General features: G+C 35.0%; 1 protein-coding gene across 1 annotated transcript; it reads right to left on the bottom strand.

The window, feature by feature from the left end:
- Positions 1–65,398: 65,398 nt before the first annotated feature.
- On the bottom strand, positions 65,399–67,435 carry LOC119876109 (vasodilator-stimulated phosphoprotein-like). Its single transcript, XM_038532078.1, is given in 3 exon segments — positions 65,399–66,471; positions 66,473–66,621; positions 66,624–67,435. Coding segments are annotated over 3 exon segments (1,161 nt in total). The 5' UTR covers positions 67,375–67,435; the 3' UTR covers positions 65,399–66,210.
- Between the last annotated feature and the right edge of the window lie 76,744 nt (positions 67,436–144,179).

The raw sequence follows: 144,179 nt of genomic DNA, 5'->3' as shown, positions 1-144,179 counted from the left end.
TGATTTTCTCTTTGCCTTTGCCTTTGGCTTCTGACAGTTTGTCTAGGTGTGGATCTCTGATTTTTTTTTTCTATCTGTAATGTGTTGGATTTCTTGGATATATAGTATACACTCATATTTTTCATTAAATTTTGGAAATTTGGAGGAAATTATTTCCTCGGGTATTATTTTTTTCTTTCTGTCTCCTCATCTGATACTCCCATTATGTATACATTAACATGCTTAATGGTGTTAAGCATTTTAAAAACCTTAATAGGTCTTTGAGAGTCAGTTAATTTTTTGTTATTCTTTTTTCTTTTTCTTCCTCAATATGTATAACCAAAATTGATCTATCTTCAAGTTTGTTCTCCTGTCTCCTTAAATATTTTTAGCCCCACTCTTCTCCAGTATAGATTTCACTTTAGTATTTTAAGCCACAGAATTTTTATTTGGCTCTTTTTTTGTATTTTATGTCTCTTTATTGATAGTCTCTATTTGGTGAAACAATGCTGTCATGCTTTCTTTTATTTCTTTGGATAGACATGGCTTTCTTTAGTTTTCAAACATTTTCAAAATAGCCTATTTGAATTCTTTGCCTAATAAATACAATGTCTAAGCTTTTCAGGGACAAGTATTATTTATTGCTTTTTTCTCCCTGCATGATGGTTATATCACTTTGTTTTCTTTTTAAGACTCATTTTTTATTGTTGTTTTTGAAAACTGAACATTTTAAATAATGTACTGTGGCAACTTTGGAAATCATAATCTACCCCTTACCTTTGGCAAGGTTTATTTCTGTTGCTGTTTTTTAGTCACTTTTAAAAAAAAAATTTAAAAAAGATTTTATTTATTTATTCATGAGACACAGAGAGAGAGAGAGAGAGAGAGAGAGAGAGACAGGCAGAGACACAGGCAGAGGGAGAAGCAGGCTCCACGCAGAAAGCCCAAAGTGGGACTTGATCCCGGGTCTCCAGGATAACACCCGGGGCCAAAGGCAGGTGCTAAACCACTGAGCCACCCAGGGATCCCTTTAGTCACTTTAATGAACAAAATCTGTAAAGTCTACATCCTTCATCCTAGGTGACTACTGGACTCTCTGCTCATTTAGCTTAATTGTCAGTCAGCTAATATTTGGATAGAGATTGTCTTTTCTGACAGTGGTTTCTGTGTGTGTCTTGAAGTTTATCTTCAATACCCATTTGGACAATTGAAATATTCCCCTTAGCCTTCACTTACTGCTTGAACTAAGCCTCAAGTCAACCAAAGGTGAGATCCTAGGGGGTTCTTAGGTCTTTTCTGAGTAAGTGCAGAATTCTTGGCAAGTGCACAACCCTTTGAATGCACATAGCCTTCTAGATTCCCAGAGATATGTTGGAACTTTTCAGAGACCTTTTCGACATCTCATTCCAAAAGTTTACTTTTTAAGGTTTTTGCTTAGTCTTTGGCTTGCCCCAGTACTTGTCTACTACTCCAAGGAGTTGCAGTGTTAAATAATTACCTGCAACTTTTTCAACACATACCCTTGGGGAAAGGTTTTCACAGTGAGTTCAGAGTGAAGGTAGTTTTGCAAGTGAGGTCTTCTAAGAATTGCCACACAAGTCAAATACTGAACAGTTTTCTGGAAATGGAGCTTTGGAAGTGCTCTAACATTGTGCTGCCCCCTCTTTTGGCTGCCATGCTCTAGTTTTCACTCTGATTGTAGACTGGTGGTTTCAAGGCTACCACCAAGATAGGGAGTTGGGATTGTGATCAGGACAAGTTAAAATGCCACAAAGCTCACTGTTTTTACTGAGATTAAGCTATTTTTCTTGAATAAATACTCTCATGAATTGCTGCAAGTCTTTGCCCAGTTTCCAGAGTCCTGAAAATGTTGATTCTGAAAATATTTTATAGTTTTATAATTATATGTATATATATATATATATATATATATATATATATATATATAGAGAGAGAGAGAGAGAGAGAGAGAGAGAGAGAGAGGATAATTTAATTTTTGGATATTCTTACTCTGCCATTTTGCTAATGTCATCTGGTTCTCTTGAGAACATATTTACATGGAAAGTAACTTTATCTCTCCCTTTATGTGTGCAGTAACAGATTTTCATTATATTTTTAGTTTTTTCAGTGGGAAAGGACATGGACAAACAGAACCCATATCACTGTTCACTATCATTATTCCTTACAATAGGACTGGCTTAGCAATCCTTACAACAGGACTCCATCAGCATTATGAGATAAAAAGAATCAAAGTAAATGTCTATGGATTATGAAAGTAGTCTCATAATAACCTATAATTGGATATCACATACAGATAATCTAGAAAATCAATATTAATTAGGAAAGGATAGACATTGTTAGAAACCAAACTGTACACTGCTGTACATACTCCGAAATATGATAGGAACACACTGATCATATTCTTTTAAAGTGTGACAGACAATTTTGTTGCCTTTGTCATCTTGGAATTCATTCAAATATAAAAGAGTCCCTTTGAAGACATGGGTTGAATTCTAAGATATAATGGTTCCTTTATCTTTATCAGTTAAAGTTTCTCAGTTGAAAAATGGGAAGACTGCTGTCTCATGTAGACACTTGTAAGGAAATCAAAATCATTGGTCTAGAAAAGATATTTAAAGAAAACAGAGTACCTGGCTAGAAAATTTAGAGGTAGAACCAGTGTAATTTAAAAGAGAAAGTGGCTTTTATAGTGTTTATTGTAGCAAATCTAATAAATATGTTTGTTGTTCTCTGGAGAAATCTTAAACAGTTAAATTAAAAATTTCTGTCTGTTCATCATGAAGTGTCTAGAAAGGAGACATACTGTATGAAAGTTTCAATAGTTGTGTATTCAAATATGATATGATAGATTTTGAGAATGAAGGTAGGAATAAAGTAATCTAAAATTAATAAAATATATATTGGGACACCTGAGTGGCTCAGTTGGTTAAAGCATCTGCCTTTGGCTCAAGTCATTATCTCCAGGTCCTGGGATTGAGCCCTGTGTTGGGCTTCCTTCTCTTCAGGGAGTCAGCTTCTCTCTCTCTCTCTCCCTCTGCCCCCCCCACCTATTCTATCTCTCAAATAGATAGATAGATGATAGATAGATAGATGATAGATAGATAGATAGATAGATAGATAGATAGATAGATAAATATCTTTTTAAAAAAATAAAAAGTGTTTTGTAAATTATTTATTTTTTTCTTTTGATGAGATGAGGACTTTTAAGTTTTACTCTATTGGCAACTTTCAAATATGCATTACCATACTATTTGATATAGTAATCATGTTATACATTGCATCCCTGTGGCTTATTTATTTTGTACCTTGTGACCCCTTCACATATTTTACCTACTCCCCAACCCCCCTTCCTCTCTGGTAACTAACATTCTTTTTTTGTGTATCTATGAGTTTTGTTTGGTTTTATTCACTTATTTTGTTTCATTTTGTCTTAGATTCCACATGTAAGAAATAATACGGTATTTATTTTGTCTGCCTAATTTATTTCATTTGCCATAATACCTTCAAGCTCCATCCTTTGCACATGGCCAAATTTCATTCTTTTTTGGGACTCAGAAATACTTCAGAGTGTGTGTGTGTGTGTGTGTGTGTGTCTATCAAGTCTTTATCCATTCATTCTTTAATGGGCATGCACTTTGTTGCCTTATCTTTACTGTTAAAATATTCCTGCAGTTAACATAAGGGTGAATATATCTTTTCAAATTTGTGTTTCCCTTTTCTTCTAAAAAGTACCCAAAAGTGAAATTATTGGATCATACAATAGTTCTATTTTTAATTTTCTGAGGAACCTCCACACTGTTTTCAAAATTGGTTGAACCAATTTATATTCCCATTAAATAATATATTAAGGTTCCTCTTCCTAACAGTCTTGCCAACATTTTTTTTTCTTGTATTTTTGATACTCTCCATCCAACATCTGTGAAACAATATCTCATTGTGGTTTTGATTTGCATGTCCCTGATGATTAGTGATTTGGGCATCTTTTTATGTGCTCGTTAACCACCTAACGAGCTGTCCTCTTCTTTGAAAAAATGTCCATTCAGATCCTCTATTCATTTCTAAACCAGATCATTTGCTTTTTTTTGGTGTTGAGTGGTGTTAGTTCTTTATATATTTGGGATATTAGCTCCTTATTAGATATATAATTCGCATATATTTTCTCCTGTTCATTAGCTTGTCTTTTCATTTTGTTGATGGTTTTCTTTTAGTGCAGAAGCCTTTAGGTTGATAATATCACTCGTTTATTTTTGCTTTTGTTGTCTTTGCTTTTGAACATTCTAATCATAACGTGTCTTGGTGTGGCTCTTTGGGGGTTTATTGTTTTGGAACACTTTGAATATCTGGATATCTGTTGTCTTCTTCAGATTAGTCACATTTTCAGCTGATATTTCTTCAAATAATTTTTCCACCTCTTTCTCCCTTCTCCTTCGGGGACTCCTATAAATGCAAATGTTTTCTGTCCAATGTCATTCATTGGTCCCTTAAACTTAACTTCTTAAAATTCTTTTTTCATTTTGCTGTAATCTTTGAGTGAATTCCACTGTCCTGTCTTCTAGATCACTGATCCTTTCTTCTCTTTTATTTAGTCTAGTACTGAATCTATTGAGTGTATTTCTCAGTTCGATTATTGTATTTTTCTGGTCTCTGACTTCTGTTTGATACTTTCTTATCTTTTCTGGCTCCTTGTTGAAGTTCTCACTGTATTCATATATTCTTCCAAGTTTGGTGAGCATTACTTTAACTTTTTATCAGGTGAATTGCTTATCTCCATTTCATTAAGTCCCCCCCCCCAAGGTATTATCTTGTTCTTTCATTTGGAACATATTCCTCTTTATTTACTAATTTTGCTTAACTCTCTGTGTTTGTTTCTGTGTATTAGGTGAAACAGTTATCTCTCGCCATTGAAGGAATGGCCTTACTTAGGAGATTAATTTTATCTTTCAACCTTGCCCTTGCTCCTTCATGTCTCCTGAGCCTTTGTGGTTGTGTAAGCAGTGTGATTTATACTTGATAGTTTTTTTTAAGATTTTATTTATTCATTCATGAGAGACACAGAGAGAGAGAGAGAGAGAGAGAGAGAGGCAGAGACACAGGCAAAGGGAGAAGCAGGCTCCAGGCAGGGAGCCCAATGCAGGACTCAATTCCAGGACTCCAGAATCACACCCGGGGCCAAAGGCAGGTGCCAAACCACTGAGACACCCAGGGATCCCCTTTGATAGGGTTTTTGAACACCTGTCAGTGTTCCAAGGGAGGGATCTCATTCAGCATCTAATTTCAGGCTGATTGGAAGCCAGATCATTATGCAGCAGCTTTTAAAGTATGCAAATATATACAATTCTATGTGACCACAATTATAAACCCTGCTGACCTCTGGACTGTGTGGTCTGGTGATGGCTTTTGGGTGACAATTGCAAAAATTAGGGCTCCAGATGAATGTATAAGCTCCTTTTTGATAGGTATCAGTGAGCTGTAGGGAGAGTGCAAAGATAGAGTCCCTCAGCCTATGTTCCCTGAGAGTATGTCTGTAACCTCTGGATGTATGGTAAATCTGAAGTCTGCCCCTCAGATTGAAGCTCCAAGACAAGTAAATAGGCCTTTTGTCAAGAAAAACTTGATATTTCAGCCTGCTATATAGTGCCCTGGGGATGATAGCCTGCCAAGAACTGTTTCTCTATTGTTAAGTCCCAGAAAAGCCAGGAACACAAGTCCCACTAACAACCAGAACATCCCCTGTGTGGACTGCATGTTTCTGTCAGCTTTCCTAGAGCTGCAGGGAAGCACAGGCAGGGCATGTTTGCTGTCTTTAATGGGACAGTGGAAGAGCACCAGGTGGGGCACACCCAGTAGTGCTGTCGAGGTAGGGGAAGACAAATATGGTAGCTGCCAGCACCTCATCCCCAGAGAGTGTCCCAACAAACCCTTGCCTCTCAAGCAGATGTTGTAATATTATCAAACAAATATCCTTTACATATAGTCTAGGCACTTTGCAAACTGCTGCTTTGGTGCTGTTACCTGGGGTGAGTTAGCCTGTTTTCAGGTCCTTTAAAAGTATCTCATTTCTCTGTAGTTGTTGAGCTTCCTAATTTGCTCTATTGGTTTTCAAAGCTAGATGTTTTGGAGACTTGTCTATCCATTGCAGGTTCCAAGGGTTGGAGTGCTTGATGTGAGGCACAAACTTCTCATTCCTCAGGGGTAAACTCTGGATTTGTGAGATTCTGGTTGCTGTTATGGATCTTGGGTTTTTGGCAGGGCTTCATCTCTGCCTCTCCTGCTCATCTCAATTTGGCCCTTTTACCATTTGTTGTAAAGGAGCTATTTGGCTAGTTTTCAGGTATTTTTCAGAAGGAGTTTTTTCATATGTAGCTATAGATTTGATGTGTCTGCTGGAGGAGGTGAGTTCAGGATCTTCCCATGTTGCCATTGTGGACTGCCTTGAAACTAGGTGATTAAGGTTCATTTGAAGATTGTGTCTAGGAAGACATTTTTTTTTTCTTTCCAAATAACTGAAGGCCACCAAGTTATGAGTATTTTCAGCTGATTAACTTTATATTTTGTTTCACTTGCCAAAGTATCCCACATGCAATCTCTAAAGCCCCTGAACTAGATGTCATTTAAAAGTTATTTGTCAGTTGGCTATTTGGAACTTGGAATACATTTTCTCCTAAAATAATATTATAAGTAGTTGCTTGGTCTTAGACCAGATCACAATTTCTAACAATAAAATGTGTGGTCAATATCCAGTGATGGTGATAAAAGCTTGGGATATGAGACCCCAGAGCAGATGGGCTTGATTTAAAAGAGAATGAGTTTCCTGTTGTATTTGTGGGGCCTGGCCTATCTTGGGGAACTTCAGAAGGAAAATAAAAGTTTGTTTTTGAAATATACCTAACTTCATTTTATTCCTCCCCTTTAACTGCTTCTTAATGTCTGTTTTTCATAAATACTCATCACCCTTAGCCTTAGAATTTATAAACGACTCAAAGCCAACTTATGTTACCCTCTGCACATCAAATGTTCATTTTTTTCATGTTAAAATATACTAGTTATCTATAAAGTGACCAGACACCATGATTCTCACCAAGTTATGATTGATATTTATAGTTTCTTTTTTTTAAAGTTTTTTTTTTCTTCATTTATTCATGAGAGACACACAGAGAGAGGCAAAGACACAGGCAGAGGGAGAAGCAGGCTCCATGTAGGGAGCCTGACGTGGGACTCGATCCTGGGTCTCCAGGATCATGCCCTGAGCTGAAGGCAGGGGCTCAACTGCTGAGCCACCCGGGGATCCCGATATTTATAGTTTCTAATGGTTAAATGTGAAAAGGATATCTCTCTAGTCTGGTTATCTATTAGCTTGAACCTGTGCTCTGCCCCTTCTAGTTGCATGATGTTAAGCAGGTTTCTTTCCATGCCTGAATTTCCCCATATCAAATATCAAATAATAGTAGGGTCTACCTAATTCTGGCCTTATTGGGAGTAATAAATGATATGCGCTATTAGTACCCTTAGAACTGTACATAAAATAGAGTAAATACCAATAAATGTGAACTTTTACTTTGAATAAAAGACTTTAATTTGTAAATTCCTGTTGTACCTAATACAGTGGAATGAAAGTAAGAGGATGGCTAGAAGATCAAAAGACAGCAAACTCAGGTTATCTTTGCTGGGAGTAGTTCCTCTAAGCTTTTCATAGCTTCTTTGTTTTCTTGGTTCTTCTTAAAGGTTCATTTACTATGTTTTAACAGTAGGTTCTGCATCAGTTTTCTATTGCTACTATAACAAGGTACCTCAAACCTAGTGGCTTAAAACAACAAACACTTATTATCTTGCAATTGTAGTGGTCAGAAATCTAAAATTGGGTCTACATTCCTTGGCTCGTGAGTTTCCAACAATGTCATTAGCTTCCATTAACCTATCTCCTAATTCTGACCGTTACCTTTTTGCCTCCCTCTTAGGAGGTCCTAGGGGTTACATTGCTCCCACTCCTAGATAATCCAAAATACTATCCCCACCTCCAGATACTTAAAGTAATTGCATCTGCAAAGTCCCTTTTGCCATTTAAGGTAAGATATTTATAGATTCAGAGGACTAGAATGCAGATGTCTTTGTGGGTCTGTTTCTCTCTCCACCACAATTCCATTAAAGCAGATGAAGAGAATACAAAATTACTGAAGACTTCATAAATATCTTTTTTTTTCATGTGCAACAGATTTACTGATATTCCTTCAACATTTACTCTCCTAAGTTAATGGGAACCATATTCAAACTCTTTTTTTTTTTCCTCCAAAGTTCTAGCTTTCTCCTTGTTAGTAATCAACTATAAGTGATTTTTTTAACATATTCTAAGAAAAACAGTTCTTAATTTCAAACTGTTTATCTATGCAGATGGAGATAATTCAGTAAAATAGAGTGTCATATAAGAGTTATTTGAAAACTAACTTTGGAAGGAGTGAAACTATGTAAGCTCCACCACCAGTAATAAAATAACCTTGAATAAATAATGCAGTATCTTCTCTGATCTTCCCACTTCAGTACATGTGAATGATTAAAAAAATAGTTTCAGTACTCTAAACTTTAAGACAGCAAGTACCTTACCTATCTTAATCAAATATGACAGCAAGTGCCACACCTATCTTAATCAAATATGTATGTTAATAGCCTTGCACAATAGATACTCAACAAGTATTTCTTGAATTAGGACCTTTTTCCTACCTTAGGCCATAGCATAATATTTTCTAAGTAATATGAAGTGTTTAAATGACAAATCTTATAGTCTGTACATACTCATATTTCCATTTTGCATTGAAATGCCCTGAGGAGTATAATATTACATAAATCTTTGAAGTTAGAGATGAATGTCCGGCTATATTCCTGAAAAAATTGGAAGTTTGAACAATTAATTGTAAGTCTTTAAAGAATCATGTAAAAATAAAAAGCAACATGTTTTAGTGAAGTTGAAAAGTATGTGAGAAGGAATAGGGAGTGTGAAAATGTGTGAATGAATGAAGAAATTCCCAATTCCTTTCTAATACACTGTAATGGTGATAAAAGTAATCAGGAGCAGATAGGGGGCTTAAAATAGGGCCTAGAGCCTATTTTAAAAGAAGAAATGGTGTGTGTGTGTGTATTTATAGAAGAAGAAATGGTGTGTGTGTGTGTGTGTGTGTGTGTGTGTGTGTATTATAATCCACTGTTTGTGGATTATAAATACACACTGTTTGTGTGGAATTCCATATACACAGTGGAATATTACTCAACCACAAAAAAGCATGAGATCTTGTCATTTGCAGCAACATGGATGGACTTATGAGGTACAATGCTAAGTAAGATCAGTCAGACAAAGACAAATACCATGGTTTCACTCATACGTGGATTTCAAGAAACAAAGCAACTGAACAGAGGAAAACAGAGATAAATAGACTTTTAAATGCAGAGTAAAAACTGGTGACTAACACAATGGGGAAGTGGGTAGGGGGAGAGAGAAAATATCTAAAGGGGATTAAAAATATACTTATTGTGATGAGCACTTAGCGTTGTGTAGCAATGTTGAATCATATTGTACACCTGAAACTACTATAACAGCACTGTGTGTTCTTTATGCTTCAATATAAAAAAACAATGATCCGGAACAGATAGGGGGTTTATAATATGGAGAGCGTGGGGAATATTTGGGAGATGGGGAAAAGATGTAGAAAGAAAGTTTGAATTTTGCCTTAAATCTGTTACACTGATAGATTTTTCTGGAGGAGACAGGTACTTCATGTTTTGAAAAATGAATTTCACATTTACACTATTCCTGCAGTAGTCATAGTAAAAGTTTCATAAAAAAGAATGTGTTACTGAATCACATTAACTATGTATTATTCATATATGAGAGCATGTTCTAGTTCAAGTCAACTGTATAGTTGGGTCTTTTATACTTGAGAATTCTATTATGAAATGCAGCAGTCTATTCTATTCTTTGGGGAAATGAGAAGAAAAAATGATAATTTTTTTACAACTCTGAAATGAAATATTTTGTTTCTCATAAGAAAGATATATTTAAGGATATCATTCCTGACTCAGTTGCCCAGAAGTTAGCCTCAGTAACAATCAGCCAGGTGTGGAATTAGAAAAGTTGAAGTCTTACTTCTCTCAGAAAGAGCCCCGGGCTAGGAGCTGGGGAGAGTGGAAGCCCTCTCCCCAGAGTCTTTAAATGATTCTTTTTTTAAAACAATTTTCACCAGCCCTACCTTGAAGTGGGTCAGCAGAGCTCTTCATCCTGTCATACTGAAAGCTGATCCCGCCTTACATATATTTTTTAATGTTTTCTTGTTAGTTTTAATCACAGAAATAGCACAAGTTTTTTTTTTTTGTTTTTGTTTTTGTTTTTTTTTTTTACAAAACATTTCAACAATATATAACTTTGTAAAGTAATAAAATTAAACTCCCTTACTTCCAATTCTGCTCCTGAGGATAAACCACTGTTAAGTTAAAGTTAATGATTAAGTTTTAAAATGGCATAAAATGAATTCTTTAAGAGCAGATATCCCTTGCAAAAAGCAGACGACACCTTTGTTTTAACCTTTCTTAAGTTAGTTCCAGAATTGTCCTATTGTCTAACTTGCACCTCAAGCACAAGAGCTGTGCCTTATGCATGAGACTATACCTGTGCTGTCCATCCCACTTTTTGACTTATTTCCATACATTTTAATGATATCCAATGACCATTTCTCAGGACTCCTCTTACATGATTTACTAGCAGTGTTTGATACAGTTGAAAACTCTCTTCCCTGAAAATTCTGTGCATTTCCTTCAACTCCCAAATTACCTGATCTGTCCATTTCCTTCGACCCCCAAATTGCCTGATTTTTCCTTCTATTTTTACGGCTTCTCCTTCTTAGTCACCTTTATTCATTTATCTATAAACTTTGGAGCTCTAAGAGTTAGTCCTTTGGATCCCTTTTCTGTCTACACTTAATCCTTTTCTGATTTTCAGTCAGCTTAGGAGATTTAAATGTCTGTACTCTGATGATTCCCAAATGTTCATTGCCGCACCTCTGACTCTTCCTAAATTCCAAACATATATCTTGGATGTCTAATGGGCATCTCAAAATTCACATATTCAAAACTGAGATCTTGGTGTCATACTTCCCCTCGACCTGCTGTTTTCGTGGCTTTCTCTCAGTAAATGGCAACACTGTTCTTCCCATTTTTTGGGCCACAGGTCATGGACTCATCTCATCCTGTCATACCCCGTATGTACTCAGTTCTTTAGCAGGGCCTGTTGTCTCATCTTCAAAATTAAATTCAAATTAGTGACCACTTCTGATTAATTCTATGGTTAGCATTTATCTATGGCCAACAAGTTACCATTGTTTCTCATATTGTTGTATAGGCTTTTATTATAGCTAGGCTGCCAACAGTAATAGACGACATACTCAGATATGATGGTCAACAAGTTGTTGTTGTTGTTTTATAAAAAGACATTTTACATAAGTATGAGTATTAAGAAAATCAGAACTGGAGCTAGTGGTGACAGCTAGGTAATTTTCATTCCTGAGCCTGGGAGACTGATATTATGGGTTGAATCATGTCTCCCTACAGGGAAAAAAAAATATTGAAGTCCTAATCTCCAGTACCCATGAATGTACTTTCTTTGGAAATAAGTTCTTTGTAGATAAGTAATATGAGGTCATTAGGATGGGCATTACCCAAACATGACTGCTATCCTTATAAAAAAGGGAAATTTGGACACAGACTTGACATGTGCTGAGGGAAGACAATGTGAAGACACGGGGATAACATCATTTGTAACCAGAGAACACCTGAGGGTACTGGAAATTAGAAGAGAGATATGGAATAGATTTTCCTTTATGGCCCTCAGAAGGAACTAACCCCGCTGACACCTTGGTTTTTAGGCTTTTGGCCTGAGAAACACGAGACAACAAATTTTGTTAAGTTTTTCAGTTTGTGGTACTTTATTAGGACAGCTGGAGGAAACAGAATTTTCCTGAAATTTATACATTTTCAGAATTTGTATTACAAGTGAGGAAAATAGGAATAACCCAGAAGTTTAGAAAGTTGATTTCATTTGTAGATTTGAAATGATCAGTGACCTTTTATTGAATAATACAACCAGCCGTAGGCAAACTCTAAATCGAAGGAAATACCAACTTCACTTTCTTCCTTCCTCTGATCTCTTCCCAGGTTTTCCTGGGAGCTCTGCTGGTCGAGCACACACAGGTCAACTTCCTGTGACAGAGAGCACGGTGACAAGCATAGAAAGTAGAGGTGGAAGGACAGAAGGAAGTTGTCTGGGAAATTCCAGTTCATCGCTTTCATTTTCTCTCTCCCTCATTACCTGCTCTTAACACAGCTGTAGGAGTGTCAGCTCTCTGCCTAAAACCCTCATGTCATTAAAAAAAAAAAAAAAAGTCCTTAAAAGGACAAGTAAGGTCAATGTATGTGGCTGGCCATTACTTCTTACCTCATCTCCTACTATTCTTTCCTTTGCTCATACTTTTCTAGCCAATTTGGCCTTCTCTTTTTACATTTGTTATTTCCACTGCTCGAAATATCCATCCTACAGATGTCTGAGTGGCTTCCATTCTCCTTTCATTTAGGGCTTTACTTAATAAGGTTTTCTCACACCAGTCTAACATTTTAAATCCTTATTGTCCAAACACATTTCCTACTCCCCTTCTCTGTAGTGTTTATCACTATCTAAAAATCTGTTCACATCTTCCTTGACTTAGGATGGGGCTAACTACATTGTAAGTTGAAGATATACTAAGTTAAAATTGCATTTAGTACACCTAACCTATCAAACATCATAGCTTAGCCCCATGTCCCTGAAAATGTGTTCAGAACAGTTACATTAGTCTACAGTTGGGCAAAATCCTTTCACACAAAACCTATTTTATAATAAATTGTCGCATATCTCAAGTAATTTATTGAAAACTGTACTAAGAGTGAAAAACAGAATGGCTGTATGGGTTTAGGATGGTTTTAAGTGTATGGATGTTTGCTCTCGTATCACCTGGCTGACTGAGGGCTGTGGCTTACTGCCACTGCCCAGCATCATGAGAGAACTTAGTACACCTTATCACTAACCCAGGAAAAGATCACAGTTCAAGACTGGAAGTGCGATTTCTAGTTAATGTGTACTCCTTCTGTGCTATCATAAAGTCCAAAAAACATAAGTTGAACTATCGTAAGTCTGGGACCATGTGTATATTTTCTGTATTTATGCTATTGTCTTCCTCCTCCAGGAACCTGTAAGGTCTTCAGGGAAGTGATGTTTGTCTACTTTGTTCACTGCTGAATTCCCAGTGCCTAAAATAGTGCCTGCTTATAGACTTTAATGAATATATTCTGGAATGACAAATAATATTTTGTATCTTTGTTTTTATGTTTTCCTGTCTTTTGAACTTAATCTTCTCTAGTTACTAGTTTTGAAATTATTATTATTTTATTATTATTAAAATATAATATTTCTACCATCAGATTTTTCTGGTCTGAAGAGATCTGGTGGGACAGATGGCTTTGCCGTCGCTGATGTTTAATGGCATGCTATAATGAACACAAAATCCCCCAAATCCAAATATATGCACAAATCCCATGTATGGCATCTTTCTAATAAGCCTGCAACATTCCTTGATAATAAGTAATGTGACTTCGAAGGGGTTTTTTATGTTCTTTTAAGTTGCGGAACGTGTTGTCTTCAGTCTTTCTTTCCATTTCATCCTATTTAGTGTATTGAACTGTGTTCCTTAAATGTGAGCAACGATGGCAGACAGTATTTATTGTTTTGTTCAAAACTATTTTGAAAAATTTGGTGAGGGACAAACATTGTATTTCAGCACACATTTCTTTTGGAAGAAGAAAACGTAAACAGCCAGTACTGCCAAATTGTACTGTCAACTCCATGTATAACTATAAAGAAAGAATAATGCTATTTTTATTGCTATTCTCTATGTAGATCTGATACGATAGATCCTAGGTAAATACGTTATTACTAAAAGCCTGCAGGAGATGACAATTTGAAATACCACTATTCTTTGCCAGGGTTCTGAACCCCAGTATAGATTATTATACTGATTTTGTGGCTAATAATCCTTGCTATTTCTTTCTTCTTCCTAGTATTCTCATTGGCCTTTTGTCTTTTTAATTCTAATACAAATCACTGTCATGTTTTAGAGTCCCTGCCTCTAAAACGTAGATCCTTATAAGTCTCTTATGCTGTGTCTGTACAAACATTCAGGCTTTCCAAGGGTGACACTGTGTGTTCTTTATTACAGAAAGAGAATCGGAGTTAGCAAACACAAAGCAAATTTCATCGATAGCTTTTAAAATAAGTTTTTGATGGCTTAAGGTTTATAAAGATTTTATATTTTTAGTGAAATCGAGAAAATTTCCAGGTAATGTGCTAGTCATACAGAAAAAAGAAATCAGCTCCTTTTTAGGACAAAAATTGATTCCTTTTAACAAAATAATAAGGTTAACAGGTCATTGATGCTTATGTTCTTAAATTAAGCTAATCGGCTTTGATAAAAAAAAGAAAAAAAAAGTAGTGTTCATAACAGTGTTTTATGCAAGGCACCCTTCTCTGAGGAGAAGGAAGTTTTGATTTTTTTTCTTTTCAAGTTTCTCTTCTTTCTCTGAGAGTAGCCTCCACCAGCTCCGTCAAATTCTGAATTGCTTCTCTCTACACATCCTATAAAACTTCCTTTCTTCTTTCATTCTGGATAATCATAAATTCCAAGCATATGGTTTGCATACCCCCTTTGCCCATTGCCCTTGTGTTTTTTTTTTCGAGATATGAATTAAAAATTCTCTCAGTTCATCTATAAACTTGAAAGCAATCTACTTACAATTAAATGAAAGATACTTGTCCCTCAACATCTTTGCAGGTATATTTGGTTTAGAGAAGGCAGGGTGGGGTGCTCAGAATGTTATTTAAATTGCATTCTGAGATAAGATCCTTTTCTATGGTCTCCAAGGCACAGATGGAAGCACAATCATATATTGAAAACCTTTCCTAGGTCTGTGACCTTGGATGTCTCTTCAAAAATGAAACAACTAATTTAAAAATGAAATGCAAATGTGATTTGTGATTTTTATGCCCTATATCCATGCATCTCGCAGAAAAAAAATGTCATTTAACTGAACTCAACTTTTTATAATGAAAATTGCTTAAAGTGGTATAAATATAGGCATAGTTTTTGAGTATACCAAATTCTTATATAGTGAATTGTTGTGGTGTACAGGTCATAAGAATAACATAGGGAAGAACAAAGAAGTCTCCAGTTTTTAAAATAAAATACTTTCTTCAAATTAATTTTTTTTAAAAATAAACAGAGCCCTCCTTAAAAGGCAGTAAGTAGATGCAGCCAAACCCAATTTAAAGTAGCTGTAAAAGAAGATTATGAAGATATTTATTATTCCATATATTTGCCATTTATCCTTTAGCTTCAAGGGCAATGCTTGCTGCTCAGCCTTGGATCTGCTACAGTCATATGTATAAAGAAATGGGCATGATTGCTCATTGTAGCCTAAGTGGCATCATGCGTCTTAAAGGCACACATTTGTGAAGTTCACATCACTTCGAAGTGTCAGTTGGCATGTGTTTGATGAAGAAGCTCAGCGAGAAAGCCAGCTGGCCTGCAGTCATACTAACTGCAAAATAAACAATTAATACTAATGTGTATATATATTCACATATTCAAAAGAGCAGTTTAATCCTTGGAATCCCTTATTGTGCTGCTCTCAAGCATTTGGGGTGACAGGTGCCATAAGTCAGCCTTTTGACTAACAGCAAGTAATTGTAACAGGAAAATGAACAGAACAAGCTTGAAAAGAACAAACAGAAGGCAGGAAGGGTGGGTGGTGTCATAGAGAAAGCTGAGGGGAAATCTCTTTTTAAATGTGAAACTTTCAAGCTGTTCTCATAATTAGAAAACATATAGAATACTTGGATATATTTTTTAAAAAAATCTATTGCCAGAAAATTATGAGTGAGATGACATATTTACTATTGAAATAGATATTTCTCAGTATGGATATAATTCTCTCCATTTTGCAGTATTACAAGAAACTGGGAAGTGAAATATTCTGATAGAGCACCACCTGTAGAGCATTCATGTTTAAAATTTTGTAAAATAAAGTTAAATATAGCACTTTAGACAATTTAAAGTAAAGCTATCCCTTTTCTCTCTGTAGCATATCCAAAGTATGCCAAAATATGTCAAAAACTGAATGGGAACTAGGTGTATTTTTCTCTTTATTTCGAATAACTAAAACACAAGCCACTTAATGACAGTTAATTTAGGATAAAGGTTAAAACCATGCCAAAAAATAAATAAATAAAATTCTGAGCAGTTGAACATTAAAGCTATCTAAGCCTAAGGATTCTCACCTAAAATTTGGAATAATAATCCAGCTTCATAAAGATTTTGTGAGGCTTAAAAGAGATAACATGTGTAAACTTTTTTAAAAATATGTACTTATTTATTTATTTCAGAGAGAGAGAGTGTATGGGCACATGCACACAGGTGAGCTGGGGGAAGGGCAGAAGGAGAAAGAGAAAATCTCCTACTCCCCGCTAGGTACAGAGCCTGACGTGGGGCTCCATCTCATAACCCTGAGTCAAAACCAAGAGTCAACTGCCTAACTGACTGAGCCACCCAGGTGCTCCAAACAGTTTCAAACTTTTAAGTATTTGGTGCAGTTATTTCCACATTAAGTGATCAGTAAATGATAGATGCTATTATTAAATGGAAACATGTTTAAATTATAAGTTTCAACTTGGATGTCAAAGTATAATAGATAAAAAAAATTCCCTATGATAAAAAAAAAGTTGCATAGGGAAGTATCAGATTGGAATGCATATTTTCCAGTGATAGAGAAGATTCCTCCTAGGACATTTGTAAAATTGACGAGGAGTAGATAAAAGGCTCAAAGGCAGGGACAGGGGTGAAGAGATTTGTTTTGGATACAGTTGCTGAACCACTTCGAGTCTCATTCACACCTCCACAAGAGGTAGGCTGAGTTGTTTCCTTCTGGTTTCAATCGTTGTGTGTACTGATTCAAGACAGCAAATCTGAAAGCGTCGTGTGTGCTCCAGGAAATATGGAAGCACATTGATTGGGGTGTTTGACACACATAAGACATAACTAAAGGCTTGCATGGCCTGAAGCCACAATGTCGTGAGAGCTACTGCTACTTCAAGAAATGACCAAACTGCTAATGGCAAATAAAGTGCACCATCTCCAGGAATCAGTTATGCAACACCCAGGAGGGTGTAGTAGGTACTAAAAAGGAATCCTGCCCAAAATGGTCTCTACTAGAGTATGCAGGGGCCCCAGAAAGGAATCTATGATAGGTGGACCTAGATAAAAACTGAGGCCGATTTGATGCAAGAACAGTCAGTCAAAGTAAAAGGGTTAGAGTAAGAGGAGTCCACCAGGAGAATTTCCTTTTCCTTTTTTTTTTTTTTTTTTCCATTAGGAGAATTTCTCAAAAATCTAAAATTCCCACAAGAGAGAAATTCAGCCTTAATTATTAGCCATTCCCAAAGGGTATAGAATCCTATTACAATAGTCAAATATGAAGTTTACATATTCCTTTCCCTCATCCCTTCCTCTGTTCCAATTCCAAGGAGCCAGAAACTATGTGCATACATCAGAGTGGGTGAGGTCATGTTGCAGGAACAAACAAATCTAAATCGCCTTGGCCTAAAACAAAAAAGTTTATTTTCCTATTTATGTCACATGCCCTTTGCAACACAGTAGGAAATCACTGCTTTATTGTAATTTGGGGACCCAGAGTGACGGAGCTGGGACCCTCAAAAACATTGAAAATTTTATGAAGAGGCTCAGGAAGAGGTCACATCTCATACAGAACTAGATCGGCGACACTTTCAGTTGCAACGTGCCCAGAACTAGATAGGATGGCCTGCTTAATCACGATATGCCAAGAAGAATAATGCTGCCATATATATTGAAGATTGAGCATGAGAACTATTAGATATACAACACTAAAAGCTTTTGTAATCTGCCATTCTAGCCCAAAATAATTCATATATGTTCTCATTGTCAAAATTCGCCGCCTCCTTCTCAAAGGTGCCACCCCAAAGTCTTACCCATTTTTAGCATCTATCTCAAAGGGCTGGATTCCTGGGTGAGTCTCTACCTCAGGACTGATGGGTTTCCTCTCAACATGGAGGTCAATGAACTAAAAAAGAAGAGTCCTCTGCTATCCGCGTAGCCCAATCACAACAGTGGAATATGCGAACAGAATAATAATAAAGAATCGCATTTGGAAAAGTTCTGGCCTATGGCAAATTTTAAAAATAGATGTTTTTAAATGCCTCCTATCCTGATGATGGAGAATGGGTGAGGCTCTGATTTTTGTCCCCCTCACCCACCAAGTACCTATAGCTTTCTCTTTGGCCCCCAGATCCTCTCTGTTTCTTTTCTAGTAACCTTTGACAGTATCCAAAATGGTTATTAGGAAATCTTTTCTGAGTGTTAAGCGGACTTCTCAGAATACCTCTTACCAATATATGTTAGGGGATACAGAAGTCATTTTCAGCCTCGAACACTGACAGTTTCCTTTCGAACAAGCTGTTGGTTGTTTCGGCCGTAGCTCCAAGTGACACAGGAAACATCTAGTGATGAGAACCTTATATGTTTGATTCCAGTCATCTCCATGTTGCAATAGCCACACTTTCCTTTTTTTTTTTTCTAGAATATCTCTTGGATTTGCTATATTTCTATGCTTTCTCTCACTCTTGATTCTTCCTCTCTCCAGAATTAATTACAGATACTCTGAGCTTTCCATTCATCTGTTGGAAAGTCCTGTCATTGGTATCACCCTGGGCCATGCTGTTTAATTCAAAGTAATTTGGCACCACAGTTTTAACTGAGTATTTTCTCTAAGGCTAATTAAATTTATGTAAAGGTTTTGAGAATGCATGTGAGAACTATGCTCTTGTTCTGATCCTTGCTATAAGGCTAACTTGAAATCAACATTTATCATTCAAAGTCTTTCTTAGTTTAATCTTTTTTACCAGTAGGTGATGAAAAGAGGCTGCATCTTTTGACCTTGGAAATTCCCAAATTTCAGGACTTCCTTAATTCCTTGTCATTCCTTTTGAAAAACTAGCTAGTTCTTTTCTGATGAACATCTTCCTTATAGAAATTTGCCAAACTCAGCCATCAGCAACCCACATACACTGTTGATGTTGTTTTTCAACGTCTTCCCTTCAACAAATTTATAAATGTCTTTCTATATCATTAATGCAATTGTCATTTCTAGTGTCCAAGATCGGTTTCTCCATTGCATGCCACACCCTTAAACCTCTGTGTGTGTGTGTGTGTGTGTGGTGTTGTTGCGACACTCTGTATCCCACCATTGGTTATTCCTGGTGTAACAGTTAATTCTAAAATCTCAGTGGTCCAGAAGACAGTTTATTTCTTGTGCCCCATTTCATTTTCCTTGTTAGTTAGTGGGATGAGAAGGTGGGAAAGCAATGAATATCTGTTCAGAAGAGACCCAGGGGAATCACTGTCTCGAACATTGCTTTCCATTGTATATGAAGGAAAGAGATATTTTGGAGGTTTTTGTGTCGATCATGTAAGTAACTCATGATACTTCACACCTGCAGCTTATCTGCTGGAACTGTTGATGCAGTTCCACCCAGTTTCAAAGGGGCCAAGAAATGCACTTCTTCCATGTACATTCAGATGGGAAGCTCGAAATACTGTAAAACATTGCTGATGACTAAGGCAGCAAGTTGTTAGCAGAGTTGGGGAAAAGAAGGATCATAATATCAACCTCCCAAGGAACAAGTAGCCTTCCAGAACTCAGTCCTCGCTGGGGAGGAAAGTTTTTTTTTTTTTTTTTTTAAATAAGTTTATTATTTGTTCACGGGAGACACAGAGAAAGGCAGAGACACAAGCAGAGGGAGAAGCAGGCTCCCTACCGGGAGCCTGATGTGGGACTTGATTCCAGGACCTTGGGAACATGTCCTGAGCCAGAGGCAGATGCTCAACCACTGAGCCACCCAGGGCCCCTCAAGCTGAGTTTTGATGGCAACATGGTATTATTCATCCCAAGTCTCAATTGTGACTGTGTTGTATGACTCTAGGTGGCAGAGGACTATTTATTATCCAATACAAGGAAATTGTGGATCTCTCTATCCATTGGCCCCACTGGATAAATTATAAAGTGACAGTGGGAAACAGATAGATGTGTGTTCTGATTATGAGGCTTGTGTCTCTGTAACATATCAGTTGCCATTGCCAGTGACCGCCTCCGCCATCATCATCAGCTATACTGATGTTTATAAATGCTTTAGATTTATTGATAAACCTATTGAGTTAATCTTACCTGTTATCAATCAGTAATCCATAGACAAGAAAAGTTTTCTCTAGAATCAGTGTATAGCAACACTTTTTCCTGTCTCTTTCAATGAAAGTACCATAAAACAATTCATTTTTAAACTTTCTCCTCCAAACACGGTAACTTAGTTAGGGTTCTTCGGTTTAAGCACTACCAGGTAACTCTGGCTAAATCAAACTAAAATGCATTTATTGAGTGGACATGAGATAGCTTCTAGGGTTGTTGGGAGGGCTTGGGAATTAGACTAAAATCAGAAAAGGAAAGCTTTAAAGTTTCAAGGACGTTAATTGCTGGGCAATTTCTGCTTTGTTGGGATGGATGAACAAATTCCAGTAATTCCCCTGAAGTCATTAGTCCCCTCATGATTCAGATTCGTTGAGAGTGGCTTGATTGCCCTAGCTTTTTGGTGACTTACCCACCTTTTACTGTATCTCAGAAGTGAAGAGCATGATCTAGCTTCCATGGAAGAAGCTACTAGGGTTTGTTTGTTTGTTTGTTTGCTTGATTTTGTATGTTTTTTTTTTCTTCTCTTTATAGTAGAGCAGAACCCTGTATTTACTATTAGATTATTCAGTGCAGGAGATAAGTTTTCCTCCCCCCTATGTCAAGTGCCATTAGGAACAGTGATAGTAGTTGCTTCGTCATCAAAAAACAAAACAAAAACACATGTAGCTGATTTGCTTCTGTTAGAAGAATGCATTTTTATAAACACTTTTGCGTTAGTGATGAGAACAACCTTTTCAGAAAAATATTTGGGGAGGAAGTTTTGGATCCTTAAGACTTTTCCTAGGTCAATCATCCATACGTAATAAGACACAAAGAAGCATATTTGAAAAACTGATAAGATTAGGTCAATCGAACCCCTTGAGTTTTGGTCCCCTTCTTGTTATCACACTCTGCATTGGAAAACCAGAGTAGCAGCTAAAAGTTTCAGGGCTCTACAATGCCTTGTCTTTGACAAAATTGCCTTTTCTGTCTCTCGGTTTAGTCATTCTCTAGATTCTGATCAGGTGATGTAATTTCCTCCCTGCGAATGAACGGATTCATTTGAGCCTTTCCCCGACACTGACTATTAATTCTTGGAGGAGGCCGGGCCCTGAGGTTGGTGGTGTGATGGTCATGATGGAAGTGAATTGCGACTGTGTTGATTTCTTAGAGCCTTCTACAACACGTTGAAGAATTACGTGAAGCCTTGTCATTACGAATAAGCTATCATAAGACAAAGATGTAATAGTCATTAGAGCTATAATGTAAGTACTGTAGCTAATATGGAAACGTGGGGGAAGCTCCAGAAAAGCAAAGGAGGCTGTGCCTTCTGTTTGCATGAAAGACAGCTGGAGTAAATTACTTTGACATGCATTGTGTGTTCATGTTTCCTGTGCATTTTCGATTTCTGTGCATAAAAAAAAAATTAAACCTTTGGATAGCATTTGGCAATGGTTCATTTTTATTCACCACTGTCCATAACCGGATTGAGTAATTACAATTTGTCCTACCATCTGAGACTCTTTCTGACGTTTGGCTGCCTCTGCCCTGCTGCTCATTTATGCTTAAGTTTGTACCTGCTTATTAACTGATTTGTCCTAAAAATAACTTTGAAAGTCTCAGATCCTGAGCTGTTAGCAGTTAGCCTGCATAACTAAGGTTATAAAATCAGCATCTGGCTAGAAGTCAAAAAGCTGACTCTGTTCTCACTTGCTAAGATATAGAAAGGTATGTGCTTCTAATTAGCTCTAAAAACTCAAAAATACTGTACACTATCATGAAGGATGTGTCACATTGTACTGCAGTGCTTGTTACTTCATTTCTGGCTTTGAATTAAATTATGGCATCTCTCTTCGATGTGTGGGGAAAGCTGTTTTCTCTTGTCTCTCCCACAAAATGTTAATCCAGAACGCTTAGCAATAGTACCCTGTTTGGTGGTTAAACATTTTCCATACAGTTTTGCAGTTTTCAGAAATAAATGTATCAACCTACTTTAAATTGATCTCATTCTGGAAATTTCAGAGTCACTGCATTTTACAGTGCCAGACTTATTTGGTAATATTTGCATTTTATCTTTGGCTTAAATATTCCCAGGTTTGACTAGATTAGTTCCTCACTTTCATAACAAAAGACGTTCTGGGAATAATTCCATGTATATAAAGATTCTAAGAAAGAATTCTTGTTTCCAGGATTCCCTGTAAGAACATATAGGTACTTCCTCTTGTGGGAAAGTAAGAGAATACATAGGATATAAATACAAAATAATTATTTTATATTTTGATGCAAATTTTTAGATATTTAATGCAGCTAATAAAGTGAAAATAGACTGTTGAGTAAAATCAAACCTTGTGGTGGGTGGGTGAGGGGGGAGCAGAAATGTGAAGAATTCGAAGTATGAGAGTTTAAAATTAAATTGGTGTAATATTTGGGTTAAGTCCTCATCTATTGATTTTGCACTTACAGCTTACCTTGTAGAATTGTTTGCTTTAAAAACATGATTCTGTATTCTAATCTACTTGAGAGCAGGCATCTTAAAGTGCTTCTCTTTTTATATCTAGCGTAGAACCTAGCATATATAATGAATTAGATAAAAGTACTCACTAATAGAGGGCACCTTGGTGGCACAGTCAGTTGAGATTTCCATTCTTGGTTTCTGCTCAAGTCGTGGTCTCAGGGTTGTGTGACTGAGCCTTTTTTGGGCTCCAGGCTCAGCGTGGAGTCTACTTCAGACTCTGTCTCCTTCCCCGTCCTCCCTCCCCCACTTCCCATTCTCTCTCTTTCTCTAAAAAATAGATAAATCTTTAAAAAAATACTAATGGTTTTGACATATAACACTATTTTTTAAAAAATTCAATCTTAAAAATTTATAAAACTCACAGCATTTTATCTCTTTTTTTATCTTCCCAGAAATTGTTTATCTGAGAGAAACAACATGATATAAAAATTTTTTTGATTCTGCATTGCCTCATGTTAAATGTGATCTCAAGCAGAATATGTAACTTTTTATGATTTTTAATTATTATTATGAAAATTAAAATGTTACAGGAAATGATACAGTAGAAAGTTAAATTTTGCAATTAATAAATACCCTGTCTCACTCTAATAACTAGAGGTAATAGCCATTGATGATATTCTGTGTCTTTTCAGAAGTTTCCACATGTAAATATGGATATATGGTTGTAATTATTGTGGGCTCTAACATAAAAATCTATACATCTATAGTATATATAAGGAATAATATATTACAAAGGAGTATATAGCTCCCTTAAATAGTTGTTTTTTTAATTTTTGTGTTCAGTAACGTAACTGAGAGATCTGTCCATCTCATGGATAAGTATAACCACTGACTAGAATTCTTTTGTATGAATAATACAATTTAACATATATAATCCCTATAGGTGAATATTTATATTGATTCCAGCTTTTAGCTATTATAAACAATATTTCAACATGTATCCCTCTATGTTAAACATTTAATTAACTGTAAGATTAATAAGATAAAATCATAGAAACAGAATTTGTGTATATAAGAATGGGTGAAATTAATATTTTGTTATTTTCTTGCTTTCCCATGCAGAGGTTAGCAATCTCTTTGTTTTTGTTTATGAATTGTTTTTTGAATCAACTGAGGCAACATATTTTCCTTAATAAATCTGTTTATCCACATTTTCCATATAATAAAATGTTTAAGTCAATATTTTTTTATACTTTTTTATTTTTCAATGTATATACATTTTCCATTTTTATTAAGTTAGCTTTTTTCTTTCTTTTCTTCTTTCTTTCTTTCATTTTTTCCCATTCTAACTTGTTTAGGTTAAGTGGTAGATGTTTTTTCAAAATGTTTCCTTTTTGTTTTCCAGTTTTTTCTTATTTATTAAGGTCCATTTTAAAAAACTAAATTATTTCTGCTTTCCTTACATTATTTTTTTCTAGCTTCTTCAGTTGAATGTTTAATTAATCTCTTAAGGGTATGCATTTATTCTGAAATGAATCTGATTTCCCATTTTTAATCTATCTGCACCCTACAGTGAAAAATTGTAAAATCAGTCTATTTATAATTCTGTATTTTCTCTTACTTTACCTCTTAGCCCTCTCCAATTTTACTATATTCTCATTTCTCTATCACTAAGATTTATAACACAAGTGCTCCTTGAATGACTATAATTCCTTAACATAATTTCTTAACTCAAATATTTTTTTGTTTTTAGTTGCCTTTGTCCCTCATTGCCAGTTCATTCAACATGGCTTCATCATTACTTTCCTGATTAAACTGATTTAATCATTTAATGTTTTTCTAAGAAGGAATCCTAAGGGACATTGTTATTTTTGATTGCCTAGTATACCTTACATTTTTATTTCATAATAGCTCATTTTTTTAGGAAGTCAACCTGTCCTAAACTTAGTTCTTAAGGTTTAAGTGAGGCTGACTTTAACGTCCAGCTCTAGGTATAACTTACTTAAGTCTAAATAAATGACCTTATCTTGTTAGCTATGACAATAATTGATTACATAAAGTATGTGAAACAGGATGGAATGAGATCCAGTCCTTGATTTATTACTGAAATCTTGGTAAATAAGGAGCTATCTCTGCAGAGATTTTTAGTGGTAAGTCTGTAGCTATCTTTGCCACCATGAAGAAAATTCTAAGGTTAAAGATCATACAGAGGAGATCAGAGTTTGTATATAGAGAAAGCAGTAATATCCTGATGTGATTATTTGAGCCCCTGGACTCAGTTCACCTATAACTCTCCAACAATATTAATGCAGGGCCAACTCTCACCAACTTTTACTCACCAAGTGTACTGTATTTTCTGTCTTGGATATTTATCACCAATCAGAACATTTATTGATATCCTTTCACATTTATTGAGAGTAAGAATTCTTCATGACTCACAGTAAACGCAGTATTTGATGCTGATATTGTTTTGTATGTGATACCTTAGGATTAGGATATTTCATTATCACTGTCTTTTTACCAGTTCCAAATATGATTGCCTTCTTCCAGTTCTTCTCCAAAGGCCTATGCTAACCTCCTGCATCGAGTACAAATAGAGTACAAATGTCCTTATTCAGCCCATCTCCCTTGCTACAAGATCATGTGACACAAGCTAACATATATTCCTGTAGGCCCCCAGAATTTCCTATCCCAAACCACTGGTGAGGACCTCTGAGACTATCCTGGGGAACTTTGTGTATCCTCTGTTCAGTTTAGCCCAAGACTAATTCAATTCAGACTGCCCCGCCCCCACCAGTGTTTATAGCAGCATTATCTACAATAGCTAAATTATGGAAATAGCCCAAACATCCATCAACTGTTTATGGGTAAAGAAGAAGTGGTATATTTAATGGAATATTACTCAGCCAAGATCCAAAGGAATGAAATCTTGCCATTTGCGATGACATAGATAGAGCTAGAGAGTATTATGCCAAGCAAAATATGTCAAAGAAAGGTAAATATTGTATGATTTCACTCATAGGTGGAATTTGAGAAACAAAACAAATGATCGATCAGAGGGGAAAAAATATAGAGAGACAAACCAAGAAACAGGCTGTTAACTAAAGAGAAATGCTGATTTTCTTTGCACTTTCTTAGTTTTGAATTTATGTGTGTTTATGTGATACATTCCAGAAATAATTGTGATCAAATTGATTATATAGTTAAAAAGGTATCTATTTGAAGGCATTTTTTTAAGGAAATGCATCCTCTCAGTCCTCTTAAATCTCACTCTATGGCATAATTTTTAAGCCATAGAGTGATGACAAAGATATAATAAATTGATTATAGCTATTAAGTTCCTGAGGGGCTTTCTTACCATTTCACAATCTGGATCTAAATAACTTTCTAAAGAACATCTTTTGTCTCGTCACTCTCAGTTTAAAAGACTTCAAAGAATTTCACGCACAAATGTATAACTTTCTTAGTACAAGAACCCATGATTTTCCGTAGTCTTTTCCTGTCAATAACTACATCTATTGCATGTATTTTCTATGGCACTTAAAATCAATTTATTATTTTATTCTTGAAAAGGGCCTCATGTGTACTGTTTTCTGCCTTTCCTCAGATGTTTTCTTCTTTCCAGACTCTTGTGTTTGCATGCTACCTACTAAAATCTCATCCATTTGTAGTGACCAGCTTAAATACTACCTTTTTGTGAAGATCTTCCTGATTATCCTCCAAAAGTTTGGTCTTATTTCAACTTAAATGCTGTATATATTTTTTTTTGTAGAAAATACTTAAGGAATGTTGTTTTATTTTTGGTCATTTGTGTATTACATCTGTTCTCAATTTCAAACTTCTTGTAGGCAGAAATAACTGTTGTATTTGCATAGTATTGAAAAGGCAGTTTATTGGGTGGTACCAGCTTTTTCAGAAACATGGCATACTTATTTTAGAACAAAAGGATGATGCATGCACATAGTTAGGTGTGATGGGACTGAATTATTTTCTTTCAAAGTTAGATGAAGAAACTTTCCCTACAAAAGTAGGTGGTGGTGTTTATCAGGCTTAAGTATGGCATATTTTATTGCATTGCACATTTTACCTAAAGATCAATAATTTAGGGTATTATTTTATATTAAAAATCAATGTGTTGTGATATTTGGATTAAATTTGGCATGAAATTCAAAGATAAAAGATGAAAACTCAGAAACTATTTAAACTACAGTCATGTTTATTTGAATGTATCTCGGTTTTTTAGGTAGCCTCACAATAGGTTACCAAAGGGAAGAATAAATGAAAATAACTAGATGAAGGGTAAGTACCACAAGAGAGAAAAAAATTTAAGAACCCAAGGGACCTGATGCACAGTAAATATTAAAAAAATACTTGGTAAGAGACACACTAGAGAAATTTTGCATTTACAAATTCCAGTGCAGGAATGCAGGAATACCAAATGAGTGACAAACTATGTCTCCAAAAATTGGAAAGTTTTATGAAACTTTGCTGCTGTGAAACTGGACTAATATATTTTCAGTAACAGTTATGAGATCTATATATCACCACTATTATTTATTTAAAAATAATAGCAATAAGTTAGGTTTATTACATAATCCCCAAGATTTTAAATAACAATATAATTATGGTGACAAATGTACTAATTCAAAATCTATTGTTATAATTATTTGTTTATAAAATCCGTTTTCTCTATTGTTTTACTCTAGAATATCCATGCAGGGAATCCAGCTATCAAGTAAACAAAATGTTTCACTTTTGACAAGTCCCAAATTATTCTAGGTTAATGGTAAGAATGTACTTGCTTTTCAACCATGGTCTTTTTTTAAAAAACTGAAATGTAATTAGCATATAGTGTTGTTTAAGTTTTGAGTGTACATCATGATCACCAACTGTATACAGGACTCAGTGCTCACCTTAATAAGTGTAGTTACTATTTATCACCAAAGAACGTTCTTACAGTATTATTGACTATATTCCCTATGCTATATTTTTAATCTCTATGACTTTTTGAATTATATAACTGGAAATTTACACCTCTCCATCCCCTTTATTTAATCTATCCCTTACCTCTCAAGCAACCAATGGTTTAGTTTGTTCTCTGTATTTAGTAGTCTCTTTTTCTGTTTGTTCATTCATTTGTTTTTTTAGATTCCATGTATACATTGATATCACACGATATTTGTCTTTCTCTGATTTATTTTACTTACCACAATACTTTATGCATCCATCCAGATTGTTGCAAATGACAAAATCTCATTCTTTTTTATTGCTGATTAATATTTTATTTTACCTCATCTTCTTTATCCATTCATCTATTGATGGATATTTGGGTTGCTTCCATATCTTAGCTCTTGTAAAAATGCTACAATAAACATAAAGGCACATACATCTTTTCAAATTAGTGTTTTTGTCTTCCTTAGGTAAATATCCAGTAGTGGAATTACTGTATCATATGATATTGCTATTTGTAATTTTTTGAGGAACCTCCATACCTTTTTTCCACAGGGACTGCACCAATTTACATTCCCACCACCCATGCAGGAGGATTCAACATATGTTCTTGATGGCTAGATGGCATTTTTGGTTAGATGGCTTTTGAAATATTTTATATTTATAAATGTATCATAATTTGTATATATATAATATTTAGACATTTCCATTGCAAAACAGTTAGGAAATACTACATACTGGCATCACCAAACTTGTCTCTTCATACTGTATCCAAGCTCCTATGCATATTTCCTCCCCTCAGCTCTTATACTTACTTTTTTCTCATCTAATACCTTTTTCATCTTTTCTCACAGGCTTTACAAATCTTGACATTTCTCTTGAAAGCCTTCATTGACAAAAGAATCCCTGTCTTTGAATTCTGTCAATCTATTTTTTTGGGAGCCTATTATTTATCAAATACTGTACACATGGCAGTTGCTGCAGTTTCAAAACATTCAACCTCGCTATGCAATCCGTTGAGTTTTTGGGGCATTGACTATAGTTCCTCATGTGGGATTTGTTTTACATATTTGAACTCTGTCAACTTACAGGGAGAAATCATGTCTTTAAGCTAATATGCACATAATGATAAAAATATTTATACATTCCCCAGTTTAGTAAATATTTATTGATCATTTATTTTGAGCAGGATTTTCTTGGAGATTGTTAAGACTCTGTTTCTTTGTTCCAGGATTAGGTTTAGAGAAATTTGGGAAAGAGATTAGGCAGACATTAAGTATATAATTGTAACATAATTTTTCTGTAAGCAGTGTGTCACAAAATATAGGGGCGGGTCCTAGGAGGAAGCTTCTCATTTTGTTTGGAATATTATGAGGTTATTTATAATGGAGAACTTTTATATTTCCATAAATTTTTAAGATGTAAAGATATGGTTAAGTATGCTGGGTTTAAGAAACAGCAACAAGGATAAAGCTAGACAGTATTATGCAAACAAAATAGGTCAGAGAAAGACAAATACCATATGATTTCACTCATGTGTGTAATTTAAGAAAAGTACAAAGATTAAAAAGATGAAAAGATAGAGGTAAACCTAGAGGTGACTTTCAACTATAGAGAGTAAATTGATGGTTATAAGAGGAGAGGTGGGTGGAGTCGTGATTAAATAGGTGATCGGTATAGAAGAGGGCACTTGTGATATGCACAAGGTGTTGTACACAAGTGTTGAATCACTATAATGTACACCTGAAAATAATATTACACTGTATGTTAACTAACTATAATTTCAAAAAAAAAAACACACAAAAAAAGAAAAAAAAGAAACAGATAGTCATATACAAGAAAATATAGACCATGTCTGAAGAACAAATTGTAAGTGGAAAAAACATGCATAAGAGCCCGGGAGATCTCCATAAATAACGAGATTCAACTGAAAATTTAAGTGAAAATCAGGTAGATACTGGATATGGATGATCTTGAATCTTACTTTATTGAGGGGTTTCCTTAAATTTTATAGACAAAAGGGCAACATGGAGATTCTAAACAAGGGAGTGAGGATATTTGAGGAATGATTTAAAGAGATTAATTTAGCAACATTGGGCAAAATAGATTGAATGACTTTTTAAATAATTTGAGTTAGCTAGAAAGTAGACAATTTTAGATAAATGGTAATGAAGGCCTTAAATGAGGGCTATTACAAAGGAGAGATTAGCGACTGCAGATATTTCAGATATTGTGTGAATAAAACGTGGGAGCTGATATGAGGATGGTAGCTACTGAGGGGGAAATCAAAGTTTTCAAGGAACTTGTTTCATGGAGGATCTTTGGTGTTATTAAGTCAAGGAGAAAAGTCAGGAAAAATAGGTAGGAGAGGTTGATGAGGACTCCTAGATCCATGGAGGCCTAGACATTTCCTGCACTTGTGAATCACCTGGGACACTTTAAAAAATACTGATAAGTAAATTGCACCCCTTGAGATTCTGAGGAGTGCGTCTAGAGTGTGTCATGGGCACAGGAAGCTGAAAAGCCCCCTAAGAAAATGCTGATATTAAGGGAAGTTCTCATCTAGATTCTGGCTACTTAATGCAGTCCACACACCAGCAACATCCACATAATCTGGAAACATGATGGAAATCTAGAGTTTTTAGACCCCAGCACCAAAAACCTTAAATCCAATCTACAGTTTGAATACTTGCCTGGGTGATTTGTATGCATATTACATTTTTAGTAGTGCTTCTCTGATACATGCTAGGGTCATCTGAGGTGCTTTAAAAACCAACCACCTGTTGATCCCACCCTCAGAAATTCTGATTTACTTAGCATGTTGGGGGGGTAGGGTGTAGGTATTGTTTTAAAAATTCCCCAGAAGATACAGACATGAGCTAGCTTTGAGAGCTACAAGTATAAATACTTGTTACCAGTACATCCAAGAGTCAGAATCCCAGGGGAGGTTTTGTTTTGTTTTGTTTTGTTTTTCCAAACCCTTGATTGCTTGTTACAGCATTAAAATGTAACTAGAAGGAGAATGAGAAATGTTTTCGTTCTCTAAATGTATTGCAAGATAGAAGGCTTGTTAATGAGAATCTACAGAAATATTCTACGTGACTTGAATTTTAGGTTTATTTGGAACAATTTGGAGCAAGATTGAAGAATAAAACAGTACAAAAAAGGTCTCCCAGAAAGCAGTTTAAATATCCATATCATCAGTGTACAATAATCTATTTGGAGTTAAGGTAAACTTTTTAGGCATCTCTGATTTTTCCTTCTGAACTGCTACGGATAGCTACCCCATTTTGAGGGACTTTATAATGACAGCCAATGTGAATTGTTGCCACACTCAATTTGCAAGGGCAGAGTTTCAAGCTAGAATAATTGCCTATTCCACTCCAGAGATGGGATGCTGACTGCTTCATTACCAGCTGGATGAACCAGGGCATGAGCAATTTCAGACAATGTGAACCATGCTCCTTTACACTACCCATGGGTGCTAGTTCCCAAATCTACTTACTCACTCTCCCCAAGTGACAACAGACATGTTTTGCTTGCTGAAAGGTGCTCTTGATAGGACTGAAAGAGTTGTGCAAATGCACCTGTGCCCTGCTCTCACATCATTCTACAAGGTGAGTCATTAACTATGTTGGATTGTTAAGAAGACCTCGTGGAGGGATCCCTGGGTGGTGCGGCGGTTTGGGCACCTGCCTTTGGCCCAGGGCGCGATCCTGGAGACCCGGGATCGAATCCCACGTCGGGCTCCCGGTGCATGGAGCCTGCTTCTCCCTCTGCCTCTCTTTTTCTCTCTCTCTCTCTCTCTATGTGACTATCAAAAAAAAAAAAAAAAAAAAAAAAAAAAAAAACCTTGTGGAATCAGTGATTTGGTTTCCACCGTTATTAATTTTTTTCCATTTAATTTTATTCCACTTCCAAGACAAAGTGAAAGATTGTTAGACAGTCTATTATTAAATAGATGGCATACTAATATTTGCATACATTGAGCCAATAAATATAAGTAGGAAGGTTTAACTCAGAATTTGGATGGTTTCAAGAAGTTCTATAGAAAAAGCTCATGAGCCTTGGGAAGTAACCGCTTTAAAAAAATTTGCATTTAAAACTTTGCAGAGTTGATATAAAGTATGAGAACCATTTTAAGGCACAACATTTTTTGGATTTAATTTAAGTTATATATAACATGCCAAATGCACTACTCAAGTAATAACTTCATTTAAATTTGGTAATAGTTTTACTTCATTTAAAATTGGTAATAGTAATTTTGAGTTAGAGGAAATGTTGTCGTTGCTTGCACCAAGAGGCAATTTCAAAGTTCTTTTAGTGAATTATCAACTGCAATTTTAAAACAAAACCAGGCACACAGGATATCAGCAGTAGTTTCTGGCACAATGGAAACCATGGTGAAAATATTGGTAAGAATGGAATTTAAGTATGCTACCCAATTTATTTATTCTTTTATTAATTTTGAATTGCTTGATATTTACTACATCTATCTCTAGATCTTTCTATGTATATTTGTAAAATATATATGCATATAAAGAAGTAAGTCAATCAAAGAAGGACCAACATTGTATGGTCTCATTCCTTCAGGGAATATAAAAAGTAGTGAATAAAGAGCAAAGGAGATACAATGAGTGGAAAATATCAGTCAAGGAGACAGAACTTGAGAGACTCCTAACTCTGGGAAATGAACAAGGTGCAGTGGAAGGGGAGGTGGGCGGGGGATGGGGTGACTGGGTGACAGGCACTGAGGGGGGCACTTGACAGGATGAGCACTGGGTGTTATATGTTGGCAAATCAAACTCCAATAAAAAAAAATATGCCAAAAAAAGAATTTCCCAAATCCATTAAAAAAAAAGAAAAAACTAAAAAAAAAAAAAAAAAGCCTGAAAGTAATGTATATATTATTTTTTAAGATTACGTGCACACCACCAAGTTTAGAAATACATTTTCAGTTACTATAAAGTCTCCAGTGTGTCTTCTTAATTCACCCTTATTCTTCTAAGATATAATTTCTTGAATTTTTTGTAGTGTTTTTAATATGTATATTGAGTTATAATTCACATAACATGCAATTCACACACTTAAGGTCAACAATTCAGTGGTTTTTAGTACATTCAGAGATATGTTTAACTATTGGCACAGTCAAATGTAGAACATTTTTATCACTCCAGAAAGAAACTCAGGCATTCTCCATCACACCACTTGACACCTGTCCCTAAATAACTATTAATCTGCTTTTTTTCTTTACATTTTCTTATTGTGGATATTCCAAATAAGTGGAATGACAGATTATGTGATCTTTTGGTACATTTTTACTTAGCATAACATTTTCATGTTTCCTCTATGTTGAAAAATGTTTCAGTACTTCATTTTTACAGCTATATAATATTCCATTGTGTGGGTATACTATCATTTGTTTATCCATTTGTCAACTGATAGACACTTAGGTTATTTCTACTTTTTCATAGAAATGTAGGTAATATGAATAATGCTATTATAAACATTCATGTACAAGTTTCTGTGTAGGCATATATTTTCATTTCACAGTGGAAGAAAATACAAAAATAATATGCATTGGGTCTCTGTATTAAGTATTAATTTCCATAATTTCTGAATCCACTAATATTTTCTATGCATATGCATGTGCACATGTATATATGTAAAATGTTACACATATTATATGTGACATATGTGGTATCTACAACAGGTCATTCAAAATAAATATATAAAAACATATATTCATACACATATTTTCTGTGAAATAATCAGAGACACAAATTCTAATTTTTATGATATTTGGGAATTTTTGCATCTTGAAAATATCCACTTTTAAAATTTATATTATTGTAGTTTATTTTTCCATCAGTGCCTAGAATCATTCTTATCCCTAAAGTGAATTCTTAAATGTGTTTATGAAAACTCTCCTAATAAGTTTCAGACAAATATCTTTTCACTAGGGAGCTAAATAATATCCATTCACACAATCCCTTAGCTGTTTAGGAATTATATATTGACAGATAACAAATAGGTAATTCATCTATTTTTATTCTTTAAGTAAATGGGTTTAAATATGAAGACAGAAAGTTATCTATGTGAAATGTTGCATAATTCAAAGTCTTTTGACAAATAGATTACAATTTCAAAAACCCACAGATACAGCTAGACTTAACAATTTCTTATGGTAGATATGTACACATTTTTGCTTCCAACTGTAAGTACAATTATTTTTATTCTAAGAACATACTTTGGCATTTGAAGCTGACCCACTGTCATACCTTATCTTGCCATAAATCCTCAGAGGGAAATAATATGAAACTGGGGGGGGGGGGAACAAAAGCAAGATGAAATTAATAAAATAAGATCAAGACTAAAGTATTATTTTAGCTCTCAGAATGACCGTGTGTGCATTGTGTACAAAAGGAATGATTTAATTAAAGTGCTAATCAGGAACAAGTTATCCCTAAATGATGTCTTCATGGAGAACTGTAGAATTTTTTTAAATTTGGCTATATGTATTTTTCTTTGTGATTTTTGTAGAATCACTTGCTCATTAAATCAAGTAAATAATTTATTATCTATAATGCAGTATAATCATTTGGAATATACATTCACACTTAATGGTTTTTCATTGCCTACTTGGCAGGAACGGTGCAATATGAACAAAAGAGAATGGTTGTAAAATAAAAAGTTTGATAACTTTTATATGACTAGTAGAAATATGGGGTAAATTTTCAGGTTATTACCGCCTATAATATTTTATACCTTATATATTATTAGGTTCTCTCTATGTTCTTTCCCTCCTTCCCTCCCTCCCTTCTTTTCTTCTTTCTTTTTTTCCTCCCCCTCCTCCCCTTTTCCCCACCCTCCTCCTCCTTCTCCTTCTTGTAAAATAGTTAAAGGACATTGAAATCATCAGTTTACTCATTGGGCATTGTATGTGATAACAAAATTTGACTCCTATTTTTTTTAAATTACATAGCCGTAAAATAATATAATTTTTCACTAAAATCATAGGTAGGATAGTAGTCAAGAAAGACATTAAGCATAATAAATTAAAGTTTGCACATTTTTTGTGGCTTGTTAATGTTTAGAGTTCATTACTTTAAGGTTCCAAATTAAAGTTATTGATTTTGTGGGGATTTAGAAATTAGCATAGATAAAAACTTTCATGAAATGGATGTGCATACAAGCTGATGTATATAATCTTTCAAAGTTCTCTGTAAGTGAATCAATGGGAGTCACTCTAATAAGTTAGTATCAATCAGGTCCTGCCATATTTTGTCAAGACTGCTTCAATCATGATAAATAAAACTCATTCAATTAAGCTAATTTTAGTTCCTACTCCTCTTTGTATAGCTCATACATTAAACTCTGAAGCTTTCTTCTAAACATCTTATATACATATGGCATTTTCTCTCTCAATTTAGTGTTAGAGTATGGGTTTAAGTAGGAATTAAAGGAAGTAAAAGTATAAGGGCACACACTATGATCACATATTATTTATGGTTCTACCTTTTCAAAGCTCTTCCCTTTAGGTAACTTTATTAGATTTGTGGGTTTTTTTTAATCATTTCTGTAAAAAAAAAAAAGCTTCATAAAGTGTTAGCAGTTTTCTGGAATTACAGAGTATGAGTGATCTGGAATTAAAGCTGAGATATGTTCAGTGCAGAGTCCTTACCCTTTCTTCTAAACCATTCCTACCATACATAAGAAATTGGAATCACACTCTTCAAATAATTCAGAAATCAAGGATGCCTGCATGTTTCAGCATCGACTAGGTTATGTTGTTAACCATAAATATGCCAATAATCTGACTAGGTTGACATATCAGCTCATGATACTCCAACATGAGTTGCGTTAACATTTGTTTCTTTGTATTTACAAAGAGATCCAGGCTCTTAGAGGCTTCGTTCCTACGTAGTCTTCCATGGTCATCACTGAAGTGGGAAGAGATGTGGTTTACTGTGCATAGCTCAGAATTTCAACTAGGAAATAACATATGCCATTTATTTACATTTCCTTGGCCAAAGAAAGTCACATAATTGTATATAATTTCATAGGGGCCAAAGAAGTCCCATCCTATCAAAAACTTCGGTGTAAGCATCAATGGCTACTACTGTTCATCTTCTAGTCAACACATATTCAGCCGATCTTTCCATAGTCAAATTCACTCATCCTTGTGAGGCAAAGCTCAAATATCCCATCCACATACAGCTTTATCTCAAGATTCAAGATCTTTACATGATATGCAGTAGGCTGAACATCAGGTTCAGTGCAGAGCCTCTTGATAAGGCTTGTAAACTCTAAACACAAGTTCTTTGCTTCCTACCTACCTACTGTATGGCAGCAGGACAGCCAAATCCACACTAAACAGTCTTGTTTGATTGGACAGGATGAGAAACACCCGTGGTTACTAGTATTCCAGTTTTGAAATACTGTTTGACAGAAATCATAAGAAACCCTGTGTTCAAGAAGGGGAAAGTTTCTTATTTAGATATCAATTTTGCTCTCTTTTAGGCATCTCTGCTCTGTGGGCTGTGATCTTTGGGAGTTTTGTTTTGTTTCAATTTTTCTCTTCCTTATCTTTCTGGGCCACATCGGAAGTAGGCATTGGAAAATACACCTTCCTTGTGGGCTGAGCAGCTTTCTCCTTTTGATTCTTTCCTGTACAAGACCTAACGGGTCATTTTGATATGTAAAGAATCACTGACTTTTTGACTCTTAGCTCATTCTCTCAGAGTCTAACTCTTAAAATTTAGTATACTTATTATCCATTTAATTCTAGTCTGTTTGAGGTAGTGAGAGTTGTTAGATTTATCTAATTTTTTTCTTTTTTCCTCTGTGTTTCATTTTGTCACTTAAGTTGTGGTTACCTTGAGTCGATACTTCTTTTCTTATAGTGTCTTTAGCTTCTTTTCTCTGAGCTGTTTTGTCCATTGAAATGGCTTACTTGGTAGGATTCCAATTCACATTAATTCAGAGGTTTTAACAGCAGGTGTTGTATTAGTTATTGCCATAAGACACATTACTTTAAAACTTAGTGGTTTTAAATGGCACATTCATTATCTACATTTTAGTGGGTCAGAAATCTGATTTAGTCGTGTCCTTTGTGTCAGGGTCTTTGATGAAGGCTACATTCAAGTTGTCAGCTGGTGCCGAGGTCTCATCTGACTACTAGGCTAGGGCTCCTTTACATGGTTGTTGAAAGGGTTCCGTTTCTCAAGAACTGTTAGACTAAGGGCCTCATTTCCTTGTTGACTCTTGGCTGGAGGAAGTCGGCCTCAATTCTTTGCCTTATGGGCATATCAGACATGGCATTTTGCTCCACTAAAACCTGCAAGAAACAGAATCTGCGGGCAAGATGGTAGTGGCTGTCTTAAGTAACAGAATCTTACAAGTGACACATAACACCTTGGCCATTGTTGAGATGCCAATAACAGGCCTTGCCAATCTCAATGGAAGGGAATTAAACAGGGTGAGGATTCCAAAAGGAAAAAAATATTTGCATTTACCCTATAAACTGCCTCACTCAAATGTGACAGATAACCATGGATTTACTTGATTTTTGTGAAAGCCTGATGTAAGTCCTACTGTGTCCTTTGTTTCTCTTAGGACTTCTCCATTTAATTTTTTACTAGTTAGAATTAGAAATCACCTTTTTCAAAACTACAAGTTTCTGTTTTTAGGACTTGGTATTATCTTTCACTACCACTTGCACACTGGCTAATTCTCTTTTGTGGTCAGTATTACCTTGTGTAGCGTCTTGCCAATTCAGCCAACTGCAGCCACCACACACTAACACCAGTCAGTTCCCTAAGCTGCTGCCCCATGGGAGTTCAGAGCTAAGACATAGGAAGTGGAATGTCATCTCTGCTTCCTGGCTCCCAATGTATCTGTCTCTTCTACTGTTCCCACACTCAAGAACATAGGCTATTTCTCTTGCACTCTTTACAAACAGTAGGAATTAAGTTTCACTCAATTCCAGATTTGCCAGACTCTTCTGGAGATTTATCTCCTACCCTTGTATTTTGGAGCCAACCCTGAAAGTGAGAGTGGTAGAGGAACCATCTCTATGATGGTTCCTCCATGTGAGGACAACACTTTTCTTTGATTCTGCTGTATCATGAAGAGGCAGGAAAGCCTACCCTTCAAAACCAGCTATTATTATATATTTTTGTATTCTTCAAAAATATATGGATTTTGACACTGGCCTTATATTTGAGATTCAAAAGCCCTTTATCTTACTCTGTCATTTCACTCAAAAAGTGTGTTTTGATTCTTGAACTGAGAACCTCACTTCATTTTTATTCTGTTCTGGATTCTTCCCCTGGATTTGCCCAATATGCCTTAGATTAGATGGAATAGAAGTACTGAAAAACCAGACATATAAATGCAAAATCTTATCTTAATTATATATGCTTTCTCTTCATGTTTTAGAAAAATTAGAATTTCTACTGTGAATTTTTATGAAAAATTTGTCCCCAGAGTGTAGCATGTGATGACTCAACACCCTATCACTCTTACTATCAACAAATTATTATTTAAAATTTAATGTATTTTGAGATCAATGATGTATGTATGTACATGGGGATGCAAACATTTATGCATTGGGATGTACTTTGGGCATGAAATTACAGAGTAGTCTCCAAAGGAGAAGAATTGGTGTCTGCATTTCTGATGTGTATAGTTTCTGAATCAAAGAGCAGGTGAGAATTGAACACATGTCTTCCATTATTTTTTTCTAGGTAGGTTTAGTTCTGTGAACTGCACATACCATGGAATCGTGGACCTTAAGTCTGAGTGGCTTTTTTTTTTTAAAGACTTATTTATTTATTTGAGAGGAGAGGGGAGGGGAGGGGCAGAGGAAGAGGGAGAGAAAGTCTTAAGCAGACTCCACACTCAGCATGGAACCCCACATGGAGCTTGATCTCAGGACCCTGAGACCATAACCTAAGCTGAAACCAAGAATTGGTCACTTAACCAACTGCAACACCTCGGTGCCCCACTCTGAGTAGCTTTTTTAAAAGTAATTAATTTATTTGTAATTGAAGTAAACTGACATACAATATTACATTGGTTTCAGGTTTACAATATAGTGATTTGACATTGATATGAATTATGAAATGCTCATGATGATAAATGTAGTTACCATCTGTCCCCATATGAATTTATTGCAATATTACTGACTATATTCCTTATGCTGTACTTTATGTCCCAGTGACTAATATATTTTATAAATGGCTGTTTGTACTTCTTAGTTTTTGTCCCCACTGCCCCCCATGGCAATGACCAGTTTGTTATATTTATGATTCAGTCTCTGTTCTGTTTTACTTTGTTTTTTAGATTCCACAAATAAGTGAAATCATACGGCATCCGTCATTCTCTCTCTGACTTATTTCACTTCTCATAATACCTTCTAGGTCCATCCATGTCATTGCAAATAGCAAGATAAAACTCTTTTTCATGACTGATTTATATTCCATTGTGTATGCATACCAAATCTTTATTCGTTCATCTATTGATGGGCATTTAAGTTGCCTTTATATCTTGGCTATTGTAAATAATGCTATGTAAAGAGGTGCATATATCTTTGAATTATTATTTTTTTCTTTTTCTTTGGTAAATACCCAGAAGTGAAATGACTGGATCATATGGTGTTTCTATTTTTAATCTTTTGAGGACTCTCCATACTGGTTTCCATAGTGGCTTTTTTTTTTCTTCAATCATACTTTCTTGATCTTAATTTTTTTTCAATTCCTCTAAGATCTAGGCTTTTATATCAATATTAAATTTCATGTTATTGATATTTTTAATCCCTTGCTTATGTCTTGGTTATTTTGTGAAAAAGTGAAAGAGGCTAATAGTCACATGTTCCTGCCTTGAAAGCTATGAAGCATGCTTCGAAATTTTTATCATATGATTATATTAACAATATACTATATGTTGCTATTTTAATTTTATATTTAAGCAAAAAATCTATATTGGTAAAATTATATGTTAATAACCTAGAGAAGTGCCACCCTAGAAAGAATTGAAGATCCAAAAAAGTTACATGGTAATGTCAACTGTAGTGTGAATTAGAAAACCAGAGAGAACACTGTGATCAATACTCAAGTAATGTCCATTTAATTCAAATGTGAATAATAATAGTACAGTATTAATTGGATTTTTGTGTATATAAGATAAAAATATTGGTAGAATTTTATGATGTTTCTTATAACAAATGTAGCTCTTAGAGATACATCTCTACCATATTCTTAAAGTTCCAAGAATGTATCTGAATCATACCCAGTGTAGGATAAATTACAAAAATAAATAAGTTTGGAGAATAAGTAAAATTTGTCTGAATCTAGATGTTTTAGTATCATACTGCTGCCATGTTCCAGAGAACACTAAACACTAAAATATTTCTGATTGTTATTGTAATAGTGACTTCTTTTCTTCTTACTTATTTAAATCTAAAAATTAACAGATACCTAGAAAAAAGAATTCCTGAACAATGTGTTTAGGGTTTCAAATCTTCTATACCTCAGGAACTAAATCATAACAGTGATTGTCTTTAACTAATGCCTCCTCACCATTTACAGATTTACAATATATCTGTCTCCAAATAAGGTCATTTGGAAACATCTACAGTGGTACATGGTTTTTTTTTTCCAAATTTTTGTTCAGTAATTAATTTTTTAAGAAAAATACTGCTTACGAAGTATAGCTCTATCTGAATATTATTTCTTTAAACAACCTTGCTATTGTGTCAGTTGGAGAGACTTATTATATACTTATTATAGTTTAGTGGTGTCATGCCAATGCCTTAATTTGTTATCATAATAATATAAAGCTTGCCCTGGCTAGGAGGCAATAATAAATAACAGAAACATTAATAACAATTAGAAAACAAACTTTATATAAAGACCCTTTTGAATTTATGTTTAAATTAAACTACATATAAATTAGGATATTTCCATTAAATTTATATTTAAATTACATTTATATTTGAAATAAACATATATGTATTTCCATTTATTATCTGTATATAATTATACTACAAATATAACTCATAACATAATTATATTTATCATAATCCCATGAGCTGAGATTTATTTAAGGAAACATTGTAGAATCCCTATGTAAAGCAGTCAATAATGTTTGTTGTGATAAAAAGGGATAATAACTTATTATATATTGTATTTAAGTAAACTGCCTTATTTTGTAATAAATGCGGTATATTGTATTTGTGTCTGACTGCCTCAAAAGTGAACACTGTCAAAATAAATTTTACATTTGTGTTCATAAATTAATATGTTATACATGATAGGCCTATTTTTATAGATATTATAGATATAGAATATATATTTCTATATTTGGCTTGAATTTTATATTGGCAATAAAACATGATCTTGTAGTGGAAGTTGACAATAAATATTCTTTGTAAGCCCACTAGATTTTGACATACAATTAAGGAGAGCCTCACAGTGTAATTTTCACATAGATCAATAACATTAGAATCTCAGCACAGTTCTGCCTCTGCTGATACAAATGAAGGTCTCATTTTAAATTACTTCAGCTAAAATGGGATTACTCAAGTAATGTTAGATAAAATATCTTTCCTTAGCCGTGTTGAGGACTTCACGTAAGAAAAGATAAATATTTAAGTAATAATTTAATCATGGATTTTTGGGAACTTATTAAAGTTGTGACACAGATGGTTTGTTATACAGAAAAGAGCTAATTTTATAACATATAAGTAAATAGATTATTGGAATTTGTTCATTGACAAGGATGTGTTTAGCTATTGCATAGTAAGTCCAACTATTTTTTAACTATAAAATTCATCTGTATTTATAAACATCTGGTGGCAAGGAATGAGGAAAGGATAGAATAGGGTCTATTCCAACAATGGCTCTGTTTCTTTGTTTTTGTGTCCCCATATTCAACAAATTTTAGTCCTCTAAATCAGATTTTGTCTATCTAAATTATACTTTTTTAAAAGATTTTTTTTTAATTTAATTGACAGAAAGAGAGAGGAGGAGGGGGGAGAGAACACAAGCAGGGGGAGTGGCAGGCAGAGGGAGAGGGAGAAGCAGACTTCGCAGTGAGCAAAGAATCAGATGTAGGGCTCCATCCCAGGACCCTGGAATCATGACCCAAGCTGAAGGCAGACACTTAACTCAATGAGCCACCCAGACACCCCTAAATTGTACTTTTTCACTCAGAATCCACATTATTCTATTTATTGATCTGAGAGTTTCAGAAGGGAAAAAAAAGACAATTTAGTCATAAAATGAAGCCCTTTCAATTGGGCTATGTATCAAGAACCTGGGCTCATTAGTGAAAAATGTGTTATATAAAAAATGTAAAATATAGCAGGACCAGAACTTGTAAGACTTAGTAAGACTTGTTCAGCTGGGATTTAAATTCAGGAGTTTTGACTGCAGAATCCATATCCTTAACCACCATGCTATAAACCTTTCTGGGTGACTTTTTATGAACATTGAGGCCTTTTATGACAATATACTTTCCACTTTATTAATTAATACTAGAAAACTGAAGTTATATTCACATTTTCAATTGCATGCAAGAAGCCTTATATTTGAATAGGCTGTACAGAAATGTTTAGTGATTGCTTCAAAGTCTGGCTGTCAAAGCCATAGGAAATGCTCATTTGTTTGAGCAATGAGTCTTTCTTGTTAAGACTATGGAAGTTGTGAAATCAGTTTATTTTTCCTTTCTTCGGAATCTTTTCATATGTCAGCTGTAATGCTGTTTGAATCAAAGACATTTGATTACCATCTATGTTCTTCTCTAAAACTGAATGGAGAGCTTTGTGGAAGATTGGCAGGCTTGAATAGTGGACTATTTTGACATTGGCAAAGTATTGCAACAGAAGAGAACTTGCAACTCTTCTGTTCTATGGTTGTCAAAGCAGAATTCAGTGCCAAACTTGACAAGGGTTTCAGAGCTTTTTGCTTTATCAATTACTGGTTCCCTAAGAAGCCCAAGCCATCTCTTTCTATTCCAAGAAGTTGGTCCCATTGGTCAACTAGTTTAAAGTCTATAGTAGGTTATTGTGTTATTTTCATTAGGACACCAATACCAGTCCTATTTTTATCTGTAATATAAAAGACCTTAGGGAAGATATGATTCCCCTCAATCCTATTCAAAATTTGTATTATTAGAAAATGCTGTGTAGATAAATGTCACAATTCTCCTCCCTGGGTGCAGCCTCTGGAATCAGAAGGATAGGTCTTGCTCCTGCTCTATTTCTTTGGTAACTGTGGCACTTTGAGTAAATGTCCAATATGCTTCTTTGTATGTTAAATATGCATAATAATAGTTTCAAAGTATTTGTGTGAGGAGTAATTGATATGATTTCTATTGAGTAATTATGGCTCTGTCTGAGACATAGTCAACACTCAATAAATATTAGCTGCCTTCATCATGATTATGATCATGGACAGAAAGAAGTCTGAGTAAATAAAAACATTATAGAGGCAACTTTATATTTCTTTATGCATATGATAACATATCAGAAAAAGAAGGAGAGCAAAGGAAGATTGGATTGGGGGAGAATGTATTGTTTCAGAGTAGATTGACATAATCTGAAATACAAAAGACTTGGTCATAATTTGAAATTCTAAAGACAGGAAGACTTATGGCAGGTCTCTCTGGCATATTTAGCAATCCATCATCATATATCTTAGAGACTTGGATACTGATTGTCTTTATTAACTTTTCTCACTTTTTTGAGAAACTAGATTTGCTCAGTCCTGAGTCAAAAGGAGTTAGGCTTTTAGAACACAAGGTGTTATGAAATATACCCCAAAGAGATAGAAATCCAAAGGAAATAATTGTAAGTATTAAAGATATAAATGTGGCTGCTGCTCCAAACTCAATAAAATAAAGGGAGCTATAGGCTTGGGAACCTCACATTGCTCCTAGGAACAAGTTACAAGAAATATTTCTGTAAAGATTTGGCTGAGTCTTTCTTATTTATCAGGATTTGGCTGAAATATGTCCTGCATGAGAAGCCATATCAGACAACCCTATATTAACACCTCTTTCTCTTTTGTTGGCCTTATTTTTCCCTCTTTATTATACTTATCATAAATTGTAATTGTTTAAGTATCATTTTTTAATCTAGTATCCTCTAATTTCCACATGTGTGAAAGCCCTGTATTTTTAGTTTGCTCTTATATACAGAACACTGGATGTAGTGTTTTTTTGCACTATAAGCCCTTAATACAAATTTGTTAAGTAGAAAAGAAGAACAACAATAACAAAGACAATAAAACTTGAGGCAATCTAACTTTACATTTGTTATAAAATAAAGGCAAAATTAAAAGGATACTCCTCAACAATAAAGATCTTTTTAGTTATTTCCTCCCTCCTTTGTGGAACTATCACTTAATTTAACCTCACCTGTATGAAAGTGTTGAGGGCACAGAGAAGAAAGTCATTAGGTGATACATCACTCATTCTGCCCCATTTCTACAGCAGTCACCTTAGTGATGCTTATTAATTTTAATACTTCTCTACTGCCTCATACATATAACAAATTATATAACTGAAGTTCATCATCAAAAATGCTGAGATTTTAAACACCATATTTCTAAGATATTTAAAAATTTTTAAATTCAGATACCTGTATGGTAAATTGCATTGTCATACAGTTTTCTGTATTTCATGAGATAGAATAACTTACAAAGAAAAGGTAATGATTTAGGATTGATCACCACAAGGTCCCTTGAATAGCACAGTGTTTGTAATTAGTTCCTTTTCAGAAAAAAAAAAAAACATTTTTCTAATAGATTAGAAAGATCTGTTCTCCATATTTTATTCCTGGCCATTCTAGGAACTAGAAAAACATTTTTGGACCCCAAATAGGAAAGGCTATAAAGTAAAGGGTCTATAAACATACCATCAACATGTGTATCTGAATGGTGGAAAAAGCTTCCTTCTTTGAAGAAGTAATCACAGTGTTCCTTCTCTTTTGTAGACCTTTTGCAGTTAAATGTAGCAACTTTAAGAATAAGTCTTTTATTTCAATATGGTAGGGGATTCTTGTTAGAATAAGACGATGTGTAGTAACAGACTTGAGATTTTTACACAGATTGAAGAGAAGCAGTAATTTTCAAACTCACAACAAGCATGTAATTTAAGCTATTTTCAAAATTGTTTGATTAAATGGAAAATAATTGCTTTTGAAATAGTTATCAAGTAGTAAGTCCTTTTGATTTTCTCCATTATTTTAGAAGCTGATATAAAAAGACACAGTACTCTCAGGAGAGCACATTTTGATTCCAGGTTTTGATTCCATTGTGTTTGATTAGTAGCTGGTGTTACAGTGAGTCCAAGTTACATGAATGGCCTATGGAGTGTACTCTGCGAAGTGTCACCTTCTAGAGAAAGTAGACCATAGGGAAATATTTCATTCTTTAGAGTTTAAGCAAACTGTGGAGAAATCACTATGAATAGCAAGAATCCAGGAGAAGACAAAGATCTGAAAGGAAACACAAGGACCTTAGAAAGAAGGAAAGAAGTTTGGTTAATACCACCATTTGCTTTAACGTGGATGGACCTGGAGGGTATTATGCTGAGTGAAATAAATCAATCAGAGAAGGACAATCCTCATATGGTTTCACTCACACGTGGAGTATAAGAAATAGTGAAAGGGAGTATAAGGGAAAGGAGAGGAACTGAGTGGGGGAAAATTAGAGAGGGAGACAAACCATGAGAGACTCCTAGCTCTGGGAAACGAACAGAGGGTTGCAAAGGAGAGGTAGGTGGGGCGATGGGGTAGCTCCAGTCTTTTTATAAGAGCACTAACCCCTCATGATCTACAACTCACCTCCCAAAGGCTGCACCTCCAAATACCATTACACTGGATATTAGGTTTCAACAGATACATTTTGGAGAGGAAGATACAAACACGTTATAGCAGTGCCCAACAGAGAAACTGATAATACACGATACTCAGAATCTTCTGTTCCCTTTCTTTGCCTCATCATCAAGAATGCCACTCCGGGGCAACTCTGGTGGCTCAGTGGTTTAGCGCCGCCTTCAGCCCAGGGCCTGATTCTGAAGACCCAGGATTGAGTCCCACATGGGGCTCCCTGCAGGGAGCCTGTTTCTCCCTCTGCCTGTGTCTCTGCCTCTCTCTCTTTGTCTCTCTCTGTGTGTCTCTCATGAATGAATGAATGAATAAATAAATAAATAAACAAATAAAAATCTTAAAAAAAAAGAATGCCACTCTGTAAAATATAAGCATTTTAATGGTATTTTTTGAGTGCATTGCTTTTGATGGTCTTACATACAGAGGAAAAGGGCTTAGTAAAAAAGGGAAGAAAGATTTCACATATTTGTGGCTGTCTCTCTGAGCCAAATGGTTTGAGTAGGCTCATGATTTTGAGACTATGTTTAGTTGATGGCACCAACATGCTGATACTAGGCAAAGTGGTGTTGATTAAGCAGGTTACAAGTGTCCACTTGGTATTTGTTGTCCAAGTTTAGGAATCCAGTTTCTATCTTTCCTCCATGAAAACCTTTTTTTTTTTCTTTAAGAGAGAATTGATCACCCAAAAATAGGTTTGATATTTTTTCCAATAAGGACTTCATAATAGCTTGCAAGCTTACAAAGTTGAGATCCTAGCAGATTGCTCTGTTTAGTACAAACGAGACTTTGATCTAAAAAGATGAGTACTGACAGGCAGCCAACCTACATTTTAGAGAAATTTAGTACTTATGTGAGAAATATCTGATTTTTAAGACCATTGACAACTTAAAAGTCCCCACCAAAATGAATGAATTTTAAAGTGTCCTCTGAGTACTGTGTTTGAATGAACTTAACCATAGGATATGACTTGGTATTTCTAAATGTTGGAGAACATCACTAAGCTATTCACATAGCTAGCAAGTTTTATCTGCTGCTTAATTCTACCTCTAGGTCACAATAATAAAATCACATCCATATAAATGAGAACATTTATATTCCTACTTTCTGTAAAATGCAATAATCAAATAAACTGTTTATTAGGTTGGTGACACAGAAAATGAAAAGACAGGTTCTAGAACATAATCCAGTTTACAAAGCTTTGTAGTCATGTAAAACAGCTCTTGAAGATGTTAAGCAGCTTGGATTATTCATTAATAAATTCCTATTTAGAGGACTACAAGTAAGAGTAGTGGTTATATTTTTTAAAATTCATTTTACAGGGATCCCTGGGTGGCACAGTGGTTTGGCGCCTGCCTTTGGCCCGGGGCGCGATCCTGGAGACCCGGGATCGAATCCCACATCGGGCTCCCAGTGCATGGAGCCTGCTTCTCCCTCTGCCTGTGTCTCTGCCTCTCTCTCTCTCTCTCTCTCTCTCTTTCTCTGTGACTATCATAAATAAATAAAAATTAAAAAAATAAAATAAAATTCATTTTACAGGTGAAATTATATAAAAGTAATAATGGTAGGAATCACTTATAAATTTATCATACTCCATAGTACTAAGTTTTTTATGGATATTTTAAATTTTCATTCAACATTTTCCTTTAAGAAATATAGGATACCATTACTTTTATTTTTAAACGAAACTTAAGCTTAGATCATGAAATTAATTTGCCAAAGTTACAGAACCATTCAGTCGTAGAACTGTATGCAAACTTAATTCCAATGCCTGTGGATTCTCAGGATTGATAGCTCTTTGTGTCTCCTAATGAATATCATCTTCACCTCTCCCACTCTTACTGTGTGGAAACAGAAGTAGATAACATCTATCATGAATTAGACAAATTACATCTTTATGGTTAGAGCCATATCCTTCAGATTTTTGAAAGAGTGTTATCATTTTTTGACCCTGAGACATTTGTGTCAATTACCATGAAAACATTTTTTGACAGTAAAATCAATTATACTCTAAAAAGTTTTTAAATGATAGTAATAGGAATGCTATCAATCTAACATTTACAAAAACAGAAAAAGAATACTCTTGCTTTAAAATATTCTAGAAAGTTGTCTCAGCTCTGGAAGATTAAAATACTCTTACAGGAATTAAGAATTAAGTGAGCCTTAAGAAGATTTATGGAAAAGTAAATTAGATTTCTATTTTAGTTTGAACCAGTTAAGGTTCTATGAACAATGCAAGTAACATCTCAATAAGTAATTACAATGGAACTTTGTAGGCTAAAGGTGTTTTCTATAAATAATGTGCTGAGATCAATTAGTATCCCTAATGAAATATATAGAGAAACTCTAAATGACATAAACTGAAATGTGCAAAAGCAAGGGAATGTAAATTTTCTAGGAGGGATTTACTACATTTACTTTGGAAGCATACCAAAGCTTTCACCTCCTGTGAGCAATGTCTGAAATCATGTCAGATAGAATCAAGTTAGATATATTGTCTACAATTGGGTTTTTCTTTGTAAGAAAGGCTTTTTAGAATATATATATATATATATATATATATATATATATATATATATATATATATTCTTGTTGGCAGTTCATGCCAACATTTACATTAGGACCAATTAGAAAATAAGAATGGATATTGAAACAGAATGAAGGTGAGAATATTTGTGTAAAAACGTCCAAATGTTTAATAGGAGCAATGAATTAAGGCAAAGATTGCTGAGAGTCTAGGTCTACTTCTATAAGAAAACTCAGGATTATTCATTTCTCCCCTTCATACATTTTATAAGAGAAAATAATTCAGATCTATGATCCTTTGATGAAATACCATAAAGCAAACATTTTTATAAAATCGTAATATTCAAAATTTATTTTTAGAGCTATATGAATATACAATATACCATACAAAAGCCTTTAAGGGAAAGGGTGAAGGAGGAGGAGTAAGCGGAGAAGGGGAAGACAAGAAGAAAGAAAAGAACTTGGGGAAATGAGAGAAGTCAGGGAAATAAAATTTATTCTTTCATTCAGTAATTCACTTACATTCTCTTATTTATTATTCTCTCTCTAATTTACAAAAAAATATCATATTTATTTTAGAAGGTTCACAGGTCCCACTGCCTCATCGTTTTTCTCTTTAGTTACTCTATACTGCCTATGGCACTACCCAGTGCCCCAAGCTAACATGATGTTATTTCAGGTCATGTTCCTCTTTTTCTTCTCCAAGCATCATAGGATATTCCTTTTTTCCTCTTTGGTTCTGTTCATCCTTTCATTGTATCTTTACATCCATGAGTTTTGCTTAAGCACTCTACTGTGGTCATTTAAAATTTTAAATTATTCTTTATAAATACCAAGTGTAAATAAAATGGCAAAGGAAAGCATACAGAAAATATTGCAACATATATAAAAGACCAAAATTCCTTATTTCATGTATTAAGAAATTTTTCATACAAATTAAAACATATAATCTAGGAGGAAAAAAGTGGTCTGGTGATAAGAGGAATAATTATCCAGCAAATACATAAAAATATTTAACCTGTATAATAAGAAAAAGAAAACCATGATAATCCTATATGATTTTCATGTTTAAAACTGTAAATTAAAAGAACTCGCATACTTGATTTAACAATTTTTCCTTTAAGAACCAACTTCAAAGAAATTAATAGGAATAAAGTACCTTTATTGCAGTACTACTTTTAATAGTGAAACTGAAGCCTTTCTAAATATCCCCGAATAGGAATGTGGTTAATTATATGAATGGATATATCTATAGATATATAGATATATCCATGAATGACAACAATGGCTTTATTAGGTATTAGAATTATGTATTTTTAATTTTATTTTTATGTTTAAGTTTTAAAATATATATATAAGATCTTATTGGATTTATTATGTTATAGTACCCTTTTTTATATCTTATTATAGTGTTGGGTTTAAAATCTAGTTTTTTTGATATAAATATTGCTAATCTGGTTTTCTTTTGACATTAATTTGCCTGATAAACTTTTCTCTATCCTCTCTCACTTTTAATATGCAGATGTCTTTAGGTCTAAATGAGTTACTTATATGCAGTGTATGGATAGGCTTATTGTTGTCCATTTCAATACCCTTTGTATTTTGATTGGAGCATTTAGTCCATTTACATTCAGAGTAATTATTGATAGTTACATATTTAATGCTATTTTATTACTTCTTTTGTCATTTTTTTTTTCTGGAGATTTTCTTTGTTACTTTCTAGTCTTTGTTGCTTTGGTTTTTCCTTCCCACTCAGAGTCCCCTTTATATTTCTTGAAGGGCTGGTTTAGTGGTCACAAACTCCTTCAGTTTTTGTCTGGGAAATTCTTTACCTCTCCTTCTATTCTGAATGAGTATATCTCTCCTATTCTGGATAGAATATTCTTGGCTGAGGTTTCTTTCTTTTTTTTTTTTTTTTCCATTCAGCACGTTGAAGAAGATCTAACAATTGTAAATATTTATGCCTCCAACTTGGGATCATCCAAATATATAAAATAATAATGAACATAAAGGAACTCATTGATAATAATACAATAATAGTAGGGGACTTTTACACCCCACTTACATCAATGGATAGATCATCTAAACAGAAAATCACCAAGGAAACAATGGCTTTGAATGATGCCCTTGACCAGATGGACTTAACAAGTAGATTTAGAACATTTCATCCTAACGCAGCAGAATACACATTTTTTTTAAGTGCACATGGGACATTCTCCAGAATAGTTCACATACTACGTCACAAATTAGGCCTCAATAAGATAACTGTTTGTAAATGTGTGTGTAGTAAAATCTAATAGAAATAGCTGTACTTTTAACTCATTAAAAGTATACTGTGCATAATGTGTAAAAATATAAAACATATATGTAATGATATGAGACTATTAAACTTTTACTTTTCATTTTTACTTTTCTTAAAAAAAATATTTATTTATTCTTGAGAGAGAGAGAGAGAGTGAGAGGGAGAGACATAGGAAGAGGGAAAAGAAGCAGGCTCCATGCAGAGCCCAATCTGGGACTTGATCCTGGGACTCTGGGATCATACCCTGAGCCAAAGGCAGATGCTCAACCGCTAAGCCACCTAGGTATCCTGAGACTATTAAATTTTTAATCATTTATTTACCAACTTCTACATATATTTTTACTCATTCTTTGAAATTTTTCTATGTAGATCCTCTCTGCTCATTTTTTTACCCACTCACATACATAAACAATTCTACCAATTTTAGCTATCTTTGCCATTCTTCTTCATGCATTCATGTACATAGCTATACTTTCTTGCATAAGGACAAAACTCACCTCAAAGCAGGTTAATAAATGAGGAAATGTATGGATTCACATAACTGCTAAGTTCAAAGGTAAGCATGGAACCCTTTGAACTAGGGGCACCTGGGTGGCTCAGTAGTTGAGCACCTGTCTTTGACTCAGGTCGTGATCGTAGGATGGAGTTCTGCATCAGGCCCCCCTCAGGGAGCCTGCTTCTCCCTCTGCCTATGTCTCTGCACCCCCCATGAATAGATAAATAAAATCTTAACAAAACAATAACAATAAAAGAACCCTTTGAACTAGAATTAGGCTCATATCATTGAATATATGCCTACTGATACTAGGCACATCCCTTCCATTTGCTTACAAAAATGAGTGCTAAGGTTTCAGGTTTCTGTGAGCATTATTGCCTGTAATTCAAAAAGGCATTTAACTAAAATTGTGTGGATTTTCAGCAAAAAAAGAAAGAGACAAAAAAAAAAAGAGAAGATCATCAAAACTAAGAGCAGTTTTTTTTAAAAGATAAATTGATAGACCTTTAACACCGATGAGAGAGAATACTCAAATAAGTAAAATCAGAAATGAAAGAGGAGACTTTACATCTGTTACCCAGAAATACAGAGGATCATGAGAAATGAGGAATAACTCTATGCCAACAAATTTGATAACTTAGAAGGCATGGATAAATTTCTAGGGCTGTACAACTTACCAAGGCTGAATCATGAATAAGACATCTGAACAAACAAATAACAAGGAGATTGAATCAGTAATCAAAAACCTCCAAACAAAGAAAATCTTAGGAGCAGATGGTTTCACTGGTGAATTCTACAAAACATTTTTTAAAAGAATTAATACTAATCCTCCTTACGCTCTTCCCCCAAAAAAGAAGAGGGGGAACAATCCAAACTCATTTTATGAGGCAAGCCATTCCCCTGATACCAAAGCCACATATGGACACTACACGAAAACTGTACACAAATTTTTCTGATGAAAATAGATGCAAGCATTCTCAAAAGGTATTAACAAACTAAACTCAATACCACATTAGAAGGAGCTGACAGGTTAATCAAGCAGAACTTGTCCCTGGGATGCAAAGATGGTTTGACGCATGCAAATCAATAAATATGATACACCACAATAAACAGAATGAAAGGTAAAAATCATGGTAACATCAGTAGATGTACAAAAACATTTGGCAAAATACAACACTCTTTTGTGATAAAAACACACAAAAAATTGGGTATAGAAGCAATATATCTCAACATAATAAAGACCAATGTGACAAGTCCACAGCTAACATCATACTTAATGATGAGAAGTTAAAAACTTTCCTCTAAGATGAGGAACAAGAAGAGTGCTTACTATTGCCATTCCCCTTAAACATAGTACTTGGAGCCAGAGCAATTAGGCAATAGAGAAAATGAAAAGACATTCAAATAGTACAAGAAGAAGTAAAATTGTCTTTGCCAATGATATGATCTTATATATAGAAAATCCTAAAGATTCCACTAAAAAATTATAAGAACTAATGAACAAGTTCTGTAAAGTTGCATAATATAGAGTCAATGTAAAAAAAAAAAAACTTTTTTGTGTTTCTATACACTAACTGTAAAATATCTGTAAAAGAAATAAAAAACTCATTCACAACAGCAACAAAAACAATATAATACTTCGGAATAAACTTAACTAAGGAAATTTAAATGCTACAAATTTTGATAAAATAAATTGAACATGACACAAATTAAAAGATATCCTGTGTTTATGGATCACAGGAATTAATACTTACTGTTAAAATATCCGTATTTCCCAAAGGCATCTGTATGTTCAATGCAATCCTTATCAAAATTCTAGTGACATTTCTCACAGAAATAGACAAAATAATTTTAAAAATTTGTATGGAACTACAAAACATTCCAAAGAGCCAAAGCAACCCTGAGAAGGAACAAAGCTGGAAACATCACACTTCCTGATTTCAAACTATACTACAAAGCTATAGTAATCAACACAATGTGATACTGACCTAAAAAAATAGACACACAGACCAAAGAAATGGAATAAAGAGCCCAGAAATAAATTTTCCATATATCGTCAACTAATATTTGACAAGATGCTCAATGGAGAAAGACTAATGTTCTCAGTAAATGGGACCAGGGAATCTGGGTAGCTATGCAGAAGAACGAAACTGGGTCTCTTTTTTATACCACTCACAAAAATGAACTTGATGTGGATTTAGGGTTTAACATAAGATCTGAAACCATAGAGTTCTTGGAAGAAAATATAAGGAAATAGTTCATTGGCATTAGTCTTGACAGGCATATTTTGGCTATTACACCCAAAGCAAAAGCAACAAAAGCAAAATTTAATGAGTAATATTGTATCAAACAAAACATTTTCTGGACTGTAAAAGAAACAATAAAAAGGAAACTCCTAGAATAGGAGAAAAAATTTGCAAATCATGTATATGCCAAGGAGTTAATGCTCAAAATACGTAAATAGCTCATACAATGAATAGAAAACAAAGACAATCTATATTAAAAATAGGCAGAGGAACAGAATGGACATTTTCCCAAAGAAGATTCTCAAGTGGACAACAGATACGTGAAAAGGTGCTCAACATCACTAATCATTAAGGAAATGCAAATCAAAGCCACATTGAGATGTCATTTCACATCTGTTGGAATTGCTATTATCAAAAAACCCAAAAGATAACAGATGTTGGTTAGGATACGGAAGAAAGGGAACCCTTATGTATTGCTCACAGTAATGTAAGATGGTACAGCCACTATGGAAAATAGTATGGATAGGCCCGGGAGTGGACAGCCTAGTATAGAGATCCCCTGGGGTGCAGTAAGTGAGAATGTTCCCATTCTTGGAGTCCATTTGGAAGAGAGTATATTGCCTTTACAAGGACAAAAGACCCTGCAGATGCTGTGAAGCAGCCGTTCTTTGGAAGGAGACAGAGACACAGGCAGAGGGCAGATAACCTGGTCACTGCCTTTTGCTGTGCTTCACCATAACTCCAGGCACCCACGCAGGTGTGCAGCTGTTTTTCTGGGAGAAAACAACCAGACTCAGCATGGGGAGGCATTCTCCAGAGGAGAGGTGTGGGTCTGTGCCTTGCTTGGTCCTTTAAGATTCAGAGTTTTGAATCCCAACCATATGCTAGAGATAAAACACTTAATGTGTGGCACGGGGCATGTCAGGGGCTCCAGGCACAGACAGGTTGAGGGCAGGGACCTGAGAAGGCCCTGGGACACAAAGGGGAGATTATTTGCTTTTCTGTGAGACCTTCCTGAATGGTGGCAGCAGCAAGTTTCCCTTCCCCAAAAACAAGAAGATGGGGTGATGCCTTCTTCCACCCCTTACCCACCAGTGGGACATCAGTGAGCCAGCACAGTGGGCCTCTCCCTCAGAAGCCCAGAACAGGCATCCTGCATGCACCAAGTCTGCTGATCATAGAGTGCTTTGAGGCATCAGTTTCAGTTCTGGTAGAAATAGGACTTTTTTCTTTTCTTTTCTCTCTTCTCTTCTCTTCTCTTCTCTTCTCTTCTCTTCTCTTCTCTTCTCTTCTCTTCTCTTCTCTTCTCTCCTTTTCTTTTTTCCTTTGGAATCAGACTTACATAGTTTTGTTTTTTAATGTCTTGCTTCTTCTCTCTCTCTCTCTCTCTCTCTCATCAGGCTTCTTTTTCTACCCTTTTCATTCCAGGCATATTCTAAAAAACACATCAAAGCAAACCTAGTTAAAGGTCCAAACACTGCCCACCATAAGCAAGGAGGAACTTGGTGAGGATTGACCTATGGGAAAGAGCAGGCAAAACACAACATCAAGTGCACACAGCATAATTCCAGAAACACTGGGCCTTGAACAGTGTATGACCCCTTCTTCATATGGCATTACTCTTAGGAACAGGAAGCATACAAAATGACAAGATGGAAGGATTCTCCCCAAAAGAAAGATCAAGACGAAATCACAGCTGGGGATTCGCTCAAAACATATACAAGCAATACATGTGAACAAGAATTTAGAACAACAGTCATAAGAATACTAGCCAAGCTTGAAAGAAATCAATAGAAGACACCAGAGAAACCCTTGCTGCAGAGATAAAAGACCTAGAAAATAAGCCAATAAAAATGCTATTACTGAGATGCAAAACCTACTAGGTATAATTACAATGAGGATGAAAGAAGCAGGGAATGAATAGGTAATATAGAAGATAAAACTATGGAAAATAGTGAAGCTGAAGTTCACCAAGGTAAACTTAGGGAACCCAGTGATTCCATAAAGCTAATAATGTCCATATCATAGGGATCCCAGAATAAGAGGGGGAGAAAGCAGAAAGTTTATCTGAACAAATTATAACTGAGAACTTGCCTAATTTGGAGAAGGAAACAGGCATTCAAGTCCAAGAGGCCCAGAGAACTTCCCTCAAAATCAACAAAAATAGGTCAACACCTATCCAGATGTATCATAATGAAACTTCCAAAATACAAAGATAAAGAGAGAATTCTGAAAAGCAGCTGGGAACAAAAGGTCCTTAAACTACAAGGGTAGACATATAAAGTGAGCAGCAGAACTACCTACCCACAGAAACACAGCAGGCCAGAAGACAGTGGCATTATATATCAATGTGCTAATTGGGGAAAATACGCAGCCAAGAATACTTTATCCAGCAAGACTGGATAAAGTCATCTGGAATAGAAGGAGAGTAAAAAGTTTCCAAGACAAGGAAAAACTAAAGGGACTCACGTACACTAAACTAGCTCTGCAAGAAGTGTTAAAGGAGACCATTTGAGTGGGAAAGAAAGACCAAAAGTAACAAAGACTAGAAAGTAACAGAGACTATTTATGGGAACAGTGACATTACAGGTAATACAATGGCACTAACTTTGTATCTATCAATATTTACTCTGACTGTAAGTGGACTAAATGCTCCAATGAAAAGACATAGGGTATCAGGATCCTTGCTTAGCATGTGCTAAGCAAGGAGAGCCTCCCTTTGCCTCTCCCACTCATGCTGTCACTGTCTCACAAATAAATATTCAAGAAAAATATAACAGCAAAAATAAATGATATAAACATTAAAAAAACAGTAGAATAGATCAGTGAAACTAGGAGTGGGTCTTTGAAAGAATTAAGAACATTGATAAATCCTTAGCCAGATTTATAAAAAAGAGAGAGAGAGAGAGAGAGAAGCATCCAAAATAAATGAAATCATGGATGAAAGAGAAGAGATCACAACCAACACTGCAGAAATACAAACAACTTTAAGAGAATGTTATGAACAGTCATATGCCAATCTGGAAGAAGTGAATAAATTCCCAGAAAAATATAAACTATGAAAACTGAAATAGGAAGAAATAGCTTGAAGAGATATCTGCAGCTTTGTGTTCATTAAAGTATTATTCCAGAGAGCCAAGGTATGAGATCTGGAAACAACCTAAGTGTATATACGATGGCATATCATTCAGCTATGAGAAAGAAGGAAATCCTATCATTTGTAATGTTAGTGCATCTTGAGGGTATTATGCCAAGTAAATAAGTCAGACTTAGAAAGACAAGTACTGTGTGATATCGTTTATATGTGGAATTTAAAAACCCAAACTCATAGAAACAGAGTATAATGGTGTTTATCAGGCGCCGGGGGGCGGGGATGAAGGCAGTGGTGAGAGAAACAGGGAAATCTTGGTCACAAGTTATAAACATCCATTTATACGATGAATTAAGTTTTGGGGATCTGATGTAGAGCATGGCCATTATAGTTAATAACAGTGTATTATGTAATTGAAAGTCACTAAGACAGTAGGGCTTAAGTGTTTTCACCTCAAAACAAAAACAAAAACAAAAACAAAAACAAAAAAGAATTGGTAATTATATGATGTGAGGGAGGTGTTAGGTAAAGCTAAGTTGGTAATCATTTTTCAATACACAAGTGTATCAAATCAACATGTTGTATCCCTTAAATTTATACAGTATTATATGCCAATTATTATCTCAATAAACCTGGAAAAATGTGTGGACTTTCAATTCCAGGTAAAGGATTTTAATTGGTTCTGTTAGGTCACATAATTTGAGTGCTCTGATTCACTACAATGGACATTCAAAGACACATTCAAAGACACAGCTCTCATATTTAATGTCTCTATAGTTAAGAACACCACATGGGATCCCTGGGTGGCGCAGGGGTTTAGCGCCTGCCTTTGGCCCAGGGCGCGATCCTGGAGACCCGGGATCGAATCCCACGTCGGGCTCCCGGTGCATGGAGCCTGCTTCTCCCTCTGCCTGTGTCTCTGCCTCTCTCTTTCTCTCTCTCTCTCTCTGTATGACTATCATAAATAAATAAAAATTAAAAAAAAAAAGAACACCACAGTAATTTATAGGGCTTTTGGCACATGCATGTTGATTAGTCTTGCAAAGAACCACTCATCAAAAGGAACAATATTTCTTCTGGAGATGCAATGAAGAATGCTGATTTATTTTTAATACCAAATGTACAGTCAACTGTCAATTAACTGTATTAATGCAAAGATGGAACACTAAAAATTCTCAGCATTATTTTGATAAATAATTGAGATTTGTCCTTTCCTACTTATTCTACTGCAAAAAGCAAAATTGAATGGCTTGAATTGCATGATTTTTAGTTTTTCAGAACTTCACTGTAATAGTGAAGGGAAAATTGGGCAAAATAGGCAAAAGTCATTCAGCAGAAGGGAGGAGAAGTCAATGATCTGGATAATTTACAAACTCTGTAATTAGTTCTGAAATAATCAGGGGTTCACTGTATCTCTTCTGAAAAGAAATAGAAGGGAATTAGTATTTGTGTTAAAAAATGAAGCTAGGTATTAGATTTTATGGGATAGTATTTATTTCATAGCTTCTGTCAATTTTACTAATTGTATTTAATGTTGATCACATTGAACTTCTACAAAATTTAGTAATAACTTTTTGAGGCAGGGCACAGGTCAAGAAGAACTATGGCATAAGAAGTCCTCAGGACTAGAACTGATGTGTATCCAAAATGTGATATCTGCTTTTGGATATTTCAAGAAAACATAACCTGTTGAACACCCATTCTGTGTCAGTCACTCTGATAATTACAAAATTTAGATACGCATACAATTTTCTTGTATCTCTAAAGTATAAGTTTTTTTAGAGGAAAAAAAAGACTTGTATATAAGTAAATTTGATACAAGTTACTATACAGGAATGTACTAAGCAACAGTAGGAGTTACTAATTATTAATTACATCTTAGAAAGAAAGCAGTCAATCTTTCATGGAAGAAACAATATGTAAAATGTCCCTTGTGGGAAGGATTCCAACATTTAGGGAATTTGAAAGACAATAAAATGTGAATTAAATAATGATAATAGAGTAATACAAGAAATCAGAAAACATGCCCAAGGCTTAGTGTGAATTTGAAGTAAAATGTAAAAAAAATATGAATTCACATATTGAAATTAAAGTTGGAAAGGAGAAAAAAATTGGAGCCAATTCACAGGACTTTGAGCATCAACCATAAACTTTAATGGGAGATGACTTGATAACATGGACAGAAGTTCTGCTTTTGATGTTAGGACCTGATTCCATCTTATATTTGTAGCTCGATAACCTAAATACTCTTGTCTCCATTCACTTATCTAAGGAATTATGTAAGTATTTCTGCTTGAGTCAGCATGAAGCCTGGAAACTGCTTGTAAGTTATCTAGAACATTGTACCAGATAGGCATTGTGCTCCATAAAATCAATATGGAGTCATGACCTAGATTGCTATGAAAAATTATTATTTCCCTAGTATAAGGTATCAATACAAAAATGCTTTGCATAAAGTGACATTGGAAGTGGAGAGACCACATTGATATTACAGCAATAGTCCTGGAATTAGGAAATGTCATAATGTGAATGTTGATATTGATAGCTGATAGGGAAATAGCTTTGTAAACCAGAAGAAAACCTTGAAGCTGAAAGTATCAGTTGGATAGCTTTCCATTCCTCATCCAGGAGAAAGTTTGTAAAAGGCTAAAAATTACCCTCTGCCACACTCAAAATTACATAAGTGAGTCTAGTAGTGATGTTTTCATGCAAAATACGTCTGGAAAGAATATAGCAGTTCCTAAAGTTAAAAAGAGACTTCTCAACAATCTAAGCGATAGAGGTTGAACATCACTTTTTAAATAGGAGTGGACCCTGAAATTTGTTCAAATAACTGTTGTGAGCTTTAAACAAAAAGAATTTGGATAAACAAAATTTATATCAACTAGTTTCTATTTTAAGAAACAATAGGGATGCCTGGGTGGCTCAGCAGTTGAGCATCTGCCTTCAGCTTAGGGTGTGATCCCAGGGTCCAGGGATTGAGTCTCGTGTCAGGTTTCCTGCATGGAGCCTGCTTTTCCCTCTGCCTGTGTCTCTGCTTCTCTCTCTCTGTGTGTGTCTCTCATGAATAAATAAATAAAACCTTAAAAAAAACCCCAAAACAATCACTTGCTAAGTACTAAAATAACCCCTAAATTAATAAAAGACTCATTATAGTAATTGATTTTAAAAAACTGGATTCACAACCAAACTGTTAAATCTTCACTACCTACAAAGCACATCTAAATTGGAAAGAACAGTCTTCAAACATTTAAATAAGAGTTAATACTTATTCATATCAAACTATTCCAAAAAACAGAATAGGAAGGAAAGTTTCCAGATTTATTCTATGAGGCTAGCATTACCCCGATAGCCACACCAGACAAAAAAGATGCTACAAAAAAGAATTCTACAGATGTTATCCCTGATGAACATAGGTTCATAAATCCTGTATCATATTTTAGCAAACGAAATTCAACAATACATTAAAAAAAGTAATTCACCATGAGTTACTAGGATTTATCCCAGGGATACAAAGGTGGTTCAGGAATCACAAATTAGCCAATGTGACACGTAAAATAATTATTTATCTTAGTAAGCTCAGATAAAGCATTTGACAAAATATGACATCTGATCATGATAAAAACTCTGAACAAGGTGGATTAAGGAGGAAATGTACTACAACATGATAAAGACCATATATGGAAATGCACATCCAATCTCATACTCAGTGGTGAAAAACAGAGCTCTTCCTCTAAGATCAGGAATGAGACAAAGATGTCTTCTCTCGCCACTTTTATTAAACACAGTCCTAGCTATCCTAGCCACAGGAAGTAGAAAAGAAAAAGAAATAAGACATCCAAATTGGTAAGGAAGAAGTAAAACTTTCACTATGTGCAGATGACCTGATACTTTATATAGAAAAACCCTAAAGACTCCACCAGAAAACTACTAGAACTGATAAATGAATTCAGTAAAGTCACAGGATACAAAATTAATATGCAGGAATCTGTTGCATTTCTATATACTAAGACTGTCAAAAGGAGAAATTAAAACAATCCCATTAACAATTGCACCAAAAAGAATAAAATACTTAAGAATAAACTTAACCAAGAAAGTATAAGACTTATGCTCTGAAAACAATAAAACATTGATGAAAGAAATTGTGATACAAACAAATGAAAAGATATCCCATGTTCATGGATTGAAAGAACAAATATTGTTATAATGTCCTTCTACCTCAAACAATCTAAATGGATTTAGTGCAATCTCTATCAAAATACCAACAGAAATTTTCACAGAACTAGCACAAATAACCTTAAAATCTGTATTCAACCACAAAGGACCCTGAATAGCTGAAGCAGTCTTGAGAAAGATTATAACTATATATATATATACCATTGTGGGTACTGAGTAATATGTGGAATTGTTGAATATGTCTGAAAGTAATATAACACTGTAGGTTAATTATACTTCAATGAAAATTTAATTTAAATTGTGGTTCTAATGTTAATAATAAAATGGTAATTAAAAATAGTCAATATTTATTAATTACTCACTGTAGGAGGATTTAATAGGTTGATAGGAGAGAGGACTCACTCTTAGAGAAGTGACATCATGGTGGCCATACTTGTAGAAAATAGTAGTCTGTGTTTCTCTATTTTCTCTCAGTCTTCTGTTTACTGCCACTCACAGTGCAACACTTTTTTCAATACCACTTGCAGGTTGTGAGTGAGGATAAAAAGCAGGCGGGATGAATCATAAAAAGCTAATTTACCCGATTTTTTTTGCTTGTCTCTATACGAGAGACCAGCTAATATTCAGAACCATTTAACTGGTATACAGCTTGTCTACTAAGAGTTCAGTAACTTCATCATATCTTTCTTATGATGTTCTCTTTCACCATTAGTAATTCTTCTTTTATATCTTAGGGTAACTAAAATAACCAGTTATAGAACCTTGTAAAACAGGAAGTAGAAAAATAGTGAAAAAACAAAACAAAACAAAAAAAACTACAATAGGCAATATTTATAATTTTCCATGCAAAATTCAACTTTATGAGAGAATTATAGCTCTTCAAATCTCTAAAATTTAATAAAAAAACAAGCAAATGAGCAAAATGAAACAAAAAAATAACAGCAAAACTTAAACCGTTTTCTTGTTTATAAACACAGATGAGAATAACATCAGATTTCTTATCAATTTTAACTCCTTTTATAGATTTTTGAGAGTAACATTGGTCACTAAAGATGTCAATATCCATCAAGTAAGAATGTCATTTCAGAAAGCAACTGAGACATATACTAACGTGTATAAGAATTCAGAAAAAAAAACCTATTAAAGATGAATTTAGATCTAAAAAAAGAAAGGAAATCAGAAAGTAGATTGCTCATATACTTGTCTAAAAATAAGATATCAAAAAGTTATTAATGAGTTCAGAAATTAATGAAAATAATTAACTTAAGCATAAGAAAGCTGTTATACTTTAAAAAATAACAGGTGGATAGAATCATGTCCAGTGCCATAAAACTAAGCCTAAATAAATGATGAGAAATTAATTCAAACTTAGCAGGAATGTTAAAAATGAACAAAAATTTATTTTTGAAACTACACAAATTAGATATGTTGGATGAGAAAAATGTCAACAAATGTCATTTCATCTTTTTATGAGGGAAGCATGTTTAATTTTAAGATTTAGATGAAGTGAACAGGTTCCTTTGAAAAAATGTAGGTACCAAAACTTAACACAAGGAGGGAGACACAATCTGAGTGGTCTGTAACTATCAGACCTAACTATTCACAGAAAGAAAATTTGAGACCGAGAGAGCTTTAGTATATTTTACAAAGCTTTTAAGAAGCAAATGAAGAAAATACTACACAAAATCTTCCACAGAATAGAAAATTTGGGAAAATTGCTAATTTTATGAGCTCAGTATAACTTTGAAACTAGCTTGATGAGGACATTACAATTCAGTCAAATTATAGACCAGTTTCACTAAGAAACACAGATGCAAAATCCTAAACAATATATTAACTCATCAAATGTAATAACTTATAAAAAGGATACTGTAATATCACAATTTGTCTTTTATCATAAATGCAATGTTAATTTAACATTTGAAAATCAATTAATGTGTTTAACCACATTAGCTGAAAAAGGAAAAGCTGATTAATCCATCTCAATAATTTCAGAAAAAGCATTTGATAAAATCAATATCTATCATTTATAGACATTTATCAAACTAGAAATAGTAGTTAATTTGACAAAAATTAATTACAAACACAACCTTAATTAAACAAATTGGTACTGAACATTATACTTGTTTGTAGAATTTTGAAAGCCTCTCTCTCATTTTCTAAATGAGAAAAGAGAATTCTCATTGCTACCACTTTTTTTTTTTTAAGATTTATTTTTTTTTATTCATGAGAGACACAGGCAGAGACAGAGGCAGAGGGAAGAGAAGCAGACTCCATACAATGAGCCTGATATGGGACTCGATTCCAGGAATTCGGGATCACGCCCTAAGCCAAAGGCAGATGCTCAACCGCTGAGCTACCCAGGTGTCCCTCATTGCTACCACTTTTATTAAATATTTTACTAGAGAGTCTAGGTGGTATCAAAAGGAAAGAAAAAATAAATCATAAAAATTAACAAATGAATAAATAAAACTGTAAATGTTATTGTGTATGTTGAAAATTCAAAAAAAATTATACATAAGTTATTGGATTATGTGAATTTAGCTATGCTGTATACCAGTTTTATATCTGTAATCAGACACAGTACTTAGAAAATATAATTTTTCAAAATTTTATGATTTGCCATACTGTATGGATATAAAGTACTTAGAAAGTTTCTTTTATTCTACTTGAATTTTATTTAGTACTTCTGTTTATAAATTTATTATATGTTTACGGTAGTTATAAGAGTTATAATCATAAATGGTTTATATCTAATTTTATGTTTGAAATCACATAACATTAACATAAAAATTAAATTTATGTTTCAAAATAAAGTCAACATAGGCAATCAGATTTCTTTCTTTCTATTTAATAGTCTGTCCTTTACTCAAGCCTAAAAATTATTATGTCAGTTCATATGTAATTATGAAAGAATGAAAAAGGTATACAAGAAATTTGTACAGAAAGGCCCAATAAAGGAAAGGATCTGATATATCCATGGATTTCATGGTCACTTTTCCTTGAATTGGTCTATACAATTCAAGATCAATTAGACAATGGTCTAATCTATTAATCTATTAATAGATTAATAAATTAACAGATTAATAATAAGAATCACAGCAATGTGCATCTGTATAGAAACTGGCAAGCTGACTCTATATTAAAGGAAATTCAAAGGACCAAGTATATAAAAACAATTTTTTTAGAAAAAAATAAAATTAGTGGACATATACTAACAGATATCACGATTATTATAAAGCTACAATGATTAAGACATATTAGTATTGGTACGGGATAGATATATAAGAATGGACCACAATTAAGAGTCCAGAATATAACCCAAGCTTGATAGTTGGACAAGGTATCATTGTAGAGCAGTGGGTGAAACTAGTCTACTCAGTCAAGTGCATTTTGACAAGTGGATACCTATATAGCAACTAATAAAAAGAAACAATTATGGTGATTGGTTATTTGCAATCCATATCATCAAGAGAGAGTTCATACTGAGAATATATAAAGAATTCCTACTACAGGAAAACCAATAACACAAGAGAATTTATATATCTTACATTCTGAATGGGACCATCACAGAAATACCTAAGTGGCTAATAAATACAAGGGAAATGTTTCACCCTCTTTAATCAGAATGAAAATCAAAAATATAAGGGGATAGCACTTATGATAGATGATGTTAAAAAAACAAAAATTGACCTAAAGTAATGTAAAATTGCACTGGTGGTGGGAATATAAATTGTTGAACCCCTTTGGCATAGTTGTTACTACTTACTAAAACAGACATACATACCTTATGACCAGCAGTTAGTTCCTTTCAAGTTTTCAAGGTATATATGCAGCAAAATTTTGATCACTATACCAGAAGTTCATGGCACAATACTACAAAATTCAAAAAATCCTAAATCTCCATTAATAATAGAATGGATATAAAAATTGTAAATTCATTCAGTGAAATATTATGTAAGAGTGAATTTAAGCAAACTATCGGTTACAACAAACAATATGAATTAGTAAACCGATGTAACAGGCAAAAGAGCCACACAAAGTGATACAGGCTGTACTGGTCTCACTTATATAAAGTGCAAAATGGGTGAAACTTTCCTATGGTGTTAGAAGTCAGGAGAGTGACCACTTTTACACAGAAAAAAGGAAATAGGAAGGATACAGTAGAGCTTCTAAGGTACAGATAAAATTTCATTGATTGACTTCGGTGGTAACTACACATGTTTCTGCTCTTTGTGGTCATAAATTGAACTATATTCTTTTGTGCCTTTCTCTGAATGAATAGTGAACCTCAAAAAGTGTTAATAAAATAGCAGCCAAAATTATGATTTATGACATTACTAATTTCCTTACCTCCTAAATTATTATTCTGATAATAGCAAATTTAAAATGAATGTCACCAGGACGCCTGGATGGCTCAGTAGTTGAGCGTCTACCTTAGGCTCAGGGCATGATCCCGGGGTCCTGAGATTGAGTCCCCCATCAGGCTCCCCGCAGGGAGCCTGCTTCTCCCTCTGCCTATGTCTCTGCCTCCCTCTCTGTGTGTCTCATGAATAAATAAATAAAACTTTAAAAAAAAATGAATGTTACCCTTCTAGCCAATAGTCTTTTTTGAAGATGAATAGGTAAAAAAATAAAATTGCTCAGAGAGCACAAAGTCCATGAAATTATAGATTAAAGGGTAAGTATACAAGACATAGAAGTTATAGTTAAGAAAAAGAAAAATAGTAGGGAGAGAAAGTTTAAAGAGAAGTTTATTATTTAAAAATTCATGAATGGAAAATATTACTCTTATTTCAAAGAAAATATGCTTTCTGAAAGCAAATACCCCCAGTTTATTTTTTGTCTCTCCTTTTTCTTTTTTATTTTTTTTTATTTATTTATTTATTTTATTTATAAAAAACTGGCAGATTTATTCGGTAGGGGCCCATTTTCAAGAAGCTAAAGGTGAAGGTGGGAGAGGGGAGGTTTCCTCCCCCTTTCCTTTCTCCCTCATCTTATTTCCCCAGGGGGACCCCAAAACCTACCCAAATAAAAAACCAAAAAACTGAGGTTCCAAAAAGTTATAGCATCTTAATTCCTCATAGAAAAGGGGAAGGAGCCAAAGGGAAGGGAGCTCCCTGGGGTGGGGGTGGGGGTGGGGGAGGTGCCCCCAGCCTGGTGGGACATCCTCCCCCTTAAATAGCTGCTCCAAAGGGGACAAGCCCTGGGCATAGCATTTAAAAACTCCCCACACCCCAGTTTTATCAAAACGAAAGAGAAACAAAATTTCCCTTCCCCCCAAAACCTAAATATATATATATATTTTTTTTCCTTAAAAAAACAAAAATTCGAAGGCATTAAGCGTTAAAGTGAATCTAGAACAAGGGAATGTGAGATTCCCTCCTTCCTTCCCCCTTACTGTGGGGTCACTTGGTCCCCAATCCCCAACAGAGGAACCAGCCCCAAGGGGATGGCGAAGGGGAAGGACCAAAGGGAGCAAAGGGTGGGGGCCTCCCCAGCCAATCAGCAGCCAGTATGGGTGTGGCCCTGGGGCCACGGAGCCACACCCCCTTGGTATTTTCCAAGTAGGACAGGGAGTGGGGGAGATGCATTCCTGTGTGGTCTTTAGCCAATTCCAAGTCGAGTTGAGGCAGGGAAAGCAGGGTGACAGGCGGGGTGTGCAGAAAGGAGATACAGGATCTTCTGGAGCCCTGTGGTCAGGGGGAACCCCGCTTCCTCAGCTCCTGGACAAACGCTTCAATGATCTCTTCTTTTACTTTCTGCAGTTCCTTCCTCACCTCTTCCAGAAGCTCCTGTTTCACTCTCTCCAGGTCTGACTCGTCACTGGAGCTGGGCGTGGAGGGGTGGGCCTCGGAAGTGGTCACGGATGAAGAGGACTTCATCCTTGGCAAGGTTGTGCTGTTCTTCTCCCAGGGTCTCTGCACAGTTTCACTCTGGGCTGGGACTGGGACTCTGGCCTCTGGCCTCTGGCTCCTCCTGATTGGCAGATTCATCCTTGGGGGGTTTCTCCCCAACTTGTGTGGCTTTCCTTCTCTTGGCCAGCATGGCATTCATCTCTTCCATCAGCCCCCCGCCCGTGCTTCGAGTGCTCTCTGCTTTAGGGACTGGGGGCCCCCTGAGGCCTCCTCTTGCTTGCTGACTTTCCTGAGTTTGGCTCCGGCAATGGCTGCTGCAAGACCGGGGGCCCCTGTTCCCCCACCACTGGTGCCTTGTGCTGTGGGGAGAGGGGGCGCAGGGGGTGGGCCTCCCCCTGCTCCGTGCCCTGCCGCAGAGCCCCCTGAGAGGGACACACCAGGGGGTGGGGGGGGACCCGGAGGAGGAGGAGGTCCTGGAGGGGGAGGCGGTCCCCCAGCTGGGGGAGCAGGAGGCCCTCCTGCATTGGAGACTCGGCGCTCCAGGTGCTCTGGTGGGCCCGGCTGCTGCCTTTTCTGCTGCTCCACCTCCTCTGAGGTGGGACCATTCTGGACAGACCAGGTGGGAGGTGCTGCAGGTGGCGGGGGTGGCGGAGGCCCCCCTCCTTCCAGAGCCTCAAGGGCGCTGGCCATGGCCGCCGCGAACTGGGTGGCATCCTCCTTGCTCCCAAAGTTGAGGCCCCAGACCTGGCGGGCATCGCGCCACTGGTGGAAGGTGGGGGTGGCCTGGTTATACTTGATACCCCGGACGATGGCACAGTTGATGACCACCTGCTGGTCTGGCTGCATCTTCCAGCCCACAACCCGGAAAGAATTGGCCGTGGGGTTGTGGTAGATCTGGACGCGGCTGAAACTCTGGGGGCCCGTGCCTGCCGGCAGCCATCGCTTATTGCTGTCATCATAAAGCATCACAGTGGCCCAGCTGGAGCAGATAACCGTCTCACTCATGGCTGCTCAGCGGGAGGGCGGCGCACCCACGGGTGGGTGCTCCCGGGGCGCCCCTGGCTCAAGGTTCCCTTTTTCTTTTTTAGATCTCATTTTAAAAATAAACCTTGACTTGCAATATTCAGATAGTTCTAATAAACTTGATTTAATTTTGCAAGATAGATTACCCTTCTAATTGGGGAAAGCATTTTTTACTCTAATACCTGGTAGGATTTAGTCTGGTGAGTGAATGTTAAAATGCAGTGGGAGCTGATACAATGCATTAAACTATTTAGGGTCTTTTCTCCAATTGTGTTTTAGCTTAGTTTTCTATGCTGTTTTGAATATGACAGAAGAAATAACAGAGAAAGAAAATAAACTGTTTGAAAGGGTGGAAATATTTCTAAGGTATGTAGTTAGCTGTTACATGATTAAGACTGTCTCCAGGCTTGATTCTTTTTTTTTAAGCTTTTATTAATTTTTAAAAATTTATTTATGAGAGATACAGAGAGAGAGGCAGAGAAACGAGGAGATGGCGAAGCAGGCTCCCTGAAGGGAGCCTGATGTGGAACCTGGTCCCAGGACTCCAGGATCATGCCCCGAGCTAAAGGCAGGCGCTCAACCCCTGAGCCCCCCAGGTGTCCTTCCAGGCTTAATTCTATAAAGAAATTTAAGTGTTATCTGCTTGCTTCAAACCAAAAAGGTCTTCCTACCCTGAAACACTCCCACACTGGTGAGTAACATGGCCAGACTCCCAACAACCTGAAATTTAGTCCATTAAGTTAAAGATTTTTCTCTAGGATTCTCTGCCATTTTGATACATTTCTTTTAGGGATAACATATGAAGCCATGATTTGTCATGAGTGGTTTAGCACAGATTTGTTCATTAGATTACTGTATTAGTTTCCTGTGGCTGCTGTAACAAATTACCACAACCTGAGGGTATAAAATGGCAAAAGTTTATTCTCTTACAGTTGTAGAGGCCAGAAGTCTGAAATGGAGATTTTGGCAGGGCTCTGCTTCCTTTGGAGGCTTTATGAGAGAGTCCATGTCTTGCCATTTCTAGTTTCTGGTGGCTGACGGGGTTCCTTTGTTTGTGACTGAATCACTCTCAGTTCTGCCCACAATTGTGTGTGGTGTTGAATCTCCTGCTTCTCTCCTATAAGGACCCTAGCCATAGCCTTTAAGGCCCACCCAGGTAACCTCGTATAACCTCCCCATGTCAAGATGCTTAATTTAATCACATCTGGAACCACACTTTTCTTTATAAAATAAGATTTACAGGTTCTAGGGCCGAAGACCTAAAACCTTGGAGAAGCCATTATTCAGCTTCTATGTCGATTAAAGAGAGTCACAGTCTGATGTAAGGAAGGAAAATATAAGCAGGTACATTTTGATAGAAAACATGAGGAAGTGGTTCAAAGACCAGACCATGATCTTGGCAGTGGGTGGTTGAAACAGATTCAAGGCAGTGAACATTAGCATCATGCAAAAAAGGAAAAGAAAGATCCTGAAATGGCACGGATGATAATGATACAGCACTGATTTAGTGTTCAATGGAAGTCTGCATGCACTGTGATATCAGAAGATCTGAATTTTTGGGGAGAAGGAATTAAGGAAAGAAAAAGAAATTGCTTTGTTTTTGTCACAGTTGTTCTACAATTCCCCTGATTCCAGCAAAATGGTAGAATTATGAAGTGTGTATAGGTATTGACATGCACCTCAGAGCTAGCTACTTATAATAATATACTAAAATTTAAAAGCAGATATTTGAGGGATTTTTAATTTGGCTCTGGTTTAATAATGTATATATGGTAGCAGGTATTTCCATGCAAATTTATGATGCTAGTTACTGTTTTATTTGGGAACTCTTGCAGCTTTAATTTGCATCTGTACTTTTGTATAACATTCTAAATATGGCATATCTAACCCAATAGAACCTATTACCTTCAGTATTACAAAAGAAGCATTTAATGCACATACCAACTATATGAAAATGTGAATTATATACTATATATAACTCAGAAACATCATGCTAATGAAACTTACTTCCTTGGGCTTTCTACTTATTTATAAAGTGAAATTTTAAGAGGAGACAACTGGAAAATGACTTTGCCACTGGTGTTACCAGTTTTGAACACTTTGAAACCTGGTCATTTCATTTTTGTTGTTGTCTGTCATTCCTTTGATGACCAATTTGCCTTATTTCCTCTTAATGGTTATGATATACCAGTTATAAACCCAGCCTTCCAGTTTTCTTACCTGCTGTGCATTGAAAAAAAGATGAGGCAGGCTTCACAGCCTTATAGAGTTTGAGATAGGGTTGGTGATTTCCCACTATAGTCCTCATTTGGTTGCCAAGATATATAACATCAGAAAATATGGTATTTCCTCAGAACTTATACCTATCTTAGAATGACAAGCAGGATCTGTGTAATTTGCTTGAGTCAACATTCCAAGCATAATAATATCAGTTTTTTTTAAATTTATGAGTCAATTTATAATAAAAATATTTCTTTTTAAGCAACTGAGCAGTAAAATATGGATGATGAGATGAGATTTATATTTTTTAAATATATATATTTGTTCATGACCTTTTACCAGAAGTTTTTTTTTAGTAGCCTACCAACTGGTCTCTGTATCTACAATTTTCTACTTACCATGTATATCTATCATTTTGGTCTCAGACTAATGTTTCTATGTACGTATATGTCCGAAATGAAGACTTAAACATAAACATTGATGTAGTCACCAAATTATTAGGATCGTAAAGAGAATTAAAATATAGTCCTTGAAAGTGCTCTCCATTTTGACTTAGGTATATAGGAAGTGCACGTAAGTAGTTATAATACTATTTCCCTAAAATGAAAAGCATGAGAAAGATAAATATGAATTTTAAATAATTTAGAGGAGGGTGAGATTATTTCCTAATATGGGGGAAATATTAATCTGTGTAGAAAGTCCTCTTTAAGATTGAACATGATATTGTGATATTATTTGTATGCAAAGAGTTAGGAGGAAAGGAAAACATCTAAAACATTTAAACTTCATTCTCTAGATAATTTCTAATCATTGGCAGATTTTAAGTGAGAGTGTTCCACAATGTTTATTTTTTCTTTAACAAGATAATATTTTTGAAAATTTGACAAGTGGCCGCAGGGGGGAAGATATGAAAGAAAAGTGATTTAAGGAAGCTATTATAATGGTGAGTATCCATATTAAGGGATTGTCCATGAAAATGGAGAGAAATTGGTATTTTTTGATAAGTGCAATTATTGAAACCTGGTGAATGATTATATGTGGAATGATGAAAATGAGAGCTGAAGACAAAGCAGTTTTCTAAATTGATTTGACGGATGGTGATGCCATTCTCTAACAAAAAAAAAATAGAAAAGAGAGGTTTATAACAGAGAAAGAACAGAGGAAGATCATAGAACCCTGAAAATTTAATTTGATATCCTTGCAAATGAATATTCTTTAAGTATATACATTTTTTTCACATTTTAGTTATAGAAGAGGACCTTAAGTTCTACCTTGGGATGGAGTGAAGAGGGAAAATTCCTTGTGGTTCTGCCTTAGCTTGCACATCTTGGTGAGTTAAATGAAATTTGTAGTTACCTGGACCCATCTACCTCAGGAGATACTTAACAAATACCAGTTACTATTGAAAATGCATCTTCAACAGTAGTTTTGCTCAACTCCCTAGTGTCTTATGCAGTTAACACTTCCAATCATATAGAGTTCTGGAAACAGTTTTATCCATCTTGTTATATTTACAGTGATATTTTTATTTCCCCTATAGTTTGGAGATTGGCTTCGTGGCAGCTGTTGAGCAGGCTTAACATTTAAAACACATATGGCTAAGAAATAACATATTCTGTTTGGCTCCTTTGAGTTTTGAAGGTGTAGTAGGGGAGAAGTACAGGTCTGGAGTTGAAAAGAAGCTACAGCAGGATTCTAACTTTAAAAGTCATCATAAGGGGATCCCTGGGTGGCGCAGCGGTTTGGCACCTGCCTTTGGCCCAGGGCGCGATCCTGGAGACCCGGGATCGAATCCCACGTCAGGCTCCCGGTGCATGGAGCCTGCTTCTCCCTCTGCCTGTGTCTCTGCCTCTCTCTCTCTCTCTGTGTGACTATCATAAAAAAAAAAAAAAAAAAAAAAATTAAAAAAAATAAAAGTCATCATAATGTTGATAGTTGAAACCATGTTAATTGATGTGTAATTGGCAAGAAAACAGAAGAAAAAGTATAGAGAATAGTGATGTGATTAAAAGCGCTTGGGGATGCTAACATTTAAGAAATGGAAAAAAGAAGAGCAACTGAAGAATGAAACTGAAAAACACTAACCCAAATTGTAGAAGAGATTAGAAAGACTGAGCAAGGGAAAACAGGAAAAGATGAACACCTCAAGGAGATGGTGGAAAACAGCGTGGGCAGGTGAAGAGAGATTTTTGGATAGAGACACAGCAGGTCAGCAACTTTAATAATTAGGAGACCTTGGTGAGAAATTTTAGTAGACACATTAGAAGGGTTGAGGGAAGGCAAAGACTGGTAATGAATTGCTGGAAAATTCTCTTTCAAAGTTTGGAAGTGAATACAAGAAATAATGTAGATTGTTTTATAGACACAGGATTTAGAGAGTGGTCATGAAATAGTAAGATTAAATCTTGTTTATAGGATTAGGAGAAAGAATCAGAGGAGAGGGATTAATAAAGAGATAGACTGTTGGAATAATGTCTCCAAGGAGGCAAAAAGACAGAGTATGGGAGTAATGAGGTGGAGACAAAGAACCCGAGTGGGTAGAGGAAAGGAAAAAGAAGAAAAAAAAAAAAGATTTGTTATAGAAATTAGGGAAAATCTACATCAGGAATACAGGGAGATTAATATTAAAGGAATTTGTTATCCATATCTAGGTTCTTTTAGGTAAAGTTGTTGCCAATAATTAGAGGTAGATGAGTGGTGGTGATTTTTCTACAACCTTACTTTGAAGTTATCAAGACCTAGGCCTCATATGACCATGCACATAAATAATGTATTAGTGAGCAGACACAAAAAAATCATACAGAATATTTAGTGACTTTGGTGAGTTTTTGGCTTTCTGTTGTTTAAGATGTTGAATTACAATGCATGAAAGGTTCTTTGAAGTCATACATAAAAATATTCTAAAATCAGCATTTTTTAAAGTTCATATCAGACAACTAAATCCTCCAACTGTATAACTGGGTGGTACAGATATATTAGAGATTAATTCTAGGGTGTTTCTATGATCTCAGTAATTTTTTGAAAATAATTCAACATAGTTATGTGTGATATCATGTCTATAATATTTAGCTTCCATTTATTTCTAGTCAGTTTTCCTAATCCATATTCCATGAGTGATCAGCTAGTATTATGTTTCATAATAGGGAATTTCAGGAGCCTCTGCTATCTGTATTAACCTTCTGTGTTTTTTAAATTAAAAGAGCCAATGCAAGAAATTGATTTTCACTGTTGGAAATAATGCCTGTTAACAATCATTTTGAATGTTGGACTAGTATGGTAAGCGGGAATAGATAATTAGAGATATTCAAGATACGTGCACTGGGTACTCCCTATCCTCCTTGTAAAAACCCTGTGGGCTCTGGTACCCAAGGTTTGATTCCTAAATGTGTCCGTGCCACTACTGGGTTAGGAGAATTTCTGGCTCCCTGATGCCTCCTATAAAGTGTAATAGAATTCCACCCTTTGGAATGTTGTCATATATAACTCTAGGGAACATTTCATGCAAAGAGTTGATCAGAGAACATAAAAGGATAGAGAACTGGAAAGTAATATTCTTGACAGAGTAGGTGCTATAAATTGTTTGTGCCTGCTTGCTGATGAGTGATTGTTTAATAAATGTTCATATGTGTGACAGACTTTGCTTTGAGGCACATTTTCATTACAGCATTGTTGGGAAGTGGTGGTGAAATCGCTAAATCTTTGCCGGCTTCGAAGTGCACTTTTCAAAGTGTTTGCATTGGGCGTGACCTGGTTAGCAGGGATCAGCTTGCTATAGAGATCATCCTTATTCTGCCAGGATTGAAACTGTCTCTGAAATATTGCAGCCGGTCCACTGTTGCACCACAATGTCTTCAGGCCACTTCGTTATTCAGCAAAGCCTCTCGTGTTAATAGGAACTAAAGGTAACTGAAGTTCTTCCTGTTTCTCCTGAAGAGACCCTGATGATGATAACCCACAGTATGTTTTTGTGTGAATTTCCAGTTGATGCAAATGAGTATACCTAGATTTTAATTTCAATGTAAATCATTAATAAATATGTAATATCATGCTGCCTACACTGAAGTATTTTCAAGTGAATTATAGATATCCTTTATTTTATTTTATTTTATTTTATTTTATTTTATTTTATTTTATTTTATTATTTTTACTTTTTTTTGAATTATAGATATCCTAATACTCTGTCTCTTAAATCAAATGCCCATTAAGAATGTAGTCTTACGTGAATACATGAAAATCTAGATAAAGCTAAGTGAGTCCCTAGATCCTTTCCTTTTATAGAACCACAACTAGAAGTAGACGTTGTCTAGTAACGTTCTTCAAGAGGGCGATCCCACTGTCAGGAAGCATTTTGTAATACAGAATGGGGCTTTTTCAGTTGTTAAGATGAGTGTCATAATGATTGAAGAATGCTGCGACAGTGCTAAATTCCACACTGTCTAAGAAACAACATCTAAAGAATTCAAGGCGGGATCATCCCACTGACAGTGGGAGTTGCATTTCTGTTGGTGAAAACTGCCAGACTGAGCAATATCAGTTCCCTCATACTTCTATTATGTTAAGGGATTTGGTACATTGTAATTAGTGTTTCTTGTTTCTGTCTCCATTTGTCTGGAATTTGAGGGAAGTTTGTCATTGTAATCTTCGTTTGTTGAGAACTCTTAAGAGTGTTTGGCAAACAGTGAGTTTTTAATAAAGGTTTTTGTCAAATAAATGGCATGAATATAGCACAAGTGACTTAGCTTTTTCTCTTGAAGAAGGAAATGCTGAACTTTGCTTCTTGAAGCCAATTTAATTATTTACAAGCAATTGGGATAAGCCTCTAGATGTATACCTTTAGATAGTTAAAGAATAAATCAGGTTGAAATTAATTTTACTAGACCTGGTAGAAATTTCCTAATTGGTATTATTCTGAATAAGTGTAGAGAAACATAATGAAGGAAAGAACTTCAATTAGAGTCAAATGTTTCTAAAGATAATCCAAAATTCTTTTTTTACATATTTGTTCCTCTAATGTTTATGTAAAACAAGTTTCAACACAAATAGGAAAGCTCAATCTCCACTTGCAGATTCTAGAACAATATATTCGAGTTAATTTTTTCTGACTTTCTGGAAATGTAGGCTTCTAATCCTAATTTGTGGTCTAGTTTGTGTATGAAAACAATCATCAGTGTTAGGACATACACGGTTCTCTTACTGAGCATCATCATACCATCTAAATATATTGCATAATTCTATTAGAATATTACATTTTAATTTTGTATTGTATGTACCAATCTTTGTTCTTGGAAATATTTAATAAAATATCTAAGTTAATGTTAACCCATTAACTAAAATTCTTATAGTTCTTACCAATTTCCAACATTGGATTATAAATCACGCAGATACCTTGCTAACATTCTGAAGAGGACAAAGCCAGCCGATACCAGACTGAATTTCATTGTTTTCCTTGATTGTTTGGGATTTCTTTGTTAGTGAATGCTGTTGCGGTGAAAATTGGTTTTCTTTTCCCAGTTTTATAGAAAATGTGTTTGTGTGTATATGTGTTTGTCCTTAAAAAGAAGTTTGATTTCCATCTATAGTGTCTTAGTCAATAAAATAAAATAGAGCTGGAATTTTTTCACTGGATTTTTTTGCATGTTCATAATACTTGAAACTTTAGGCTTTCTATATTTTACCTAACCTGTAGGACTTCAGCAGATTCAGGGTTAAAGAGTTGGTTTTAGGAAATTCTCCATTAGATCATTAGTTCATTATTATAGGTTATCCAGTGGGGTGTAGGATAAAAACAGATGGGAAGGTATAGTTTTAATAGTGGTATATAGCCTGGGAGAAGTTTTGAAGGTGTGCATGGCAGTGATGAGTTGAAGCAGGCGAATGCATCATTTGAACAATGTCTCTGTAGGGCAAACATACTCATATTGGATTCAACACTCTGGCATTTGCTTGAAGATAGTATGCTTGCGACTTTCAGTTATTTCTCACTGTCACTGATGCAGGGAAGAACAGTTTCCACCTAACTTAGATTCTGAATTCTTTCCCAAATATAAGTGGTACCTACCGGAAGATGAGCTAGGAAATCATGGAGTTTCACATCCTCAATAGTATTAGACTGCGTAGCAGATGAATTGTTTCTTCTGCAAGTAACACGGTGGCAATAAAAAGAAGGTGGATTCCTTTTTTATGCAGTTATGATCTCTAGAGAGAAAGAGGGGAAAAAACCTCTAGTTGTATGTATTCTGGAAATAGGTTAAGAAAATGTCCAGTGACCTTACTGGTAATGTAGAGAATTAACAAAGAAAACACATAGACTATATTTTGTAGCACTTTTTAGACATTTCCTACAAAGCTGTCTTATATCTTGATATCATTGCAGAATCATACACCACTCTGCCATCATCACAAAGAAATTCTATTTTAGAAAACTGCTTTTCAAATTAAGTCTCTTGACCAATATCTAATATGTTCCTAATTTTATTGTTCAATAGGACTGGTTAATAAAATACTGACAAGTTTCATATATTACTGACCAAGTCTTGAACTCCAACATCCAATCAGACAATGTCTTTAACAACAGTCACAATTTGACCTGTTTGGATAATCTGAGTTAGTACTGGGGGGGGGGGGGGAAGTCTATAAGAGAAGAGAGAAACCAAAATCCTTGAGGGGAATGAAAATTTTATCCTTGATTTTATTTTCATTTCTCCAGGATATGGTGTGGTTCTTTTTTCTTTATTTGTAAAAGGCATACAAACCATTCAAACAGTTATGATTGATTTAATTGAAATATACATTATTGTTTGGTTGATGAGAAGGAAATATATGATTTCTTAGTGATATGGGCATGGCAATTTGGATATGGTTTTCATGTGTTAGACACCTGTTTGTAAGGAGCTGGTGAAGAGAGGCAGCCAAATCATGATCCAGGTATCAATCCTAGAATAGCTGTCAGATGCCATTGACATTGAGCTATTGAAGTGATTTGGGTTAATTAAACTGGAACTGGTATGGAAACCTTACTTGAAGGCTAAGTATGTTATTCCCAAGGGCTAGATTCATTGAATCCCATTCCTTGTTCTACCTTTAAAGGGTGATTTATTCATAATAGTACTTGATGGTGGGGTTGTTTGATTTTTAATGAGTCCAATGTATTCGTTTTGTTTCTTTTCATAATCTAATTAATATTGTCTAATTTGTTTTCCAAAGAAAAATGTGGACTCCTGATTTATGAAAACTTAACTTCCCCTGGCGTTTCAGTTACTCATATCTTAATATTTCTTTAAAAATAAATAGAATAATGTATTTCATGTTTAACTCACCAATCTATTGCTATGCTAATCATTGAAGTCCCGATTTAATTAAAATAATTTATTTTTAATATAATATATTTTTATTGAAAATTACTGTCTCCGCTACATGCAGGGACTTAGTGGCACAAATGTTTGATTTGGGCAGATTGTAACACAAAATATTAAATGTTAGGGCCTATGAATAACTTGAGAGTGCACACACAGTCTAATTAAATTTCCAAATATTTCCAACTTTGTGTTTGCCATACAAAACACTTCTATGGAACATATTAGACTAGTGGGTTGGCACTTTTTAACACTTTATTTAGATATTTCTAAAAATAAGTTCAAAGCCTAAGTTATTCCTTTGTGTGTGTGTATGTGTATGTACATACGTGTGTATTGTGTTATTATGTAGATGTAACTTTTTCAACTTAACGCAGCAGCCCATATTTTTACCAAGTTTGGGGAGTGTATGTTCACAAAATTATTGTTGCCTAGTCAGCACTACTTGATTTTGTTACTTTTCTCTTTTATATTTTGTAGCTGTATTTGAGATTATTACTTTTTCCTTTGTTTTCCACTGTTTCTATTTTTATAATAAATTCTTAAAAGTGGAATTCCGGCATCAAAAGTAATGATTGTTTTCAAAACTCTTGAAACACTTTGCCAAATTACCCTCCAGTCAGTAGTATATAAAAATGGCCAATTGGTACATCCTTGCCAAGTTCTGTGCCCTTGTTTTCTCCATCGTAGTATGAAGACAATATCACTGTATGGTAACTATATGACCACATAAGCTTGTTGTATTAAATGAGTTAGTAACCTGTAAGTATTGAGAGCCAAGCCATGTTACTATTTGAAAATATAAAAGTAAAACTTGTTTATCATTTAATATCCTATTTTATTAGTAGAAAGATGGGACACATTTTCCTATGTGTATTAGAAATTTTGTTTCTTCCTCAGTGAATTGTCTATTCATATGGTCAGCACAACTTTTTAATGGGTTTTTGCTTACTCATACTTATTTTTATGTACTCTTCATGTCATAGGGATGTTAACCCTGTATCTCAACTAAATGTTTCAAATACTTCCTTCAGGGTTGTTTTTTTTTTTTTTTTTGTCTTTTTATATGCAAATACTTAATTTTTTTATTGAGTCATAATCAATCTCTTTGTGTATATTTTTCCTTGTCTTTATTTAGAGAATGTTTCAGTTTTCTGTGGCTGCTATAACATGTTACCACAAAGCAGGGGGCTTAGAATAACAGAAATGCATTCTGTTGTGGAGAGGAGGAGTCTGAAACAAGGTTGTGGCAAGTCTGTTTCTTCTAGAGTATCTGAGAGAATACATTTCCATGCTTCTCTTTTAGCTTCTTATGATCGCTAGCAATCCTTAGCTTTTTTGGCTTCTAGATTGTTTGACATCACTCCAGTCTCTGCCTCCATCTTAACATGACCTTCTTCCCAGTATGTGTAGGTATCTGTGTCAAATTTCCTTCTCCACATAAGGACACCAAACATGCTGAATGTAGGGCCTACCTTAAGCCTCCTCTTAAGTTTATTACATCTGCAAAGGCATCATTTCCAAATAAGGACACCTTCATGGGTTCTGGATAGACACAAATTTTTGCGGGACACTATTCAATACAGTGCAGGAATTAATTTCAGATTCCAAGATCACAAAAAAAAATATTCAATCTATTTTTATCTTATTTTTTCAGTTCTTTAATTTATCTGGATCACCACTGTTTACTAGGGTAATTAGTAAAAAATTAGCAATCATTTAGACCTTGAAATTTAGGAATGCTTCCATTTTCTTTCCTTTTTTTTAAGATTTTATTAATTTTATTCATGAGAGACAAAGAGAGGCAGAGACATAGGCAGGGGAGGAAGTAGGTTCCCTGTGGGGAGCCCAATGTGGACTCGATCATGGGACTCCAGGATCATGTCCTGAGCCAAAGGCAGATGCTCAACTACTGAACCACCCAGGCATCCCCCATTTTTTTAAGTGGCAAAATAGAAAAGTAAAATACCAAATGTACATTTAAATAAAAATTGGTAGTTTCACACACCGTGCACAGAGAAATAAGAAACATTTTTAAAGGGCAATTTGATGACTCAGATTTTATCTAAGAAACACCAGGCTTGATTTCCATTATTTATTGCAAAATAAAGACTCCTCACTCTTCGAAATCTTAGAATCTGATACATAATCCTCGTCTCTCCCTGCCCCCCCCCACTAAGATTTACAGTTTTTCTTTTATTGTGGTAAAAAACATATCTTATGAGACCTATGCTCTTATATCTTTAAGTGTATGATACAGTATTATTAATGATAAGTACAGTGTTGTACAGTGGATTTCTAGAACCTTTTCGTTTTGCATGCCTAAAATGTATGATCATTAAACATCAACTCACCATCCCCCTCCTCCATCCCAGCTCTTGGCAGTCACCAAGAACTTGGCAGTTCCGTACACTCTTCACCCATTAACCCATTAGGGAATATCCCAAGTAGTTATTGCAGAGGTTTTATTGTAATAAAAATCCAGCTTGTTTCTGTACTTAACCTTTAGTCCTTTTTAATTTCTCAAGTGTTTTTAGATTCTATTGATACCTTTGACCTCAACTTGCACTACTGGCTCTAGTATTGTCTTTCTCATGGTGACTTTATAACCCCTCAAAGGCTCTTTCATTTTCCTTATCTCTTACAGGTTAGAGTTTCAGCTCTCTTTCACTCTCCTAACTTTTCCTGGGCAAGGCCCTTTTTTGTCTCTTAGGTTTAACATTGCCTACATGATAAGGGCTCATATATTTTTGTCTTTTGTGCCATAGATTTCTACTGGATACTTCCACCTTGATCTTCCAAGGTGCATCAAACTCCATAGGTACAAAATTGTTATCTTTACCTTTATCCCCATCTACTCTTTCAAAATTATTTCCACTCCTACTTAATGACATTTATATTCAGTTTTCCCAAACTAAAAACCTCCTCACATGTCTTTAGTTCTTATCGCTTACTCCTTATAGAGCTGTTGGGTTCCTTTTGGAATTTTTACCACTTATTTACCGCTTACCATTCTATTTCTCTATAATTAGTTCTCTGTTATTCTGACAGGGTGATCTTCCCAAGATCCACATTTTATAGACTTAATCATCTGCTGCAACTCTCCCTTCCCTCCAGAACTTTCTTGGCTCCATTAGCTGTGTTAGTACCATACCAGTAGGTCCAGAGTCATTAGGATGACACATGAGGTCCCTTTTCAATATTTTAACTTAACCTTTAGCCTCATGTTCTTTGCTTTATTATGGACTCATGCTATGCTCTGAACACACATTCTAGTTTCTACTATCAGCTATCGCCCCTCTCTTGCCACTGAACATAGTATTCCTTCTGATTATCCTGCTTGGAATTCTCTGGCAGCAAAAGTAAAGAGATGACTTCTCTACGTAATTGTATCATTTTATCCTCACTTTTTGCACAAATAATTTTAGGCTGTTTTTATATAATTAGAACTACAACGTGATTCTCTAAGAGGCTGTGAAAGCCTAAGAAGTCTGTCAATGAGTTTCCCCTGGAGATCATGCACTTGGGTACCCCTGACCTTGATTGTGCCCTGCACTTGACAGCTGAAGTCAAAGGAACTATATATAGTAAATTTGACAGAAATGCCATTGCCAAGGCATAAGCCTTGCATCCTCTCTTGAACTCTCGCTCTCCCTTGTATTCTTGGCCTACGGAAAGCCAGCTGCCATGTTATGAGGCACAGAAGGCTAGGAACTTAGAAAGAAATGCATGAAATTAGGGAGTTTTCAGGCCTTTATTAAGTTTACAACCTCTGCTACTATTCCCCTTGTTAAGCTAACAGATAGTTGGAAGACCCTGCCACAGCAGCCCTTAACTGGCCATATCCCCAACTCAGTGAATTTCCTAATCCAAGAATTGATTCTTTAAATTCCTAATTAACACTATCTGACATTGAAGCTTCAGGGTACCACAAAAAATTCCATCAAGTGACCAACGGCCTTCTGATGCTGGTAATCAGTGAGAAGTCAGGATGTAGTGCCTTTGTCCTTCATTTTGTACTGTTCTAAAATCCTTGTATCTCACACAACATTCATTTTCCTGTCCCTGCATATACAGTGCTGTGCCAGCTTTTTATGACCAGGAGATCCCCAAAAATTGTTAATAAGCTCAAATTTTGCTTTATAGGACAAATATAAGCTAAACCAATTTTGTTTTCAGAAGTCATTCATTCTATTTCCCTCTTGTCCTTCTTTTCCCAAATTCGGGTCTTGTGAGATCACCAGCAGGCACTGCTTTGTCCAATGCTGGGTTTGATTAGCATAGATTATCTGCTGGGCATCTGTAGCCTTTCTTACTCTTTCTGTCAGCTTTCTCTTATCCAGCTTACTTGAGGTGAACAACTCTTCCTCTATTAAAAGTTTGATCTGACATGTGAAATTTGGAGGGATCCCTAAAATGCTAACCATCACTATGAACTGTAAATCAAGAGTTTGATGGTAGGCAGAAAGGGATGTTTCCCCCAGTACCCTCCCAGCACCAGCCCACCACCACCATCAAGCCAGATCTGCCACACCTGGACCAGATCTCCATTTAAAAAAAATTCAAGATTTATATATTTATTCATTTTTAAATTTCAGGTTTTTTTTCATCTAAATAAAGTTGGACCAGTGCATGCTTTAGAAATCCATGATGTCACTAGAGGTGGTTTTGGTTTTTGGCTAAAAATTAAGTCTTGTCTATTTTCTCTTACTAGTAAAATGAATTAGCTCAGTCTATGTGTGTGTGTGAAAAATAATATTGTTAACTGTTTTGTTCATATAGAAAACATGTATGTTCTACTCTTTAGTTATGTAGCCAAATTACATGAAAAAGTAAGAAATTTTTGTTATATCACAATGCATTTCTATTCAGTCAATAAGGACATAAAAATCTGCAGTGAAGTACAAAAGGTAAAAAGGTAAATTGCCTTTTTTTGCATCTTAAAATCTCTGAAGAAAATTGAACTGTTCATAAATCTTAATGAGTAATACACTTTACACACACACACATACACAAATAACCAAAGAATATATAATGCTGTTAATAAAAAAAAAAAGGCCTTTGAACATTTGGTATTTGAAGTACTACTTAAATGGAGTGACATCTGAGATTTTTATCCTTGGATAATTCTTTTATCAGTTGTTTGATATAATGTAACAATTATTCATGACATGATGCAGTTGAAATAGATTCACTAGACAAATAATAACCTACGCTCTGCTTCTCCATTATAATCCATGACTTTTATATTTATCCTTCAGATGAAAAATTTATTTAGGGATGTAGAAGAGGCACAAAATGCTTTGTTGCATGGAATATAGTGTAGAGCAGCATGTAAGAAGAGGGGCAGCTAGCCTCATACCAAAATTACTCTTTTACCAGCCTCTGTTATTTACAGAGACACAGTAATGGAGTGGACGTTTTTGGTTTTGTTTTACCAATAAAGTAGAGATTAGAGACAGAATAGTATCATTTTAAATGTACCTCCTATGTGTCTTTCCTTCTTTCCATGGGCATTGTTAGATTTTCTTTCTATTCCATCTTAATAGAAAACATCATCTCTTTATAATTTCTCAAATCCTGAATTAGCACATTTTATCATGGTAGACTTGTTTTTTGCTATTTCAAACATCTGTCTATCAATTTGGAATATTTATTGTAGCACAAATTATCCAGAGTTATGTAAATAATTCAAACCAAACCAAGCCAAACCAGAATAAATACATAAACAAAAAGGTAGCAGATGAAACTATATCAGGTTATAATTTTAGCAGAAGTGTTGATTGTTAAGACTGATAATACATTAGAGAAGTATAGTAATACAAATCTAGGTTATAAGAACTGTATTTCTGTTATCTGTTTTCCAAGCCTTAGTATAATTTTTCAATTTCCTATTCTTAATTAGTAGATTGCAAATTATTCTAAATAATTAGAAATAATATGGTACAGATCACATAGTATTTATGTGAGTTCTACATGCCATAAAATGACTTTTCATCTTCATTTTTAGTGTAAAAATAGGTGAAAAAGCAGACAAATTTTTTAACTACATAGTTATTTTCTCCAAGAGAACTTTATTTCTGTACTGAATGGCTAGCAAAATAAATAGAAAATATATTCACATTGTTGAAGTTATTCTTTTCAAAGTAAACTGGGAAATTTTGAACTGGATTTAGTGTACTGTTACTGCAAAGAGTTTCTTTTTCCAATTCTAAACATATATTGCCTATCACTGGCCCTATTAGTTTGCAAATGAGTACGTTGTGTTCAGTCATAAATCTAAAGGTATATTGGTTAGAAGTTGTTCAGAGCAGAAAAGAATGAAAACGTAAAGTAAATCTGATGGTGATATCCAGTGATGCAACATGGGAAAATATATAATGCTTGCTTTATTACAAAGTTTTCTTCTGTCTAGAGCTTTTATTCTGTTTGATGTCATTATGATATTCACAATAAGCTTTTTTCCTGAACTTGTTGTATGTACTGGATCTCTTCCATTTGTCCCCCAGATCTTCTTGTCCCTCAGGATGTTGATTGTATGAACTACATCAACATCATCAGCTGCTTTGCCCTCTAGCTTCTTATTTGATTTGATTAATCAGAGGACCCAGCAAGAGACAGGGGGCAGAGAAAGGAGGGAGAAAACTAGATTGGGGTTATTTTCCTTTTTCTCTTCCTGAAATAGAAATGATTCGTATGTGTTTTGTTTTGTTTTGTTTTGTTTTGTTTTTCTGTTTCCCTCTACTAACGGCCATAGTTTGTGTCAGGCAATCTAACTCATAAAGCTCTAGTATTTGCCTATATGTTGTAAAGTCTTCCGTCCTTAATATCTCTTGGCATACTACGTTATCCCTTTTAGGTCTCCTTAATCCTTCCTCATGAATGAATTGTTATCTCTTCAACTCCTCGAAGCCCCCAGTTTCAATGTGCCATATGTTTCTTGCCTGAAATCTGATTTATATAGTGAGTGGGAAAATGGGTATGTGCTTCTAAAAAAGTTTATAGAGTTGATGCACTAGTAGAGTATTTGCTGCCATTATACAAACTATTTTAATATTTAATCTAAGAAATGAATTGTGAAAAATATTGCTTTTGTTCTTTGAGAATATTCAGAGTAGTCGGTTAATTATGAGGGAAACCAGAGACCCTTTATTAAAATATATTTCTTATATATGAATATACATACCCATACCCACATACATACATATATACATAAACATATACATATATACATACACATATACATATGTATTTGTGAAACTAAAATCCTGTAACTTATTAACATATCTTATTTTTATTTTATCCTTCAACTTCTCCTCCTGCAAAGCCCCTATCTGGAACCCAAAATACAGAAAATCTTCTGTAGTCTGAGATTAATCCATCTCCTTAACTCTAAGAGCTTGTGCTCATAATACACTATTTGAGAAGAAAAATTAAACAAGAAAGAGAAATTAAGCCTATTTCTACCCTTCATGACTTCCATGTCTAGCTTCCTGTTTTCTTCCCACATATCTGCAACATCTAGCAAATTGGCATCTAGCAAATTCTCAGTAGCTGAGGCAATGATGGCTGTTAATTCCAAAAATTCAACTTCTCATTTAACACACAATGATAAAAAAATAAGAACAAAGATGATTATATAAAATCCATGCCCTTATTGTACCTAAAACATAATCCAAATTTCACATTACCTGTGGATCAAGCAAAAAAATAAACTCACAGGTGTGAACCTTTGGTAAGTGCAAGGGAAATTCCAGGAAAAAAGATGCATAGAAGAGAGAGGGCAGTCAGCAGAGTCTAAAATTAATGTCAAACCCTCATCAGTGATGAAAGATCATTTAATATGTGAAAATGGTGAAATGGAGATTCCAGGGACAAAATCTATAAGAACATGTTGGATGCTAAGAATATGCACTGGTAGAGGTGGAGGGAAGGGGAAGAGGACAGAAAGAGAAAGACACTTTTTTTTTGAATCAACATGGTAAAAAGGGGGGGGGGAAGGGGTAAAATTTAGGATATTTCTAGACAAACATTTTTTTAAAAGTTCAAAGATATCCCACTCATCTCCTATTTCTTCAGTCCTCTAAGTGAGGAACCATTCTTGATCACACAGAGAGAAGTGGGTGCTTTTGAACCAGGATCCTTATAAAACATGACAGGTTGCCAGTCCTTGCTCACAAAGATGCAGGGAATCAAACACTCCTCTTCTGTGAAAACTGTGACAAGATCCAAATAAAAAATGTGATGCTATATGTCATTCAGCTGGCAAGAATTCTGCCGAAAATTCCCCATAAACAGTGGTGAGGCAGAAGAAAACTGTAACACGACACTTGAAAGTGTATTACATATCTTAAACCAAACATTTGTGGATTTGAAAAATCATGTTGACTCAGAAATTCAAACTCTGAAATATAATGTCAAAAAAAAAAAAAAACATGGAAGAAATGAAACCAACTTGGTTGAACCAAGGAAAGGAATGAAAGAACTGATAAAACCTGATCAGAAATGAATTTAAAACTACAAGCTGAACAAGGAAGAATAAATTTGAATGAAAACACGAAACATAGTGAGGATTGATACATACATAGACAGGTGAAAGAAAAAGAGGGTAAAACGAGCAAGCAAATGGGTTAAATGTGAACAACAGGTGAATCTGGGTAAAGGGTTCGTAGATGTTCTCTGTATCCTTACCCTTAGACTACTTTCTTTTAGAATTCATTAACAAGGAAGGTAAAACCTCAGAAATTAATTGATTGATTGATTAACTTAAAAAAATAAATTCAATTAACATACATTCTTGGTTTCAGAGGTAGAGGTCAGTGATTCATCAGTCTTATATCACACCCAGTGCTCATCACATCAGGTGCTGTCCATCCCTCAGTTACCCCATCGCCCTTCTCCTTCCCCTCCAGCAACCCTGTTTGTTTCCTGTGATTAAGAATCTCTTGTGGTTTGTCTCCCTCTCTAATTTTGTCTTATTTTATTTTTCCTCCCTTTCTTCTATGCTATTCTGTTTTGTTTCTTAAATTCCACATACGAGTGAGATCGTATAATTGTCTTTCTCTGATTAATTTATTTTGCTTAGCCTACTACCCGTTAGTTCCATCCACATCATTGCAAATAAGCCTCAGAAAATTTAAATCATAACAAATTTTAGTTCCTAGAACAACGTTTAGGTCTTGACTATCATCTTTTAAAATACCTTTAACCATGCACAACTTCTGTTAATAATTTTCTTCCGCATCATTAATTAATAATCTTTCATAGGATATATGTTTTGAAGACAGTCACTGATACTTGAATTTAAAAATATTTCCATTCTCCCTTGTGAATTATCTACTCATACATTTATTCCATTTGACTGCTGGATTAACTTGAGTATTTATCACTGATTTGTAAATACTTTCAGTATATCAAAAATGGTTTTAAGAAGAAAAAATAGAAAAGATGATGGAATAAAAGCAGGATAAAAAAAGAAAGAAGTCAAATGCTATAAGATAAAATTTAAAAGTCAGTGAAGGATCAGAATGGAATATAGGGCAATAAGAAATCACAATAAAATTTTTAAAATTTGAAAATAAATAAATTTAGTTCCCAGTTCAAAATCCTAAGAAAAAAGTAAATGGAAAAAAAGAAAAATTAAGAAATATATATACAAACAGAAATTGGGATAGAAAATGGAGCTAGGACTGTTTAATATATTCATATCTCAACTATTACTAATTTGAAAAAAGTTTAAAAAATAAACTAGGTGTTAATTTAATAAAGACCAACATGAATGAAAACACAAATACACAAAATTTGTAAGGAGAAGGAAAAAATAACCATTGAAACAGAAGGAAAAATATCACAAGTGTCTGATAGTATTAGTGACTATTAAAAATGTTATTTGTATATATATTATTAGAATCCTTAATATGCTTTATCTTAAGGGGCACATTACTAAAATTGGTATTTATTGCCTGGAGATGGTAACTTAAACCTAACATACACATATTCAAATAGAAAATATAAGTTGATATTTAAATTTGATTTTAATATTACTGGTAGGAATAATTAATATTATTCATTAGTTATTACTATTAATAGAGTATATATATGCATATATGATGTTTTACTTGTTTTTGCTTTAATTACATATATGTACCTTGGAAGGAATGGCTTTCAAATTAGATTTATGTTATGGTTTGCTTTCATCTGTGATGTGAAGTTAAAAATGTAGCAAACATTTAGAATAATTCAATATGCAATATTTCTGTTGCATCGAGATCTTATATTAAATATGAAATATACTTCAAGAAAATCTCCCCTTCTATAAGATTAACACATCACTCTGTAATTCAGATATTGATTGATATCTATTATTTACTGTTAAAGAGTAGCTGATTGTTGCTTTTTTGATTGATTTAAGAATTTTAAGAATTTTGCAGTGGAGGGATCCTTGGGTGGCTCAGCGGTGTAGCACCTGCCTTCAGCCCAGGGTGTGACCCTGGAGTCCTGGGATGTGATCCCACGTTGGGCTCCCTGCATGGAGCCTGCTTCTCCCTCTGCCTGTGTCTCTGCCTCTCTCTCTCTCTCTCTCTCTCTCTGTATCTCTCATGAATAAATAAATGAAATATTTTTTAAAAATGTGTAATGGAGAATATGTCTAAAAAAATGGACTATGGAAATTTAGAGAAGTCCAGGACATTAATCCTAAGATCAACCTGAATGAATTTCTCCTCCACAGTTATTAACAAAACTAAATTCACAAAATTACAGACATTACATATTTGGCTTTTCAAATTTTCCTTTTTCTTTCTTTCTTTTAAGAATGCAGAAAAGTGGGATCCCTGGGTGGCGCAGCGGTTTGGCGCCTGCCTTTGGCCCAGGGCGCGATCCTGGAGACTCGGGATCGAATCCCACATCGGGCTCCCTGCATGGAGCCTGCTTCTCCCTCTGCCTGTGTCTCTGCCTCTCTCTCTCTCTCTCTCTCTGTGACTATCATAAATAAATAAAAAATAAAAATTAAAAAAAAAAGAATGCAGAAAAGCCGATATAACAAATGAAGTGGCTTGAGGAAAATACAATTTATGTCCTCTGGTGACTGGCTAAGTGGTTAAGGGTTGGTGATTGTTTCTGCCAGGAATAGCATTCTGACTCCAGGGAGGCTCATCTTGCTGTTACCATTTTTTAGGAGGCAAGAAAAGGCGAACAGATATGGAGGGAAAGGCAGTTCCTTCTTAGGACATTGATCCCATTATTTCCACTTATTACACCTCAGAGCCTAGTCCTATGGTCACACCTAGCTGCAAGGGTAGTTGTATTTCTAAAATACTAAGTGGAGAACACATCTTGAAGTATTTGTCTTCTCTTCCACGGGATTGAGTATCTGCTTTTAAGTGATTACAATATCTGGTGACTGATTACTTATTGTGAAACGAAAATTAAATAGTACAGCAATCTCAGAAATAGATCACTCTTGTTTATGATTAGGGGCATCAGCGGATTTTTAAAAATGTAGTAATGATATTGTGTATGTCGAAACAGTTTTGGTTACCCCTCTTCATCTTGACTTTAGCCAACTGATTTCACAATATTAAAAATAAAATTATTCGCAGTGTTCTGCTAGTTCATGATCATGACATATTCTAAATGTCAATAAAATGATAATGTTACTCTGTACTGAGGTAACCTGCTTAGTCTGCTTTGAATAGAAGTTGGTGTCTTGATTACACCTCGCTCTGAGGGTTGATAGATAATACTGTTTTCATTGTAAACTTTTTTTGTACCAAGAATGAGCAATGGGAGTTCAGTGACCAAGAAGAAAATCGCAAATAGATTCAGATAAATGAAAAATATCGCTAAATTAGGTTAAAGGTGTATCTCCATAATCCCGGCACAAGCAGCAAAACCTTATTCTCAACTTGCTGTTTGATTCACAGTCTGGTGAGAGTGCCTTTTTCAGCTCTAATGTAAAAAAATATTTAGAAGATTTTTAAATTGTATGCAATACGCTGTTACAGTACCTTGTAGATCCAGTGCAAATTAAGCTTGCTTGGGCATATAGTTTTTGAAAATCCTTTCTACTTGTCTATATAACTTTATGATTTCTCTTTCAGTCCTTTAAACTTAAAGGTTTAAGGGGACAAAATTACTTTGCCTTGAACCTACAAGTGACAACTTCTAGCAGATAGGGTACCCATCAATGTCACTGATGTCTTTTAAAAGAGTGAAAATGTTGACCTGTGTTCCTATGAATGTTCCTCCAGCCATCCAGCTTCGTGTGAAGAAAATCTATTTTCAACCTATATATTACTTCTGATAAAACAGCAAACCTCCAGGGCTCTGAGAGGTTTAGTTGATCAAAATGGTTTTTTAAAGATGTTCCTGAGGAGGGACCATTTGGATCATCTGTCTTGATAACATCTGTTACCCATTTCTAATTTGATTCTTCATGTTCTCTCACATTTTGGTATGTCTAAGGGAAAAATACACATTTCAAATTGTAGTTTGTTGTCCATGTTCTAACATAAAGGTGCAGCCTTATTAAGAAATTGCATCTACATAAATTAAAAAAAAAAACCTAAAGCAAATTCTAGTTCTTTTTAGTTCTTTTGCTAGATACCTATTTTAGTGATTTACTCTTAACACGTAGTAAGGATTTTGCCACCAGGAAAACATCTACAAAATAAAAAAATGGAAATGTGGGCAGTAAAAAATGTTCTAAACCTCTTGCTATAAATTTATATACCAATGAGTAATAGTAATATTGTATGAAACAGACTTATGAATTCCCAAGTAATTTTTCAATTCTTAAGGAACACTTTTCCCATTAATGTAACTGTTTTATTTTGCTCTGTTGAATTTGAGAGCAGAATCACTTTTGCTACTTAGTAATTAAAAGATAAAATCTGTTATAATATGTCATTATAGATCATTGCCAAATAAAAAGCGAGCACCAGATGGTGTGCTTTATGTTAAGCTACAGTGAACATGCATTAGGACTTCTTTTTCTCTCCTAGGAAAATTGCAATTTATTTTAGAGAGATCCTTTATACTATGGAAGCATAGAGCAAGAAGCTGTTTTTGCTAGCATGGAATCCATAAAAAGTTTGGTATCATCTCTGGTTTAATGCTCTGTGATGGGTTCCCTTATGAAACAATATCATGCTTCATTTATTTTCCCAGCTTTCTGTTCCTCACCTTCCTCCTCCTCCTCTTTATCATATGGACAATTGATGAGAGACAACTGAGGCTAAATCATAGGAAGTCTAATTGTCTATCAGTTGTTAATAAAAACAGTTTTTAGATCTAACAAATTCTTTATTTGCCCTTCTTTTATTGACATTCTGACTGTCAACATTCTGAGAGAAAAGATTCCCCATCCTCCATCCCTGATAGGGATGTAGTTTTAAAATTTTGCCCCTTCCTGTACTCTCATTGATCTCCATGCTGTTTCTGAAGACTTCGAGCCATATACTAAGGACTTTCTCATCACTATATCTTAAGTTTTTATCTTAAGTGTTCTTCCTTTTTTTTTGTCCCCTGCTGTCCTGCTCTCCTGACCTCCTTTCTGTTTCTCAAACAGGACCAGCTGTTCCCCATGTTAGGGTTTTCAAAAATGTTATTTCCCTCAGCTTTCTTTCCTCCTCCTTAAGCAGTGCTGCTCCTGCTTACTTTGTGATTTCACTCTAAATATCAGGGAGGCCACACCCTCATCCCATTTCTGGTCTTGACTTAGAAACTTGCTCCCTTAATTTATGTGAGTCAGACATTTATAGTCTGGTAAATTGTCTGTCTTCCTCATTATATTTAAGATCCAGAATAATACAGACTATGCAAATTTTAGTAACTAATATATATTAACATATAAATTATTTAAAGAATAAGTACTAGAAATAACTGAGATAAAAGACGTAGGGAAATAATAACTATCTAACATACTGTCAAACTTTTTATGAACTCCGTATTTAATTATCGATAGAAAAACTACAACTACTTTGGAAATAATTCAAGTTGAATTGGATTCTCTTCCCCTCTCTCCCAAGTCCTTGGCTATTAACAGATGTATATAGCAGACGTATATAGGAAGAGTTACGGTTTTTTACATTTATAGAAATGTTTCATCTGGCGAGAACTGATTAACTTAATGTGATTTAGTGAGTCATTGTTCACTCTTTACCAAAAGCTGAGTGAAGTAAGTATGTAATATTTATCAGAATGGACTTAGATTAAAGATGTTACCAAAATAGAAAAGATTTTTATTTTCTTTTCAAGATGTTCTAAAAGCTCAAATAGCTATGTAAGTAGCGACTATTTTGTAAGTAGGAAAAAAGCAGCTTTAGCACCTCTGAGATTTTTGAGATGGACATCATTAGGAAATTAAAGAAAATAATCTAGTAAGATAAAATTGTATCTTCCTTTCTCTTACTTGAAATATCATCTTCATTTCTTGTTTGGACCTAGCTCTCTAGCCTTTAGCCTAAATAAATAAACAAAATTGAATGATTATAAGGGAAATGTTAAAAAGAATTTAAAGAAACAGAGTGTTTAGATATACTTTAGTTTCACTTTGGCAGTTGCATTAATCTCCTAGGACTGCCCTAACAAAATACCTCAGAACGTGTGGCTTAAACAACAGAAATTTATTTTCGCACAGTTCTGTATGCTAGAAGTCCAGCGCGCAGGGTTGGTTTCTTGTGAGGCCTTTCTTTTTGACTTGCAGGTGATCACCTTCTCGACGTGTGCTTCTTGGGCTTTTCTCTGTGCAAGTGCACTTCTGGTGTCTCTTCCTCTTCCTACATGGACTATTGGACTAGGATCCCACTGACTTCACAATATTAAAAATAAAATAAATAAATAAAACCTTAGCTTTTTTGTTTGGTATTTTCTAGATGACTTAATTTAACCTTAGTTATCTCCTTGATGGTCCTGTGTCCACATACAGTCACATTAGGGGCTAGGGCTTTCACATGTGGATTCTGTGGGGTCACATTTCAGTCCATAACAGGACCATTTACACACTTTATTTTCCAATAATTCATTCAAAAAATATGAGATACTACTTACCAATCACAAAATGAACATGTAAGGGTGACATCTCAGAGACTCATTTACTCATAAAGTCCCCAAGCCTACTAGTCTAGTAACTGAAACTTAGGACAATAAAATCCAGAAGTGTGATGTATAAAGAATATGAGGACTGATGTGAAGTCTTTTTATACATCCACTGTTTCAGAGTTCAGGTGAATAATAATCTCCACTGGTTCTCCTTTAGAAAGGTATTCCTTCTTCAAATAAGTTTGTTGAAAGCTGCATACAAATGTTCTTTGTGAATATTCACAATGCTGTGTGCTCTAAGAAATGCATAAAGTTGGCAGAAAGATTCATATTAACCTAGGTTACTTTTTTCACTTCTTGTTAAGATACGTGAATTGCAGAGATATTTCTGCATAAAATGCACTCAAAAAAAAAAAAATCCCAAACTTAAAGTACCGTTGCTCTGAAGCACAGTAAACAGATAGGGATCTGTCACATTAAATGTTAATCTACTTGCTGACTTACCTGTGCTATATGAAAGTATGCGTCTACTTCCTGCCTGTTTTTTGTATTGTGGCTATTTTAGAGCTATTGTCTGTGGGGAATTTTAACTGTGCAAACCTTTCTATAACTCCACTTTAAAAAGTAGAATAAAAAAGGAAAGTTTAATGCTGTAGAATGAATAGAAGTGTCAGAATGGAGATTCACTATTTATTGTGAATTATCTTGCCTTTATTGGCTGCAGTCAAGCTTTTGAGGTTAAAAAAGCAGTTTTCCGAGATTGACCGAGTATGCTTCATTTGTACATAAACACGCTCAAGAACCATAACGATATTAGAGGTTTCAGAGTGTTGTATACATTGAACAAATGCACACATTGTATCCGAAGATATTATTTATTCAACATTTGTCATGCATTCCAATAAGTAAAAATCACATGTGCATAGAAAGCACTTCCCTTGGAATCAACAGTCAGAGATTCTTATCTTCTTCTGAGAAGAGACTTGGCAAGAGAAAAGAGTATCTGAAGCGTTCAATGCCATTCAAGTTCAGATACTGAATAAACTTGCTGTCAGTCAAAAGTCAGATACATTAGAAAAAAAAAAAAACCAGCTTGTAAGTAAACATCAATTCAGTTAGGCTGGAAAAAAAAAATGAAAAGCCAAATAAGCACAATGGACTAACTCAGGGGCAGCTACAGAATGCTCCAGGTCTTACTCTGTCTCAGAGATCAGAGAATAGGGTTTGATGGAGAAGTAGAAGAGTATTTTCTGTTCTTTGACCCTGCTATCCCTAGATGGAATGCCTTTATGCTAACTTTGGGGGCAAAAAATAAATAAATAAAACATTAGTTTTTTTGTTTGGTATTTTCTAGATGACTTAGATCTTTGGATGGTACAGAGATTACATGTTCTTTTACTTTCATTATACATGTTCTAACACCTGGACTTATTGCAATACTTTCAATGGATAATACAATAAAAATTGATAAAATGTAAAAAAAATCATTAATGTATTTTTAATAATGGAAAGCTAATTTTAATGTTAGATGTAAAGCAGAATTCACTGTTTAATAATTTTGTGTAATTAACCATTTGAATTTCCTCCATTTAAAGAGATTTTTTTTTTTTTAGATAGTGAATTGTACATTAAGTAAAACCATATATGGAGATGGAAAAGAGAGACAATATTTTTAACCCACATTAAATACTTTGAGTAGCATAGCGAAAAGTTATTGAGCACTATATTATTTTTTCAGTTGCATGTTGCTGTTTTAGCTCTGAAAAGGAAAAGATCCAAAGGATAAATATGAAAGAATTCTTGTTCATTCCATGACAATTATATGAATAGCCCCCCTAGGACTGAGAAATAAGTATGTGAAGACCTGGCATCCTAGTTTTAGTAGTTAATTTGTAAACATTAATTATTTAATTATGTTTTTCAAGTTTAATAGTTAACTTGTAAATGTTATTTTATTCTTTTTATGAAATGATTACACTTTATTAGACTTTCCTTTGTGTGAATTGCAATGAAAACATTGAAATCATTATCATGTAATTTATTTCTCTAGGGTATACTATCCAGAGCATCCCTATATTTTGTAATATAAAAGCAATTAAACCCTATTTTTTAATCATTTTTGTGATTTTCTAACTTCTGTTGTAAAAAGTAGTAATCAATTCAATAACTTATTTGTGGATTCTCAAAATAGAAGATATTTACAGAATTTTTTTGATTATCAAAATGATTGCTCCGTCAATTGTTCATTCCATAATTTAGTTGTTACCTGAGAACCAGCCCGTTTTTTTGTAGATTCCAAATATTGTTCCAATTCTTATATTTCTACTTGCTAAACACATTTAGTACAAACTTATCAGCAATAACCAATTATAGTTTTAAAATAATTTTGTTTCCTACTATATTTAAGCTGAGATTTTCATAGCAAATGACAAAAGAAAATAGATATTTTTTCCTATAATAATGCCCAGGTAAATACTGAAAAGCACATTTTGCTATGAAATGTTACACAGTTAAAATGGGTTAAATCTTTACTTCTATAATACTTTGGAAGTAAAGAAAACACCTATTAATTGGCCTTTAACTTCCTGAAGATCCTCATCAAATTTTGTTTTGCCCTTGATAAATATTATCTTAAATATTAATATTCTGATAAAGAATATTTTTGAAAAAATACTTTTGATCTAGAATTAACTATCTCACTGCTTTTATTTCTAATATATTAATGCACATGCATTGCATCTATAATGGTATAAGTTTTTACCACCATATCATATAAGCCTAGAAATCATATACATAAAATATATTGCACAATCTGTGCAGACACATGAATAATAGATGATTATTCAAAATGAATTTATAGGCTTCATATAATCAAATATAGAAATAAAAATAACGAATATCTGTTGGCTTGAACTCTCCAAGTTGGAAAAGATAAAAATGCTTCCAATATTTGAACATTTTAAAAAGAGCTCTTTCAAATAAACTTTAAAAAAGAACACCTTGGAATATTTAATTGAATATCTTATGAAAATATGACCTCAGACTTGGTCACACTGACTTTGAACACATCATCATTTCTTTCAAGATTGACCTTAGGGACTTGATGCATTTTAAGTGAGTTGCCAACATCCATGATGAAGTCCTTCGATTTGCATGTTTCTAAACGCCTTTTTTTCCCCCCCATTTACCTAAGACTGTCAGACTCCAGGGGAACTCTTTGCAATAGAGAATTTTATATTAGCAAACTAAGTTTAAATTTTAAGCTGATGGTGGGGATAGGGATAAGGAGGGAGGTAAAGCAATATTTGCCCTGAATAAGGCCACCAAATATCTCCATAGAATAGTCCTTTTCCAAAGGGCACATTAGAATATTATTAGAATATTATTTTAAATTATAATTGGTTATTGCAGATGATCAGTTGACAACAGAATTAGCACAAAGGCATTAAGCCTTATTTTGGAACGTAAGCATCAGGTTTGGTAGCTGAGTTCTTTGGTTTACTGAATGAAAGAGTACATTTAGAACAAAAAAAGAGCACCTCGCTTCAAATGTGCAACTTACTATCTCTGCCAGCCAATATCTGTCACAGGTTTGTGGGTTTATCCTCTATATCTTTATTTGTAAAACAACAACAGTATTAACAACATTAGCAATGACACTGATAATCCCTACCTCAAAGCATTTTGTGAGGAAGTTATGAGTTAAACTCTTCCTATAAAGGTATCATGTTTGTAAAATTTGTTAGTTATTTTAAATGAGTAAAATAAAATGGACTGTAAGACTACATTTTTCTAATTCATGCTATCCAATAGAACTTTTTGTGATGATGGAAGCGCTCTCTATCTTTATGTCCACTAGGGTACTTAGCAGCTCCCAGGGGCTATTGAGCACTGGAAACATGGCTGGTGTGACTGACAAATTCTTGTTTTAATTTCACCTAATTTAAATTTAAACACAATTTGTCAAATGTAGCTAGAGACTATTTTATTGGATGGTGTAGATTGAACTGTTTAAAAATATGTAGTCCTCATACAGGGCAATTCAGAAAAGAAGAATGCAGTGGCCAAGATTCTGAATATTTCTGAACACCTCACAGAAACAGTGAGTGCAAATGGGGGAGCAAAACGACAATCACAGAGGCAAAATTTACAAAACAACTAGGTGACAAAGAATCTCCAAGAATCTTAATATGTGATCAAACAGGGATAAGCTACTGGTGGCTACAAGATGTGTGTAATATCAACAATGGAACATGAAAAGGCGCAAGAAATAAATGGCTCAACAGATGGACTTTAGAACTCCACAACAGCCAACGGTTATTTAAAGGAAAACATGGAAGAAGAATTTAAGGACAGTAAAGCAGGAAGAGTTTGCCCACTCCAATAATAGAAGAACACAGCAGGTCACAGTAATATCTAAATTAAATGAAGCAGTCTAAGCCCAAAGAACCTCAAAACTGGTAAACCAAGACTAATTTCCGGAACAACCCTCACATTAAGGAGAAACTGGAATAGAATCTAAATTAAACAAACCAGGTCCAGAAGAGAAAGGAAAGAGAAAGTCCAGTTAAAAGTAAGGAAAAGGAACAAATTTTAGCAATTCTTACCAAGAATCAGCATTACTCAGATTACTCATCTTAAAGAACATTTTCTTCCATATTCGCTGTTTCCCTAGATGCCAAATATTCAAACTCAATATTTCAACCTCAACATTGTTTGCTTGAATATATAGTTTCTTATGCTACATTTTTTTTTCCTGTGCCACAAACATTTCAACCAAGTCATAATTTCAAGGGACAGTCAGTAGAGAAATCCAGATTCTTCAACAGAATTTGTGAACAAAGGATAGGCATCATTGTAAAGGAATCATTTTCAGACATAACCTACTTATGCTTTGATTATTATTTTTTACTGATAAGAAACAAGTGAAAGTAAGGTGTAGTTTTCAGTGGTTTAGAAGATTCTCATTCCCATTAAGAGGTTTTTTTAATTGAGAAGACGCAGCAAGATACAGAACAAAATTTTAATTTATTTTAATCTGTTATATGTCTAAAGAACTTTGTTCATATCTATCACTCAGGTCACTGAGGACTTTTCTGGCCAACTTAAGAGTCAGGAGCCTGAATTACAACCTAAGGCAAAATGATTTACCCTGCCTGGGAGTTTCAACATTCTTATCTTCAAATTGGATATCCTGTCCAGAGAGTGTTTTTTTAGGTTTTTCTTAATTTCTCTTAAAATTATATTTATAAGCATTTCATATTATATATCTAAATTTTGTACATATACTGTTTATGTATAAAACTTTATATAAGTATATAAGCAGGAATATATAAGTGTACGCACTCCTGCTGCTAAAATGTTGTATAAAGTTAATTTTTATACATTGATTTTTATACTTAGAAATTTTGGAGAATTTATTTACTGATTTTTATAGGTAATAAATAAACTTTTGTATTTTCTGCAACGTGATCTCATCATCTGAGAATAACATTTTCATAATTTTTTTGTTGTCAGTGTTCTTGTTTATTGCTCTCCAGGATTATGTGTGTACTTCTTTTTCTTGCCTACTTGTAGGTCGTTGACAGCATAAGATAAAAACAGGGAGGCAAACTATAAGAAAATCTTAATTATAGAAAAACTGAGAGTTGCTGGAAGGGGTAGTGGGATGGGGTAATTGGGGGATGGGCTTTAAAGAGGTCATTTGATGTAATGAACTCTGGGTGTTACATGCAACTGATGAATCACTAAATTCTACTCCTGAAACTAATACATTCTATGTTAGCTAAATTACGTTTAAATTAAGAAATTAAATTTTTTTCTTTCAATATTGAATACATGTGCCAACAATGGTTGTCCTTTAGGAAAGAGGAAACAATTTCATTTTAACATTGAAAAATTAAAGCTAATATTTTCTATGTTTAAAAAAATTGGTCGATATTTTTTAAAATTAAGAAATACTACGTAGTTTAGTGCACAGAAATGTTTAATCATAGGTAGTAATTGTCTTCATTAAAAATTATTGATGTGACCTGTGTGTTTTTCTCCTTTTTATCTAGTTTTGTTTTGAACTATACTCAACTTATGAAATTAAACTAACTTTGGAATAACAGATGCAATATCTGTTTTACATGTTGGATTTGATGTGCTAATATTTGGTTTAGGAGTTCACATACAGGTGAATAGTTTTTATAGTTTTCCTTTCTCTTAATGTCTTTGTCAGGTTTTGATAGCCTCGTAAAATAATTAGACCTAGGGACGTCTGGGTGGCTCAGTGTTTGAGCATCTGCCTTTAGCCCAGGGCCTGATTCTAGAGTCCCGGGATCGAGTCCCATGTGGGGCTCCCTGCATGGAGCCCGCTTCTCCCTCTGCCTGTGTCTCTCTCTGTGTGTCTCTTATGAATAAATAAATAAAATCTTTTAAAAAATAACTAGATCTATCTGCATTTCTTAGTCTGGAAGAGTTTGTGTTGCATCTGTCCTTCAGCTTCTGGCACAGTCCACTGTTGGAGCCTAGATATTTCTATGTGGAATGATTTTAATTACAAATTCTAGCTCTCTGAAGCTTTAGATTTTCTTTTCTCTCCTGTACAATTTGCAAATCATACTTTTCTGCTTTTTTTTTTTTTTACCATTTCATCTAATAGTTTCAAATACATTGGTACTTTATACTTGTTTATAACATCCTAGATTCTTCTTAATATTAACAAATTTTGTAATGATATTATTATTTCCTTTTGAAACTGATATTGCAAAATCTTTTTTTAAATTAGATTTTTACTAGAGTTTTAGCAATTTAATTGATCTTTATAAAGACACAGACAAAAGGTAATTTTTTGACATTCTCTTTTCAAAGCTTTTTTTTTCAAAGTTTTTTTTTTAATATTAATTTTGCTTCTCTATGTATGTTAGATCTACTAATTTCCTTGAGTTATATTTGCTTTCATCTTTCTATTTAGAGACAGGTGATTATATAATTGATTGGAAACTTTTCATCTAATTGGAAACATTCAGGATCAAATATCTGTCTTATTGCAGCTCTAGTGTCAGCTCTTAAGTTTTGATATATTGCAATATTCACCTTTTTATCTAGTTTTTTGAATTACACTAACATAAAATTATAATTACTTCTGGTTAATTATTTTCCATTTCCATTTGGATTTTTACTTTGAGACATGAATAATTAAGCATGATTTCCTGATTTCCAAGAATAAAACGATTTAGTATAATTTTTTATTGATTTATAGCTGGGTTTTTCTGTAATTTTATGATTCAAGCCTTTGGAATTTGGAGAGGTATCTTTTATGGATCAGAATACAGGTAATTGTGGTAATTTTGTGTGCATTTGAAAGGAATGTGACTTTTTTTAAATCTGGTTGTCTTATTACTAAAAAAATGTTTGAACATCTGCCACATGATACAGATTTGTCTTTACTCCTTTGATTTCTGATTATTTGATTCAGTTATTTCTCATGAACTTATTTCCCTTTTTCTCTAGTAATTCCCTTGGCCACAGTATTTACTTTTCCTAATATTCATATAGTGGCATATTAATTTCTTTTCTTTTATTAATATATTCACAGTATATACTTTTTATTCTCTTTCAATCCAAATCAACAATATTGGTTTTATTTCAAACAGTTAATATTTATTTATAATTTTCCTTATACATGCCTTTCTTATATTGTGTCTTATTTCTTCCTTTCTTATATTGTTCTAATATTTATTTTTATGTTTCCTTATCCATGTCTTTCTTATATTGTTCTTTATGTCTGCAAGACTATCTGAGATCATTTATGTTCTTGAGAAAAAACTCTTTAATACTGTACTGAGTGTTGCTATGCTAATGATAAATTATCTCAATTTTTGTTCTCCTGAAATTTCTTTCACCTTCTTTTTTGAATGGCATTTTGTTGCATATTAATTCTAGGTTGGAAATTTCTTGGATGTAGAATTCCAAACTGGAAATTAGTGTTTATTTTGGCACATTGAGTATAGCATTCATCCACTTGTCCTCTGCCCTCTGTTGTTTCTGTTGAAAATTCAACCTTCAGTCTTATTGTTGCTCTTTTGACCTGACATTTATTTTATTTCAATTTCAGTGTAGTTGATATACATTGTTACAGTTTCAGATATACAGTATAGTGATTCAAAAATTCCATACTTCACCAGGTGCTTATTACAAGTGGGCTCATCCCCCCTCTGGTAACCATCAGTTTGTTCTCTATAGTTATCTGTCTCTCTCTCTTTTTTTTTTATTTATGATGGTCACACATACAGAGAGAGAGAGAGAGAGAGAGAGAGAGGCAGAGACACAGGCAGAGGGAGAAGCAGGCTCCATGCACCGGGAGCCCGATGTGGGATTCGATCCCGGGTCTCCAGGATCGTGCCCTGGGCCAAAGGCAGGCACTAAACCGCTGCGCCACCCAGGATCCCAGTTATCTGTCTCTTGATTTGACTCTTTCCCTATTTTTTCCCTTGGCTCTTCTGTTTCTTAAATTCCACATATGTGTGAAATCATATGGTATTTGTCTTTCTCTGGCCTATTTTGTTTAGCCTTACACACGTTAGCTCTATTTATGTCCTTGAAATTGGAAAGATTTCATTCTTTTTCATGACTGAATGCTATTCTCTCTCTCTCTCTCTCTCTCTCTCTCTCTCTCTCTCTCTCTCTCTCTCCGCACACACTACTGTCCATCTATTCATCTGCGGATGGACACCCAGGCTTCTTCTATAGTTTGGTAGTTCTAAATAATGCTGCAGTAAACTTAAAAGGTACATGTATCCCTTCAGTTTAGTGTTTTTGTATTTTGGGATTAAATAGCCAGTACTGAAATTACTGGATAGGATCCTAGGGTATTTCTATTTTTAACTTTTTGAGGAAGATCCATAGTTTTCCACAGTGACTGCACTAGTTTGTGTTCCCACACACACACACACACACACAAAGTCCACAAGTGTTCTTCTTTCTCCACTTCCTCATCAATACTTGTTGCTTCTTGTGTTTTTCATTTTAGTCATTGTGACAAGTGTGTGGTGATATCTCATGGTAGTTTTGATTTACAGGTTTCTGAGGATAAGTGATGTTGAGCACGTCTTCTCGTGTCTGTCAGCCATCTGCATGTCTTCTTTGTAGAAATGTCTATTTAAGTCTTTTGCCCATTTTTTAATTGGGTATTTCTTTTGGGGAGGTTGAGTTATATCAATTCTTTATTTATTTTGTATACTAACCTTTTATCAGATAAGTCATTTGCAAATATCTTCTCCCATTCAGCAGGTTATCTTTTGGTTTTGTTGATTGTTTCCTTTGCTGTGCAGAAGGTTTTTATTTTGATGTAGTCCCAATAGCTTATTTTTGTTTTTGTTTGCCTTGACTCAGGAGATAGAACGAGAAAAAGGTTTCTGTGGCCAATGTCAGTGAGATTGCTGCATGTGCTCTTAGGACTTTCACCATTTCAGATCTCACAATGATGTCTTTAATACACTTTGAGTTTATTTTTGGATGTGGTATAGGAAAATGGCCCAGTTTCATTCTTTTGCATGAAACTGACCAATTTTCCTAACACCGTTTGTTGAAGACACTGTCCTTTCCTCATTGGAGATTCTTTCCTGCTTTGTTGAAGAGTAACTGACCATATAATTGTGGGTTTACTTCTGGGTTTTCTATTCTGTTCCATTAATCTATGTGTCTGTTTTTGTGCTAGTCCCATCCTGTTTTAATCACTACAGCTTTGTAATATAACTTGAAGTCAGGAATTTTGATATTACCGGTTTTGCTTTCCTTTTTCAAAATTGTTTTGGCTATTTGGGGTCCTTTTTGGTTCCATATAAAATTCAGCAATGTGAAATTTTAGTTCTGTGAAAAATGCTGTTGGCATTTTGAAAGGCATTGCATTAAATGTGTAGATTGCTTTGGGCACTATAGATATATTCACAGTATTTGTTCCTCCAATCCATAAGCATGGGATGTTTTTCCATTTCTTTGTGTGGTCTTCAGTGTCCTTCATCAGTATTTTATAATTTTCAGACTATAGGTTTGTTTGTTTGTTTTTTTGTCTTGGTTAGGTTTATTCCTATGTATCTTATTATTTTTGGTACTGAACTGTTTTTCTTAACTTCTCTTTGTGCTGCTTCATTATTAGTGTATAGAAATGCAACTGATTCCTGCACATTGATTTTGTATCCTGTGGCTTTACTGAAATCTTTTATCAGTTGTAGTGGTTTTGGGTGGGATCTTTAGGGTTTTCTATATAAGGTATCATGTCTTCTGCAAATAGTGAAAGTTTTATTTCTTCCTTACCAATTTGGGAACCTTTTATTTCTTTTTGTTGTCTAAGTGCTGTGGCCAGGGCTTCCAGTACCATATAGAATGAAAGTGGAAGAGAGTAGACAACCTTACATTGTTTCTGACCTCAGGGGGAAAGCTCTGTTTTTCCCCATTGAGTATGATATTCACTGTGGGTTTTTCACATATGGTCTTTATTATGTAGATATATGTTCCCTCTAAACATACTTTGTTGAGGGTTTTTATCATAAATGGATGTTGTACTTTGTCAAATGCTTTTTATGTATCTATTGAGATGATCATATGGTTTTTATCCTTTCTCCTATTGATGTGTGAATTTTGAACCACTCTTGCATCCATTAATAAGTCCCACTAGATTGTGAGTGAATGACTTTTTAGAGTATTACTGGGTTTTGTTGGCTAGCATTTTGTTGAGGACTTTTGCACCTATGTTCATCAGCTGTATTGGCCTATAGTTCTCTTTTCTTTTGTGGTGTCTTTATCTGGTTTTGATATCAGATATCACTCGTCTCATGGAATTTGGAAGTTTTCCTTCCTCTTCTATTTTTTTTTTTATAAACTTCCCCGTTTGAACTGCTTTTGCTGCATCCCAAATGTTTTGGACCATTGTGTTTCCATTTTCATTTGTTTCCATGTACTTTTTGATTTCTTCTTTAATTTCTTGGTTGACTCATTGTTCAGTAGCATATTACATAACTTGCACTTATTTGTGGTCAAAAGAAAACCAGACTAGTGATACTTTTATCAGACAAGACAGAGTTTAAAACAAAGTCTGTTAAAAGAAACAAAGGACGTTGTATAATAATAAAACAGACAATCCATGTTTTGAATTTGTTGGGGGAATCTCTGTGCCTCCTGAATCTGGATCTCTGCTTCCCTCTCCAGATTCAGGAAATTTTCAGCTATTATTTCTTCAAATGCATTTTCTACTCACCTTTTTCTCTCTTCTCCTTCTCTCATCTTCTGGGATCCCCATAAAGTGAATTTTATTACAGTTGATGGAGTCAGTGAGTTCTATAAGTGTATCTCATTATGCCATCTCTGTTTGTCACCTAGTCAGCTTCATTACTTTGCGTCACTCTCTTCCAGGGCACTGACACATTCCTCTGCTTCCTGTAGCCTACTATTTATTCCATCTGTTATATTTTTAATTATTTTTAAAGATTTTCTTTTATTCATGAGAGACAGAGAGAGAGAGAGGCAGAGACATAGGCAGAGGAAGAGGCGGCTCTGTGCAGGGAGCCGGATGTGGGACTAGATCCTGGGACTCCAGGATCACACCCTGAGCCAAAGGCAGATGCTCAACCACCCAGACATCCTTTAATTTTTTTATTAAGTTCTCCATCTCTGATATATTATTTTTTATCTCTGTATAGGATCTCACTGATGTCCTATACCCTTTTCTGAAGTTCAATGTGTATCTCCATGATAATTACGTTAAATTCTATATCAGGTGTATTGCTTATTTCTATTATACTTAGATCTTCAGCTGTGTTTTTGTCCTTTTCTTTCATTTGGGACATACTTCTCTGTCTCCTCATTTTGCCTACCTCTCTATGTCTGTTTCTGCATGTTAGAAAATTCAATATGTTTTCAGCTCTTCAAAGTAGTGACTTTATGAAGAAAGAGGTCCTGTAGTGACCTACAGTGCAGTGCCTCCTGTTCACTAGAACCTGGCACTTGAGGAGTCTACTTTGTGTGTCTCTTATGTTGTGTTATTGTGTTTGAGTTGCTTTCCCTTTCAGTCCCGATGTCTGCACTGACTTTCTGCCTGTTATGGGCTGTGTACTTGTCCTCTGTGATGTTAGTGAGACACAAGTAGTCTGGCTCTGAGTTGACATGTTTGGAGAAGGGCTTGAGGGTAGGAAAGCATGTTAGCAAAATTTGCACTGAGCTGCTGGTCCTAGGTCAGATCCCTGGAAGTGCAGCAGGAATTGGGATGCAGTAGCAGCATTGGCCAAGGGCTGAGGAGTCTTTGTACCAGGCAGCTGGGTGAGGAAGTGATGGCATTAACAAAATTCATGCTGAGCCCAGGCCAGTAGGTTTGGAGTGGGCATGTCTTCTGGAGGACTTGTGGGTAGGGTGCACTGCTAGCAGGTTAGATAGCAAGTGTCTGTGCAGGGCTTCCTCCAGCAGGTGGCTCTTCCCTCCAGGCTGTTGTCTCTTTAAGGATGGAACCTGGGTGTCACCTTCCCTTCCTGCCTGCCAAGTACTGAGTCACCTGAGTTTTACAGCTCCAGAATCCAAGTCCTGCTGGTTATACAAATGCATGGAATTCAGCCCCTTTGGTTTTCAAGGCCAGATGTGAGGGGAACTATTTCTGGTGTAGGCTCTCTGGTCCTTTCCCCTTTCCTTGACCACAGCTGCCACCTGCAGACAGCTCCTGGCTACCTTTCTGCTCTTCCTAACCTCTCCTGTGGGGCTTTTTCTCTATATTTAGTTGAGGAGTTTGCTCTCCCAGTCTTTGGATCACTCTTCAGCTTATTCACTGGGATGTGAGTGATATTTAGTTGTAAACATGGGATGAAGGAAACTTAGAGTCCTACTCCATTGTCTTTCGAAGGCTCCACGTTGTTTGTTGTTTCTTTTTCTCCACTACTTCTCTGATATTTTTCTTTGTTTTAGGTTTTCAGTTGTTTTAGAAGTGCCTCAGTGTGGTTTTCTGTGTAGTATCTCAAGCATTGCTTGTCCTCATTCCCTTTCTTATCTCCTGGGATGCTATTTACACATTTATTACATTTCTCACCATATCCTACATTTCTGTTATGGTATTTATTTTATTTTCCATTCAATCGTCTTCTGTGTCTCATGCTGAATATTATTTTTTTTCCTGATTTATTTTTTAATTTTAATTCTCTTTTCAGCTATATCTAGTCTTGTATTAACAACTCTGAATTATTCTTAATTTCAGTTACTGTGTTTTTTGGTTATCAAATATTTGTTTTTTTCTTATTTTTTAGTAATCTGACAAAAAGTCTTACTGTAACCTTTTAATATCTAATATATTTTAATTTATATAAATAGATGTAATATGGCTATTTTAAAGTTTATGGCTGAAATATTCCTTATCCATATCCATATGCTTATATGTTCTGATATGTTTCATGATTTACAGTCACATAGTTTAATTTCCTAGAAATTTTATTTTATTTTATTTTAGTTATTTAGTTATTTATGAAATTTTAAATTAAAAAAATTAAAGGTTATTTGAGACTCTCAATGGCCTTCCTTTGAATATTACTGAGATTGGATACCGGAAATACCAGATCACTTAAATCCAATAAAGGACTGAAGTGAAATTGATGATGCATTTTTATCTTTGGGAAGAATGCTTTCTTTCTTGTTTAACCTTACTCCTAAGTTTTAGCACTAATGCTTTTCAGCCAGTCTATGGAATGAAGAAAGAAGGCTTTGTCCAATTCTCTCCCTCTACTTAATGTCATGCATTAATTTCAAAATTAATTTTGCCTCTTAATCTAGCAGTTACCTGCTATAAGGATCCAAATATCTGCTGGGGAAAAGCAGTGCTAAATCCTGATTATATACATATTCATCCCTACTCCCTGAATCTTTGCCTGAGAATTCCTTACTTCTTTTTTAAGATGTTCATTGCATTCACATATATACACATAGGTATGTGCACACATACACACTTAGATATACATAGTGTATAAGGATGTTCTGTTTGTTTTTAAGGAATGATTGTTCTAAACCACTAGACCACTACTCCAACTTTACAGAAAGTGGATTGCCATCATTGTATTTTAACATATTTTGAATACTACATTTTTCAATATTTTCAATATTGAATATTCAAGAATTTTAATATTTAATTTTTCGGCCACTGGCTAGTGTCAATTAAGATCTTGAGTTGCCCTTATAAAGCATCGTTTCACTTCCATTCTATTCTTTTTCCCTGCTTATTCCCATCCATGAAGGATGTTTGATGAGATAGAATTAAAACACATATATTAATTGTAAACGTGGTAGGTTTTGGTTAATTGAATCAACAGAGAAGAGAGCCCCCTTTGCCATCTCTGCCTTATTTCAGATGTGTCCTGCTTACGTTTGAAATGAGTTTTCCTTCTATAATCCAAATCTGTCTACTCTTGCTCTTTCAGGAATTCTTCATGGTTTCTAGTTCACTGAGAATACTTCCCGTTTTGCAGATAAACCGTGGAATTGTTATAAATATAGTTAGTTTTTTTACTTGATTTGAGGGATGCCTGTAACTTATCCTCATTATAAAGCATTCTCAGTATTTAAGTTAAAGCAGATATTTGTTTTTATTATTATTTATTCAAGCAGATATTTTAAGTCATCATTTTTATTTAATTATTTATTTAAGGAGATATTTTAAGTCATAATTTACTCAAAGCTGAGAAAGCTGTATGATTCAAACTATTTTAATATATATATTTAATATAGTTTGCAGATAAGTTATAATTTTGACCAAAGAGGGGGCCCCTTTAAACTCAGAGTTATTTTCACACATTGAGTAGAAGAATTGGTTATTCTCTACTTGTGAAATACAAAGTGGATTTGTTTACATTAAGTAGTTATGTCTATCTGGAATATTTAGTTTCCTATTTATCATAATAACTCCCCCTTAACTTTGCCATTCATCCAGGCTGTGTAGATTATATTGCCCTTTCGACATAAATATTATTTAGTTGTAAGGTTTGATAAATGATTTAGGGATGTGTTAAAATAATCTATTTAAATCCTCATGACATACTCCTGAGGTTTACAAATGTGTATGAGCAAAGAATGTAGAAGTAATATTACTACTGTGTACCACTTTCACCTTTTGCAAACTTAGGACAAAATTAAATCTTCCAAGTTTTCTATAGAATTGTGAGCACTTTAATTTTTGACATTATCTATGAAAAACAGTTTGAATTAGCTGAGATTTTACAAACAATGCAACAAGATCCCCAAAGAAATGAAAAGTAAAAGTTCCATAAGCAGAATCCTAACTTTTACAAGACGAATTTAGTATATGTGTGATGAACACAAATGTGTAAAAGTAATTTTGTTAATCAATTTTAGTGTTGCTACAGGGGAAAAATATAAATCGATAGGGTAATGCCCTGGCTGTGGTTAATTATCACAGATATGATGTCATTTAGCAGAAGTCATGTTTCAATGAGAAGATTTTAGTATTTTGCAGTAAAAAAATGTAATGTAAATAATCACCATAAAGTTATGAATTCTGTTTTAGAATTTCACTATACATTTCGGTTTGATAATACTTTTTGTGTAGGTAGTCACAACCACAAACTTTTTGAAGCCATCTCATTCATTATTTTATAATTTATGTGATACATTCTTCGTGATTGATTTCTAACTATCCTTTTGCAGTAATTATTTCTAAAGAAATTAGACAGTTATTTTGACCCTTTATTTGCAAAAATTGGCAAGTAAAGGTGTCTTTTAAGTTACTCAACTTGAATAGTCAAATGGACATATGAGATATCAGCTTCATCAGTTTGCCTTCTTTAATCACATGCTTTCATAGAAAGACACACAAATACATCTTATTAACTATAAAACACGAAAAATTCCATGAAGAAAGTTTTTTTTTCTATCATCATCATCATTTTTCTTCTACCTATTTTTAAATTAAAGAAATAATTTACTGCACAAAATCAGTATTACTGAATTGCTTTTAAGTCTTCTAGGCTATAAAAATTGAGGCACTTGATAGTAAAATTCATTACATTGATATAGATAGATAGATAGATAGATAGATAGATAGATGATAGATAGATGATAGATAGATTTATATTAGTACTGTATATGATATATTGTAAAATATTTTCAAATAATTTTTCTGAAAGACTGAGGGCAATAATAGCATGGCCTTCCTAGAGCATTCCCAAGCTTAATAGTGACAGAGCACAGGTCTGCTGGACATACACTCACAAGCCAGTAGCCTTGATAATACCACTGTTGACTTCAGTGCGACAGGCTGACCTTAAAAATTAATTGCAAGTTACACCACATTAAAGATGTGTCTACTGCTTTAATAGGCATTGTGAGACAGAGAAGCATCTATTAGGCCTCCAGCCCTAATGATTCTGCGTGGGTCGGTTAATGAGATGTAAACCCCACAGCCAACTCAGAGAAGCAAAGATGGTAGCACTGATGGCAAGAGAAAACATTTTGCCTTATCTTGCTTAATTTTCTGGCTGAGTATTCTAAATATACACTGTTTCTCCAAATATATTTTAAATTGGGCTAAATATGTGTTTTCTAATTTTCAGCAAATGGTTACTGATTTTGCTAATGGCGTATTCACCTTTCTTGCATGTTTCATAATTCCATGCCTAAAGCTATTTTTAAAAATAAACAATTATTTCAGTGACCTCTCCGTTTAAAAATGTAAGCTACTAGAGGCTAAGAAATGTCAGATTGCTTTGTCTACTTTTTTTCCCTTTTCCTTTTGTCTTCATAAGAGAGCTTTTGGACTGGAGAATTTAGGGGAAAATAACCTATGTGAGTTTTTCAAAAAATGGAAGTATGAGTATTATCTGGATTCTAAGTTGGGGACAAATTTTTCTTCACACCTCTAATACCTCCTATAATTATCTGTTTAAGTAGGTGTTATTAGATTGCAGGCTTTTTTACACAACATTCAGAACAACCCTTGAATTATCATTGTAACAACCAGCACCAGATGTTCTATGTGCTCTTTTGGGCACATAAACAATCTCATTGAGGTCGTTAAACTCCTGACCAAAATGTTCGGTTTTTACCAAGAAAACTATTCATCTTGCCAGGCCATTAAACCCTAACAATAATTTCAACAGGTACAGAGCTCCAACTCCACCTCACTTTATTCAGCTATAATTGTTCCTCTGTGATTTGAACTTATTCTTAAAATTTCTAAATCAATATTTGAATAGATGTAGAGAGCTAGGATATTTGTGTTTGCTTCATATTGAGCAAAACTGCTACTGTACTCTCTTTGTGTTCTTATTCACACATATTCTCTATTATGAGTATTTTGACTCCTTTGTTAACAAGTATGTCATGGGATTAAAAAAAATGGAGATTTTAGAATTCTTTCCTGGTGTAGCAGGTCTTTAAATTTAGAATATGGAATTTGTTTTTAATTCTGAGTACTACACATAAGATGAAAATGTACTCAAATATGCCAGCTTTGTGTACATTTTACGTAATTATGAGAAATGTGTAAACGTCTACATGATGGGATCCAAAGAGAAGGGCCACACAAAAAAAAGGTTTTCTGTTTCAAATCACAGAACTTCTCTCTAGATTTATGGCATTTTGAGACTAGCAGGGAGAAAAAGGCATTTTGAATCTGGTGGTGTCTAAAGTATATTTTATATGAATGCTTAACATAAGAAATTCTAGTTAATGATTAGAACATGCCAGTTCTAAGCAATGAAAGTGTGGATTCACTTATTATTTTGTATGGCAGATTTATTTGCATTTATTTGGGTTTTTTCCCCCTAACTTTCAGGTCTCTGGAATCAAATAAAAACATGATCAGAAATTATATTTGTATGAAGTGCTTAGTTTGACTCCAGGCAGCAAAATAAAGAGGCACAATTGATTATATAGGATCTGTTATACATCATATATATGAAAAAAATATATGATCAGTAGGCAAATAAGATGTTAATGCAGAATGGATAGAGATTTTAAAATAACGTGTGTATGTGTGTGTGTGAACTAGGAGTAAATTGGTATGTGCAATCTGTGAATTCACGATCCAGCGATGCATTCATGGTTGCTGAAGATGTCATAGTGGCACCTCCATGGCCTTACTGGTTTGAGTTGGAGAGGAGAGGAGAAAGATAATACCTAGTCAATCAACAGGCATCCTTAGGGCAGTCCTCATCAATGTGACTTGTCTCTTTCTGAAAATCAGACTCCAGTCCTTATGAATATATGAGGTAATTCTATTTAATACAGCCTATTAGGATCTTGGGGTTTTCTTGACCTTTTTAACCAGGGAGGACTCGTCTTTTTGATAAATACAGAAAGAGTACTTTGGTGAAGGCAGTCAACATTCCGAGGCATTAACTTTTTCATGAAATAAGCAAACATTTGAATTCTTCTCATGCCATGGCTCTGCTTCCTATTTTTATGGCAGTTGCTTTTTAAAAGAGTTTCTTTTTAACTGCAGTTTTTCTCTTTTATATCCTGGAGGGAAGGAGAAAACAAGCTTGTATTTTTCTTTCAGCTTGGAAAGAGAAAAAGTATTCCCCCCAAACAAAAATATTGACAGTCAAGAGGTCCAGAGAAGATCAGTAAGCCAGAGCCGTGAAAGACATAAATAAGACTTTTTTTTTTGGCCCAAGGGATGTAAGCAGATATATGCAGTACGTGCTACATGCTCAGTTTTATTTTTCTGGGGGTGACATTTCCTAAGGTGACTGACAGAATTGTTTTGTTTTTGTTTTTTTCATCAGTTTTTTTTTTTTTTTTTTTTTTTTTTTTTTTTTTTTTTTTTTTTTTTTTTTTTTTTATCAGTGAGTTGTATTTATGCAGCTTCCTCCGCTATGTCAGGTCTCACTGTGAAGAGAGCAATAATGATATGATTATCTGGGGAACTTATTAACAAGAAGAGGGACAATGCAAGAATTACTTGGTGAATTGTCTCTGTCTTGCTTAAAGGACATGTCCTTACAAATTAACAACCAATAGAGATGTAGGTACATGGTTGGCCAGTTTTACTTGGAGTTTAGTTAAAAAACAAAAACAAAAAAACTAACAACAAACAAAACCCCAGACGGAGCAAACTAATTTGAGGACAACTTAAATGATGTGATGACTCCTAAATTGCTTAATACCAAAAAGATAAATTAGCTTATACATTAAAATTAATTAGTAGCTATACTTGTCTCATTTATGTTTATCTAAAATTTTAAGGTTAGAGGCAGGGACTAAAAGGAAATGAGGTCTAGTACTCCTGCGGGGAATAGGAAATTCAACATTCTTGTCTAAGGCTTTTCATGTCTATTATGAGAAGAGAGAACAATTTTCTTAGAAGACTGAGTCCTCTAGTTAGTTCACTGTCCATTCATTGACTCAGTTACTCATAACAGCTGAAGGTTGTCAGGCACTGGAAATAAAAAGATAGAGCCTTTGCCCTCTAGTACCTTAGAGTCTAGCTGGAAGAAATATAATTACCTATAGTAAAATATTGAAATACTAAAAACAGAAAATGCAGTGTGCTGTGGAGATACAAATGTTATATTTAGCCTTGTTTCATCATCCTTATGCCTGAAATGGGGAAGCAGTGAATAGACTTTTTAAATATTGTACTTGGGGTGAAAGAAAAGAAAAAGACTCACTTGTTATTGCTAGCTACTTTCCTTTTTTATCATTGCTTGTATTTTATCAATATGATTATTAGAGCATTTTCTGAAATATGTGGGAATGAGACATTATTAGTAGAAAATGAGGGTAGAGAAACTTCCATGACTCACTTTTAAAATAGCCAGGGGACACAGAGAAGAAAATGTTCTTAATAATATGATATACGAGAAAAAAAAAGGAAAAGTTGCTTTGAGCAGAAATGAACATGTAAATAAGAAATGAATGAGTTTATTCAGAGTAGTGGCCAAAAATATTAATGTACTTTTAAAATAACATTATTTGTAGAATTTTAATATATGATTTTGTATCTATATCTATGTAGTTATTGATCTTTTTGGTAAAATACCACCAATTAGTAGAACTCTGAATAAATTCTGTATTTTATGCATAACAAAAATGAAGAAAATGAAGATTTGGTTTTTAAACTGAACTGTATTAAAGATCTGATAAAGGAGAATCAATATCATATTTATGATCATATCACCACTAACATCTTGTCATAGGATCTGCAGATGATACTTGTATATGTACAATAGATACCTCTGTCAACATTAAAAATAAATTAAATCTGTATACTTATAAGACATATATTAATGACATGTCAAAAAATGAAGTGCAAGGGCCAGTTTCTTCTTAAAAAAATGATTCAAAGAAAAATATCTGATAATTGAGAGAACCATAAAAACAAAAAATGGATTAAAAAGTCATAAAGCAAAGTGAAAAGCTATTTTTATTAATAAACTCTGCAGTGTAGGAAAAATAAACTTTAGGAGAAAATTCAAATTGCTGCCATATAAAAAGAGGCATGTAAAATTATATACTATAATATTTTGGAGTACTTCACTTTGTAAAATCTATTGTGTTTGGATGTATGTGTTTTTATCTTACATTTTTTTTTTTTACCAAATTTTATCTGTTTACATTATAGCAGTTTCCCGTGTCATTAAATCTTTTTACAGCATCTTACCAAATACATACAATTTCATTCAAAAGGAGCCTTAATTTACTAATATTTGACACATTTTCCAATGTTCCAGTGATTTTGCTAGTTGGCTGCTTCACCTACCCCTTGTATATCAACAGAGTCTGTGTTATCTTTATCTAGTAATGAAATTTCATAGTTAAAAGTTTGTTGGGGTTTTTCAGATAGATGTAGGACCTTCTACTGGGAGTAGAAATTGGAAGAACAGAAAATAGAAGGGAAAGTGGACAAGAAGAATGATGGAGCTACCACTAGAGTGGTGCCATTTAATACGTATCATCATGGTTGATGATGTGGAAGAATAGAGTTTAATGAGAAGACTTTTATTGTATTCCTACTTCATTAATATCTGCTTTACATATATCATCTCACTTAATCTCAAAAATCTAAGTTGATACAAGTAAACTGTTACCCACCTTTTATGGCTGAAGATGCTGAAACTCAAGAGTCTTGGAACCCAAATGTCTGACCCCCTAGCTTGTACCGTTGACTATGACTTTTACTTGACGGTGCCTGTGTTCAAGGAACAGCAGAAACAAGTGCAAGAGTCAGTGGTTCCTGCCCAGGTTTCTATTCAGGGCTGCTGGTTTATATTGACATCATAAATCCTGGGATGGAAGTAATTTTGAAAGGTCACCTAATCCATTCACCCTGCCTTAAACTTTCCTGACAGATGAAGAGCTACCTTAATTCCCCACCCCTTCAAAAGAAAGTACAGCTTCCTTCTGTCCCTTATTTCTGGGTTTAACAACTTCTAGTGCAGGAAATCTCATCTTTTTTTTTTTTTTTTTTTTTTTTTTAACATAAATCCCACTCAATGCTGTTTAAGCTTGTCGCCTTTTGCTCTGCTTCTTGAGTATACACAGTGATGTCTAAATAACAGTATTTCCTATACTTGAAGATGGGTACTAAAGCTGGTCTCTTCTTCAATGAATATAATGCATGTCCTTTTGACTTTTATTAAAAACACTAATTATGCAATGTCTTTAAGTTTTATTTTATATTTGGCATTTTTGGAGGTCTTTTCCTTTTTTAAAAAAATTATCTATCTATCTATCATCTATCTATTATTTATTTATTTATTTATTACTTATTTATGTTAATGGATTCAGAGCAGGAAGTTCAGGAAGGGGTTTGACCATGATTTTGCTGACTTCCCTAGGAGACCCTTATTTAAATCTCTCCAAAAAAAAAAAAAAAAAAATCCACACCTTCCCTGTGGTCTTCATCAACAATGTCAAGACACTGTGAACATCTTCTTGTGTGCTTTTTTTCCTTATGATTTTCATCTGATAACTTGTTTACTTTTATAGACTTAATCAAATGTTGAGAATGGGTATAACCATCCTTGGTGAGTAAGGAAGTTCTCCAGGGCAAAGACCTTCGTAGCTAGGTTAATGATATATTGGTTGATGATGTCTTTTGAAATTCTGCTTACTGTTGTTTTTGTTGTTGTTTTTAATCTCAAGCTCTGTCTATAGTATCTGATTCACATTGTGCAGCTAATAGGGCTTCAGATCTATTCAATGTTTCCTTCTTAAATTAAGTGGAATTAATGCAGTGAAAAGTATTTTTAAGTGATTAGGTTAATAATCTGGAAATTATGGCTTCCCAAATAAGGCATCCCCAAAGCTTCTTTACTTCATTTTTTAGAACTACATTTTTGCCTCTTCTCAGATTTTCCAATCATTAATGCAAAGCTCACGTGATTAATAATTCTAAATATGATTTATCTTCTTTGTGCTTTACTTTGAAAACACTACAGACCATCTTCTCAATTGATTTAACAGCTGTAGATCTTGCTAGAGGTCGCATTGCAAGGTGGCATTTGTCATCAATCATGGCTTTAATTAAAACTTGGGTTATAGCTGAGTAAACTTTCTCCTCTGCTGATAATTTCTCAAACATTTTTACCCTTAATTTTTTCTTCTTAAAATATATTAAAATGATATCATTTATTGCATATTTATATTTTTATTTTCTGGTACTGATTAGCATTCATACTTTATTTAGCAAAAACAAAATGAAACATTAAAATATGAATGATATTTCCTCCCTTCCCAGAGGTAAACTTGATTATATGTACAGTTTCAACCACTATAATACCTAAAATGTCTTGAGCTTTTACATACAAATTTTGCATCTTAATTTTGTACCCTAACATAAGCTACACTATCTTTACCTTTGTATTCTTCCTTGTAAAACAACACCAAAAAGGCAAAACTTCAAGCTGCCATTTACTCATTAAAAAATACAAAGAAATGCAGTGAAATACATGAATACATGTGAAAAGCAACAAGATTTTTAAAAACTACTCATGAAAATAAAAAGTATGCAATGGAAAATTAAGCATTTTTAAGATAGTAGCTCTACTTCTTCCTGCAATCATATATGGACTCCACGATGAAATCTGAAAAACCATACTGTAAATCCACAGCTTCTTGGAAAACTAGGTGACCTGACAGTCGTAAACTAACTGGTTAAAGAAACAACCGAGGATCTCTGGGAAACCAGAATATTCAACAGACGGTCTCTAAGCAGGTCAACTCTACAAATATATGAATTTCAAAATAATATATTTTGTTAAGTATATGAGTAATAAAGTATTTTGAGACATACATCGTCGTGTTTAAACCATTCAAAACAACTTAGTAAATATTTTAGATGTGCATAATATAAAACATTTAAATCTTTAATGAAATTAAAATTTATTTTGTTAAGTCAACTTGTCAGTCTTCAATTACGTGAAACTTTTTAATTAATTAATTTTTAAAAAATTTTTATTTATGATAGTCACAGAGAGAGAGAGAGAGAGAGAGAGACAGAGACAGAGACAGAGACACAAGCAGAGGGAGAAGCAGGCCCCATGCACCGGGAGCCCGACGTGGGATTCGACCCCGGGTCTCCAGGATCGTGCCCTGGGCCAAAGGCAGGCGCCAAACCGCTGCGCCACCCAGGGATCCCTAATTAATTAATTTTTAAAGAGAGAGAAGCTACATGCATGTGAGTGGAGGGGGGAGGGAAAGAGAAAGAGGGAGAACATCTTAAGCAGGCTCCATGCCCAGCATGGAGTCTGACGTGGGGTTTGATCTCACAACCCTGAGATCATGACCTGGGTTGGAATCAAGAGTTGGATGCCTAACCAACTAAGCCACCCAGGTGCCCCTGTCCCGTCCATCATTTTACCCATTTGGGCTGTTATAGTAAAACAACAAAGACTGGGGAGCTTATAAACAACAGAAATTTATTTCTTACATTCTGGAAGCTAGAATCCAAAATCAGAGTGCCAGCATGGTGCGGTTCTGGTGAAAGAACTCTTTAGGGTTGCAGACTGCGGACTTTGTGTTATTATAAGGGCAAGAGAGCTCTCTTGTGCCTCTTTTATAAGGGCACTAATCCCTTTCATAAGGGCTCTACCCACATGTACCGACCTCTTAATAACATCATATTGAGCATTATGTTTTGATCCTATCCATTTTAGGGATAACATAAACATTCAGACCATACCACTCATTTTTTAAAACTAAATTATATGTTCAAAGATGACAGTGTACTCAAATCATGTTTTATATACTTTTCATAGGAATTCTAAAGAAAGCTAGGAGCAACAATCAAGCAACACATCAAAATATTTATAAAAAGTAAATGGAACTCTACCATTTTCAAATTTCTACTGAAGTTTTAGTTTGGCAGCAAATAGTTTTATTTCATTTTTTCAGTTCAACAGTAGTTCACCCAGGTTATAAATCCCACCATAAAGTAGTCAGAAAAGGTGAAGAATGAAAGTTTAGAAATATTATAAAAGATTCTTTACTTTATATCCCAATAATAGATTATTTTAGGATAATTTAGGATTTAAATTAACAGGTATAATTTAAATCTGTGAAAACATTTTTTTAATAAAATGTTTGAATTGAGACTAGTCAATTTGGAATTAATGAATTGTCAATCCATTTTGCTTGCCAATGACTTATTTAAAAGCTATCAGAAATTAGCAGCATTCTTTTGAATTGGTGCAACAAACCCACATAATTTTTCTCTTACCTGATATGATTGAATCCGTAGGTTTTTCTATGGAAAAGCCTGTAAGAATTACCTTTATTCTACTACGCTATACTTAGTGAATAAGAAGGACTTTTTATTTCCAAATATTTAAAATCTTATTGATGTTTTCAGTTTCTCATATTTTGTGTGCACAATTTTCATATCTACGTAATTTTCTCAATAACGTATGAAAACAACTTAATTGTTGCTTATTTTAAAATTTTTTGAATGAAAGTGCAGTTAAGTTTCAAAATTATTTTTAGGTCAGACTTACTAGCAGTGCCTTAATGACAATAAAAGATGAGTTGTAAATTATGTGATTTTGAGTCATATCAGTATTCCAAGTCTGGAAAATAAAACATTTAAGGAACAGATCTAATATCTCCCACATATAAATTCATATAGAAGGAAATAGTTATACCACAAAGACTCAGACTGATGGATGAGTGCTTTGGAAAAGCACGGTAAATGGGAGATCAACAAGATCCATTTCCAAATTATATTTTTCAATTCAGCCATATGAGACCAAGCTGGTGCCGTATCAGGAAATGGTCTACACAAGGGGAAAAATGTGATTATGACATTTCTCATTGAATCAAATAGCACAATATTATACTCACCTCATTTCACCTTGCACAATCCAGTGACTGGCATAGACAGAAGTAATTCTCATATGTTTTTCATACATGGAAAATAAAAGATACAGTGCAAGATTTATACCAAAAAGAAAACAAAATACTGATTTTTTTTCCTCAACAACTTTAAAAATACTGCTATACTAAATATTTAGGAAATCACTTTGTAAAAGTTAAATAAGCAAACAAAGAGGGGAGGCAACTTAACTAATTCTAATCTGTGATTCAAGTATTTATATCAGGAGGACAAAATAAAAAGTTTTCTCTGGATTTGCCTTATTTGCTATTTACAAAAGAAAGTAATTGATGTTATTCTGGAAGTTAGCTTTAATCTGCAACTAGTAAAATAGATTTTGGTCTAAAGGGTATGAGTGAACTTTTAAGCTAGACATTGCTAATTTTAATTATGCCTGGAATGGCCCTATGTGGCATATTTTAGAAGTGTCTTGGCCTCAGACCTGAAGTAAGTGCAAGTTTTCTTGGAAATTCAGATTCTTGATACCTTATATTAATCATTTGTATTATAACTTGATATTTATACTTAGCACAGATTTCTGTTTCCATGAATATAGAAAAAAATATAAAACAAGCAAGTGGCTTTCAGTGGACAGTAAATCAATACTTTGGCAAAAATATAACCTGTTAACTTTTCTCTGTTCCTATCCAAACCCCAGGCTAATAGCACTTCAATATTTCAAACATTAAGTAAATCTTCTATAACAAAACCATACTTTTGAAACCAAAATATGTCTGGTTTTGATTTGTTATTCCCACATAAGCACAGAACATAAACTACTTCCCATTGCTATGGCTTTACCACAAGCGTACTTTCTCTAGTCTGTGAGCATAAAACATGAAACAGGCTCTTTTCATAAAGGAGGAAACCAGTTAAAAAAAAAAAAAGTTGCTGTGGCTTGGAAACTTCACCTTTCCTATCCCACAACCCCATACAAGAAGGTCACTTTTTTTTTTTTTTCTCCCAGAGGATATCTCAAATCATTGCTTGTTTTTATCATTTTATTCTTTTTACCTTAAAGAATAGGACTAAAATTTCCTTGTGATGAGTGGGCATTTGAACACTACCCCCATTGATCCTATTTTCTTGGATTATGTTAAAAACTTAATCCATTTTGCAAATGCATGGAGTTCTGATATTCTTACTTAAACTTTATTTAAAACAAGCCCTGTCCCACAATATTTTTCGAAATATAATTTATTAATAAATACTAAGGGGGATTATTTTGTCTATATTACCAACTCAGTTAACCTAAGTCCAATTTAACTTGAGACCTCTCAATCACTCATAGTAATGGAACTACTAAAAATAGTAATTTTCTTTTCTAACTTTATTTTGTTACAGTTCTGTTATACAGTACAAAAATTTAGTCAATCTATCCCCAGAAAATCTTCATGCCTCTGATTATACTGATTCTCTCTTAGACTATGCAGAGTGGGTCAGTGTGGGAACAGGCCTTCTGACTAGCACATAGCAATGAACTGGCAGGAAACCTGTACCTGCTTGGGAGACTCTGAGCAGATCATTTGATTCCCATGATCCAAGTCTATGGAAAATGTTACAACCTTCTCTTTATGAAAAAAAAAAAAAAAAAAGGAAAAAAGAAAACAAGGAAAATCTTTTAGAAACCAACTTGGCCACATAATATTCTTTGCATAGAAATCAAACAGTATAATCAGATACATGTAATTTATGAAAAAAACTTGAGATGTTCTGATTGAGTAAAGAAGTGAGGACATATGGGCAGCTTCCATGCAGTTTCTGCATAATCCATTATGTAAGCAGTTTGGATTAGTCAGATGTATGATGTCTATGTGTGTTCCATCAATATTCTGTGCCTGGGAGCCAAACTACTAATAGAATTTTCTTTAAGAAGCCACGTAATGCCTTCTAACTACGGGTACGACCTTACAAAGGGAGACATATTTGGAAACTTCTCTTGCTGAGTTTAGGGGCTTCATTTGGTGGATGGGTTTTTTTTTCCCCCATGGTTATAATGGGAATTTCCACTAGAGTGTATTATTTAGGAGAAAACAACATAATTTTCTATAAAGAATAACTTTAGGGGTGCCTGGGTGACTCAGTCGTTTAGGAGGCCGACTCTTGATTTCAGCTCAGGTCATGATCTTAGGGTCCTGAGATCAAGCCTCACATCAGAATTTGTGCCCAGCAGAGTCTGCTTGAGATTTTCTGTCTCCCTCTGCCCATCCCTCTACTTGTATGCTGGCTGTCTCTCTAAATAAATCTTAAAAAAAAAAAGACTAATTTTGGAAATTCCTATAGAAATTACATAATAAAAAATCTTAAAACCATGAATATGACTCTTAGACATACTCTAACATAAAAATAAACATTTTTGATCGATACCATTTTTGTAAATTCCTAGTGGTGGTGTGTGCTTTTATCACTTTCTACTTGTAAATCATGTTCAACATACGATTTTTTATTTTTTGTGCCCTTTTATATGTCAGCATAAATGTAAGCATTGAGGGAATCTTGGTGATATTTTATCTATTGTTATTTTATTTTGGTGTCCCTGCTTTGTTCTCAAACCTCTTCTCAGCAGGAGATAAGGAGGTCAACAGGAGTCCTAAGTTGGATTTCACATGAGCAGACTGATTGGTGCCTTTTCTCTGAAGCCTCGAGATACCGTTCGTTTGATTGGCAAAGTAGGCCTATCTCACCATGTTCATGCTTACTGTTCATTTTGTTTTCCCGTTTTATGTGATTAAGCCCCATTATGAGGATTTTCAGGTCACCCACAGTTAAATGTTATTCCAACTGATGGACACTTTGATCAACTTGTCTCACAACTTTTCTTTGAAAATTGCATGTTCCCTTTCAAAAGAATTCTCAGCAAAAACGGTTTTAAATTAAGTCATCAAAGAAAAAATAATACACAGAGGCAATTAATATACTCACTGACATGGCTTGTGCTCTCTCTTCTTTCTTTTATCCTGACCCATGCAGTTAATTTGGAGGACAAGTATTAAATATGTGACTAAAGAAAAAAAAAAGCAAACGAGAGAGAGAAATCCACTAATATAAGAATGCCCTTGCATTGGCCTCAGAATTTATTTTCAGCATTATTCAATGGAATGAGAAAACCATACCACATGTTGTGTTGTTGTTATTGTTGAAATGTATAAGCTTGAATCTGTAATTTGTTGATTGATGCAGGATGTGCATTTGCCAATGATTTAGTTATGAATATAACGCAGAGAGACCACAAGACAAAGGTTATGTTTTTATGTTCATGATAAGGGTATTTTGAAGAGAAGATTTTCTTAAGATTCAATGTATATATACATTTCATTTAAATTACAGGCCTATTAAACAACATTTAAAGTTTACATTTTTGGGAAAATTTTATTTAAAACATGTATAATAAAGTGGACCACTGATGCTATGCATAAGTAGAAACTTTCAGTTTTACCCTTATTATTAATCAAGTAAAATAGTGTGATTTTACTGATAATTATTTTTATCTTAGAGACATTTCAGTTTTTCCCCCTAGTTTTTACAAAATAAATCTAATAATAATACTTATTTCTCTTAAAGGCGTGTGCATGTATGTGTGTCCTCATAATTACATGCTGTCTTACATTTTGCTCTCTTTTGATATGTCAGCATTGTTACACTTTAAATAATAGCTCGAGTTATCAAATACCCCAAGGGCGTTGATAGTCTTTCAATGAGTTCAAGATATATTCCTAACTTAAAACACACTTGTAATGAATTCCACACCTGCATAGCTGAAAGGCATTTTATGTATCAGGGTCTCCAGGGCTTTATAGGGCTGGAGATTATAATACAGCAATTAAAGCAAGGTTTGTAGTAGCATTCTCATTATCTGAACAGAACTCCATCTGCTGAATTTGACAGAAAATATTTAATTCTAGACATTTAAGGGATACTGTCTGGAACATTTGCATTAATAAAGGGGAAACCATACAGTGGGTCTTGTTACTTTCAAAGAGATTAAAGAACGTATAATGACAGAGAAACTCAGGGAACTTCCTTATAACAAGAGAAGAAGGTGGGAGACTCTTACATAGAGCTTTCAAATGACTGTGCAATGTTAAACTGGCATGTGAGAAAAGAGATTAACTGATGGGATTGACAGCATGAAACTGCCAGAAAACTAACCATGCTATTTCCTGATCCTAGCACTACTCGTCAATGTCAAATTACAAGTTTATAACAAACCTAAGGGACGGAGACAAGGGGATTACAAAAAATTAAAATGAAGATATTGGGGGAAAATCTCTATTAACACTTGATCTTGATACTATCCCGATAAAGGAAAGAAAATAAGCAACGCCTTTCTAAATTCATGGGTTGTAGAAGTAAGGTTGCCAGTGCTTCTCATTATTATGACTTAGGTATTAGCATGTACCTCGACACGTGATTGCAGATTCAGAACTCTAGTGTCTAACCTGGGAGGTTGTTAAAGAACCTAAAACAAAATAAAAAAAAATAAAAAAATAAAAAATAAAAAAAATAAATAAAACAAAATCAACCAAATAATAAAAACAAATAACAATACTTTATAGTGCTCTTGTTCTAGGTATCTAATTTGTGTCTTAAAATAATTGTGCCTTAAAATAAGTCTTCATCTCTTGGTCCTTAAGTCAGTTCCTCTTATTGTATCCGTTTCTTTCTTCTTTTTTACATGTATAATTGATGCAGCATCTTAATAGTTTCAGGTATGTATCATAGTGGCTCGATATTTTTATACATTATAAAATGATTCCCAGGATTCTTCAAGTGTCCTTACCTTCTGTCACTGTACAAAGTCATTACAATATTTTGTGTGTATTCACATTGCAGTGATTAGGTCCCTGTAATTAAGTTTTAGAGCTTATATCCCCTTTCTATTTCACCCATCTTCCTTCCCTGTAACCCTTTCCTCCTCTGGTAACTAATGGTTTGTTTCCTTTATCTATGATCTGTTTCTGCTTTGTTTTGTTTGTTCATTTATTGTTGTTTTTGTTGTTTTTTAGATTCCACATATAAGTGAAATCATGCAGTATTTGCCTTTGACTAATTTCATTTAGCATAACATCTTCTAGGTCTGTCCATGTTGTCACCAATGGAAAGATGTTATTCTTCTTTATGGCCAAGTAATAGTCCATTCTACATATATCACATCATCTTTATCCATTTGTCAATGGACACTTAGATTGCTTCCATTTATCCATTTATTAATTGCTAAGAAGCTGAGGCTTTTTGCTGCTGTCTTCCCTAAAGTTATCAATAAGGTATGAAAGGAAGTTTCTTTCTTTTTTTTTTTTTAAGATTTTATTTATTCATGAGAGACACAGAGAGAGAGGCAGAGACACAGGCAGAGGTAGAGGCAGGCTCCATTCAGAGCCCGATGTTGGGCTTGATCCCAGGACCCCAGGATCACGACCTGAGCCAAAAGCAGATGCTCAACCACTGAGTTACCCAGGCTTCCTGAAAGGACATAACTCTTCTCATTTCCAGCTCTATGCTTTTTCCTTTATACTATGCTGCAACTTAACTGGACTCTTAAAAGAAAAGCATCTAAATCCAGATGTATTTGATAAACTTTGTTTTTTTTAAGGCTGTACTAATTTGCAACCGAGTGTGAAAGGTCACTCTACTGTGTTCATTTTGTGTGTGTGTGTGTGTGTGTGTGTGTGGCTCACATTTATTCCTTATGTGGAATGGCAGTATGTTTTATACAATAAAGACATGTAATCAAAACCAGATTCTAAAAAGAATTAAGCTAAAACTGTATAAACGGTATAAAATAGATTAGCTCCTAAATCAAACTCTCATTATCTGCTAAGGGATCTGAAAGTATCCAGTAAAAATAAATAAATAAATAAATAAATAAATAAATAAATAAATAAAGCTATTCATAGCATTGAACATAATTACGCTTGATAGACAAATAATTCTCAGAATCTGGGAGGACTTCCAGAAAATGGAACTTCAGGTACCGTGCTGTAATAAAAATACTTAATGTCAGAGGTTCTGTTTCCACACAGGTTGTAAAAAGTCACAATAGCGTACTCCAAAACTAACAATGAGAAACTGGATCACCTACAAAATTCATAGCTGGAGTGTCTATATTAATATCAGACAAGCTGCATTTCAAAATATAAAATAATACTAATGATAGAAAGGATCATTTCATAATGATAAAGAGGTCAATTCACCAAGAAGTCATAGTACTAAATGTATATATACCTAACGACAGAGCTTCAAAATGCATGAGGAATAATCTGATATAAATGAAAGGAAAAACAGAGATACTAAAATGATAGTAGGAGACTTGAATATTACTCTCTCAGAAAGTGGATAGTAAATCAATAATCTCATAGAATTGGCCAACATTAGTGCACAAATTTATTTTTATAGAACATTCCATTCAAGAACAGCCAAATACCTATTATTTAAAAATACATATAAAACATTAATCTCCATTTATATTCATGCATATAGATATATTGCAGGCCACAAAACAAACTTCAGTGTTAAATGAATAGAAATCATTCAAAGTATGTTCACAAATGATAACAGAATTAAAGTACACATTAATAATAGTGATATCTAGAAAAGTCCTAAGTATTTGGAAATTAAACAACTTGATGGCTAATAACCCATAGCTCAAATAAAAAGTTTCCAGGGAATTTTAAAAATATTTTGACCTGAATAAAAATGAAGAAACCATTTCAGAATTTGTGAAAGACAGCTAGAGGAGGGCTGAGAGTCAAATCGGCGGCATTAAATGCATATCTTGAAGATAAAAAAGGTCTCAAACCAGTGATGTAAACCTCCACCTTATGAAAGTATAAAGAGAGCAAATGAAAAGTAAAGTAAATAGTAAAAAGAAGTGGAGCATCATGGTACATAAGTTTCTGAAACCACCACCATGAGGAATGATCTGGTTAATGTGGAGCAGAGGATTAAGAGTGGCATAGGAAGGTGAATAAAGTAGGGATTATGAATAAAAAGTTTAAACTTCTCCATGTTAGGGAGCTTGATGAGTTTCTCATACCTGCTTTATTCCCCATTTACATCAGTCATAGACACTGTAAATCATATATGTGTGTGTGTGTATAAATGATTTACCTAAAAGTATATATGATATTTTATATCATATATATAAGCATATATATATATAAGCTTCAGGTACCCATATTTCCTCTCCTGTCTCTTCGGATATCATAGGTTCATGGCAGGTGATTGTAGGTGGAGCATAATGGAAATCCAGCCTCACAATAATAATCATATCTAATGCTAATATAGCACTCTGTGCCACAAACTGTTCCAAATGCTTCCTGTATAGTTATGACATTTAATTAGCCTAACAACCCTGAATGATTATTATTATCACCATTTTACATATGAAAAACCTGAGGCACAGAGGATTTAAGTAATTTTCACAAGGTCCCAGAGCTAGTAAGTAGCAGTGCAGGATTTCACTCCAGGCAGTTTTTATCATTATGCTATAAAATAAGAGTTGTAATGCTTTGAAATTGTTCATAAGTATATTTTCCTATATAATTTTTCTCTCACTCTGTGCTTGAAAGCTAAACCTATTTCAGCTGTGGCAAAAATACACAGTAATGGTCTGACACTGAGCTCATTGAATATTACAGCAGCAATTGGCTGAGAGGAGGCCTTCTCATTTGGAACGGAGTATGAGCCACTGGTTATTTTGGGGATCCAAATTACTTGGATTTCAAAATTTTTCTAAGGTTTAATTTGGTTTCCACATTTTCCTGCTTTTTAAAACTGCTATTCACATTTTGAACTTTTATATTCTCCTCCAAATGTTTTAGTTAAATCTGGTTTATAAAATTCTATCAATAATACTTAAAACTAGTTTATTTCCATAAAATATAAATTGTAATGGTAGATGGTATCTGCAAAGCACTTTATTTTGGTATCTTGTATTCTTCTTTCAAAATACAGGGCACCTGGGTGGCTCGGTGGTTGAGTGTCTGCCTTTGGCTCAGGTTGTGATCCCAGGGTCCTGGGATTGAGTCCCCACATCGGGCTCCCTGCAGGGAGCCTGCTTCTCCCTCTGCCTGTGTCTCCGCCTCTCTCTGTGTGTCTTTCATAAATAAATAAAATATTTCTAAAAAATAAAATAAAATGCATCTTTCAAAAATAAATAGATAATATGCATCTTTCAGGGGTACTTGGGTGGCTCAGTTGGTTAAGCATCTGACTCTTGATTTTGGCTCAGGTCATGATCTCATGGGTCCTGAGATGGAACCCCATGTCAGGCTCCGTGCTCAGTGAGGAGTCTGCTTCTCTCCTCCTTGCTTTCCCTCTGCCCATCTGTCTGCCTCTCTCTCAATTTGTGAATAAAGTTTTAAAAAAGTCTCTTGAAAAAAATGAATCATTCATATAAGTTTTTCGTTGTGCAGTCAGGTTACATGTTATATCAAATTGTTTCAAATACTAAGTACTTACTATTTAAAAATGGAAAATTATTTAGAAATTGATGTACATTATATATAAAGTTGGTGTTTTTTAAAGATTTGGTGTGATAATAAATTATTTAAAGATAGAATATCAAGTTACCATTCATAATTAGAATAAATATATTTAATAGTAATAAAGTGTATATGCAAATATATTTATGCGCGTTGGAAGTACTTTGGAATAATCTTACTGGTTTTCAAAACTAATTGAAAGCTATTTGCAATATTATTAAAAGTGGCACAAGTCTGCAGTTTTCTGAACTTAGGAGCATTAACACTTGGTGACTTTGCCATAAGCTGTTAACTTTGAAAACGACCCTTCAAGCTGGATATGATTGATATGGATGACATTAATGTATTAATATTGTCAATGTAGCATTTGCCAGAGTTACTGTAATCAAAAGACAGCCAACTGTTAGACACTGTAGGAGAGTGGTCTTGCAAGTTATATATATCTTTCTCTGTGTAGGGATTTCTGATATATATTTTAAGAATAAGGTGATTAAAGTATTGTGAGTAGAACAAAGTCAAGCACAGATTTCATATTACAAAGATTGATTTCAAATGAAGATATTGGCCAGCTGCCCCCGATTTGCACTCTCTCATGTTCCTATTGAAATATTCATGAAATTATGTAAGAGATATTTTCAAACTGCGGTGCCACTGAAAACTAGGAATAATGCCTGATAACCTTGCAGATCCCAGGAACAATTTGCTAATTTCTACAATGAAAACATAAATAATCACTCTGTAGCTGAACAAGGGAGAAACACAGGCAAAGTTGCACCTACGTATATGTTTCTTGGGTAAGTTATGATAATGCCTTACTTATAAAAAGCACAAATCGCTGAAAAGAAAGAGAATGGGTAAATACACTATGACATATCTATATGACGGGGTCTTCTGCAGTCATTAAGATGGTGATTTTGAAGAATAATTTAGGATAATGCAAATAGAAACTTAATGTATATAACCTAAAGCAATTTGTGTATATTCTTAACAAATACCTGGGCATAGAAATAAGCAACAGAAGCAGATATATCACAATATTCATGCTAAATCAAATTCCTAGTGATGCTAAGACCCTAACATCTTTCGTAACTGCAAATAGTCTATGCATACTTTTGTAATTTCTTGTATGTGTGATAAAACATAGGCTAAATGTCATAGTTTAATGCATTTTGAATATAGTGTTAATTTTTTTCTATGTCTCTGCCCATGGGTTTCATAAAGAATTTTTTCTGTATAAACAGTAATGTATATATCCACAGAGTATATTATGTCGCTCTTGGAAACATATACCTCTTCTCAGGATGGGTTCCTATTTGTTTATATTTACCTCTTTCGTCAGAGTGTTACTGACATCTAAATACTGAGAAAAACAGTGGAATAATATCTTAATTTTCCTAATAGTTGAGAATATAGAAGTAAAAACAAAATTAACGATGGCATTATTTTACACCTAAAGTTTTCAAATTAAGCCTGACGTGTGAAAGCTAAATGCTAAAATAAATTGCCACACAATTTTTAAATGGCTATTTATAAAATAATTTTCCCTAAACTATTTATATATTGAAATGAAAAATCAAACAAATTAAAGGGGATATGTAGCCCCTTTCTGAATATGAGTAGCATATTTAGCACATGGTTTAATTGGGTTCAGTAGAAAATTTCTATTATTACCCCAGAGTATGGTAGGCAAAGGGCATTTTTCACTTGGCTGCTGTGAAAGAGCCTTGTTTAAAGATTTATTCTCCATATAACAAAACAAAAAGACGAGAGTACTTGACGGACTCCCTGATTCTCTCTGTTGCAGTATGATTGGGCACGATGATGTCACATGCAAACAATCATAATCAACAATGTTTATAGAAGAAATTAAGAAAAACTACCACAGCTTTTGTCATAACTGAGATGACTTATTTTTAAGCAACTAATTGACTTATTTACTCAAAAGAGCAACATAATGGAAATTTTCACTTGAGGATAAATCTTGTGAAGCATACTGTACTTTTTAGCATATTGTTCAAAAACCTGAAGGTGAGGACTTGGCGTTTTTCAGTTTAAATCATTAGGTTAAAAGTGTGAGGAGAGACACTGGCGGGTGGGGTCGTGATCAATACGTTTCAGGAAAAAGGGTTTTAATGCTGTTGTTTCATGCTGATTTTAGTCATTGCTCTCTTTTGGAGACTAGCAATCAGTGTCAGTGTGAGCGTTATGCCGGGTGGCACACGTAGGGTTTGCAGGTGTAGCATTTATTGTAGAAAAATCTGCAATATCTTACAAAAAAGAGTTCGTTGTTTTACTTAAAAGATCTAGTTCATAATCATGCAGTCTTGAAATTTGATTGTTCCTGGTCTCCTGCCATGTGAATTTTGATGGGATAACAGACTGCCATTCTGAGATTTTAGGAGCTTTAATCTCCTTATCTATAAATATAAAGGCTATTTGCCTCACATTTATTACCAGATGTAAAATAGAGGCACAGTGGAAATCAATTTTCTCTCTTCCTTTTCTACTCCATTCCTCCTTTCTTCCATTTACCCCACCATTTTGGTGGCCTATCAACTCATTACTACATCCATGTTACCTAGATCATCATGTAAAGCACTCCTGGAAAGATTTTATAATGGAAAGGAAAGTCTCCAGTAGGTCTTTATGTTGAAATGAATACATACAAGCAGAGGGTAGCCATAAGCAGTCAATCCCCCTGTGAATGAGTGGCCTCTCAAGCCTTTGGATCAAGTTCGTTGTGGTTTTCAATGGGTCTGAGAAGTCCCAGCAGGCTTTTATTTCTCAAAAATAAATAATTAAATAAATTATTATTATTACATATATTTTTATATATTATTTATTTATTTTATATATTTTTGTTTTTTTATTTTTTTTATTTATTTATGATAGTCACACACACACACAGAGAGAGAGAGAGAGAGAGAGAGAGAGAGAGAGAGGCAGAGACACTGGCAGAGGGAGAAGCAGGCTCCATGCACCGGGAGCCCCACGTGAGATTCGATCCCGGGGCCCCAGGATCGCGCCCAGGGCCAAAGGCAGGCGCTAAACCGCTGCGCCACCCAGGGATCCCTATTTTATATATTTTATTGAGGGAGAAGAGAGAGAGAGATTGAGAGCACGTGTCCACATAGAAACAGCCCCCCGCACCCCCCACAAAAAAGATAGCAGGCCCAGAAAGGCAGAAGGAGAGGGAGGGTGAGAGAGGAGAATCTTAAGCCGGCCCAGTACTAGGCCCTACAGGAGAGCTCATTCTCAGGACCCTGAGATCATGACCCTGAGCCAAAGTCAAGGGTCCATGCCTAACTGCCTGAGCCACACAGGCACTCTCTGGGAGGATTTTAGATCTGATTTACTTACTAGCTTATTACAAAATAATTTGCTAAAAAATTGAATTTTTTGAACCTTGTACTTTGAAACATTCTGTTTTCAAAATCAAAATATAGTAGCAGAAGATTAAGGGAGTTTGATACTGAGAGAATAAAAAATGAAACTAAAGTGCTTCCTGATAATCTCTACTGACAATATGTCTCTGGAGGTTTGAATATTATTTAGTATGCTGAAAAGGGTTTCCGGGTCAAGATTTCAATAAAAACAAGAGCCTGTAAGGGCACCTGAGTGGCTCAGTCCGTTAAGTGTCTTTCTTCCACTCAGGTCACGATCCCAGGGTCCTGGAATCAAGCTCCACAGCTGGGGCCCAGCCCAGCAGGGAGTCTGCTTCTCCTTCTGCCTCTCTCTCTTTCTCACAAATTTTAAACAAGGGAAGAACCTACAATTATTAGAAAGCCTATGAGAGAGTGCTATAGACTGAATTTTTTAAAAAGCCACGTAGGAAAATTTTGTGTATCTGTTATGGCCAAGTGCTTTACATCTGAATTTGTAGATGTGGACATTGAAGCTTGAAAAGTGTGTGTGTGTGTGTATACATATTTGTAAAAAGTAGCAAAAACATATCAGAATATGATTTATTCCTTCCCCACATCAATCTTTTTCTTGCTACTAGCCTTATAGTTTTTCAGTATTCATGTCTTTATGTCAAGAAAGAGAGGGAGGAGGGTAAATGGAAACTCAGAGGCAGCAAAGGTAAATTTTCTGTGATGTTGTAATGAGAATGACAATGATGTCTAAGTCAAGGAGTAAACAAATGAGAGCATTGTAGGGAAAAAATTACTTTATCTCCTCGGCGTGACCATAATTGCCAAATTGAAGCCATTAAGGATTTTCAAAGTGAAAACTTTTACCTATTGCCAGAGAAAATAATTTTAAAAAGCAAAATAATGAAAACTGTGTCTATTGTCTTTTCTTCCAAAGTGTATTTTGGTGTTCTTTCTCAATGACTAGAGTTGCTGAAGGAAAGAAGATATATTTATTGTCCTTAAGTTCAGTACAATGTAAAAATGTAAATATAAATCAGTGACCTTGGGAGAAAACAATAGTTGTTTTGCAACCTTCGTCAATTTATCTTTCCATTGCAAAGTGTGGATACCAGTGCCACGTATATGTACATATATGTTTAAAATGAAATGCAGAACATGAATTTTCAAACGTCTGTTTATTTCTGAAGTAAAGGAGTGCACCAGATTTTTCAGAGAATTTATTCTCTGTAAAGTATTGTGGATACTATCCTGTGTATTTTCATTTAGTGCTCAAAAATTATATATACATAATTATATAAGTATTTATATATAATTATATGCATACTATAACATATATGTATATATATTTTAATTATCTGAAGAATTTCATTCTTAATATAGTGTTTCCATTTTAATTTGGTTTTAAACTCCCTTGTGAAATACTTAAATAAATTGACAGACTTCCACATTAAATCATTTAAATATGTTCGTGTGGAATAATTTAATCTTTTCTGGTGTAGAGTTGTGAGTCAACAGAGATTTAATATCTACTTGAACTTCTGTTACGTAAAAGCCAAATATGCCTAGAGCATATAGTCATTTGAACAGTTTGAGCATTAGTACAATATTAAATGCAACATGGTGCTGAGGTAGCAGTGGAATTTCCAAAAAACTGGAAAAAAACAAACAATGTAACATGCTTGGAAAAATAATATTTTTCAACGTACAGATAGATAAAATAAAGGCAAATTAAATAGATACTGGATAGAAAAAGAAATTGACAAATGGATAGATAAGTCTGTCTCTGTATCTATGTTAATCCATCTAGGTGGGCATCTAAGAGTCATGTATGTTCTTAAAATAGCAAATTGTCATGCTTAAAGATGCATAGTATATGCAGTTCTCCAAAGGGAGAATTTTTCCTTTCTCCAAAGAGAAAATTTTATTTTTTTTTTACAGAAGACATATTGTAATTTGGGATTGTTTGTAGTTGAAATTAAGTAATTATCTTCTAAAGAATAGACACTAGAAATGTGTGGCTATGTGGTAATATATGTTTAAAGCAACTATTGCAAAATATTTAGTATTAGTCAAAGTTTTGTTACCTTTTCCCCAAAGTGAGACAATGCCTATGACAATCTTTTAATCTTACCAATTGATTAAAATATTCATGAAGACTCATAATGGAATACACATTGACTCCAAGTGTCTAACTCACTAACATTAGTCTCACTGCTAGAAAAATCTCTTGTCATCCTAACAGACTTCTGTTTAGCAACCTAAGCTGACCATTTTCTTCTCGAAAAACCTCCCCTTCATTTGTGATACACCATTCTGTATGCTTTTTTTCCCCTTTTATTCTGACAAATAGTTCATTAATTTCCCTCCCGTTTTGTCTTTTTATGAACCCTTAGGTTTTCTTCTGTTTCATCACCAGGTCACTTCTCATGACATTTTTTTTCCTTCATATCTCCATCCATCCATCGATCCATCCATCCATCCATCCATCCATCCATCCTCTAGAAAGAATTCAGTCAGGATCTCTATTTAGGTTTTAAGAGAAATGGATTTCAAATTAGATGTATTTTCTTCCTTATTGTGGAGAAGTAAAAAAAATCATATTTATAAAGGTGATTGAGTGTGTGCGTGTGTGTGTGTGTGTGTAGAGGGAGTAAGAAGGCAGGAAGGATCTGATAAGAGACTTATAAGACAGCACAGTTGTGGATAAGAGGCACAGTTTAATGACAATCCAAAGGTGTAAAATGTGTAAAAACTGCTCACGAAAGGCTCGATTTAAATGTAGGGTAAAGGAAGGAGTATTCCCTGGATGATTTCCAGGGTTTTGTTGGTTGGCTGGTTGGTTGATTTTTGCTTTGGATTATGATGATTTTGGAAAGAAGACAGTGCTCTTCAACAAAATTGAGAAATAGAAAGAGGTGTGAGGAAGAGAAGAGAGGAATATTTGTTTAGGGCACATTGCATTGAAGAAACTTTCAGACACCAAGGTGGAGTAGATTTAAAAAAGGGGGGAGGAGAAGCATAGTTCAGGTAATAAATGTTCTTAGAATATATGTTCCTGTCTGCCAGTTTTTAGCATGTTGAAACTCTGAGGGCAGGTGCATTTGCCTGGAGCTTATTAACAGAATGGAATTTATCCTGAGTAGTAATTGCACACATACACAAAATATAAATTGGGTAAAGAACTTCATTATAGTGATGAATGAAGACAATAATGAAATTATTTGCAAGCATTATAAGTGGATATTGATAAGAGAAGATTGCTATGATATAATGCATGAAAAAAACCAAGTCCATATAATATGTATAGTGTGATACCACTTTTGTAAATATGTGTATTAATAGAAAAAATCTGAAAACATCACCATCATTTAATACTGTAATCTTGAATCTGTTGGATGATGAATAATTGTGGTATATAATTTATGTATTCTGAAATTGATTTAATACTATAATATATATGTATTAGAAGTAACCATATGTAATTGCCATTTTTGTAGGTCAAAATAGTCAAATACTGGCAAGTTCAACCTAATATTATCCTAGGGAGGAGGGGCAAGACGGCGGAAGAGTAGGGTCCCCAAATCACCTGTCCCCACCAAATTACCTAGAAAACCTTCAACTCATCCTGAAAATCTACGAATTCGGCCTGAGATTAAAGAGAGACCAGGGAATGCTACAGTGAGAAGAGTTCGCGCTTCTATCCAGGTAGGAAGACGGGGAAAAAGAAATAAAGAAACAAAGGCCTCCAGGGGGAGGGGCCCGCGAGGATCCGGGCTGAGGCCGGGGCGAGAGTCCCCAGGACAGGAGAGCCCCGACCCGGAGACGCAGGAGCTGCACCGACCTTCCCGGGGGAAAGGGGCTCCAGGGAGGTGGAGCAGGACCCAGGAGGGCGGGGATGCCCTCGGGCTCCCGGGGACACTAACAGACACCTGCGCCCCGGGAGAGTGCGCCGAGCTCCCTAAGGGCTGCAGCGCGCACGGGGGACCCGGAGCAGCTCGGGGGGCTCGGGGGCGGCTCCGCGGAGGGGGCTGCGGGGCGGGAGCGCGAATCCACCAGCGCAGGCCCCGAGCACAGGGCACCGGGACACAGCCCAGGATCCGGCCTCCCCCGGGACAGGCAGAGGCCGGGAGGGCCCAGGACAGGGAGGACGCTCCTGCCCCGAGCTGAGCAGATCAGCGGCCCCGCCCGGAGCCTCCAGGCCCTGCAGATGGAGAGCTCCGGAGTTCCTGTGGGGGCTGACTCCAGGGCTGCAGAGCTGGCCCCGCCACTGGGGCTGTTCCTCCTGGGGCCTCACGGGGTAAACAACCCCCCCCTGAGCCCTGCACCAGGCAGGGGCACAGCAGCTCCCCCAACTGCTCACACCTGAAAATCAGCACAGCAGGCCCCTCCCCCAGAACACCAGCTAGACGGACAACTTCCAGGAGAAGCCAAGGGACTTAAAGTACACAGAATCAGAAGATACTCCCCCGTGTTTTTTTTTTTCTTTTTTTTTTCTTTTTGCTTTCTGTTTGCTTCCCCCACCCTTTTTCCCTTTCATTCTTTTTCTTTCTCTTTTTCTTCTCTTTTTTCTTTTTTTCTTCCTTTTTTCTTTTTTCTTCTCTTTTCTTTCCTTCTTTCTCTTTTTCTCCTTTTCCCAATACAACTTGCTTTTTAGCCACTCTGCACTGAGCAAAATGACTAGAAGGAAAACCTCACCTCAAAAGAAAGAACCGGAAACAGTCCTCTCTCCCACAGAGTTACAAAATCTGGATTACAATTCAGTGTCAGAAAGCCAATTCAGAAGCACTATTATACAGCTACTGGTGGCTCTAGAAAAAAGCATAAAGGACTCAAGAGACTTCATGACTGCAGAATTTAGATCCAATCAGGCAGAAATTAAAAATCAATTGAATGAGATGCAATCCAAACTAGAAGTCCTAACGACGAGGGTTAACGAGGTGGAAGAACGAGTGAGTGACATAGAAGACAAGTTGATAGCAAAGAGGGAAACTGAGGAAAAAAGAGACAAACAATTGACCATGAAGATAGATTAAGGGAAATAAACGACAGCCTGAGGAAGAAAAACTTACGTTTAATTGGTGTTCCCGAGGACGCCGAAAGGGCCAGAGGGCCAGAATATGTATTTGAACAAATTCTAGCTGAAAACTTTCCTAATCTGGGAAGGGAAACAGGCATTCAGATCCAGGAAGTAGAGAGATCCCCCCCTAAAATCAATAAAAACCGTTCAACACCTCGACATTTAATAGTGAAGCTTGCAAATTCCAAAGGTAAAGAGAAGATCCTTAAAGCAGCAAGAGACAAGAAATCCCTGACTTTTATGGGGAGGAGTATTAGGGTAACAGCAGACCTCTCCACAGAGACCTGGCAGGCCAGAAAGGGCTGGCAGGATATATTCAGGGTCCTAAATGAGAAGAACATGCAACCAAGAATCCTTTATCCAGCAAGGCTCTCATTCAAAATGGAAGGAGAGATAAAGAGCTTCCAAGACAGGCAGCAACTGAAAGAATATGTGACCTCCAAACCAGCTCTGCAAGAAATTTTAAGGGGGACTCTTAAAATTCCCCTTTAAGAAGAAATTCAGTGGAACAATCCACAAAAACAAGGACTGAATAGATATCATGATGACACTAAACTCATATCTCTCAATAGTAACTCTGCACGTGAACGGGCTTAATGACCCCATCAAAAGGCGCAGGGTTTCAGACTGGATAAAAAAGCAGGACCCATCTATTTGCTGTCTACAAGAGACTCAGTTTAGACAGAAGGACACCTACAGCCTGAAAATAAAAGGTTGGAGAACCATTTACCATTCGAATGGTCCTCAAAAGAAAGCAGGGGTAGCCATCCTTATATCAGATAAACTAAAATTTACCCCGAAGACTGTAGTGAGAAATGAAGAGGGACACTATATCATACTTAAAGGATCTATCCAACAAGAGGACTTAACAATCCTCAATATATATGCCCCGAATGTGGGAGCTGCCAAATATTTAAACCAATTAATAACCAAAGTGAAGAAATACTTAGATAATAATACACTTATATGTGGTGACTTCAATCTAGCTCTTTCTACCCTCGATAGGTCTTCTAAGCACAACATCTCCAAAGAAACGAGAGCTTTAAATGATACACTGGACCAGATGGATTTCACAGATATCTACAGAACTTTACATCAAACTCAACTGAATACACATTCTTCTCAAGTGCACATGGAACTTTCTCCAAAATAGACCACATACTGGGTCACAAATCGGGTCTGAACTGATACCAAAAGATTGGGATCGTCCCCTGCATATTCTCAGACCATAATGCCTTGAAATTAGAACTAAATCACAACAAGAAGTTTGGAAGGACCTCAAACACGTGGAGGTTAAGGACCATCCTGCTAAAAGATGAAAGGGTCAACCAGGAAATTAAGGAAGAATTAAAAAGATTCATGGAAACTAATGAGAATGAAGATAAAACCGTTCAAAATCTTTGGGATGCAGCAAAAGCAGTCCTAAGGGGGAAATACATCGCAATACAAGCATCCATTCAAAAACTGGAAAGAACTCAAATACAAAAGCTAACCTTACACAAAAAGGAGCTAGAGAATAAAGAGCAGATTGACCCCACGCCCAGCAGAAGAAGAGAGTTAATTAAAATTCGAGCAGAACTCAACGAAATCGAGACCAGAACTGTGGAACAGATCACTACCAACACCAAGGAAATACAAACGATTTTAAAAACATATTATGAACAGCTATACGCCAATAAATTAGGCAATCTAGAAGAAATGGACGCATTCCTGGAAAGCCACAAACTACCAAAACTGGAACAGGAAGAAATAGAAAACCTGAACAGGCCAATAACCAGGGAGGAAATTGAAGCAGTCATCAAAAACCTCCCAAGACACAAGAGTCCAGGGTGAGATGGCTTCCCTGGGGAATTTTATCAAACGTTTAAAGAAGAAACCATACCTATTCTCCTAAAGCTGTTTGGAAAGATAGAAAGAGATGGAGTACTTCCAAATTTGTTCTATGAGGCCAGCATCACCTTAATTCCAAAACCAGACAAAGACCCCACCAAAAAGGAGAATTACAGACCAATATCCCTGATGAACATGGATGCAAAAATTCTCAACAAGATACTGGCCAATAGGATCCAACAGTACATTAAGAAAATTATTCACCATGACCAAGTAGGATTTATCCCCGGGACACAAGGCTGGATCAACACCTGTAAAACAATCAATGTCATTCATCATATCAGCAAGAGAAAAACCAAGAACCATATGATCCTCTCATTGGATTCAGAGAAAGCATTCGACAAAATACAGCATCCATTTCTGATCAAAACTCTTCAGAGTGTAGGGATAAAGGGAACATTCCTCAACATCTTAAAAGCCATCTACAAAAAGCCCACAGCAAATATCATTCTCAATGGGGAAGCACTGGGAGCCTTTCCCCTAAGATCAGGAACAAGACAGGGATGTCCACTCTCACCACTGCTATTCAACTAGTACTGGAAGTCCAAGCCTCAGCAATCAGACAACAAAAAGACATTAAAGGCATTCAAATTGGCAAAGAAGAAGTCAAACTCTCCCTCTTTGCCGATGACATGATACTCTACATAGAAAACCCAAAAGCCTCCACCCCAAGATTGCTAGAACTCAGAGAGCAATTTGGTAGCGTGGCAGGATACAAAATCAATGCCCAGAAATCAGTGGCGTTTCTATACACTAACAATGAGACTGAAGAAAGAGAAATTAAGGAGTCAATCCCATTTACAATTGCACCCAAAAGCATAAGATACCTAGGAATATACCTAACTAAAGATGTAAAGGATCTATACCCTCAAAACTATAGAACACTTCTGAAAGAAATTGAGGAAGACACAAAGAGATGGAAAAATATTCCATGCTCATGGATTGGCAGAATTAATATTGTGAAAATGTCAATGTTACCCAGGGCAGTATACACGTTCAATGCAATCCCTATCAAAATACCATGGACTTTCTTCAGAGAGTTAGAACAAATTATTTTAATATTTGTGTGGAATCAGAAAAGACCCCGAATAGCCAGGGGAATTTTAAAAAAGAAAACCATATCTGGGGGCATCACAATGCCAGATTTCAGGTTGTACTACAAAGCTGTGGTCATCAAGACAGTGTGGTACTGGCACAAAAACAGACACATAGATCAGTGGAACAGAATAGAGAACCCAGAAGTGGACCCTGAACTTTATGGGCAACTAATATTCGATAAAGGAGGAAAGACTATCCATTGGAAGAAAGACAGTCTCTTCAACAAATGGTGCTGGGAAAATTGGACATCCACATGCAGAAGAATGAAACTAGACCACTCTCTTTCACCATACACAAAGATAAACTCAAAATGGATGAAAGATCTAAATGTGAGACAAGATTCCATCAAAATCCTAGAGAAGAACACAGGCAACACCCTTTTTGAACTCGGCCATAGTAACTTCTTGCAAGATACATCCACGAAGGCAAAAGAAACAAAAGCAAAAATGAACTATTGGGACTTCATCAAGATAAGAAGCTTTTGCACAGCAAAGGATACAGTCAACAAAACTCAAAGACAACCTACAGAATGGGAGAAGATATTTGCCAATGACATATCAGATAAAGGGCTAGTTTCCAAGATCTATAAAGAACTTATTAAACTGAACACCAAAGAAACAAACAATCCAATCATGAAATGGGCAAAAGACATGAAGAGAAATCTCACAGAGGAAGACATAGACATGGCCAACACGCACATGAGAAAATGCTCCGCATCACTTGCCATCAGGGAAATACAAATCAAAACCACAATGAGATACCACCTCACACCAGTGAGAATGGGGAAAATTAACAAGGCAGGAAACCACAAATGTTGGAGAGGATGCGGAGAAAAGGGAACCCTCTTACACTGTTGGTGGGAATGTGACCTGGTGCAGCCACTCTGGAAAACTGTGTGGAGGTTCCTCAGAGTTAAAAATAGACCTGCCCTACGACCCAGCAATTGCACTGTTGGGGATTTACCCCAAAGATACAGATGCAATGAAACGCCAGGACACCTGCACCCCGATGTTTCTAGCAGCAATGGCCACAATAGCCAAACTGTGGAAGGAGCCTCGGTGTCCAACGAAAGATGAATGGATAAAGAAGATGTGGTGTAGGTATACAATGGAATATTCTTCAGCCATTAGAAATGACAAATACCCACCATTTGCTTCAATGTGGATGGAACTGGAGGGTATGATGCTGAGTGAAGTAAGTCAGTCGGAGAAGGACAAACATTATATGGTCTCATTCATTTGGGGAATATAAATAATAGTGGTAGGGAATATAAGGGAAGGGAGAAGAAATGTGTGGGAAATATCAGAAAGGGAGACAGAACGTAAAGACTGCGAACTCTGGGAAACGAACTAGGGGTGGTAGAAGGGGAGGAGGGCGGGGGGTGGGAGTGATTGGGTGACGGGCACTGGGGGTTATTCTGTATGTTAGTAAATTGAACACCAATAAAATAAATAAATAAATAAATAAATAAATAAATAAATAAATAAATAAATAAAATAATAATATTATCCTAATAATAATAATTTTAAAGTGATAAATGCATTTCAATTTTTGGGGCGAGAACCTATGGATAGGACCATAACCCCAGCTTAAGAGAGAATATTAAGTCAAATTAATATTTGAAGAATAATGGAATAAAAACTTGTACGCCTGATAAGAAGCCAGAGTTACAGAATGAAATTTAGTGAGCCCTGTCTCATGGAAAGTTAGGAAGGAGAAATACAGTATTTCCTGTAAGCCACAATTGTGCGTATATTCCCAGGATAGCTATTGTCCACTTTTGGCTACATGTATCCACCAGCCTACCAGATATCTCCTTGTGAATATTTTGCATGTACAACAAACTTAATGTGTCAAAAAAAATCTTTAAATTTTCATCCTACCCCTAATCTTAAAACTCGCTTCTTTTCCTTAATTTTACATTTCTGGTAATGACATCTATTCCATTATCACAAGTAGAAATCTTGATAGTGTTATTATGTTTTATTTCTCCAATTCTCAATGTGTAAAGCATATTCAATTGAGCTTAAGTTCTGTTGATGCCACTTTCTTTATATCTCTGTCTTCTGTTTCATCCCCTGCGTGTACTCCTCTCCTCTTTTTGCTCAGGGAGTCATCATTTTTCACCCGGACAATTGGAATAGCCTCTTGACTTTTTCCTTTTTAGGTCTTTCCCGATCAGGTCATTCTTCACACTGCAGCTAGTTCTGTCTCTGTCTCTTTCTTTTTCTTTCTCCAGACAAAACTCTGGAACAAAAATCTTGCCATGCTGACCCTGATTTCTTTATTCCTGCTCTAGAAACAAGTTCTGCTTCAGGCACTAGCAAATGACTATGAATTTTTCTTAGGATCCTCCTTTCTTCCTTAAGACTTGTCACCATGTAGTATTCCTTCCTTCTTTATGGGATTTACCTCTGCATTAGTGAGCCTCAGAGAGAAACACAGGGACTTACACATTTTATTGAAGCAACAAATAAGTCAATTATTCATCTATGAAGTTTGGGATTCAAAAAAGGCATTTCCTTACCTAAAACAATGAGAGAATAATTTTAGTGTAAAAATCTTTAGGTTGAAACAGATATAATATCCCTGAATATATGTGCTTATTGAGCTGGAAAAAAAGTTTTGTTCACACTTAAATTTTTTGGTATACATTTTATATAGTTATTTGAATAAAAAATCTACAATTTATTTATGACTGAGAAATCAAAATAATGTTACAGTTATATGGAAATTGTATTTAAAGGAGGAAAATAGGGAAAAGGGTTTCTTAACTAATGCCATCTCTTATAGAAGTTTCTAAAAATAATATAAGCTAATAAGAATACAGTTCTGTGGGAAAATGTTTTTATAATAAAAACCATCCCCTAGTTGTTTATACTTTGTGGGCTATTTTCACACAAACCAACCTTGAATTTTAAATAGGGCATAAAGCCCTTAAGCTTGCCCAAGATTTGCTAATCCTATACACAAATATACAATTATCTTTGCCACTCTCCTTCAGTCCAGCATCCTGGGCAAGTTAAACAGGGTTGTTTTCAGAATAAAGAGGAGAGAGGTTCAAGGTCTGAGAGAAAGCTGGAGAAAAATTTACTACTTCAAAAAAGAAAATAGTCTTTTTTTACTCTAAAGAGAGCACTTTGATATATTTGGACTGATTAAAAAAATCACTTATCACTTACCAAAATCAAGGCTCGAGGACAGAGGTGAATAGAGAATAGAGATGAATATAGGATATAGAATAGAGGTACTTCTAAATGTCATTTTTATTATTTTATTTCAATTGTTTAAAGATTTACTTGCTTATTTGAGAGAGAGAGAGAAGAGGAGGGGCAGAGGGAAGGGGTGAGAGACTCTCAAGCAGACTCTACTGAGCATGGAGCCCCATGCAGGACTTGATCCCAAGACCCTGAGATCATGACTTGAGCTGAAACCAACTTGGACACTCAACTGACTGAGCCGCCCAGATGCCCCTAATTTCCATAGTTTAAATGCTTCTTATAATTACAGTAGCCTCTCGGCTAGCTGCTTGATTGAAGTGTTGGATCCTCCCATTAACTCTAAATCATTCCTTGATTTTCTTTGTAATAATGATTCTCCAGGACATAGATACTGGAAACATAAGTTTAGTAATCGCAACTCTTTCTGGGGCACCTGGGTGACTCAGCCAGTTAAGCATCTGATTTTTTATTTTTATTCAGGTCACAACCTCAGGTTTTTGAGATGAGCCCCGTCCTCCATCCCCTCAGTGAGCTCTGCATTGGACGTGAAGCCTGCTTAAGATTCTCTCCCAGTTCCCTTTGCTCCTCCTCCTCCCCTTCTCTGGAGCAAAACAAACAAAACAAAACTGTTTCTGATAGGATTGTGCTTAACCTTTCCAACATTTCTATGATACATGAACTGCGTCAGTTAGGGCTAGGGTTTCTGTTTCTGTGTTTTTGTTTTTAATAAGATGCCCGAAATAATAACTAAAAGGAGACAGAATTTTGTTTCTCTTTTATGTACAGTTCTTGAGGCAAGAAAGCAGGTGGTGACATAGCAGCTTTACTATATAGTCTTCCAGAACCTGAGCTCTTTCCAGGTTTAGGCTTTCCCATCCTCATAGTGTGGTGATCTCCATTCTCATAATGCAAATGAAGCTCAAGTTTGATATCTGTGCTCTAAGCAGAATGTAGGGGAAGGAGGAAAAAAGATAAAGAAGAGAACCTTTTGACACTCAACATTTCACTTCGGTTCCTTTAATGATGTCTCAGGCCTGAGAATGTACCTTTATTGAAAGAGAACTTTAGAAACTGAGTCTTTGGGATCCCTGGGTGGCGCAGCGGTTTGGCGCCTGCCTTTGGCCCAGGGCGCGATCCTGGAGACCCGGGGTCGAGTCCCACGTCGGGCTCCTGGTGCATGGAGCCTGCTTCTCCCTCTGCCTGTGTCTCTGCCTCTCTCTCTCTCTCTCTGTGTGACTATCATAAATAAATAAATAAAAAATTAAAAAAAAAAAAAAAAGAAACTGAGTCTTTGCTCCATGAGTTCATCAGCCAATGACTAATGAAAGGGAGCAGGAACTTCAGGGTGAGAAACACGCAACTTTTCCACACTCTGCTGTCTTTCCTGTGTTTTATTGACTCCATGTCTATACATCCTCACTCTTTCAGGTGGAGGAGGTTTTCCTGCACAGCATCAAAGTTCAGGCCAAATATTTAGGCAGCAAGTTAACAATCTTTCTGGAAGAGAAACATTCATAACAACTTATTATTATTTTTTTTGTCCAGGGTTTCTTCCAAATATCATTGTTCCCTGGTAGGATAGATAGGACCAAGTGGTTTATGAAAACTCTTTTAAACCATATCTGTAAAAAAAATAATAATAATAATAACAAAAATAAATTAAAAAATAAAAATAAATAAGCCATATCTGAAGGAAATAGAAGATAATCATGATACTCAGGATGTCTCAAGAGTGCAGGTTTTCATTCTTTTATTCAATACACAGACATTTTCACACAGTTTCATTGAAGTCCTCCATTTAGTCCCCCAGAAATTTCACCTCAAAACCTCTGCTCCAATAGAGTTAGCTGAAATGAATATAGCTCTAGTCTATTTGTAATTAGTGGTTACTTCATTCTCATGTACCTTTTATTAACAGGGACATGAAGCCCTTGGATGCCAACTGAGATCTTAGCTCACCTTGCTCTTCTAATCACAAGAATAAGAGTTGTCAGCAACCTTTGACTCTTGTTCCTTCTTGGACCTCCAAATATTTTCCTGAATGGTGTGCAGTGGTAGGATTTGGCATACTCTGTTTCTACCAACATGTTGAACGGCATGCAGATCCACATTAACAAAGAGTAACCAACTTTCTGAGGAAATATATTTCATATACCCATCACTTATTAACGTACTATAATACTTTCACTATTATTATAGGTTTTCTAGTCATTATTACCAAATACATTATAGTCATTTTGTTTCTGCTGAAGACAAACATGTTCCTCATTTTCTTAATCTTGTCTTCAGTGCCCTAGTGAGTTAGTAAAACTAGTAGTTAGGATTGAAGCCATGTAAGAAGTCTTCCTGGGTCCCCTCATACCATGTGGAGTTTGGATGTTACTGAAACATATCTATGTTGTAAGTGTCCTCATCTGTAAAATACAGACTTTAATAGTTTCTACATCTAGCATTGCTAAGAATATTAAATAAGTCCTTAGAACCTGAACACTTGAAAAATATGCTTAAAATTATCTTTCCCCAGCTACCTAACCATGCATACCTCCACTTAGAGATAATTTCATCCTTATCTGTTCTCACATAAGACTTTACCAATGCTCTCTTAAGGGACTTATCAGAACCTGTCTTTTCTCAGGGGCTGTGTGATTTATCTGTTGTCTTCAGAAGTTTTGAGCTCTTATAGAGCAGGCTTTGTGTCTCCTTTATGACTTACCAATAATATTTGCAGTCAGAATAGTTATTTATTATATATTTGTTCAATTACACTTAGTATTTTATTTTAAAAATGTATTTATTTGAGAGAGAGAGAGCACATATAAGAGTCAGGGGAGGGGGGGATCTCTGGGTGGCTCAGCAGTTTAGCGCCTGCCTTTGGCCCAGGGCATGATCCTGGGGTTCAGGGATTGAGTCCCATGTAAGGCTCACTGCATGGAGCCTGCTTCTCCCTCTGCCTCTCTCTCTCTCTCTCTCTCTCTCTCTCTCTGTCTTTCATGAATAAATAAATAAAATCTTAAAAAAAAAAAAAGAGTCAGGGGAGGGGCAGAAGGAAAGGGAGAGAAAGAATCCTGAAGCCAACTCCCCACTGAGCACAGAGCCCTAGCTCCTTCCCACAACCCTGAGGTCATGACCTGAGCTGAAATCAAGAGTCAGATGCTCAGCCAACTAAACCACCTAGGCGCCCCTATTTCAGTATTTTAGAAGAAAGGAATATGGGTGTAACACCAACAGTATTACTTAACTTTTCATTTTTTTTTCTTGATTCAGCAATTTATTTGTAATATAAGAAATCCTGCTTTAGACTTAGGACAATTACTTATATTCTTTATTAGTATCCTTGACTTTTGTTGAGGTAGCAGACTCTTCAACAGATATTTGTTAATCATCTTATGGAGGTCTCATTTTAAATTATCCAGTATGTTCTGCAGACTTTGGAGAATATTCATCATTTTATAGTCAGTCAAGTGCCTTCTCTGTGGAGACTTCCCTCACCAACCCCCAGATACTTTTTTGCTTTATTCTTGATTCTTTCATATTTTGTTCAACCTCTACCACTCTTGTGTCATAATTTTGTAGAGATATATTCATTTTTGTCTTCACAAGATGTGTACTTTTAAAGTGTAGTCCTACATTTCAATTATTTCATATCCTATCATCCTACATAATACAACAGAAAGTTTATCACGAATAA

The sequence above is a fragment of the Canis lupus genome, chromosome 3 (assembly GCF_011100685.1).
Source record: "Canis lupus familiaris isolate Mischka breed German Shepherd chromosome 3, alternate assembly UU_Cfam_GSD_1.0, whole genome shotgun sequence".
NCBI lineage: Eukaryota > Metazoa > Chordata > Mammalia > Carnivora > Canidae > Canis > Canis lupus.
The sequence above is the reverse complement of the archived record's forward strand: the minus strand, read 5'-3'. Positions and strand labels throughout refer to the sequence as shown.